The 132,558-nt window shown below is 39.6% G+C and overlaps 22 protein-coding genes across 22 annotated transcripts; 13 read left to right on the forward strand and 9 right to left on the reverse strand.

The window, feature by feature from the left end:
• Window positions 1-3,757: 3,757 nt before the first annotated feature.
• On the reverse strand, window positions 3,758-12,079 carry LOC118077913 (vomeronasal type-2 receptor 26-like). Its single transcript, XM_035101635.1, has 5 exons — window positions 11,871-12,079; window positions 11,003-11,294; window positions 10,443-10,778; window positions 6,319-6,442; window positions 3,758-4,677 (listed from the first exon to the last, which is right to left on the reverse strand). The coding sequence occupies exons 1-5, from the start codon at window positions 12,077-12,079 to the stop codon at window positions 3,758-3,760; spliced, it is 1,881 nt and encodes a 626-aa protein (XP_034957526.1).
• Window positions 12,080-14,396: 2,317 nt separating this feature from the next.
• Window positions 14,397-15,002, reverse strand: LOC118077914 (olfactory receptor 11H6-like). The gene has a single exon (XM_035101636.2). The coding sequence runs from the start codon at window positions 15,000-15,002 to the stop codon at window positions 14,397-14,399; it is 606 nt and encodes a 201-aa protein (XP_034957527.2).
• A 9,200-nt stretch (window positions 15,003-24,202) lies between these two features.
• LOC118077915 (olfactory receptor 10A7-like) lies at window positions 24,203-24,985 on the reverse strand. Its single transcript, XM_035101637.2, has one exon. The coding sequence runs from the start codon at window positions 24,983-24,985 to the stop codon at window positions 24,203-24,205; it is 783 nt and encodes a 260-aa protein (XP_034957528.2).
• A 6,562-nt stretch (window positions 24,986-31,547) lies between these two features.
• On the reverse strand, window positions 31,548-32,600 carry LOC118077916 (olfactory receptor 6N1-like). The gene has a single exon (XM_035101638.1). It carries the CDS (start codon window positions 32,598-32,600, stop codon window positions 31,548-31,550), a length of 1,053 nt encoding a protein of 350 aa, XP_034957529.1.
• A 2,857-nt stretch (window positions 32,601-35,457) lies between these two features.
• Window positions 35,458-36,414, reverse strand: LOC118077918 (olfactory receptor 5B21-like). Its single transcript, XM_035101639.1, has one exon. It carries the CDS (start codon window positions 36,412-36,414, stop codon window positions 35,458-35,460), a length of 957 nt encoding a protein of 318 aa, XP_034957530.1.
• Window positions 36,415-42,427: 6,013 nt separating this feature from the next.
• LOC118077919 (olfactory receptor 5AP2-like) lies at window positions 42,428-43,360 on the forward strand. The gene has a single exon (XM_035101640.1). It carries the CDS (start codon window positions 42,428-42,430, stop codon window positions 43,358-43,360), a length of 933 nt encoding a protein of 310 aa, XP_034957531.1.
• A 3,467-nt stretch (window positions 43,361-46,827) lies between these two features.
• LOC132592895 (olfactory receptor 5AP2-like) lies at window positions 46,828-47,760 on the forward strand. The gene has a single exon (XM_060281119.1). The coding sequence runs from the start codon at window positions 46,828-46,830 to the stop codon at window positions 47,758-47,760; it is 933 nt and encodes a 310-aa protein (XP_060137102.1).
• Window positions 47,761-51,965: 4,205 nt separating this feature from the next.
• Window positions 51,966-52,769, forward strand: LOC132592896 (olfactory receptor 2AP1-like). The gene has a single exon (XM_060281120.1). It carries the CDS (start codon window positions 51,966-51,968, stop codon window positions 52,767-52,769), a length of 804 nt encoding a protein of 267 aa, XP_060137103.1.
• Window positions 52,770-58,574: 5,805 nt separating this feature from the next.
• Window positions 58,575-59,507, forward strand: LOC132592897 (olfactory receptor 5AP2-like). The gene has a single exon (XM_060281121.1). It carries the CDS (start codon window positions 58,575-58,577, stop codon window positions 59,505-59,507), a length of 933 nt encoding a protein of 310 aa, XP_060137104.1.
• Window positions 59,508-61,569: 2,062 nt separating this feature from the next.
• On the forward strand, window positions 61,570-62,538 carry LOC132592898 (olfactory receptor 2AP1-like). Its single transcript, XM_060281122.1, has one exon. The coding sequence runs from the start codon at window positions 61,570-61,572 to the stop codon at window positions 62,536-62,538; it is 969 nt and encodes a 322-aa protein (XP_060137105.1).
• Window positions 62,539-69,455: 6,917 nt separating this feature from the next.
• LOC118077948 (olfactory receptor 11A1-like) lies at window positions 69,456-71,731 on the forward strand. The gene has a single exon (XM_035101669.2). It carries the CDS (start codon window positions 69,810-69,812, stop codon window positions 70,800-70,802), a length of 993 nt encoding a protein of 330 aa, XP_034957560.1. The 5' UTR covers window positions 69,456-69,809; the 3' UTR covers window positions 70,803-71,731.
• Window positions 71,732-73,200: 1,469 nt separating this feature from the next.
• On the forward strand, window positions 73,201-74,154 carry LOC118077949 (olfactory receptor 2AP1-like). Its single transcript, XM_035101670.1, has one exon. The coding sequence runs from the start codon at window positions 73,201-73,203 to the stop codon at window positions 74,152-74,154; it is 954 nt and encodes a 317-aa protein (XP_034957561.1).
• A 4,236-nt stretch (window positions 74,155-78,390) lies between these two features.
• LOC118077938 (olfactory receptor 6B1-like) lies at window positions 78,391-79,344 on the forward strand. Its single transcript, XM_035101660.1, has one exon. It carries the CDS (start codon window positions 78,391-78,393, stop codon window positions 79,342-79,344), a length of 954 nt encoding a protein of 317 aa, XP_034957551.1.
• Window positions 79,345-83,034: 3,690 nt separating this feature from the next.
• LOC118077939 (olfactory receptor 5P4-like) lies at window positions 83,035-83,991 on the forward strand. The gene has a single exon (XM_035101661.1). The coding sequence runs from the start codon at window positions 83,035-83,037 to the stop codon at window positions 83,989-83,991; it is 957 nt and encodes a 318-aa protein (XP_034957552.1).
• Window positions 83,992-87,610: 3,619 nt separating this feature from the next.
• LOC118077940 (olfactory receptor 2AP1-like) lies at window positions 87,611-88,567 on the forward strand. Its single transcript, XM_035101662.1, has one exon. The coding sequence runs from the start codon at window positions 87,611-87,613 to the stop codon at window positions 88,565-88,567; it is 957 nt and encodes a 318-aa protein (XP_034957553.1).
• A 2,053-nt stretch (window positions 88,568-90,620) lies between these two features.
• LOC118077941 (olfactory receptor 6B1-like) lies at window positions 90,621-91,574 on the forward strand. Its single transcript, XM_035101663.1, has one exon. It carries the CDS (start codon window positions 90,621-90,623, stop codon window positions 91,572-91,574), a length of 954 nt encoding a protein of 317 aa, XP_034957554.1.
• Window positions 91,575-95,083: 3,509 nt separating this feature from the next.
• LOC118077943 (olfactory receptor 10A7-like) lies at window positions 95,084-96,034 on the reverse strand. The gene has a single exon (XM_035101664.1). The coding sequence runs from the start codon at window positions 96,032-96,034 to the stop codon at window positions 95,084-95,086; it is 951 nt and encodes a 316-aa protein (XP_034957555.1).
• Window positions 96,035-100,162: 4,128 nt separating this feature from the next.
• On the forward strand, window positions 100,163-101,095 carry LOC118077944 (olfactory receptor 13H1-like). Its single transcript, XM_035101665.1, has one exon. It carries the CDS (start codon window positions 100,163-100,165, stop codon window positions 101,093-101,095), a length of 933 nt encoding a protein of 310 aa, XP_034957556.1.
• An 8,154-nt stretch (window positions 101,096-109,249) lies between these two features.
• LOC118077945 (olfactory receptor 13H1-like) lies at window positions 109,250-110,182 on the forward strand. Its single transcript, XM_035101666.2, has one exon. It carries the CDS (start codon window positions 109,250-109,252, stop codon window positions 110,180-110,182), a length of 933 nt encoding a protein of 310 aa, XP_034957557.2.
• A 6,996-nt stretch (window positions 110,183-117,178) lies between these two features.
• On the reverse strand, window positions 117,179-118,099 carry LOC118077946 (olfactory receptor 13H1-like). Its single transcript, XM_060281123.1, has one exon. The coding sequence runs from the start codon at window positions 118,097-118,099 to the stop codon at window positions 117,179-117,181; it is 921 nt and encodes a 306-aa protein (XP_060137106.1).
• Window positions 118,100-123,537: 5,438 nt separating this feature from the next.
• Window positions 123,538-124,458, reverse strand: LOC118078944 (olfactory receptor 13H1-like). Its single transcript, XM_035102952.2, has one exon. It carries the CDS (start codon window positions 124,456-124,458, stop codon window positions 123,538-123,540), a length of 921 nt encoding a protein of 306 aa, XP_034958843.1.
• Window positions 124,459-129,526: 5,068 nt separating this feature from the next.
• LOC132592899 (olfactory receptor 13H1-like) lies at window positions 129,527-130,456 on the reverse strand. The gene has a single exon (XM_060281124.1). The coding sequence runs from the start codon at window positions 130,454-130,456 to the stop codon at window positions 129,527-129,529; it is 930 nt and encodes a 309-aa protein (XP_060137107.1).
• Window positions 130,457-132,558: the final 2,102 nt, after the last annotated feature.

Below are 132,558 nucleotides of genomic sequence, written 5' to 3' on the forward strand. Positions count from 1 at the left end.
TCCATTTGCTGTTTCTTTTTTGTCTCCATCACAAGCAATTTAAACAATCTAGTTGCCTATGGAAATTGATGGTACTGCACTCAGATAGCACTAACACACGTGCAATAAGAGTAAGTAAAGCTTATTGGATCTTATATGCCATTGATTTTAAGCATGTAACCACATTTCTCTTCCATTTATGTTTTTCTCATATTACATGAGTATGGTTTTTCAGGTCAAACCCATGTCAAATTCAAAGACAAATGAGCACTAAAAGATAAAGGTAAAGGACCCCTGGCACTTAAGTCCAGTCACGAATGACTCTGGGGTTGCGTCGCTCATCTCGCTTCACTGGCCGAGGGAGCTGACGTTTGTCAGCAGACAGTTTTTCCAGGTCATGTGGCCAGCATGACTAAGCCGCTTCTGGTGAACCAGAGCAACGCACGGAAACACTGTTTACCTTCCCGCCAGAGCGGTACCTATTTATCTATTTGCACTTTGACGTGCTTTTGAACTGCTAGGTTGGCAGGAGCTGGGACCGAGCAAGGGGAGCTCACCCTGTTGTGGGGATTCAAATCACTGACCTTCCAATCAGCAAGCCCTAGGCTCAGTGGTTTAGAGTTTAGACCACAGCACCACCCACGTCCCAAATGAGCACTATCATATCACTATTTAAACATCTTCTATTTCAATGTGCTAAGTATGTTGCATTTGCCCAATCATTTAAAACTGGCAAGCTCATTCAAGTTTAGCAACATATTTAAAAGGTAATGGTGATTTCATGATTATAATGAGATGGCATGTTTTGTTTTTAGGCTAAATTATCATGGATATCTTATCTGAAGATGCTGTATCATATCCCCCTTTCATGCCACATTAAGGCTTTTACTTTACACATCCTCACAACCTACAATACTGTCTAACCTCTTAGAGTGAAATCAGCTGTCTCCGTTTTTATTTGTTACCCTGTGTTGATATTCAAGTAGAATCCAATTGTTGGGCACCATCAAGGAGCCAGCTCTGCTCCTTGTAAATCATGCATGGGTGGCTAATCAAATGTGAACAAAGAACTTCAAATAAAATCACCTTATTTCCCCCCTTCTGAATTTAGTCACAATGATCCAGATCACATTTGTAACAACAGTACCTCAACAACCACTTCTTTCTTTCTAGAAACGAAAAACGAATGATTTTACGGGATGAAAAATGGGCTGCACTCAACAGGCAACATTATATCCTTATGAAACTGTCATGCATGGCGGTTTGTGGAATTCTCTACTGTGATGACAACCACAAATCTGTTTACATTCATCACAGTAGGGAATTAATTAAGGTAAGTGTATGAAGAGAGGGAATTATTAAAGTCTAGTTGCAGATATCCAGAGTTCCCAAAGCTAGCATCAGTATTTTTGTTTAAATAATATGTGCATAGTAAATAAATTTACATCAGGCATAAGAGAGTCTCCATTGATTATTTTAATAAGCAAGCAGGTTCTTATGGGATACATATGAGAACCAGTGTGCTGTAGTGGTTAAAGTATTGGACTAGGCCCTGGAATACAGGGTTCAAATCCCAGCTCAGCAATGAAGTGGGTGACCTTGAGCCAGTCATTTTCTCTTGACCTAATCTAGCTCAGGGTTGGTTTGAGAGTAAAATGGGAAGAGGGAGTTCTCCGTTTGCGACCTTGAACTTCTTGGAGGAAATGTGAAATTTAAATGTAATAATAAATAAAATAAAAATATGAGTGAAGGTGGTCTTTCAAATATGCCTATCCTAAATATATGTCATAGCCGGTTCTTTTGTCCTGGAAGCCATTAAGAAGCAAGTTGAATTCTGTCTTCTTCTTTTTCTCATATTTTATTAAAGCTTTTTCATAATACAGAGAAAGGGAGAGAGAGAGAGAAAACACAGAGACCTCTCTCAAAGGCAGTGCTTAATCCTTGTCAGGCACAGAAGGTGGTGGACCCTGCCAGCTCTCATCTGGGAACTCTTCTTCTTCTACCAGTCTCTCAATCTGTGATATCTTCCCTTCCCCACCTCTCACTCAGGGTCCTTCCACCAACCATCCACTGCTTTCATGTGTGTGCCATCATTGGGCACCATGTTTTGGGGTATTGCCATCAGGATTTGGCATTACTAATATGGCCACCTTCCCAAAGAATTCAGTATGAATTTGAAATCAGTCTGAAAACACTAATGACGTAAAAAAAAATACTGTGGTGCAGATGCTTTAGCCATCTGGGGCATGGCTGCAACTTCTAGGGTTCTTGTAGTGGAGTACATTTTGAAACAAATCTCACTAGGATTAACCATTTCAGTTAATTCTATATGTGCTAAACTAAAACCAATTTGCTACACAAAATGGTACCCAAAGTGTAAGATAGCTTCTATTATTCTGTACTAACTTACTACATGCTGCCTCTTTTTGCATGTAATTAAAAGTGCCGTTCTTTCAGGGCTAGCCCTATGTTAGGCAGACTGAGGCAGCTGCATCATGTGGCAGATACTGAGAGACAGGAAGTGGTGGTCAAGGACAGAGTTGTGTGTGCTACTGAGCCCAAACTATCCTGCTGCCTCGAGGTGTCTTAGAAGCTGCTAGCTTATCACCATTATTAAATATTCAACTGTCTATGCAGTTGACTTCATTACATGGAATGGTGTGTGTGCGTGCGTGTGTGCGTGCGTGCGTGCGCACACACACAGACATCTTGTTCTCTGCTGCAGGTAACTGAAAGAGTTATTAGGTAGAACTGAAAAGACCACATTTCTGACAGCATCTTGGCATCTGTTTCCACTAGAGGAGAGAACGCTAGAGACTTTTAGTTTATCTGTTATGACCTCTTTATTTACACTCTTTATTTACACTTGTTGAGAAGGTTCTAGAATACAGAAGCAAATATTTAGGCACACAAGTTGTAGCATGGCTGGGGAAACCCAGCCAGATGTGCGAGGTATAAATAATATATTGTTATTGTTATTGTTAGAATATTGACCTTTCTGGCTGCCATACCAGAAACTACCTGTATCATCTCTCTGTTTCACCACTGTTTGTGTCAGTTGTTTCTCACTTCATAACTATTTGTATTAAATTTGTTTTTGTCATGCATCCTCTCTATGGCCTTATCTTCATGATAGCTTTCACCAGAAATATTAGTCCGGCTTTTCTTTTTGGCAAAAAATTGTGGGTGAATGGGATACATTTCTGAAAAGCACACCTTTGTCATTAGATTAAGTGGTTTTGCATATTCTTTTCCTTTGATCAAAATTAAGAAGAAGCATTTGGGTGGTTTGGGGCTGCACTCTACCGCACTTCCGGACTGAAATGACTATTGGAGTGATGGTACATAAATATGTGGTTCCCCCCCCCCTTGGGCATTCTAAGAAATGTAGGTGGAAGGCTATAAAGAGCTTCACCAACCATGAGGCCTTTTAAACTATAAAGAGGCCTCCCACCCACATTTCCTGGAAAAGAATACTCATGGGAATTCTGGAACTGGAAACATGGTGGGGAGGGCGTAAAAGCCTCATACTCAGAGTCACTACATGTGCAAAAAACAAACAAACAACCCAACAACAACCTAAAGTTTCTCCCACCCTTGGGCACTTTGTCTAACCCCCCACATTATTTTCTCAAAAAATGTCTCCCCTTACTCAAAATTCTCCTACACATTTGCAAAGAGAAAATTGCCCCATGGAAGGGGATGATTTTTTGGACCTGTTTTCAAAGAGTCCTTCCTTCCTTGCTAGGAATTTAAGAGCAAAATAGTCTTTTTTCCCTTATAATTCATTTGCTCTAGCATTTGATTTCTTTAGTAACTTCCTTTTGGTGTTCTGGTCAGGCCTCATGACAATAATGTAGACTTTGGGGAAGAAGATGCACCCCAGCAAGCCTGCACTGGAGGTTAAAATGGAGAAGACCTCTACAGCCACCATAAACTTCCCTTTCGTGCTGAAATATGTGGGAATAAATGAGATCCAAATGCTGCAAAAAATCAGCATGCTGAAGGTGATGAACTTGGCTTCATTGAAAATGTCCGGCAGTTTCCTGGCTAGAAAAGCTACAGAGAAGCTTACAATAGCAAGAAAGGCCATGTAACCAAGGACTGTGTAGAACAGAGGCACAGCTCCTTCATTACACTGGATTACTATGTGATTAGCCTCAGATTCAAAGTCAAAATCAGGGAATGGAGGAGATGATTTAAGCCAAGCAATGCAGATGATAACTTGAATAAGGGTACAGAAAAGAGTGATGGAGTTTGTCAATTTTGTTCCATTCCATTTCCTAATCTTATTTCCAGGCTTAGTGGCCATGAAAGCCAGAACCACAGTGACAGTCTTTGTCAGGACACAAGAAATAGAGGCAGAAAATACAATCCCAAAAGTAGTTTGTCGGAGAAGGCAAGTCACTTTCCCAGGCTGACCGATAAATAGCAAGGAACAAAGAAAGCAGAGCATCAGGGTAACGAGAAGGGTGTAGGTAAGATTCCGATTGTTGGCTTTTACAATGGGAGTATCCTGGTTCTTAATAAAAACCCCTAGCACCAAAATCGTGATAAGAAAAAGGGAACCAGCTATCCCAGCCAAACCAATCCCCAAAGTCTCATGAAATGACAAAAATGTGACTGACTTTGGAATGCAGTTTGTTTTATCTGGATTTGGGTACTGATCTTCTGGGCATTTCTCACAATGATCTGCATCTGAATGAAAGGAAGAAACATTAGAATTGGGGGGGGGGGGGTAATGCTTTGCAGCCAGGAAGTCCAGTTGATGTGATGCAAAGACATTTTAGTATCAGCAGCTGACATGGCATGCAGTGTGAGCTCCTGATAGTTTGATAATATTCTCTAAAGCTGCATGTAGGACATTGACTCTAAACCTCCTGTAGTTACAAACTGTTTACCCAGTTTTGGGATTCACACCATAAACTGAGCTCAATCTCCCTTAGGGTGGAAAGCAAACTCATCTGTTCAGTTGAGGGGGATCTGCATATCTTAGTAGCAGCCTGGCATTGGTGCCAGCATCCTCTTTTAAAAAAATGTCATCATGTGTGAGTTTGGAAGCATGGGGCTTCTTCTTATCTCTCCTGCACCCACAAGTCCCCTCTGGGGTTCAGTGGCCAGAGCTCTTGTCCCAGCCACCACCATGTTTCTGCAGTAGAAGTATGCTGGGTCATGAATTGGTCTTCAGTTGGCCCTCCCTGCATTAGAGAATGAACCACAAGCCAACTAAACCCTGTAGGACTTAAATTTAAGACAAACCATTATATTGATTCCACTGAGATTAATATAGCAAAATATATGCACTTGTTTGTTTAATCAGGCTGTAGAAAAATCATAGGTGTCCTCTCAACTAGACATTGAAGGTAGTATTAAAAATTTTCCCATGCAGTTTGAACCACACTTGTTTCACTGTCACATCAAGTAAACAGTTTTGCTGGGTTTTTCAATTGCGTCAAAAACAGAAACAGTAAGGAACAATGTCTCTAACTCACTTTCAACTATCTTAATGCCTATACTCACTAACTAAATTACCCTTCCCCAATCTCATGCCCTTCCGATATTTTGGATCATGCTGGTTGAGTGATGGGCGCTATAGTGAACATCTGGAGGACAAGAGGTTGGGGAAGGCTGGGCTAGATAAAATTCTGAGACCACTTCATTTTAATCAAATGGGTTGTGGTGATGCCTTCTGATAAAATGAATGAATTGTAAAAACAAAACAAAAACCCTTTTTACATGTACAGTCGTACCTCGGGTTACGAACACCTCAGGTTACAAACATCTCGGGTTATGAACTCTGCAAACCCGGAAATATTTTCGCCGCGCGCACGGTCGGCGCAGAAGGAGCACATGGTCTGCGCATGCGTAAAAGCAGCGCACGCAGTTTGCACATGCGCAAAATGACGCTTCGGTTATGACCATTTCGGGTTACGAACTGTGTCCCAGAATGGATTGTGTTCATAACCCACTGTATTACCACTGTAATAGAGTATTTGCATACAGAGCAAAATAAAAAAATTCCTTCAGTAGCACCTTAAAGACCAACTAAGTTTATATTTTGGTATGAGCTTTCGTGTGCATGCACACTTCTTCAGATGTGTGCATGCACACGAAAGCTCATACCAAAATATAAACTTAGTTGGTCTTTAAGGTGCTACTGAAGGAATTTTTTTATTTTGCTTCGACTCAGACCAACACGGCTACCTACCTGTATACAGAGCATTTGCAAAGAACAAAGTCCCTCCTGATTTTTCAGATCTATAAGTGTGGGTCTGAATTTCATAGGACATTGACTATATTCCAGGTTTTTGCAAGACATGATCTCTCCATAGCTCTTACTTGTGTAGTTAGAAAATGTTCCTTCTGGGCATACAGAACAAGCAAAGCAACAGACAGGTTTCCCTTCAATGGCTAACTTATGCTGACCTTCAAGGCAGCTCTTGGTGCAGATGGATTGTGGCACCTAAAACAGCATGAAAACGAAGTTCAGCCAATCACGAACAAACAACCACACCCTAGGCCAACCCCAGCCTCTCTCACCACCAAAGGAACACAAGTGAATAGGAAATAGAACCCTCCCAAGCAGCGCTGACACAAATCCCCACACATACATTAAGAAGAATAGAAACACTGCCACCCCACCCCCACTCATCATGCCCCCCCTCCGCCTCTTTCCCCCTTTTCTCCCTAAGGTAACACTAATGCCTCAACAAATGAAACTGATCTGTAGAAAATGTAACTTGAAAAAGAGACATTGCACATACTTCTGTAAACCAAGAAATCTTTAATAAAAATATGTTTTCTTTTTGTTTTGTTTTTTTTAAAAAATAGAATAGAGATTCAAAAAAATGATGGGAGAAAGCAATGGTTCATGTCAGTATGTGAAAGATATTACTGAAAGACCATATGCTCTTTGTGAATATAAACAAATTTTATATATCTGGAAAAACAAATGGCTCAAAGGAAGGCTTTTTAAAAATTATTTTGTACTTTCATGGGAATCTGTATTTGTGGACATTTCCATGGGTCAAATGCACTGTGTATTTATTGAAGCTGCACACAGGATTCCCATTCTGATTTTGGGGCTGATCCAGGGCTTCCTATCAGCCCTGATTTATCCTGGAACCAAGCCCTCAAGTGAAACAGGGGGGGGGGAGCCCTAATGCTTAAATAGGCTTGAAAACCTTATTAAACATGTGGTTGAGAGGGAGAAAAGAAGGAGATTCAGTCTCTCTTTCTCCCATCTTCCTGAACTCATGTTCAGTCAGAGTTTAAAACCACTGCATTCCTGCACTGCAGGTGGTTGGACTAGATGACCCAAGGGATCCCTTCCAACTCTATGATTCTATCTCAAGCCCTGCTGATTCACATCAGTCAAGATGGAAAGTATGGGGCAGGTGTATGTGTATATGTGTGTGTGTGTGTGTGTGTGTGTGTGTGTGTGTATATATATATATATATATATATATATATATATATATATATGCACACACACACACACACACACACAGTATTTCCATATTTAAATACATATTTTGAGTGAATTTATTTTAAAGAAATGCAAAAGTATGATGGACCAGAAATAGACAGATTTTTTGATTCTCATCTACAAGTAAAGAAGTAAAGATTTATGAAATTACTACTTAGTGTGGTAGGGAGAGAAATGGCAAGTGAATGGTAGTATATTATATTAATTATCAGTGATTAAAATTTAAAAAACAACAACAACCCAAAACCCCCATAACATTTCTTACTTTCTTGAAATTCTTTTGCCAAACAATTCTTGTTGAATTTATAAAGAAAAATGGTTCAATTGATGGATGGCGCATGTAGACTCCACCAACTTTCCTGTTAATTAAGGTCATGTTTGGTAGGGTAAACCAATTGAGAATGTCATATCCAGATGTTGATTCCTCCCTCTCATCAAAAAAGACATCATCTGTTGAAGTAATATGGTATCTGACTTCCTTCAGAAAAGGATGCAGCTGCATAGCATGATAAATTAAAACAAGGAAATGCACAATGGTCAATATTTTTTGCCCAAATGCAAGCAACGTTTTTTTAAATATATTGCAATAGCATTTTTTTGCATTCATATCCCAAATAATAAAAAAAACATTAGACCTGTGCAGACATCCTGTGTATACATGCTTAGAGAAATAAAGTTATGAACTATGCTGAAGAAGCCTTACTCTGGGCACTTTCATTTTTAGACATGGAATCTTCTTGTGAGCTCAGAGCAGGGCTTTCACAGTGATGGATCTACAGCTGTTGAACCAAGTTACTGGCAAGCCAAAATAATTGTTTGGTTAATTTCAAATGTGCAATACAAATATTGGATTGCACCCAAACCTGACTCAATATGAAAGCAATGTGAGATTTTAATCATGACTAATGTTAAATCCTATTGATTTCGGTGGGAAGTAAGTGTACAACTAATTTAGCCTGGATGCAAGCTATTGTTATTTTTAAAGTCATTTTTGAGGACAATTTGGTTCTTTTGGTGTGTGTTTTTGCAACTGGAAGTAATGGTAATAGTAAGAATTTTCAAGTGAATGGATAGGCTTTAACTGACTTCTAAATGCCACCGTGAGAGGCTATCCATATTTCCTCAAGGATGGAATTCCAGAGACCAAAGGCCACCACTGGAAAGGCCCTGCCTTTTGTAATCACTCAATGAGCCACCCCCAGTTGTGGGACAATGAGCACGATCTCTCCAGTTAATTGAAACACATGGACTGAGTAGCATGGCAGGCCATGATTTAGGATGTTTTATGTCTCATTAGCCCCCATCTAGGGCTAATCGTCAAAACCTTTCTCATGAACCCCTTTACCAGAGTAAAGATAAAGGCAAAGGTTACGTCCTGACCATTAGGTCCAGTCATGAATGACTCTGGGGTTGCGGTGCTCATCTCGCTCTATAAGCCGAGGGAGCCATGTTTGTCTGCAGACAGCTTCTGGGTCATGTGGCCAGCATGACTAAGCCGCTTCTGGCAAACCAGAGCAGCGCACAGAAACGCTGTTTACCTTCCCACCGGAGTGATACCTAATTATCTACTTGCACTTTGACATGCTTTCAAACTGCTAGGTTGGCAGGAGCTTGGGACTGAGCAACGGGAGCTCACCCCATTGCGGGGATTCGAACCGCCGACCTTCTGATGGGCAAGCCCTAGGCTTTGTGGTTTAGACCACAATGCCACCTTAACATTTTGTTGCAGTTTTGACTAAGGATCCAACCCAATGCCTTTTCTGCCAAAAGTTGTGACTGTTGCTATGAGGTAGGCAAAAACTCCAGACAGGCTTGATTTGTCTGCAGGCAAATTCCTCCTTAGCCCTTAATATAGCAACTGATTAATTCCACAGCAAGGCTGTGCTGGAGCACTCTCTACTAGCCTTTGGGCAGAGCCAAAAGATACAGAGTGAGTGTGTTGACTGTGCTGTCCACTCAAAGCACAACAAGAATTTGTGCAATGGAGATGGATCTGAATGGAGACTAGCTCCCTCAGGTTCATCTCCCAAACCATGCTCACTATTGGCCGATCTGAAGTTTGGAGGGATGTCCCAGAATTCCCTGTTACTGCTGGTGGTGGTCATGCAGGTGAGAACCCCTGGCTTTCCCATTGCCACACAGAGCCACAATTGTCGCCACTGGAAAAACAGTTTGAAGAACAATAGCAATCTGTCTAACAAGAACACACTAAGGCAAGTAATAGAAAGTTGTAGCAATAAATGCAACTGAAATGTTTCATTGGTGGGAACAGATGGGTTTCTGGAAAGCTGAAAATTTGGTTGTCCCTTCTTTAAGCTGGAGACCATCATTGCTGTCATTCATCTTTCAATTTCTCAGGAAATGGAAACCTTAAATAATAATATTCCTTTGTTAACATAGATCCATCCTGAGACATACTTTTCTTTAGTGGAAACAGAAGTTAGCATCAATTGCTCATAACTTTAAATAAGTAGAAAGTAAATATTCTTACTACCTTCCATGGTTCAACTTTATGCATCTTTGGTCTTGATCTGTTCTCCAGTTTTGTTGAGATGTATCTGGATGAATGTATTTCATGTAAAGATTTTGCGATAGCATAAACAGCTTTGTATATATTGTAGCTCAAGTCCAATGTTTGCAAATCAAATTTGTACTTAGGCAAATCCTTAATCCTTTCATTTCCAGTACTTAGTTGCCAAAACATGCTGCCTGAATCTAGTGATGGAATGAAACAGCTGAATGCAGCCCCCCAAAAATGTGGCAGAAAGACATCATCTGGGTATTTGCTGAGGGTTATGTTCTGAAGAAAATGGCAAAATCCCACAATTTCGTGTTTATGGAGAGCAAACGACAAGGTGCCACTGAAGGACGAGAATCCCACATGCAAAGAAGAGACACTAGATAGGAAGTCCCATTGGGATGTGATGATTAAAACCTTCCCTGAAACTGTGGAACTTTCAATAGTTATCTTTACCCAGATGAGAAAATCTGTATCTCCATACACCACAATGATACTGGAGGAGGACTTAATTATTTTATTTTTTATATGCATAGTCTTATCAAGCATTTTGGGAAGCATTTCTGTAAATTCAATGCATACACCCTTTTGGACAAATGCCTTCTTCAATTTCAGGACAAAAGTTTCACCTTGCTCATTATAAGATGCTATGAGGCCAACCCAGGCCCAACCAAAGTGCAAAACCAATTTGGTTATTCCGAAGGTCTGAAGACCTTCATTTGGGACTGTCCGGTAGAAAAATGGGGAAAGGGTTGTACTTCTCAATACTTCATCAGATGATCCATAGCTGATCTAAAATGACGGGGAAAGAAGATGAGTTTGAGTACCCTTTTCACTGAGAGTCACAAACAAAGTATCACACATTTCCGTATTTATTTACATCTCGACAACCTTCCTATTGATTGTGAAAGCCTGCTCACCTATAAACTCTAGTATCGCTAGAGATAAATAACATGCCAAAAGAAGATCTGGATTTCTGAATGTTCTATCATGAAAGTCTCTCCCAATATACATACCTGTGGTATCTTGTATAAACCTAAGATAGTTGACATCTGAATGGATGACATGCACTTCAGCCCTCCAATAACAGCTATTAAGTTGTTCTGTTTCCTGCAGGTGTAGTTGGGAACTGTTCTGCCTTTTCCTGAAAGGATTCTTAATGAACATTCATATGTTTTCCTTGCATTGAAATAGTTTTCATGGGTGTGAAATCCCAGAGTCATGTTGGGTAGCAAATTAGGGTTCTTGTTTATCTCCTCTACTGCATAGACCAAGGCAAGAACATGTTGATAATTGCGAGTCAAGGGACTGCAATGAGAATTAATGCACAGAAGATGCAGTATTCCATTACCACCACACATGCGCGCACACACTGCAAAATTTAATTTCAAGAGTAATTGCAAGAAACCACTTATAGAAAAATGCAGTAATCATAACAAAATGCTTAGAAGTGAATCACAGGTAAACCCCATTGAAATCACAACAGTTGACAGCTATTGAGTAAACATTCATGAGCAAACCAAGGTTTACTTCTGTGTAATGTATGGAATGGACCTTGTAATATTGTACAGAAATGCCATCTGGGTTTGGAGTGATCATTGATTACTTTGGGGAAAATATATGTGATTGCTGAAGAGTTTTTTTTAAAAAAAAACAATTCTTCCAAGTTTAGCCCTTATTTAAATATTTTTGTATATGTATTCAGGTGTGTGTGAAGAATATGAAGAACCGTGTCTGTATACCCACCAAAAACAACAACAACAACAACAAAAACCGTACAGGGATCTATCTTTATTGAAATAAATGACCTTTATTTTATCAGAAGAAGCATTTCACAACATATTTGAAACAGCTTTAACATTTAAAGGAAGAAGAGTGACTTACTATGGATCTAATGAGTAAGCAAGAGGAGGCTGAATATCAAATCCCTCTAGCTTATCCCATGTAAGGAACTGAGATACAAGAGCACCAATAGTGAAGTCCCCATCTTTATGGTATCCCTCTGGGTAGCGGTGTTCAAGTATACATTTAAAGTGGGTTTCCTTCCCTACCACATTTGGAAATAGCAGTGAAAGGAATATCAGAGAGAGCATCATGAACATTTCAGAACAAGGTCTGCCAGAGCATGTTTCCTTCACATGTATCCCAGGGCTATGATAAGAAAGTGAGGCCTTTGGGGAAAGGATCAAGTGAATAAGAGAGAGGAAGAACAAGGATTTTTGATGCATGCCTAGACTGAGGAAGTAGGTAATAGAAGAAAACTTCCAAATGAAGATACATTCCAATCTATCTCTCTATCTGCCCTCTGAATTGGACACAAATGGGAAAGGTGTTTGAGGCGAATTTGGTGTTTCCTGCAAAATATTCAAGTGATTTCAAAGAGGGTGGAGGGTTAAAATGAGTGGATATTTTTTCAGAGGTGCCTCATACCTCTGTGTTGCCATCTGCTTCACCAAAAATAAAATTTCAAGACCAACTCAGAGGTCCAGGTGGAACATGCAAAGTATTTTGTCAAGAAGTAATTTGAGAAGGCTAGAAAAACATATTCCACACATGAACTATATAATCTCAATATAAACCATCTTGCTCATAAAACAATACGTTATCACTTAGGAGCCACGTATCTGAGGGTGAAATGTTAGGTCTGGCGAAAGGGCGGTCTTATTTATAGCTTCACGTAAGCACTCCTGACAGAATTCTAGCCACTTTCACTGCAACATTTTTTTTCTTAATACATCACTTCATTGCTATAATTCTGATGATCCTCAGCTGAATATGGGGCATGAGGGAATTTACCTAGGTGCTTCAGTAATTGCAAGGTAGATAGAAAACTAATTTCAGCTAGAAGAAACCAAACTAAAACAAGTGACAGATTGTCTCTACCCAGATGCCCCCAATTTTGTTTACATTCTCCAGTCCTTGTTCCATGCGTCAACATCATCTGAAGTTATGATACCATAATAATTCATTTCTACATTTACTCTGTGGATGTGGAATCTCCCTGAAGAGATACAAAAATCTGCTCTATTTTTGTATCCCTTCAGGAAGGAAGCAAAACATATATTTTTCAGAGACCTCAGTCTGCAAGAGGTACATTCCAGCCTTGTTTTTTTTTAAGTTGCTAATTTTCCCCTGTTCAATGCCACCAATATTCTCAATTAATACACAAAACGAACACACAATACTCAACAAAACACTAAATCCAAGATAAATATATACCACAATTGCAAAAGGTAAACCGCACATGCACTCCCCACCAAAAAAAATCAGCCTTAATTCCCACCAAAGGTGAACTTGTTGCAAAAATACAAATTGTGATCAAAACAAGATATATGTTCAATATTAAATGACTGAGTGATTACTGTACTACTGCTATCATTGTCATTATCATCAATATTGTTACAATATGATTACATAGCTATTACAAATGTAGTTCATATACATGAAAAGCTCTGTGTCTTGTAAGAATATTGCAAACGTTAGAGACATTGAGTTCCTAGAACAGGAGAGGATTGGGGTCAAGGGGAGAGGGAGAGAGGAAAAGACAACAATGAAAGATAAAATGGGAGGATAAAAGGTAATCAAGAGAAGTGACTAAGTTAAAGCATCAAAGTTTAGTTGTGTGTGTGATGCATGATTGCCAGGAAGGAAAATGTGATTTCTTATAAACTCACCAGGAGTGCCTGGCGTGCTCTGGTCCATGGAGTCACGAGGAGTCGGACACGACTAAATGACTAAACAACAACAACATAAACTCATACCTCTCTACTGACTGAAAATATAGAGCAAGGCCTACCTAGGTAGTTCTATGGTTCTCTAGAAAGATTCAGCCTATGGAAGGAGGATAGAAATTTGCTAAATTTTGGGTAAAACTAGTCCAGATTCTGGCATAGTCACTTCCGGCGTAGAAGGAGGTGAGATTGTGGGCGGGCCACGAGCCCGAGCACATGCTGGGAGAATGGCTGCCATTCTCACAGCCCATTGGCTGCCTCCCAGATGCGGCGCTCCCTTGGCGTGTTCAATCAGGACGCTCCAAGGGGGCATGGCTCGCTAATTTAAGCAAGCGTGCGGCTGGGATTCAGTCTCTCTTTCCAGACCCCCAGATGCTTCATTTTTGCTTTAGGAGTTCCTGGATCGCTGCTGCAGGACAAGCCTCACCGTGGCTTCAGTATTTCTATCACTTTCTAGCTAGATTCAGCCTGTGGAAGGAAGATAGAAATTTGCTAAATTTGGGGTAGAATTCCACATTCCACATTGGCATTCCACATTCTCTCTCTCTTTGTGTATGTGTGTGTGGTGTTCTAATATGCACAAAAAGGAGTACATTTATCTATAAAAATGAAATCATATGTGTTAGTGATGTTATCAAATTTGAAGTCACTTTTGAGAAAACAACAACTTTAGCAAGTCTTAAATCTGCCTTTTCTTCTCATTTTGCACAACTAGGAATGAGATATTTCTTCTCAATGCTTCCTTTACTTCTTTATTTCTCAAACTATATATGATGGGATTGATCATGGGAGTCAGGATGGTATAACAGATAGAGAAGACTTTGTGCAGGGCCTTCAGTCTGTCAGTGTTTGGAATCACATAGACAGCCATCAGTGTGCCATAGAAAATTGTAACTACCAAGAGATGAGAGAAACAGGTAGAAAATGCTTTTTGTTTTCCAGTTGCAGAAGGGATTTTCATTATGGCTACAATTATGAAAGTGTATGATATGAAGGTCAATATAAATGGGGGAAAGGTGAATATAGAGCCTAAAACATACATATACCACTTAAATTTGCTAGTGTCACCACAACATAGTTCTATAATGGGGAAGGTGTCACAAAAGAAATGGTCAATTTTATTACCACCACAGAAAACTAACGTGGACATGATGATCGTTGTCATAGTAATTGACAGAAAACCAATCAACCAAGAGCTGACTATTAGCTGGAAACACAATTTGCCATTCATCATGGTGACATAATGGAGAGGTTTACATATAGCTAAGTACCGGTCATAAGACATTGCAGATAATAAGTAGCATTCCACAGCTCCAAAAAAACCAAAGAAGTAATGTTGCACAAAACATGCATTGACTGAAATCACTTTCCTTCCCGTAAGGAAACTGGATAACATTCTTGGCAAGATGTTTGAGCTGCAGCAGGTCTCCAAGCATGAGAGGTTCCCAAGGAAGAAGTACATTGGGGTGTGAAGGTGTAGGTCAGTGGCAACTAGTAAAATGATGAGGATGTTCCCAACCATTGTCACAATGTAGATGAAAAGGAACAACAGGAAAAGAGGAATCAGCAATGCCTGGTGGTGATCTCCAAATCCCAGAAGAATAAATTCAGTTACATGTATAAATTCAGTTATATTTATCTGTTCTTTATTTTCATATAACTTCACCTGTAAAATAGAAAAAGGTTCATGGCAAATCTGAATGGCTTCAAAAGGAGCACATTTCCTTTCTTTTCCATGTAATAATTGTTCAGATGCCTAGCTTTTGCAAAAGTTTATAGTTCCAACAACGATAATTTCATTTCTCAAATGGAATATGGGTTTCCTGTTTCCACCTAATGGAATTACAATATCTGCATTAGAAACCCAACCTGCCAAATTTCCATTCCTCCGTCTAACTCACACCTTAGGTACCCTTGCACCCTTGCAATTCTAAGCATTGTTAAGTACTATATTGTATGCATTTTATATATTTAAAAAGAGAGAGAAAGGCCACATACCTTTAATGGGGTAGTCATGGCTGATTTACATAGGTTAATTTTGTCCAGCATTTCAGCAACCAACACATAATTTCATTAGAAATTCTTCATCTATAACACTTGTTTTGTCTTACCCAAACTATCTAGCATCTCCTGATTCTTCTGCTGTTCTTTCATTTGATACATTGCAGTACTTAGTCAGAATATCAAGAAACGCGTTAATTGAAAGCTCCTAAATGTGGCCAGGTTCCTTTCCACCTTCATGTCTCTTTCTCTAAATAAACAAAGGGAGGCAACCTTATTTAGTATGTATCCGAAGGTCCAAATATGTGTTTCCAGTCACATGCTCTAACAGAACCATGCCCATTATTACTATATTACTGGAGAAAATACAGAAAGGAAACCTACCGTATCACATCTGAAAGAATCCTTTGAATGTGAGTTGCCTTTTATATGTTAAGATTAGCTTCTCCTTGGTATAGTGATTATTACAATATGTCCCTCCTTACTACTAGTGCATTTTACACTCAAGGGGATTTTACACGACAGGGAGCAATCAGCAATAGAGAATTTTGTTTACTTTAATGATGTTTGCTGAGCATCTTAATTCAGGAGTGGGCGATCTTCACTTCTGTTAAACATGGAGGGAGCACATGGCAGTGGTAGGTAGAGTGAGAAGCAAAAAGTGGGTGAGGAGATTGATTTTATGTTTATACAGTAGATTAGTTGATACACACACTCTCACACCCATCTCCACCATCCATCCAAACAAGCAAGTGTCATTAGAGTGCAAGGACACATTCCAGCAAGGCAGGGAACATCCAAGGATATTGCAAAAATAAACAAGGAATGTGAGTAATGTGGCCTGGTAAAATAGGAGTTGGCTGTGTTGGGTGCCAAATGCCAAAGTGAGAGGCCTGAAAGGCAACATTTGGCTCCTGGGCCTCAGTTTCCCCTACACCTTCCTAAACTAAATCCCTTCCCTGGCTTAATTTGGAGGTGCGATTGCGTGTCGAGGTACCAAGACTTCCCACCAATAACTCACACTTCACACAGAATTTAAGTTTAACGTTTTTGGCATTAATTTTGGCCACAACTTTATTTAAATACAACTGATGTGAGTGGTTGCTTAGGCATTGGTTCCCTTGCCACCTGTCCCCCGCCTGGGACAGATCTGGCTCCCCTAGCGTACTGGGGAAGCCAGGATGGGTAAGCACCCTCTGAGAGAGGCCGGGGCAGGGCCACCAAGCCCTTGACCTTTCCCCCAGATGCTCCCCGAGGCTCATGCGTGGTCCTAGCCCCTACCGGGGGCATGGACAAACACGTGGAGCCCCAGGATTCCTTTCACGGAATACCCCTAAAGGCAGCATCAATTTTGAGGGGCAGGCCCAGCCAAATCCGTACCCCTCCACCATCCAATTTGAACCAATGCCTAACCACCAGCCTTACGAGTTGTGACATTTTGCTATGTAGTAGGCAAAAACCACAAGGCACCAGCCAATCAGCCAAGTGGCAAAATTCCTACTTGGGCCCTGCATCAATACAGACAACCCCATGACAAGCAAAGCAAGGTCATGCGCAAACAAGCCCTTAAATATAGGAAAGGAGGGTGGGAGATCAGTTGCAAGCACCAAAAGTGATACAGCAAACTGCTTGCCCAGTCCATATAGGCTGTGGCTGTTAATCAAACAAATTACAACATAACATTCTGCCCAGCAACAATACCCTCAGTGGCCATCCAAACTGACCCACCCAGCAAACCAGGGAACGTCTTGTTAACCCTTCAGCAACCCATGCTCTCCTTAAGGGGAGAACCTGCTTTCCCTACCCCTGTGTGAAATATAATACCAAGAGGCCGATGAACAAGGTTGGAATTTTTCCTGAGACCAAACAGACTTGTTTTAGGCCCTTGGTGGGATTAGAATAATTAGAAGAAATTAGAATAAAGTTCTAAACTCAAACATTAAAAGCAACTGGTCCCTGGCAGGGGCCCCCATATGGCTTAGCTCTCCAAGGAGCAGGGCAAGTGTACTTGACTGCCTCCCATCTCTGCAGAGGCCTGGGCCCAAATATCACAATGCGCAGTCATAGTTTCTCTCTCTCTCTCTCTCTCTCTCTCTCTCTCTCTCTCTCTCTCTCTCTCTCTCTCTCTCTCTCTCTGTGTGTGTGTGTGTGTGTGTAAACTGTTCGTTGAATCAGCTAATCCCTATGATTCATACACATGGATAGATGTAGTTCCTCAAATCGGAGGAATTCTCAGAGCCCAATGGAGCCACATGGGCTAACCAGCATTTCTCAACCTGATACCTTCCAGAAGATTTGAACTTCAACTCCTATTACCCCTGACCAATGGACATGTCAGCTGAAAAGAATTGTTGTCCAGAGCAACTGGCGGTTACCAGGATGGAGAAGACTAGGCTAACCACTTTAAAAAAACAAAAAAATAACATTCCAGTAGCACCTTAGAGACCAACTAAGTTTGTCATAGGTATGAACTTTCGTGTGCATGCACACTTCTTGAGATACACTGAAACAGACCCTTATGTATAGTCAGAGGGTGGGGAGGGGTATTACTCAGAAGGGTGGTGAGAATGGGTGATTGGCTGATAGGAGTGGTAAACCTGTTGACGACTGTTAACGATTGCAATTGGTATTGCAGGAAAAAGCAATGGGTGAGATGGCTAATGACTAATGACATGTATAATGACTGAGATAAGAATCCAATGTCTTTATTCAGACCAGGTCTCTCCATGGTTTTAAGCTTGGTAATGAGTTGCTATTCAGCAACTTCTCTTTTTTTCCCCAAATTATTTTTTATTGATTTTATATAAAAAAACATAAACAAAGAAAAAAAGAGAGAAACAAAGCAATTCACAGTAATTCCATCATTAAGACGAAGTGTATCTGACGAAGTGTGCATGCACACGAAAGCTCATACCAAAATAAAAACTTAGTTGGTCTTTAAGGTGCTACTGAAGGATTTTTTTTATTTTGTTCCATCATTAAGAATAACAGGTAAAAATACAGTAAAGAGGAATATAGGTGGGGGACCCCCAAAATATAAAAAAGATGACAAAGCGAAAAGCCTGAAAGAAAAAAGAAAAAATACAAACAATTGACATCTTATTTAATTAACATTTTGGGCTTCCCCGACCTCCCCCTTCCCGAGTTCAAATTAAATCCCTCTTATGCAACTTAAAAGAAGCATGCAACCATAAAGAAGGCTGATCGCCGAAGAATTGATGCTTTTGAATTATGGTGCTGGAGGAGACTCTTGAGAGTCCCATGGACTGCAAGAAGATCAAACCTATCCATTCTTAAGGAAATCAGCCCTGAGTGCTCCCTGGAAGGACGGATCGTGAAGCTGAGGCTCCAATACTTTGGCCACCTCATGAGAAGAGAAGAATCCTTGGAAAAGACCCTGATGTTGGGAAAGATTGAGGGCACTAGGAGAAGGGGACGACAGAGGACAAGATGGTTGGATAGTGTTCTCGAAGCTACGAACATGAGTTTGACCAAACTGCGGGAGGCAGTGCAAGACAGGAGTGCCTGGCGTGCTATGGTCCATGGGGTCACGAAGAGTCGGACACGACTAAACGACTAAACAACAACAATGCAACTTTCATTTTTACTCGTATTTTAAACTATTTCCTTTTTTCCTTTTTACATATTTACTCAATATCCTCATCTTATCTATTACTCTTGAACCAGTTCTCTATTCTCATTCTATTTATTATTTATTTCTTTTTCTATTTAATCCCCTTAGCCTATAATTTCCCCCAAAAAATACACCTTAGCTTCATTATTCTTTCTTCTCTCATACTTAGCTTTATACATTTCAATCATATTCACCTCTCCCTCCCCTGGATTCCGGTTCCCCAGACGCATCAACAAGCTCCTTAAAACATTCCAGTTTCAGACCATCTTATTCCGTCCAATAAGCCCACACCAGCTCTGACCCATTCCAACCCACACCACTCCCTCACCATTCGGTGGTGACATTCTAATTCTTTAAACCATGCCCCACACCATCCTTCCTTTTTTACCCAATGTCCGTGAATCCCAATTTTCTCTCCCCAAAAAACCAATCTGATGCCTGGATTGTGCTTCCCCTCTCTCACTGGGGAAGCACCCTTCCAGACCAAATCTTCATCAACTGCCCAAGCATTATAGTCCTTCCATGGGACTTGTTCTCCCTCTCTCACAGGTTGAACAATGTCCCAAGATCTTTCCTCTTCAAGAGCCCATTGTATTATGCAAATGTCCTGTGCAACCCCTCTCACTGGTTGCACTAGGTTACAGTCCTTCTGCTCCTCTTTTTGCTCTTCTTTTTTAGGCTTAATAATGTCCACACATTCCTTGTCCTTAGCTTGTGGCTCATCCTCTGTTGGGGAATCTGATTGTTCCCTTTTGCCTGAACGTAGTTCATATAATATTTCATGAAGTTGTTTTAAGATAAATTGTAAACAGTCTAATTCTGCAGAGGAAGCTGATGTTTTGTCTACTTCCATTTTGAGTCTCAAATTTCATGGGAAAGGCATGAGTTGCAGGACCTAAGACAGTGCTATTTCTTGTATCCAAAATTCCAAGCATAAAGTTTGTATCTGGACTGGTTCCAACTCTTATTTTTAGCTCAATTTCTCACATTCAAATACAATTATTCATGCTATTCACAGTCCTGTTGTTTTGACAGCTTATACAGTTCAACAGTTCACAATAATAGAAAGTTTCCTTTCCTGTATGATGTCATAATGGTGGCTCGCCTAGGCCTCTCGGGTCCTGCTCCCAGCCTACAGAAGGGTCTTTCCCAGACCAAAATTACAGATTTTTTTTGCAGGGTTTACACTCAATCAATTTCTTCCCATTGCCCTGCAGCAAGGAGACAGATTTTAAGTCCGCTTTTTAGGGAAATTTAAAACTTTCTGTCAAACGTTTCGGCTGCAGGCAAGATAGCTGCATCACACACACTCAGTGGGGGGAGATCGACCTCCGTTCTTTTTAATCTCCTCCCATGGCCAAATTCTTCTCAAATCAACAGCAATTTACTCACGTCCCAGGTCCAAATCTTTTAATATTGGAGGTATTTGCTGCTCAAATGCCGTCGGCTCGGAGCTTCGCACCAGAGAGATAGCGAATCGACTCAAGGCTCCGTCTCCCCTCAGGCTGTTCTTGGGGCTCTTAAAAAAGAGCTTACCAGGCAGCGAGGGAGACTTAAAGGAGCACCGCTGAGTCTCCATATCCCCAGAAAGCCCGATGTGGGGTTACTCCGGGGGGCCACAGTGTTTGTGTGGCTCTCCCCCCTCCTCTCTGGCGCTGGGGTTCTTGGAGACCGAGGTTTCCCTCGCCGATCGGTAATGGCAGCAGACCGGAAGCTGCAATTCAGCAACTTCTCATTCCAATCTGTTTCTGAATTTTTTCTGTAATAAGAAAGCTATTTTGAGATCTTGTATAGAATGTCCTGGGAGATTGAAGTGTTCTCCTACTGGTTTCTCTGTCTTGTGATTCCTGATGTCAGATTTATGTCCATTTATCCTTTGGCGTAGGGTTTGGGCTGTTTGTACAAGAATTTTGTCAAGAAGTAATTTGAGAAGGCTGGAAAAACATATTCCACACATGAACTATATAATCTCAATATAAACCATCTTACTCATAAAACAATACGATATCACTTAGGAGCCACGTATCTGAGGTAGAAATGTCAGGTCTGGCCAAAGGGTGGTCTTATTTATAGCTTCACTTAAACACTCCTGACAGAATTCTAGCCACTTTCACTGCAACATTTTTTTTCTTAATACATCACTTCATTGCTGTAATTCTGATGATCCTCAGCTGAATATGGGGCATGAGGGAATTTACCTAGGTGCTTCAGTAATTGCAAAGTAGATAGAAAACTAATTCCACCCAGAAGAACTAGGTGAACTGTGGTAAATTCTTTTTTTTTTTAATTTAAGCTTGATACAGGCCAAACCAAACTAAAGCAAGTGACAGATTGTCTCTACCCAGATGTCCCCAACTATTGTTTACATTCTCCAGTCCTTGTTCCATGCGCCAACATCATCTGAAGTTATGATATCATAATAATTCATTTCTACATTTACTCTGTGGATGTGGAATCTCCCTGAAGAGATACAAAAATCTGCTCTATTTTTGTATCTCTTCAGGAAGGAAGCAAAACATATCTGTTTTCAGAGACCTCAGTCTGCAAGATGTACATTTCAGCCTTGTATTTTTTCTTAAGTTGCTAATTTTCCCCTGTTCAATGCCACCAATATTCTCTCTTTTTATATAAATAATTTTTATTCATTTTCAGGTATGTGACAAAATAAAACATCATACACAAACACAAACACACACAACAATTATACCAATTATTTTCATCATAACCTTTTCATCTCATCTCTTTTTTGCTCTCATGAGCTGAGACCTCCCTCCCTCCCTTCACATGGCTTTGTTGTTTTAATCCTATCTCACAGTTCCTTTTACATCTTCTGTCTCAGTTTGTAGGATTCATTTTAGTCCTGCAAGGGTCTTTATACTTGTACAGTTTTTCTCCATATAATCAATGAATTTACTCCACTCTCTCTGGAACGTTGTCTCTGCCTGGTTCCGGATCGCACAAGTCAACTTTGCCAGTTCAGCATAGTCCATCAGTTTTGTTTGCCACTCCTCAATAGTTGGAACCTCTTGTGTTTTCCATTTTTGGGCTAATAATGTTCTCGCCGCGGTTGTGGCATACCTAGTGAGTCTCTGGTCCCCCTTAGCAATCTCATCTCCCATTAGTCCCAACAAAAATGCCTCAGGCTTTTTGGTGAAAGTATATTTAAACATTTTTTTCAACTCATTATATAAATTTTCCCAAAATATTTTCACTATCTCACATGACCACCTAATGCCACCAATATTCTCAATTAATACACAAAACCAGTGGTTCCCAACAGGTGGTCCGCGGCCCCCCAGGGGTCCGCAAGCTATGCCAGAGGGGTCCGCAAGATGCTATTAGAATAAAAAATATATTAAATATATTTCATATGATAACAGATTTTTTGTTTTGGTCGCTTCCAGCATGAGCAGAGTCTAGCGCAAAACTAGAATTAGATAGAGGCAGTACTTCTGCTGTATGCCGTTAGGTGGCGCTTTACAAACACGACTGTTTTTCAAAGAGGCAGCGTGCGCATTCTACTAACGCTCACCTCCCCAAGATGCTTTGCGCGCGTTGGCTTCATTTGTGCGCTACTGCGCAGGTACCCTGTCTTCTCCATCCCCCTCCCTCCTCCCTGGCGCGCGCTGCCTCTTTGCAAAACAGTAGTGTTTGTAAACAAAGCATTATTTTTCGCGGAAGCCACAGTTCGCGTAGTTAAAAATGGACCGTTGGTTAAAAAGTGGTTCATCTCATTAAGAACTGGAAATTAAAACTAACTGTATACTGATGGAGTACTCTGTTGTAACTGTAAAAACGTATAAATATAAAATATAAAAAGACTCTTAATTTGGCTCTCACTTTTTAATTTTAGGATTAGGAATTAACGGGGGTCCTCGTCACAATAGCGGCTCGTTAAGGGGCCCTCGAGAAAAATTTGTTGGGAACCCCTGCACAAAACGAACACACAATACTCAACAAAACACTAAATCCAAGATAAATATATACCACAATTGCAAAAGGAAAACCGCACATGCACTCCCCACCAAAAAATCAGCCTTAATTCGCACCAAAGGTGAACTTATTGCAAAAATACAAATACAAATTGTGATCAAAACAAGATATATGTTCAATATTAAATGATTGAGTGATTATTGTACTACTGCTATCATTGTCATCATCATCAACATTGTTACAATATGATTACATAGCTATTACAAATGTAGTTCATATACATAAAAAGCTCTGTGTCTTGTAGGAATATTGCAAAAGTTAGAGACCTTGAGTTCCTAGAGTAGGAGTTGATTGGGGGTCAAGGGGAAAGAGAGAGAGAAAAAGACAACAATGAAAGATAAAATGGGAGGATAAAAGGTAATCAAGATAAGATGAGAAAAATCCCATATACCATGCAGATCTAACAGTGACCAAGTTAAAGCATCAAAGTTTAGTTGTGTGTGTGATGCATGATTCCCAGGAAGGAAAATGTGGTTTCTTATAAACTCGCCAGGAGTGACTGGCATGCTCTGGTCCATGGAATCACGAAGAGTCGGACACGACTAAATGACTAAACAACAACAACATAAACTCATACCTCTCTACTGACTGAAAATATAGAGCAAGGCCTACCCAGGTATTTCTATGGTTCTCTAGCCAGATTCAGCCTGTGGAAGGAAGATAGAAATTTGCTAAATTTTGGGTAGAACTAGTCCAGATTCTGGCATTCCACATTCTCTCTCTCTCTGTGTGTGTGTGTGTGGTGTTCTAATGTGCACAAAAAGGAGCACATTTATCTATAAAAATGAAATCATATGTGTTTAGTGATGTTATCAAATTTGAAGTCACTTTTGAGAAAACAACAACTTTAGCGAATCTTAGGTCTGTCTTTTCTTCTCATTTTGCACAACTAGGAATGAGATATGTCTTCTCAATGCTTCCTTTACTTCTTTATTTCTCAAACTATATATGATGGGATTGATCATGGGAGTCAGGATGGTATAACAGATAGAGAAGACTTTGTGAAGGGCATTCAGTCTGTCAGTGTTTGGAATCACATAGACAGCCATCAGTGTGCCATAGAAAATTGTAACTACCAAGAGATGAGAGGAACAGGTAGAAAATGCTTTTTGTTTTCCAGTTGCAGAAGGGATTTTCATTATGGCTACAATTATGAAAGTGTATGATGTGAAGGTCAATATAAATGGGGGAAAGGTGAATATAGAGCATAAAACATATATATACCACTTTAACGTGCTAGTGTCACCACAAAATAGTTCTATGATGGGGAAGGTGTCACAAAAGAAATGGTCAATTTTATTGCCACCACAGAAAACTAACGTGGACATGATAATCGTTGTCATAGTAATTGACAGAAAACCACTAAACCAAGAGCTGACTATTAGTTGGAAACACAATTTGCCATTCATCATGGTGACATAATGGAGAGGTTTACATATAGCTAAGTACCGGTCATAGGACATTGCTGATAATAAGTAGCATTCCACACCTCCAAAAAAACCAAAGAAGTAATGTTGCACAAAACATGCATTGACTGAAATCACTTTCCTTCCCGTAAGGAAACTGGATAACATTCTTGGCAAGATGTTTGAGCTGCAGCAGGTCTCCAAGCATGAGAGGTTCCCAAGGAAGAAGTACATCGGGGTGTGAAGGTGTAGGTCAGTGGCAACTAGTAAAATGATGAGGATGTTCCCAACCATTGTCACAATGTAGATGAAAAGGAACAACAGGAAAAGAGGAATCAGCAATGCCTGGTGGTGATCTCCAAATCCCAGAAGAATAAATTCAGTTACATGTATAAATTCAGTTATATTTATCTGTTCTTTATTTTCATATAACTTCACCTGTAAAATGGAAAAAGGTTCATGACGAATCTGAATGGCTTTTATATCTGGGATCCTAACACTTCAAAAGGAGCACATTTCCTTTGTTCTCCATGTAATAATTGTTCAGCTGCATCAACTTTTAACCTGGCTAGCTTTTGCAAGAGTTTATTGTTCGAACAACGATAATTTCATTTCTCATAGGGAATATGGGTTTCCTGTTTCCACCTATTGGAATTACAATATCTCCATTAGAAATCCAACCTGCCAAATTTCGATTCCTCCGTCTATCTCACACCTCCAGTACCCTTGCACCCTTGCAATTCTAAGCATTGTTAAGTACTCTATTGTATGCATTTTATATATTTAAAAAGAGAGAGAAAGGCCACATACCTTTAATGGGGTAGTCATGACTGATTTACATAGGTTAATTTTGTCCAGCGTTTCAGCAACCAACACATAATTTCATTAGAAGTTCTTCATCTATAACACTTGTTTCGTCATGTTGGATAGTCTTACCCAAACTATCTAGCATCTCCTGATTCTTCTGCTGTTCTTTCATTTGATACATTGCAGTACTTAGTCAGAATATCAAGAAACGCGTTAATTGAAAGCTCCTAAATGTGGCCAGGTTCCTTCCCACCTTCATGTCTCTTTCTCTAAATAAACAAAGGGAGACAACCCTATTTAGTCTGGATCCCAAGGTCCAAATACCGGTATATGTTTCTAGTCAGATGCTCTAACAGAACCATGCCCATTATTACTATATTGCAGGAGAAAATACGGAAAGGAAACCTATCACATCTGAAAGAATCCTTTGAATATGAGTTGCCTTTTATATGTTAAGATTAGCTCCTCTTTGGTACAGTGATAATTACAATATGTCCCTCCTTACTACTAGTTCGTTCTGCACTCAAGGGGAATTTACAGGACAGGGAGCAATCAGCAATATAGAAATGTGTTTTCTTTAATGATGTCTGCTGAGCATCTTAATTCAGGAGTGGGCAATCTTCACTTCTGGCAAACATGGAGGGAGCACATGGCAGTGGTAGGTAGAGTGAGAAGCAAAAAGTGGGTGAGAAGATTGATTTTATGTTTATACAGTAGATTAGGTGATACACACACTCTCGCACCCATCTCCACCATCCATCCAAACAAGCAAGTGTCATTAGAGTGCAAGGACACATTCCAGCAAGGCAGGGAACATCTAAGGATATCGCAAAAATAAACAAGGAATGTGAGTAATGTGGCCTGGTAAAATAGGAGTTGGCTGTGTTGGGTGCCAAATGCTAAAGTGAGAGGCCTGAAAGGCAACATTTGGCTCCCAGGCCTCTGTTTCCCCCACACCTTCCTAAACTAAATCCCTTCCCTAGCTTAATTTGGAGGTGCTATTTCCCTCCCCCTGTGTGATATATAAACCCACTTTAGCAAGTGGCCGATGAACAAGGTTGGAATTTTGACTGAGACCAAACAGGCTTATTTTAGGCCCTTGGTGGGATTAGAATAATTAGAAGAAATTAGAATAAAATTCTAAACTCAAACATTAAAAGCAACTGGTCCCTGGCAGGGGGCCCCATATGGCTTAGCTCTCCAAGGAGCAGGACAAGTGTACCTGACTGCCACCCCATCTCTGCAGAGGCCTGGGGCCAAATTTCCCAATGCTCAGTCATTGTGTGTGTGTGTGTGTGTGTGTGTGTGTGTGTGTGTGTAAATTGTTCATTTAATCAGCTAATCCCTATGTTTCATACACATGGATATATGTCGTTCCTCAAATCAGAGGAATTCTCAGAGCCCAATGGAGCCACATGGGCTAACCAGCATTTCTCAACCTGATACCTTCCAGAAGATTTGAACTTCAACTCCTATCACCCCTGACCAATGGAAATGTCAGCTGAAAAGAATTGTTGTCCAGAGCAACTGGCGGTTACCAGGATGGAGAAGACTAGGCTAACCACTTTAAAAAAACAAAAAAATAACCTTCCAGTAGCACCTTAGAGACCAACTAAGTTTGTCATAGGTATGAACTTTCGTGTGCATGCACACTTCTTGAGATACACTGAAACAGACCCTTATGTATAGTCAGAGGGTGGGGAGGGGTATTACTCAGAAGGGTGGTGAGAATGGGTGATTGGCTGATAGGAGTGGTAAACCTGTTGACGACTGTTAACGATTGCAATTGGTATTGCAGGAAAAAGCAATGGGTGAGATGGCTAATGACTAATTACCAGGATGGAGAAGACGAGGATAACCACTTTTTTAAAAAACAAAAAAGTAAAATAGAAAATCCTTCCAGTAGCACCTTAGATACCAACTAAGTTTGTCATTGGTATGAGCTTTCGTGTGCATGCACACTTCTTCAGATGCACTGAAACAGAAGTCACCAGACCCTTATATCTAGTAAGAGGGTGGGGAGGGGTATGACTCACAAGGGTGGTAGGAATGGGTGATTGGGTGATAGGAGTGGTAAACCTGTTGACGACTCTTAACGACTGCAATTGGTATTGCAGGAAAAAGCAAGGTGTGAGATGGCTAAAGATAGCTTTATCATGTATAATGACTGAGATAAGAACCCAATGTCTTCATTCAGACCAGGTCTCTCCATGGTTTTAAGCTTGGTAATGAGTTGCAATTCAGCAACTTCTCTTTCCAGTCTGTTTCTGAATTTTTTCTGTAATAAGACAGCTACTTTGAGATCTTGTATACAATGTCCTGGGAGATTGAAGTGTTCTCCTACTGGTTTCTCTGTCTTGTGATTCCTGATGTCAGATTTATATCCATTTATCCTTTGGCGTAGGGTTTGGCCTGTTTGTCCAATATAGGGAGCTGAAGGACACTGTTGGCATTTGATGGCATACACAATGTTAGAAGATGAGCAATTAAATAGTCCTGAGATGGTATGTTTGATGTTGTTGGGGCCAGCATCCTGGGCATCAGTGAACTAAAATGGAAGGGAATGGGCGAATTCAGTTCGGATGACTATCATATCTACTACTGTGGGCAAGAATCCTGTAGCAGAAATGGAGTGGCCCTCATAGTCAACAAAAGAGTGGCAAAAGCTGTAATGGGATGCAATCTCAAAAATGACAGAATGATCTCGATACGAATCCAAGGCAGACCTTTTAACATCACAGTAATCCAAGTTTATGCACCAACTACCGGTGCTGAAGAAAGTGAAATTGACCAGTTCTATGAAGACTTACAACACCTTCTAGAAATGACACCAAAGAAGGATGTTCTTCTCATTACAGGGGACTGGAATGCTAAAGTAGGGAATCAAGAGATAAAAGGAACAACTGGCAAGTTTGGCCTTGGAGTTCAAAATGAAGCAGGGCAAAGGCTAATAGAGTTCTGTCAAGAGAACAAGCTGGTCATCACAAACACTCTCTTCCAACAACACAAGAGACGACTCTACACATGGATATCACCAAATGGGCAGCATCGAAATCAGATTGATTATATTCTCTGCAGCCAAAGATGGAGAAGCTCTATACAGTCAGCAAAAACAAGACCTGGAGCTGACTGTAACTCAGATCATCAGCTTCTTATAGCAAAATTCCAGCTTAAACTGAAGAAAGTAGGAAAAACCACTGGGCCAGTAAGATACAATCTGAATCAAATCCCTTATGAATACACAGTGGAAGTGAGGAACAGGTTTAAGGATTTAGATTTGGTGGACAGAGTGCCTGAAGAACTATGGATGGAGGCTCGTAACATTATACAGGAGGCAGCAATGAAAACCATCCCAAGGAAAAGGAAATGCAAGAAAGCAAAATGGCTGTCCAACGAGGCCTTACAAATAGCGGAGGAGAGGAGGCAAGCAAAATGCAAGGGAGATAGGGAAAGATACAGGAAACTGAATGCAGATTTCCAAAAAACAGCAAGGAGAGACAAGAGGGTCTTCTTAAATGAGCAATGCAAAGAAATAGAGGAAAACAATAGAATGGGGAAAACCAGAGATCTGTTCAAGAAAATTGGAGATATGAAAGGAACATTTCGTACAAAGATTACCATAATCAAGGACAAAAGTGGTAAGGACCTAACAGAAGCAGAACACATCAAGAAGAGGTGGCAAGAATACACAGAGGAATTATACCAGAAAGATATGGAGGTCTCGTACACCTCAGGTAGTGTGGTTGCTGGCCTTGAGCCAGACATCTTGGAGAGTGAAGTCAAATGGGCCTTAGAAAGCATTGCTAATAACAAGGCCAGTGGAAGTGATGATATTCCAGCTGAACTGTTTAAAATTTTAAAAGATGATGCTGTTAAGGTGCTACACCCAATATGCCAGCAAGTTTGGAAAACTCAGCAATGGCCAGAGGATTGGAGAAGATCAGTCTACATCCCGATTCCAAAGAAGGGCAGTGCCAAAGAATGCTCCAACTACCGCACAATTGCGCTCATTTCACACGCTAGCAAGGTTATGCTTAAAATTCTACAAGGCAGGCTTAGGCAGTATGTGGACCGAGAACTCCCAGAAGTGCAAGCTGGATTTCGAAGGGGCAGAGGAACCAGAGACCAAATAGCAAACATGCGCTGGATTATGGAGAAAGCTAGAGAGTTCCAGAAAAACGTCTACTTCTGCTTCATTGACTATGCAAAAGCCTTTGACTGTGTCGACCACAGCAAACTATGGCAAGTTCTTAAAGAAATGGGAGTGCCTGATCACCTCATCTGTCTCCTGAGAAATCTCTATGTGGGACAAGAAGCTACAGTTAGAACTGGATATGGAACAACTGATTGGTTCAAAATTGGGAAAGGAGTACGACAAGGTTGTATATTGTCTCCCTGCTTATTTAACTTATATGCAGAATTCATCATGCGAAAGGCTGGACTAGATGAATCCCAAGCCGGAATTAAGATTTCTGGAAGAAATATCAACAACCTCAGATATGCAGATGACACAACCTTGATGGCAGAAAGCGAGGAGGAATTAAAGAACCTTTTAATGAGGGTGAAAGAGGAGAGCGCAAAATATGGTCTGAAGCTCAACATCAAAAAAACCAAGATCATGGCCACTGGTCCCATCACCTCCTGGCAAATAGAAGGGGAAGAAATGGAGGCAGTGAGAGATTTTACTTTCTTGGGCTCCTTGATCACTGCAGATGGTGACAGCAGTCACGAAATTAAAAGACGCCTGCTTCTTGGGAGAAAAGCAATGACAAACCTAGACAGCATCTTAAAAAGCAGAGACATCACCTTGCCGACAAAGGTCCGTATAGTTAAAGCTATGGTTTTCCCAGTAGTGATGTATGGAAGTGAGAGTTGGACCATAAAGAAGGCTGATCGCCGAAGAATTGATGCTTTTGAATTATGGTGCTGGAGGAGACTCTTGAGAGTCCCATGGACTGCAAGAAGATCAAACCTATCCATTCTTAAGGAAATCAGCCCTGAGTGCTCCCTGGAAGGACAGATCGTGAAGCTGAGGCTCCAATACTTTGGCCACCTCATGAGAAGAGAAGAATCCTTGGAAAAGACCCTGATGTTGGGAAAGATTGAGGGCACTAGGAGAAGGGGACGACAGAGGACAAGATGGTTGGACAGTGTTCTCGAAGCTACGAACATGAGTTTGACCAAACTGCGGGAGGCAGTGCGAGACAGGAGTGCCTGGCGTGCTATGGTCCATGGGGTCACGAAGAGTCGGACACGACTAAACGACTAAACAACAACAACATTTAAACCATATTTTATTGTCTCCATATGAATATATGATATTATTAATTTATATTCATATTTCATGTTTACATTCCTATATATTAAATATGACTACAAATACTAGAGGGAAGGAGGAAGAGGAAAGGGGAGAGAGAGAGAATAAAATAGGTGTGTTGCTTCACACCCTTTCCTTAAAAAGGAAACCCTTTTACAATGTTGTTCTTACTCTCCTATTACAGTGGTACCTCAAGTTACAAATGTCTCAGGTTACAAATGCTTTAGGTTACAAACTCCGCTAACCTGGAAGAGTTACCTCGAGTTGATAACTTTGCCCGAGGATGAGAACGGAAATCGTGTGCCAGCGGCGCAGCGGCAGCAAGAGGCCCCATTAGCGAAAGCACGCCTCTAGTTAAGAACAGTTTCAGGTTAAGAATGGACCTTCAGAACGAATCAAGTTCATAACTAGAGGTACCACTGTATTTCATTTCAGGTGTTTGGACCCAAATGCCACCTCCCCCAAATCAGACAAACCCCTGAAACCAAACAAAAGGAGACCAGCTACCTATACCTGCTACAATTACCATTGCACAGTCACCCCCACCTTCCACCCTTACTGGCACAAAGCCAGTAGGATTTTGGATTTGGTGGTTCTTCTGCCCCAGATTCTACCTCCCCAACCCCATAGTATTGATTTCCCTATTGTGCTATAATAGGTAAACACTTACTTTTAATGGTTTTCATGGAAACTTCCCGTTTCCCTTCTTATTTTTTTCCTATCTGTTTGCTTACACATTCTGCAGAATCCTCTTTTATGATCAATTACCTGAGTTCTGACCCATGCCACAACTGCAGACCTCTGAAGAGACGCCCTTACATCCTTGTTTCTTAGACTGTATATGAGAGGGTTGACCAGAGGTGTTATGATTGTGTAAAAGACAGAAAAGGCTTTGTTCACATCTCCCATGGTGGCAGAGTCTGGTAAAGCATACGCAGCTGCTATTGTGCCATAGAAAATGGTAACCACAATGAGGTGTGAGGAGCATGTGGAGAAGGCTTTTTGCCTCCCAGTAATGGATGGGATCTTAAGAATGGCAGTAATGATATAGACGTATGACATTAAGGTTAGTGTAAATGGAGGAAGGGTAAATATCGATACAAAAATTAAAATCAGTATTCTTAAAAGAACTGTGTTGCTGCAAGACAACTTCATAACTGGGAAAGTGTCACAAAAGAAATGGTCAATCTCATTAGGACCACAGAAGACTAACCGTGACATCAATATGATTGTTGTAGTACTAGCGAGAAAGCCAGTCACCCAAGATCCAGCTGCCATTTGGAGGCATAACTTGCCATCCATTAGGGATGCATAATGGAGAGGTTTGCATATGGCTAAATAGCGATCATAGGACATAGCAGAAAGGAGATAACACTCCACAGCTGCCAAATATGCAAAAATATAATGTTGCACAAAACAACCATTGACTGAAATAGTCCTGTCTCCAGTCAGGAAGCTAGCCAGCATTCTAGGCAATATAGCTGAAGTGTACAGGGACTCCAAGCAAGATAAGTTTCCCAAGAAGAAATACATGGGAGTGTGAAGGTGTCGATCAGTCACAACCAGCACAACTATGAGGACATTCCCAGCCATGGTCATGATGTAGATCAGGAAAAAAACCAGTAGCAGAATAATCTTCATGTTTTGAAGATGCCTGAATCCCAACAGAATGAATTCCTTGATGGCTGTTTGATTTTTCAGTTCTGGGGTTTCATCAGCTTGCATCTGTACCAAATAAATAATATTGTGGATCACTTTAATCACTACTGACATTGCACACACTTCCATTGTAGAAGTCAGTCCAAAAAGTAAAAAATTCTATTTAACACACATACTTTGATTTTACTTACTGTCATGTTTTTCTTCCATGTGGAAAGCCAGTTGCTTTCAAATTCATAGATCCAGTGCAATAATTGACTTTCTTGTAAAAAAAAAACACACAGAGAGACACAAACTATATGTCTGGAAAGGACAGATATAAAACTACAACTGACTTGAAAGCAATTGTTTGTTGTAGAGAACAGCTCACTCCCTATTTTTAAACATATTCCTTTGCATAACTCTTGCCTGTTTTAAAACAGTATTCAGCAACATCAACAGTCCCTTGGAACCACAAGGGGAAAATATGAAATCCCCAAAGGAAATTTACTGTGGATGGGAGAATCTGCCTCTTCTAATGAATGTAACAAAGAAAACATTGGATCAGAGGGACCCATTGTGGGGTGGCAAGTGAGTCCCTCGCTCTTCAGGTAAAGACAGCTTAGAGTAGAGAGAATTAGGAGCAAGGTGAGTTAGAAACTTAGAATTTAGGATGGGAGTTTGCTGTGATGTGACTGAGAAGGAAAGCTGCAGGTTGAAAGGCAGCATGATGTCTGCTTGAATCCAGGGCTACAGCTATGAGAGGAACAGGACCCACTTGGAGTGTCAATGCTGTTAATCCCTCCATCCTAGGCTCAGGATGCATATATGTATAAATGAACCATAAATGACACCACAGTCTCTTCTATGCCTCATTTTCCAAAAGAAAACACAAACAATGGGCAAGCCACTTGAAACCCCCCTGGAGTCTTGCATCACTCAGAGATTGGGGTGGGGTGCAACAGCATGATTACTTAAAAAGATAAGGAGAGCCAAGATCGATGAGACCAAAGTCCAGCATTCAAATTACCAGATTAATATGGGAAGCCTACAACAAGGCATAAGTGCAGTAGCATCCTTCTGCTCCTAAACCAGGGGTCAGCAAACTTTTTCAGCAGGGGGCCGGTCCACGTCTCTCAGACCGTGTGGGGGGCCGGACTATATTTTGGGGAAAAAAATGAATTCCTATGCCCCACAAATAACCCAGAGATGCATTTTAAATAAAAGGACACATTCTACTCATGTAAAAACACCAGGCGGGCCCCACAAATAGCCCAGAGATCCATTTTAAATAAAAGGACACATTCTACTCATGTAAAAACATGTTGATTCCCGGGCCGTCTGCGGGCCAGATTTAGAAGACGGTTGGGCTGCATCTGGCCCCCGGGCCTTAGTTTGGGGACCCCTGTCCTAAACCCATGCAACTGATATTCAGAGGCAAGCTAGCATATAGCTATCAAATCTAGTATTTATTGATTGAATTTATATACCACTCTAAACCCGGGGGTATATGAACAAATATTCCATGCTTTTTTTGGGGGGGGGGGGTCCCAATCCCATTTTTTGTCTAATCCCTCTTTCAATGCTTTGCTATGTTTTTTATGTATTGGAAGTTACCCAGTATGGCTGGGACTACCCAGCCAGATTGACATTGCATATTTCAAATGAGGGAATCCCAACATATCTCACTTTGGCCCATCCAGGCATAGCTGCCAAGTACCCCGTTTTCCCCGGGAACCCCCCGTATTTCTTTACCATTTCCCGCAGGCGTTCTGAATGGCAAAATACCTACCCCGTATTCCCCCAGATTATGGAGCTCCTGCCGGTGGCCATGTCTACGCATGTCCGGAAGTGCGTAGAAGCGACTTCCGGTGCCGCAGCACTGCTGATCCCAGATTGGAACTTGGCACCTATGCACCCAGGATATGCAGACTTATGAGTGGATGCTCATGTTTTTGCCCCAATGATTCATGACTGCGTGGACCCCTGCCTAAAGTAAGATATTGTGGTCAAGGAGCCATACACGCTTGCTGGGCGTACCTGGAAAGGAAGAGTCACAGAGAACTTGTACGTGCCTGCTGACTTGGCTGGATGTAACCCTTGTAAGCTTTGTAATGCCAGCAGCCCATGGACTTGATGCTTTCAGGATCCAAACCCCAAAGCTGCCACCACTGAGAATTAAATGTTAACTTGCAGGCATTCCAACACAAAGAGGCGGAAGGACTCGGAAGATGCACTCAGATTTGGCTGACTGTTTGCCTACCAGGCTTAATGCATTAATTTTGCAACAGTCACTATGTTAATTACTGGTCAATATTAAATGATATGTAAATTCATCAAGAATGCTTCATCACTACATTATTAGTTGGTAGATTCATGCTGCTGGTTGCTTTGGCCCCCTTTTATACTAGCGGACCAGAGTGAAATTTCCCTTGGCACAGTCCGCTCCTGTTGCCCCAGACCCCGGCCCCTGTAGATTGACCGAATTCGAATCTGGGTTTGGTGGGAACACAGAGGCCACCGTGATGGCTGTTGGGGACATGGCAATGGGCAGGAAGAAAGAGCCATGGCTGTGGGGTGATGAGAGAGCCCTGCACTAGTTCACAAACATTGCCCAACGCTGGATCAGTTAGCGGCCATTATAGTTAAACTGTGTGCTGTATGAAGTAGTGTCCTGAATCTCTCACCCTTCAACTTCATTGGGTGACCCCTGTTCCAACATTATGAGGGTGTTTGTGTGAATCTTATTTCTTTCCACTTTCTCCCTGGTGGGTAGAACAGCATTCATGTGAAAGATTGGGATAATGTTTCCCATGTGTCAAGATAAACTGGTTTTGAAATTGAGCAGTGCTTTATTTATTTATTTATTTATTTTGTGATACAGTCTGATAAAATCCAATTTCCTATTTGGTACATGAAAGCATATGGATTCATCTTGTGTGAGCTATGTATCTACAAACAACTGATGGACCTGTCTCTTAAGTGCCTTCTTTACTTCTTTGTTTCTCAGGCTGTAGACAAGTGGATTTATCATGGGAGTCAGGACAGCATAGAAGACAGAGAATACTTTGTTAAGGTCTCTCAGTGTGACAGTGTTTGGTAACACATAGACAATGGCTATTGTGGAATAGAAAATTGTGACCACAATAAGATGAGATGAGCAAGTAGAAAAGGCCTTTTGTCTGCCACTGGTGGACTTGATTTTCAATATGGCAGTGATAATGGAAGCATACGATGCCAATGTCAGCAAAAATGGAGGAAGGGTGAATACAGAAGCAACAAGGAAAATCAAAATCCTCAAAAGACTAGTGTCGCTGCAAGACAATTCTATGAGTGGAAAGACATCACAAAAGAAATGATTTATTTCATTGGGGCCACAGAAAGCTAACCTGGACACTAATATTATTGTTATGGAAATAGCCAGAAATCCACTGATGAAAGAGAGACCAACTAACTGCACACAGAACTTACCATTCATATGGGTTGCATAATGCAATGGTCGGCATATAGCTAAATAGCGATCATAGGACATCACAGATAAGAGATAGCACTCAGCTGCCCCAAATGATGCAAAGAAATAGTGCTGAACAAAGCAGAGATGGAACCGAATAGATCTGTCACCAGTTAAAAGGCTGGCCAGAGTCTTGGGCAGAATAGTAGAACTATAGCAGGTCTCCAGGCCAGAAAAATTCCCTAGGAAGAAGTACATGGGGGTATGAAGATGTTTATCAGCTATAACAAGCAGGACAATGAGAATGTTCCCAATCAAGGTAATCATGTAGAAAAGCAGAAAAAGCAAGAAGAGAAGAATTTGCAACTCTCTGAGATTACTAAATCCTATAAGGACAAACTCGGTTACATTAGGTTGACTTTCCTTATCGGTGTTGCTTAAAAGTTGCATCTTTGGGTAAAACATATTCAAATAAGAGAGGAACACAATATTGCAAATATTATGGGTTGGCCTTCAAATTCACCATTCAGAAGAGCAATCAAAGCAATGAGTCTAAAGCACAGTTAAATGCTTAAAACTGAATGATGTGAATGGTACAGATGCACAACATCATTCATTCTCTGCAGTGTGCTACAGCTTGGCTGAAAGTTGTTGTTGCTGCTGCTGTGATATTCCACCCTTCCTTCTAAAGGCACCTAGGGCAACAAACACATAAGTGGTAAAATAAAATTAAAAAATAAATATACATCTTAAAAACACATTTAAAACAATTCCATTACAGATGCAGAATGGGAAAGACACGAGGCATTATGGAGAAACAGACTCAGACTCAGAAAAGAGCCACTACTCTTTCTTGAGAGAGGAGGCTAAACTATGCTTCTAAAAGCAAAGCAAAGCAAAGCAAAGCAAAGCAAAGCAAAGCAAAGCAAAGCAAAGCAAAGCAAAGCAAAGCAAAGCAAAGCAAAGCAAAGCAAAGCAAAGCAAAGCAAGCTCCACATATTACCATCACCTGAAGAAATAACAAAAAAAATATCATCCCTGCAAATGGAGCTACATAAATAGGTGCTTCAATGCAGGTCTCACCAGTCTCTCCTGCTTTCTCCTACTCTGGATCTTAAGAGCAGGACTCATAAGCATCATCATACATTAGTTTAAAGTCCCCTTGATTTCCATGGGAACTTTAAAAAAGTAAGAATGTGCTTAATTCACCCACTAGAGAAAGAACCAGTTGACTTTAAAGGTGTCTAATTTTTGCACCTTTCTTTTAACTTCCAACAATGTTAAATATCTTTAGATATGTCTCATTTCTCCTGCTGCTTTCATCACAAGGGGCCATTTTAAAATCAGTGCTGACCCAGTCCTGCATTTTCATTCATTTCAACATTTATTAAATAGAAATATGATTACTACTGAAATTAATTTATAAAGGTTCAGAACATTGTCTCAGTTTCCATCTTTTCCTTCATTATTCACCCTACCTTATACTTTGCCCATAATCCAGGATTTTACAGTTGGATAAGTTATTAAGTCTGTGGTTTGTTGATAAGACATCCAATTAGATTCCTCACAGCATTGCAGCACACCACTTTAAAGCACTTAACAGAGTTCGTTACTAAAAAATGAATGAATTTTGGAATGATTTCAATTCTTTTAAATATCAACTGCCTCGTGGCCTGTTAATTTACAGACTATAATTTCAGTAAGGATAAGTTTAAGCTGCAGGCATTATAATAAATTGTACCAGAGTCTCCAAGGAAGAAGGGAAATTAGGAGAAAAACCACTGGGGTATCCTGTTAGACTTAAGTAAACCTCTAATCCCACAGGAAATATTAATGAAGAAGCAGAGGCTGGTCAAAACATAATAATAATAAACAATGCCATGATTTTGGATTTGTTTGTTTTTTCTAGGATGGGTGACTAACAGTACCACTCACAGGGATATTCAGGGAGATAAAAAATATTAGCCACTCAGGTCACCTCTAGGGGCAGGGTTGAAGTGCCTTAAATAGGGGGGCACACCCTGAGCCTCTCCCTTCTTGGACCTTGCCACAGGATTCACCACCCACTCTCCCATTTGCATGTAGTCCTTTCTGAAGGTGAGTGGGCAGGATGGTGTGGACCTTGCTATGGTCACCATATTCAAGGCCTGGGAGGATTCTTCCTGCAGACAAGTTGGCTGGTCTGTAGATTTTCACCTACCTCATAGCAAATGTCACAACTTTGGTGGTTAAGGCATTGGGTTGTATCCTTAGCTGATCAGGTTAAGGTGCCAGGGAGGGTCTGTCTCTGCCTGGGAGCCCACATAGGGACCAACAGGCCATAGCAACCTTCCCAGAGGTGACCCTGGCAGGTGATCCCCCCCTCCTTTAAGGGTCTACCTACACCTCCTTATCAACCAGCTGTCGGGCTGCTTGATACCAGATACATACCCAATGACTTTGGCCAAAGCCTATTCCATCTGCAATCGATAAAATTTGTGGCCAATTTTCACCCAACATCAATGTCCTATGTCTTATTTCATACCCAGACCCTGAACCAGGTAGCAGGCATCATGTGCCTGGGTATGCAAACGACACCTGCTTTCTGCTAATAATCTTGTGTGGTAACTGGAGTCCAGGGATTGAAAACTGTGGCCTTCCAGATTTTGTTGGGTTCCAACTTTTGTCAGATCTAATAAGCATAGGTCAGGGGTTATTGGAGCTGTCATGCAGACACACCTGGAGGGCCATAGATTTTCCTTCCGTGCTGTAAGCATCCAACACCGACACCCACACAAGAACCAGAGTGTTTGTTTGACTACCAGTCAGCTACAGAAAAACTTGTTTGGTTAAATAAAATCACCTGGAAATAGCTATAGAATTTACCAGTATTCTCATGACCTATTTATTGGATTTTTTTTGGGGGGGGGAGGGTCATGTAAATATCACATTTGTCATACTCTCAGCCAGATCACATAATTTTCTTCTTCATGTCTAAATAATTCAATGATAAGAAAGAAAAGGGGGGAAACAACCTGCCATTTTAAGATGAGAGTTAAGACTATGGCAGGTTGACTCAAGTGCCACAGAATTGTGAAATCAGAAGCTAGGGTGGATCCCTCAAAGGATGTGTCCCATGACCATGCAATGTCACAAATATTGCTTGCTTACAACCAGCAAAAATCGTGGTTGCTGTCTTGGTCCTGCATTACCTAAGCTTTACTGGATTGCTAGAAGACTCCTCATGTGAGTTGAGGCATTGCTTTTTGCTGACCTTTTTATTCCCTTACCCCTTCAATGAAAGCTATCAGGGTGAGTTACATGATACTCCTCATCAGTGCTCCCCCCCCCCAAAAAAAATGTTTAGGACTTTTTTTCATTTTATAGTTCAAATCAGGAGGAAAATACCAGTAAATGCAGTAAATGGACAAAAGTACAAAGATTCACAAAATGTTTAGGGGTATGCATCCCCTTGTTTTCCCCCAGACACATCTCTTTCTTTCATTCGTATGCCCCCCACTCACCCCAAGCATACATAGTAATACAGTTTTCCTCATTATCTTAGGTGCACTTGTTCTTCTCCCTCCCTTGAGTGTCTTCTATTTTTTTCTTGCCTTTCTTGATTCTTGGTTGTTAGGAATTTCTACTCTACTCATTAATTTCCCTTATGGCTTTAGTGTTTTCTTCTTCTTTTAAATTTCTTACTGAGATTTTTTCAGGTTGATTAATTGGTTTGCATATGAACAGTATATATAACCTATAGATTAATTGTATTGTGCAAGGAAACGGATGTCACAAAAGATTCATCCACATTTTCAGTATAGGACAAGATTGTCAAGGTGTCAGAGACACCTAGACAGCTTTGAAGTGTTGGGTATAATGATGTTTTATTATACTAATATAATGGCTTCTACCTAACATACAACTGATGAAGATCAACATAAATTATGTTATGTGTCCAAGTATTCCCATGCTCCAGGATTCCTGAACACTCTTTTCCTGTGACCTGAATTACAACCTGGGTGAAGTATTTTTTATATTTATTTTTCAATTGCAATTTAGATTTCAGCTGTTTAAATTAACTAGTTTTATTTGACAGAACATCAGGATGAAAACAGGTAGTATCTCCGACTATTCCAACACACAAACATAGGAACCAGGAACTCAATGCTAAAGGCAGGAGAGGTGTGAAAATGGAGTGGCATCAATAGCAGCAAGACTGGCCAGCAGATCATGCTCAGGCATAATCTTGACTCCAGTTACAGAAATGTCATGCAATAATCATAGTGACTGAATACAGTTTTCATATTTCTCTTTTTCACATTTTATTTATCATCTTTCCAGCTCTCTCTCTCGCTCTCGCTCTCGGTCACACACACACACACACGTGTGTGTGTGCCTGCAATCACAGAGACACACAAGCCCTTGTAGCTGTTCATTCATTAAAAGGATGCACAGAGAAAACGTAATCAGAAATGCTCACTTTCAAGACGCAGAAACATATTGAAAACCTCTGACATTGGGTTCTAGCATTTTCAACTGTTTTTTTTTTTTTGCAGTTTGACAGACAATATTTAGGCTATTTTATCGGACAATTCTTAAGTCTGATAGTGGGTGGAACTTCACCCTCTCCTTTGTTTCATACTGCATGCAAAAAATTATATTTGTTGCCAATTGCTGCCAGAGAATGAGAGCAATTCTGCATGATAATAGAAATTAAGATGCCTCTACATGTGCATATGCATTTGTGTGTCTAGATACTGGTGAGTTCTTGCATGCTGCTGTAATGTTTAAAACAGAACTTGCACAGATTAGCTATGTAAGCTCCTTTATTGAAATTATCCATACAAACATACTATTTACTTCAGTTGCTGCCAGCATAGAAATTGAAGCAGCTGATGCATAGCATTCACATAAGTTTTGCCTCACCACGAACTTGAAAGCAGCCCTTTAACTGTTCTGCTGACTAATGTATGTGAGCTAATGTATGTGAGAAATATCCCTGAGAAACCAATGAGTTACATAATTTATTGGTGAAACTAACACTGAAAGCATAAAACATTGTGAATTTTCAACAAATTCCATCTTCAAATGTGAGCATCAATTTATTCGGATTGTTGTCTTTGGGCTTTGGGCTTTAACTGCACATAATGTTAAATGACTGAATGCAATTGAAATGCAGTGTTTCTTTTGTAAAATAAATGAAATGAAATCCCAAAACAAGAGACAAAGAAGGACTTTGCACCAAAATAGACATTTAGTGTAATGCATAATAGCATATTTTTAGCATGATATAATATGGTGTAGGGGACCCAGGTGGTGGTGTGGTTAAACTACTGAGCCTAGGGCTTGCTGATCAGAAGGTCGGCGGTTCGAATCCCTGTGACGGGGTGAGCTCCCGTTGCTTGGTCCCAGCTCCTGCCAACCTAGCAGTTCGAAAGCACGTCAAAATGCAAGTAGATAAATAGGAACCGCTACAGCGGGAAGGTAAACGGCGTTTCCATGTGCTGCTCTGGTTTGCCAGAAGCGGCTTTGTCATGCTGGCCACATGACCTGGAAGCTATACGCCGGCTCCCTCGGCCAATAATGCGAGATGAGCGTGCAACCCCAGAGTCGGTCACGACTGGACCTAATGGTCAGGGGTCCCTTTACCTTTACCTTAATATGGTGTACATGTACAATGTATGTATATATTGCATAAGGCATAATTTTATTAATTACACAAAATGTAAGCATTTAGTACAATTTAGACCAAGTAATTAAGTATAATGTGATGTTTTGACGCAACACATAATATGAGTGGCGTTTTATTGTTTATGTTTATTTGTTTAGTACACTGTTTGCTTAATTGTTCCATATAATTTTTTTCAAAACCATTGGTTTTTCATGTAAATTATCAACATGTTTTATCTTAAATAAATAAATATTGCAGAAAATAATAGTATGCAACTATTATTGCTCTACATAAAACCTAAAATGTATGTTTATTAGTTCACAATTTAACATACTGAGAATTAAATGAGTCAAATTCCTATGTTTTTATCACTCGTAGTGAGGCAAAATTTCAATCTGTAGGAGCAGGTCTAAATATTAACCGATTTGTTCCAAATTTGAAATTTGACTATGTTTATACCATACGCCTGAGATAAGATCAAGGGAGGAAACATTTTCGAAAAAGAAAAAAAAATTATGACCCACCCTACTCAATAGGTGCTGAGTAGAAACAGGAAGCCTTTTCTCTTCTAAGGTGATCCCACCTGCAAAGTTTCTATGCATTGACAGGAATACAATCTTAGCAAATAATTACATGCCGTGCTCATTTGAATGTCAACTTCACAATATAGAAAAACGGTTTATTTAACCTATATAGAATGTGGTGCGCTCACCCTACCATCCCTGCCCATGTGATGAGAAACTCCTGCATCAGTTCTACAAGTGCAAAGCTTTATTAACACTGCCTGCTGTTATTTAGATACACCTCAACATGAAACAAGAAGAAGGAAATCAGACAGCTCCTGTGGGATTTATTCTCCTGGACTTCAATAGTGATGATGTACAGATACTACTTTTCATACTGTTTCTACCAATCTACCTTGCAACCATGGCTGGAAACATCCTCATTATTATTCTAGTGATTCTTGATCATCATCTTCACACACCCATGTATTCATTCCTGGGAAACTTGTCATGCCTGGAGACTTGTTATAGCTCAACCATCATGCCAAGGATGCTGGTCAGTTTTCTGACTGGGGACAGAACCATTTCTATTAATGGATGCTTTGTACAGCTATATTTCTTTGGGTTTCTTGTTGCTACAGAATGCTACTTCCTAGCAGTGATGTCTTATGATCGCTATTTAGCAATATGTAAGCCATTGCATTATGCAATACTCATGAATGGAAGAATTTGCTTTCTGCTAATTGCTGGATCATGGATCAGTGGGTCACTACCTATCAATGTCATGATATTCTTGGTATCTCACCTGAGTTTCTGTGGACCTAACAAAATAAACCATTTCTTCTGTGATTTCACCCCAATGATAAGACTTTCCTGCAATGACACCAAAGTGGCTGAAATGACAGCCTTCATTTTCTCCTCCATAGGCACTCTGCCCCCTCTTTTAGTAACCGTGGCATCTTATGTTTGTATTATCAAAAGCATTTTAAGGATCCCATCCACCACTGGGAAACAAAAAACATTTTCTACATGTTCCTCTCACTTGACCGTGGTTGCTTGCTTCTATGGCTCCCTGATGATAGTCTATGTATTACCAAACATGAGTTATCTGAGTGAGTTGAAGAAAGTATTCTCTCTATTCTATACTCTGCTCACCCCTCTAGTCAACCCCCTTGTGTACAGTCTGAGGAACAAAGAAGTAAAAGATGCTTTATTTAAGATGATTCATAGAATTCATTAAGATTGAGGATAATGTGGGGGGGGGTGAGGATGCTTCACTAACATAGATTTAATTATTTGAATGTTTTCCATTGTCTTCTATTATATCTGCATGATGTAGTTAGTTGAAATCTTAATCAGGTATCTTTTGCATATGCTTTTTCTCATTGAATCTGGACTATGCCAATCTAAACAGCAGGAGCAGTCGCAAACGACACAATGTTCAATAATACAATATAAATTCCCTGCACACAGAAAACTGGGATGTCAAACAGAATAGTGAGATGTTAACCTATACTGAGATTAATGTGTGCTAGACTGAATGTTCAACTCATTCTTTTTCTGAGTTGGGATGAATAAAAGGGAGTGAAAATTGCTGTGAAACTTCAACACAAGCACTTGTTTTGGTTGTTTTTGCGAACCCTTTTTTATGATACCAGATTCCCTCCCACTAGGAGTCCCCTCAAAGCAATTCCCATCATTATATAGCATCATTCTATGGTAAAGCACTAGGATTCAGTTCTGTGAGGAAAAACATCACAAAAAAATTTAAAAAATGAAACGGGTGTTCCAGTTTTGCCACGTACAAATGTGGAAACTAATTGGGGTGGATATGTTTTGGCTCTTAATTATATGTTTCTACTTGGCAGGCTAAATTTCTGAGATCAGAGAATGTATTTCTATAGATAAACTTATTTATTAATAATGTTTATATCCAACCCTTCATGAATATAGAAAGCAGGTGGGATCTGGAATGCTTTCAAGTGAGCCCCCACTTGAAGTTTGGGGTGATACAGTCTAAAAAAAGATTTACCATTTCATTTTATATTTCTGTGAGAACGAGGCATAAGTTATATCAGTTCTCCTGGTTGGAGGACTGCCATTTTAAACATGTGAGAGAAATAATGAGATGATATCTGTTCATTCTTGCATTCTCTATCTATGTTTATCCTCTCTCTCCCACCTGACCAGTGGTCTCCCTTGGGTAGAAACTTCATTTGCAGTCAACAATCAACAATGGTTCTTGGGGGCTTTTGTGTTCTGCTTGGCTTTTCCCACTGAGAATAAAAGAATGATGTAATTAACCAGGAATATGAAAGAGAATGTGTCTGTGAGACTGTGCAGATACAAATAATACAAATATAAATACAAATGAATATATTCAGTATTTCAGAGCCTTCTTTTCAATAGTATAGACAGATCAGTGATGTCACCTGGCCTTACAAACATCATGAAACAAAGAACTTTCTAGAAATGGATGTGAAAAGGTGTTGCCCTCAGAAGCAGGTACACTGAGATTTTGGGTAAAATTGCTTTAGGTAGCCCTGCGACCACCAATTTACACTCATTCCAGGGATTTTTCACTCATTTAGGATCTTATTGATGATTCCTCAATGGGAACAATCCTAAATGATAAGAGAAGCAAGTTTTCCTGATAGACAGCTCCCCATTATTACAGATTACATTGCAATGCACTCAGTTCTCTCCCATTATTCTCAGGGTTTCATTAATTTTTAATTTCATTCAATAAGGTTTTCGACTGCTTATAAGAGGGAGAATTTTGCAAATTTTATACCATACAACATTGTTCAAAAGATGGATATCAGACATGAGCATTTATTTTTTTGACTAAATTTTTAAGGATCTCTGACTCAGTATGTTATCTTTTACTTATAGAAAACATGACTCTCTTTCTACAGTCAATATAAAACAATTTATTTTTATTCCACACTGTTAAGTGCAATTTCTCCTAATATGGATTTGTAGGGAACCAGATCTGTTGCACAACAGCACAAGCCAATTTCCCTTTTCACTTTTGCACCCTGAATATGCCTTTCAGTGACTGAATCTCACTCCCAAATAATGGCAGTTTGACAGTGCCCTTCTTCCAAGTCGATGATTTTCTGCAGCTCATAGCAACTTGTTAAGAGATGCAACAAAAACAATGCAAGCACTGGTGTATGTGTGTTGAGTGATGGTCGCTCAATTCCTGTGTGGGGATAGGGGGGAACCTAATTTTTTAATTACTCAGTACGTGACTTCCTATATGTAGATGCAGCATTATATTTGTTGCCAATTGCTGCCAGAGAATGAGAGCAATTCTGCATGATAATAGAAATTAAGATGCTTCTACATGTGCATATGCATTTGTGTGTCTAGATACTGGTGAGTTCTTGCATGCTGCTGTAATGTTTAAAACAGAACTTGCACAGATTAGCTATGTAAGCTCCTTTATTGAAATTATCCATGCAAACATACTATTTACTTCAGTTGCTGCCAGCATAGAAATTGAAGCAGCTGATGCATAGCATTCACATAAGTTTTGCCTCACCACGAACTTGAAAGCAGCCCTTTAACTGTTCTGCTGACTAATGTATGTGAGCTAATGTATGTGAGAAATATCCCTGAGAAACCAATGAGTTACATAATTTATTGGTGAAACTAACACTGAAAGCATAGAACATTGGGAATTTTCCACAAATTCCATCTTCAAATGTAAGCATCAATTTATTTGCATTGTTGTCTTTGGGCTTTAACTGCACATAAAGTTAAACGACTGAATGCAATTGAAATGCAGTGTTTCTTTTGTAAAATAAATGAAATGAAATGCCAAAACAAGAGAACAAAGAAGGACTTTGCACCAAAATAGATGTTTAGTGTAATGCATAAAAGGATATTTTTAGCATGATGTAATATGGTGTACATGTACAATGTATATATTGCATAAGGCATAATTTTATTAATTACACAAAATGTAAGCATTTAGTACAATTTAGACCAAGTAATTAAGTATAATGTAATGTTTTGACGCAACACATAATATGAGTTGCGTTTTATTATTTATGTTTACTTGTTTAGTACACTGTTTGCTTAATTGTTCCATATAATTTTTTTCAAAACCATTGGTATTTCATGTAAATTATCAACATGTTTTATCTTAAATAAATAAATATTGCAGAAAATAATAGTATGCAACTATTATTGCTCTACATAAAACCTAAAATGTATGTTTATTAGTTCACAATTTAACATACTGAGGATTAAATGAGTCAAATTCCTATGTTTTTACCACTCGTAGTGAGGCAAAATTTCAATCTGTAGGAGCAGGGTCTAAATATTAACTATGTTTATACCATATGCCTGAGATAAGATCAAGGGAGGAAAAAAATTCGATTTTTTTTTTTTTTATGACCCACCCTACTCAATAGGTGCTGAGTAGAAACAGAGAGCCTTTTCTCTTCTAGGGTGATCCCACCTGCAAAGTTTCTATACATTGACAGGAATACAATCTTAGCAAATAATTACATGTTGTGCTCATTTGAATGTCAACTTCATAATATAGAAAAATGGTTTATTTAACCTATATATAATGTGGTGTGCTCACCCTACCATCCCTGCCCATGTGCTGAGTTAAAGAAACTTCTACATCAGTTCTACAAGTGCAAGCCTTTATTAACACTGCCTGCTGTTATTTAGATACACCTCAACATGAAACAAGAAGAAGGAAATCAGACAGCCCTTGTGGGATTTATTCTCCTGGACTTCAATAGTGATGATGTACAGATACTACTTTTCATACTGTTTCTACCAATCTACCTTGCAACCATGGCTGGAAACATCCTCATTATTATTCTAGTGATTCTTGATCATCATCTTCACACACCCATGTATTTTTTCCTGGGAAACCTGTCATGCCTGGAGACTTGTTACAGCTCAACTGTCATGCCAAGGATGCTGGTCAGTTTTCTGACTGGGGACAGAACCATTTCTATTAATGGATGTTTTGCACAGCTATATTTCTTTGGGCTTCTTGCAACTACAGAATGCTACTTCCTAGCAGTGATGTCTTATGATCGCTATTTAGCAATATGTAAGCCATTGCATTATGCAATACTCATGAATGGAAGAATTTGCTTTCTGCTAATTGCTGGATCATGGATCAGTGGGTCACTACCTATCAATGTCATGATATTCTTGGTATCTCACCTGAGTTTCTGTGGACCTAACAAAATAAACCATTTCTTCTGTGATTTCACCCCGATGATAAGACTTTCCTGCAATGACACGAAAGTGGCTGAAAATACAGCCTTCATTTTCTCCTCCATAGGCACTCTGCCCCCTCTTTTAGTGACCGTGGCATCTTATGTTTGTATTATCAAAAGCATTTTAAGGATCCCATCCACCACTGGGAAACAAAAAGCATTTTCTACATGTTCCTCTCACTTGACCGTGGTTGCTTGCTTCTATGGCTCCCTGATGATAGTCTATGTATTACCAAACATGAGTTATCTGAGTGAGTTGAAGAAAGTATTCTCTCTATTCTATACTCTGCTCACCCCTCTAGTCAACCCCCTTGTGTACAGTCTGAGGAACAAAGAAGTAAAAGATGCTTTATTTAAGATGATTCATAGAATTCATTAAGATTGAGGATAATGTGGGGGGTGGTGAGGATGCTTCACTAACATAGATTTAATTATTTGAATGTTTTCCATTGTCTTCTATTATATCTGCATGATGTAGTTAGTTGAAATCTTAATCAGTTATCTTTTGCATATGCTTTTTCTCATTGAATCTGGACTATGCCAGTCTAAACAGCAGGAGCAGTCGCAAACGACACAATGTTCAATAATACAATATAAATTCCCTGCACACAGAAAACTGGGATGTCAAACAGAATAGTGAGATGTTAACCTATACTGAGATTAATGTGTGCTAGACTGAATGTTCAACTCATTCTTTTTCTGAGGTGGGATGAATAAAAGGGAGTGAAAATTGTTGTGAAACTTCAACACAAGCACTTGTTTTGGTTGTTTTTGCGAACACTTGTTTCATGATACCAGATTCCCTCCCACTAGGAGTCCCCTCAAAGCAATTCCTATCATTATATAGCATCGTTCTATGGTAAAGCACCAGTAATCAGTTCTGTGAGGAAAAACATCACCAAAAAAATAATTTAAAAAATGAAACGGGTGTTCCAGTTTTGCCATGTACAAATGTGGAAACTAATTGGGGTGGATATGTTTTGCCTCTTAATTATATGTTTCTACTTGACAGGCTAAATTTCTGAGATCAGAGAATGTATTTCTATAGATAAACTTATTTATTAATAATGTTTATATCCAACCCTTCATGAATATAGAAAGCAGGTGGGATCTGGAATTTTTGTGAGAATTAGGCATAAGTTATATAAGTTCTCCTGGTTGGAGGACTGCCATTTTAAACATGTGAAAGACATAATGAGATGATATCTGTTCATTCTTGCATTCTCTATCTATGTTTATCCTCTCTCTCCCACCCGACCAGTGGTCTCCCTTGGGTAGAATCTTCATTTGCAGTCAACAATCAACAATTGGGGGCTTTTGTGTTCTGCTTGGCTTTTCCCTGTGCAGATACAAATATAAATACAAATGAATATATTCAGTATTTCAGAGCCTTCTTTTCAATAGTATAGACAGATCAGTGATGTCACCTGGCCTTACAAACATCATGATACAAAGAACTTTCTAGAAATGGACTTGAGAAGGTGTTGCCCTCAGCAGCAGGTACACTGAGATTTTGGGTAAAATTGCTTTAGGTAGCCTTGCGACCACCAATTTACACTCATTCCAGGAATTTTTCACTCATTTAGGATCTTATTGATGATTCCTCAATGGGAACAATCCTAAATGAGAAGAGAAACAAGTTTTCCTGATAGACAGCTCCCCATTATTACAGATTACCTTGCAATGCACTCAGTTCTCTCCCATTATTCTCAGGATTTCATTAATTTTTAATTTCATTCAATTAGGTTTTCGACTGCTTATAAGAGGGAGAATTTTGCAAATTTTATACCACACAACATTGTTCAAAAGATGGATATCAGACATGAGCATTTATTTTTTTGACTAAATTTTTAAGGATCTCTGACTCAGTATGTTATCTTTTACTTATAGAAAACATGACTCTCTTTCTACAGTCAATATAAAACAATTTATTTTTATTCCACACTGTTAAGTGTAATTTCTCCTATTATGGATTTGTAGGGAACCAGATCTGTCGCACAACAGCACAAGCCAATTTTCTTTCTTCACTTTTGCACCCTGAATATGCCTTTCAGTGATTGAATCTCACTCCCAAATAATGGCAGTTTGACAGTGCCCTTCTTCCAAGTCGATGATTTTCTGCAGCTCATGAGAAGTGAACAAACACATTACATAGCAACTTGTTAAGAGATGCAACAAAAAAAAATCCAAGCACTGGTGTATGTGTGTCGAATGATGGTTGCTCAATTCCTGTGTGGGGATGGGGGGGGGGACACCTAATTTTTTAATTACTCAGTACGTGACTTCCTATCTGTAGATGCATCATTTGAAAAACCCAGAATGGCAAAACGTAACAGGTATCGCCGAATTCTTTCTCCTTGGATTTAGGAACGTTGAGAACGTGAATATACTCCTCTTTCTGTTATTCCTTTTTTTAATAATAATTTTTATTGGTTTTTATATAGACAAGACAAACAAAAAGTACAATATAAATTCTGTCCCTTCATCCCCTCCCCCCCACCGGCCCGCTTCTGCCACCAGCAACACCCACGGTGGTGGAGAGTCAAAGGGGTCCATTTTAAGGCTAGGTTCGACCTCCCCCCCTCTCCTCCCCCCCCCAGTCCCTCCCCTGCCACTGAAGGGACGGGGACGGAGGAGCACTGAGGTTTGGTTTACTCCCTGCTTCTCCTTCAACACAACCAACAAACAAACAATAAAACAATAACATAATCTAAATCCTACTTCCTTAACATTGTATTTGTGACTCCCTCAATTCTCTTCTTCCTGGTTTTCTTAATTTCTATATCAAATTGTGGCAATTTTCGTATTCTAATTCAAAATCTTACCCTTATAATATTCACTCAATCCTCCTCCTTCTTCATGCTGCACCTCCGCCAGTCCTCTCCTGCCACCAGAGGAACCCGCAAGGCGCAGCACTTCAAAGGACATCCATTTTTGCATCTGGGTTTCCTCCCATCCCCCTCCCCTCAGGACACCCCCTGCCACCAGGTGTTCCCAAGTGCAGAGAGGAGGAAAATGGCTCTCTGCCCAGATGCCTATCTAAACAGAAAATATTTAATACAAATCTTAAATTTTTTCCTAGATCATTCTTCTTTCTCCCTCCAAAAAACCTCAATTTTCATATATATTCATTTCCCTAATCAAAATCTTAACTTTATACTTAAAAACACTCTCCTTCCCCTCCCCTGATGCTCTTCCCCCAACTGGATCAACATTTCCTTTTACAGGCCAAGATTTCTTAAACCGTTGTTCAGCTACCAAAAGTTTCTAACTAAAAAGTTTTTACCCCACACCACATCTTTCCCCTTTCCAAATCCAGGCCTCTAACTCCCCCTCCTTCTGCATTTCCCTTTCCACCAACACACATCTCCATATTTCAGTCCCTCCAGGTTCCTCCATTTCTTGAGTCTTCTTTTCACATTGTTGCTCCTTGCTTTCATCTTCTTTTTTTCCAATTCCTTGTTGTGCAACATCCAGATCTTGTTTTTTACAATCCCAGTCAGTTTTAGTAAAGTCAGTTTTGATAAAGTCTTCTACTTCTTGTTCCTTAATCTCACTTTCAAAGTCATTCTCAAAATCCTGTTCTTGAGCCACAGTCTCTGCCCATGACGAGCTGGAATGTTGCAGTGTCTTATTCATGTCCTTCAATATTTCCAAGTAACCCAACACCGCTTCCTGGAAGGCCGGAGTATACATTGTTTTCATTCCTCTCCTAACCACAAGCAGTCAGGAGGTTTGCAAACAAAGCAGACAAAGGGCACTGGAAATTTCCTTTCAGCTACACGGTGTCTCCATCTTGGCTGATCCTTCCCATTGTTTTAACTAATCCACAAGTCAAATCAAAGTTCAGTCTGTCACAGCTTCAAACATCAGAAATATCTTATACCGCAACGATTTAGCAGATTTTCCAAATCATTTTGCAGCTTTGACAGCTTTTGACAGCTGTCAACGCACCTTCCCCTTAGGACCTTGCTGATCCTCAAGGGGTGCCAGTTCCAGGGTCTAGGAAAGGTTTGCGAAGTCTTTCATTCTTTTGGGATCCACAGTCAAATAGTATCCCTTTGATTTAGGATTGCATAATTAATGTGCCTCCTAATTGTCCATTAGGAAGAGATCGACTTCCGTTTTTTAAATCTCTTCCTTTTCCCCAATCTTTGCCGAGATTAACAGAAAGTCCAATTAGAGATTCCACTTACTTTCCTTCCTTTTGATTCCTTTGGAAGAATCCACAGCTAACTGGTAGAAGACTTGAGGCTTCGCTTCTCGGAGGCAAGATATCGTCCGAAAATGGCTCCCGCGACTCCACTCCGCCGGCTCACAGGGTCTCTATTGATTCCCTGGGCAGCAGAGGAATCGCGGACCGGAGCCTGCCGGACCTGCTCCCCAGGGACGCTCTTCCCTGGGTTCTTGTGGGGAATCCGCTCGCCCCGCGGCATTCCCCCCCCTCCGCGATACCAGGGACCTTGGAGCTCGAGGTCCCTGCGTCCTCTCCCCAGCGCTGTAGACCGGAAGTCCCTCTTTCTGTTATTCCTAGTCATCTATATTGTGACTCTGTCTGGTAATCTCCTCATTGTTGCACTTGTTATGGCTGAGCAGCACCTGCACACTCCCATGTATTTCTTTCTGTCAAATTTGTCCTTCTGGGAGATATGCTACACCTCAAATATCTTACCCAGAATGCTAAACAGTTTTCTTACAGGGGACAAAACCATTTCTTTTGTGGGCTGCATCTTACAGATGCATTTATTTTCCACCCTGGCAGCTACTGAATGTTACCTCCTGGCAGTGATGTCATATGATCGCTACCTAGCCATATGTAGACCATTGCATTATGTCATGCTTATGGACAACAGAACATGCATCCTGCTGGTTTCGGTATCCTGGTTAATTGGATCGCTGCTTATAACCATCTTAACATCTTTGTTGACCCAGCTCACTTTCTGCAGCCATTATCAAATTGACCATTTCTTTTGTGATTTTACACCTGTAGTAAGACTGTCTTGCAGTGACACCTGGGTTATTGAAACTGCAGCTTTCATAACGTCATCCATTGGAATTCTACCCACATTTCTCATAACTGTAACATCTTACATTTTTATCATCAGCACAATCCTGAAAATCCCATCTATGACTGGGAGGCAAAAGGCCTTTTCCACCTGCTCTTCTCATCTCACTGTAGTTTATGTTTTCTATGGATCTTTAATGTTTGTCTACATCTTACCAACAACTGGTAAATTCAAAGAACTAAATAAGGTTTTCTCCTTCTTGTACACAATCCTAACTCCAATGGCCAATCCCTTCATATACAGCCTAAGGAACAAAGATGTAAAGGATACCCTTAGAAAAGCATTGTGCCAATTTGGTTGTTGTTTTTATTGTATTCATTGATATCAGAGAATACCAGAAATAAGGACTGGTGTAACTGCTGTTGAAGGTCACAGAGCTCTGTCCTTTAGGCATGTGTGTTTAATTACATGAATGGGTTTGAATTCTACTAAGTCATAGACACATTGAAATCCATGGACAAGACTGATTAAATCCATCAATTTTAATGGGTATGCTATGAGTGTGACTAAGGGCAGACCCATATCACCACGTATTTAAGGTACATGTTTTCCCCCAAATAACCTTGGGAACAGCATTTTTCCATTTACAGAGATACAATTATCATCATTTTTGACAAATACATTTCCCAGCGTTTTCTGTTGGAAACCATGTGATTTAAGTGTGGTTTGCATGTGTTTTAAATGGACAGTGTGGGTCTGCTCTTAGCTGGATTCAAACCATGATGAAGATGCTTCTCTTATTTTGCTGTTAATGGATACTGTCTACAATATGTGCTGTTACATTATATATATTTCAAAAACCTTTTAAAAAAGAATCCATTTTGCTTCTACATTGCTTTGCAGATTGTGTATCTTATATATGATCATAATGTAATGAAAAATTATATTAAATGCATTATACAATATTGTATGCCTTAAACAAGATTATTATTGACCGGATGGTGTTAAGTAATCATTTACCCATCAAATCACAATTTGACATTTATTCCAATACTTTGCAGCAATTTTAGACTTGATGTTGTCCACTTAGGATTAGAGTAGTTGTTTTGTTCTAAAACCAAGGCCAAGCATGTGATTTGTGTTGGAACAAACTTTGAACACCCAGGTAAGGCATCAGCATTGGCTTGAAATAAAGCTCAATTGACTTTCCACAAATGCTGTTAAAGAGCAATGCATTACTTTGCACTTTGTATTGTTTCTTTGTAAATATTTTAAGGCTGTTTCCAGTAAATCTTTGAAACTCATTCTTGTGGTGGAAAGCTATTATTCTTTTTTTTTATTCATACCCCGTCTTTTTTCTTGACAGGACTCGAGGCATCTTACTAAAATGAGAACTGCTGAAAGTATAAAAGCATAATTTTGTATGCCTCTTTAAAATGGGTTCTGTGAAAACAAAAATCTTTTGATATGTCATTTATATTACCCTATGAATCACAGTGATTTCAGCATCAAATATTCAAGTCTTTATTTTTTTCTAGATATCATCTAATTTATTTATATGCAACTGAAAAGCAATAAGAAACAGGGAAATAAAACAGAGTCCATAACATTCAACCTCTTATACTTTAATAATGAAGATATGTAAGTTTTATTTTCTATATTGTTTCTACGTATATAACCGTAGCTGGAAACATCCTCATTATTATTCTAGTGATTCTGGATCAGCATCTTCACACACGCATGTATTTCTTCCTGGGAAGCCTTTCCTGTCTGGAGACTAGCTATAGCTCAACTCTCATGCCAAAGATACTGGTCAATTTTCTGACTGGAGGCAGAACCTGTAGAATGTTGTTGTTCAATTTCCAATTGGTAAACAACATAAACACAACTATTAGCTGTGTTGTAGAAGCGTTGTAAAAAACTTCTTGCCCAGCACGCTTCCTTCACATCCAAAAGTCAAGCCTGGTTTCTAAACGGTCAGGAATTTTCCTTCTGAAGTTCAGATAACAGTCTTCAGCAGCCTGTGGCAGCGGAAGTCTTATCCAGCTTTCAGTGCCCTTGCGTGCCTGAGAAAATAACTCACTTCCACTCCCTTGTTCATTAAAACAGAGATTTGTTGCTTAAGGCAACTCCAGCCAGGAGAAGACTGGTCCATCTCGGCTGGAACTGCGACACACACAGCACAGAATGCAAACATACAATCCCATATATGACAGAAAGTTTACAACAGTACACATACAGTTCCTGTTTCCTGTTTACATGACACCTCACAGGTACTTCCTGTTTATATGAGAACAGGCCCCATGATACAGGACGACTGCTGAGCTATTAATCAGCTCACAGAACCATTTTTATCAATGGATGCTTTGCAACACTATGTTTATACGGGCTTCTTGCAACTTCAAAATGCCGCAGAACCCCTCCCAGAAGGATTTGCCTCAGAACAATGGCATTCACCATATAGCATCATTCCATGGGAAAGCATCAGTCATTAGCTACTGTGAGGAGTACCATTATCAGTGCCAATAGGAACTAGGGTTGCCAGACTCAATAGAGGACAGGACTTCTGTGCCTTTAATTGCCCTGCTCTCTTTTGAGTCTGGAAACCCTAAAGAGAAACGAGCAGACCCTTTGTTTAATTTCCAAGCAAAGGGTCTGCTGGTTTCTCTTTAAGGTTTCCAGACTCAAAAGAGAGCAGGGTAATTAAAGGCACAGAAGTCCTGTCCTCTATTGAGTCTGGCAACCCTACTAGGAAGCCAAGCTAGCTTTCTAGAAGCTTTTTTTTAATCCCTGGAACAAAAATTCCAAAATGGGTGTACCATTTTTGCCACGTACAAAGGTGGAAACTAATTGGGTTGAATATGTTTTGGTTCATTCTTAATTAACTTTCTGTGCTCAGAGAATGTATCTCTATAGATGGAACATTTCTATTAATAATGTTTATTGCAGGTGTTATTTGGCATGAACAGTCATGTGAGCCCTCACCTGAAGTCTGAGGACATACAGTCCAGAAATAGGTCTACCATGTTATTTTCTATTTCTGTGAAAATTAGGCTTAGTTATATTATGATAACTTTGATTCTCCTGGCTGGAGTGCTGCCATTTTAAACATGTGAGAGAAATAATATGATGATATCTGTTCATTCTTTCATCCTCAGTGTTAATGCTCTGCCTCTCTCTTCCACCTGGCCAATAGTCTCCCTTGAATAGAAACTTCATTTGCAGTCAACAATGGCTCTTGGGGGCTTTTGTGTTCTGCTTGGCTTTTCCCACTGAGAATGAAAGAACAATGCAATTAACCTGGAATATGAGAGAGAATGTGTCTGTGAGACGGTGCAGATACAAATATAAATACAAATGAATATATTCAGTGTTTCGTAGCCTTCTTCTTAATAGTTTAGACTCATCAATGGGTAAGCCAGAAAGACATCACCAGGACTTACAAACATAATGAAAGAAAGAACATTCTAGAAATGGATGTGAAAAAGCAGGTAAGCTTAGATTTTAGGTAAAATTGCTTAAAGTAGATGTTTTAAAATTCTACTCCTTCCAGGGATTCTTGATTCATTTAGGATCTTATTGAAGATTCCTCATTGAAAACAATCCTTAATTAGAAGAGCAGCAATGTTGGGCACGTTTTCCTGAAATCCAGCTGCCTCCATTATTGCTGCTCTTCCCTGCAATGCACCCCACTTTCTGCCATGAATATCTTGGTTTCATAATTCTTATTTTGATTAAATTACGTTTTCCACTGCTTATGAGAAGGGATCTCAATTATGTGCAATTTTTAAAATACCATACAACCTTGTCCAAAAGATGTATACAGTATCTGACATGAACATTTATGTTTCATAAAAAAATTCCTTCAGTAGCACCTTAAAGACCAACTAAGTTTTTATTTTGGTATAAGCTTTCGTGTGCAGGCACACTTCTTCAGATATGGTGAAATAGGAGTCCCTAGGCGCTTATGTAGAGAAGGGGTGGGGAGGGGAGGGAGTATCACTCAGAGGGGTGGTGGAAGTGGGTGATTTACTGACTGATAGCTGTTGATGACCGAAAACGACTGCAAATGGTTTTGCATGAAAAAGCAAGGGTTGAGACAATGAGATGGCTGAAGATCGCTTTATCATGTATAATGAGATAAGAATCCAGTGTGTCTGTTCAAACCAGGTCCCTCCATGGTTTTGAGCGTGGTGATAAGTTGTAATTCAGCAACTTCTCTTTCCAGTCTATTTCTGAAATTCTTTTGTAGTAAGACAGCTACTTTGAGATCTTGTATAGAATGTCCTGGGAGATTGAAGTGTTCTCCTACTGGTTTTTCTGTCTTCTGGTTCCTGATGTCAGATTTATGTCCATTTATCCTTTGGCGTAGGGTTTGGCCTGTTTGTCCAATATAGAGAGCTGAAGGGCACTGTTGGCATTTGATGGCATACACAATGTTAGAAGATGAGCAATTAAATAGTCCTGAGATGGTATGTTGGATGTAAGTCTGGTGGTTGTATTATTGTGGGTGAGGAATTGTTTAAGATTGGGTGGCTGTCTGTAGGCAATGAAAGGTCTTCCTCCCAGAGCTTGAGAAAGGGAGCTGTCATTGTCCAGGAGAGGCTGTAGATTGCTGTTAACTAATCCCTTTAGAGTCCCCGACTCAGTATATTATTTGTTAGTTGTAGAAGACATGACTTCCTTTCTGAAGCTAATATAAAACCATTTATTTTGCAGTTTTGCACTCATGGTGCCATTATACCTGGGTGATTGAAACTACAGCACCAGCCACAGGAATTCTGTCTATTTTTCTTGAAACTGTGATACCTTTTTTATTTTTGACAGCAGCACAGACCTGAAAATCCCATCCATGGATGGGAGGCAAAAGCTACTATCTACCTGCTCATTTCACATCACTTCAGGTTAGATTTCTAGTTTAAAGAAACTGAGATTATGATTTATTTTTTAAAGGAGGGGATAATAATCAGCAGCCAAAACATTTAGATTAACATTGGCTCTAAACTGGTATCATGAATCTTCCTCGCATTGCACACACCTCCTTTTTCTTTTGCACCAGGCATAGGCAAACTCCGGCCCTCCAGATGCTTTGAGACTACAATTCCCATCATCCCTGACCACTGGTCCTGTTAGTCGGGGATGGTGGGAATTGTAGTTCCAAAACATCTGGAGGGGCAGAGTTTGCCTATGCCTGGTTTACACCTTACTCCCATCCAACTTATCTATATTTGCTATGAAATGCACACCTGTTTCTACATGTATTAAGTTGCTTCTAGATGACTTGGAATCAAGAGTCATCTTGATTGCTTTGCACAAAGTTTGCAGGGATGATAGACAGCATCAGGGGAGTTATAAAATGTTGCAATTGGTATTTAAGAGCAGTTCCCCTTATTCTAGGGACGTGGGTGGTGCTGTGGGTTAAAACACAGAGCCTAGGGCTTGCAGATTGGAAGGTTGGCAGTTCGAATCCCTACGACGGGGTGATCTCCCATTGCTCGGTTCATGGTCCTGCCAACCTAGCAGTTCGAAAGCACGTCAAAGTGCAAGTAGATAAATAGGTACTGCTACAGCAGGAAGGTAAACAGTGTTTCTGTGTGCTGCTCTGGTTCTCCAGAAGCGGCTTTGTCATGCTGGCCACATGACCTGGAAGCTGTACGCTAGATCCCTTGGCCAATAATGTGAGATGAGCGCTACAACCCCAGAGTTGGTCACGACTGGACCTACAACACAAGCCAATTATATTTCTTTTTTACTTTTGCACCCTGAATTCGACAGTCAGTGATTGTATCTCACCCCCAAATACTGGCAGTTTGAAAGTGCCCTTCTTCTGAGTCAATGATTTTCTGCAGATTTTCTGCAGCTCATGAGAAGTGAACAAACACATTGCATATTAACTTGTCCAGAGATGCAGCAAAACCAATGCAAACGCTGATTTAAAATGGCCCTGCTCAAAAAGATGTGTATATGGCACAATGGTGTATGTGTGTTGAGTGATGGTTGCTCAATTCTTGTGTGGGGATGGGGGTGGAAACCTAATTTTTTAATTACTCAGTATGTGACTTCCTATCTATAGATGCAGCATTTGAAAAACCCAGAATGGCAAAACGTATCAGTTCTACAAGTGCATCAGTTCTACAAGTGCAAAGCTTTATTAACACTGCCTGCTGTTATTTAGATACACCTCAACATGAAACGAGAAGAAGGAAATCAGACAGCCCCTGTGGGATTTATTCTCCTGGACTTCAATAGTGATGATGTACAGATACTACTTTTCATACTGTTTCTACCAATCTACCTTGCAACCATGGCTGGAAACATCCTCATTATTATTCTAGTGATTCTTGATCAGCATCTTCACACACCCATGTATTTTTTCCTGGGAAACCTGTCATGCCTGGAGACTTGTTACAGCTCAACCATCATGCCAAGGATGCTGGTCAGTTTTCTGACTGGGGACAGAACCATTTCAATTAACGGATGCTTTGCCCAGCTGTATTTCTTTGGTTATCTCGTAACTACAGAATGTTATTTTCTAGCAGTGATGTCTTATGATCGTTACTTAGCCATTTGCAAACCGTTGCATTATGTAATGCTCATGAATGGAAGAATTTGTATCATGCTTATTGCTGGATCATGGATCAGTGGATCACTGTTTATCAGTCTCATAATATTTTTTGTGTCTCAACTGCAATTCTGTGGACCCAACAAAATAAACCATTTCTTCTGTGATTTCATCCCAATGATAAGACTTTCCTGCAATGACACCAAAGTGGCTGAAACGACAGCCTTCATTTTATCCTCCATAGACACTCTGTCCCCTCTTTTAATAACCGTGGCATCTTATGTTTGTATTATCAAAAGCATTTTAAGGATCCCATCCACCACTGGGAAACAAAAAGCATTTTCTACATGTTCCTCTCACTTGACCGTGGTTGCTTGCTTCTATGGCTCCCTGATGATAGTCTATGTATTACCAAACATGAGTTATCTGAGTGAGTTGAAGAAAGTATTCTCTCTATTCTATACTCTGCTCACCCCTCTGGTCAACCCCCTTGTCTACAGTCTGAGGAACAAAGAAGTAAAAGATGCTTTATTTAAGATGATTCATAGAATTCATTAAGATTGAGGATAATGTGGGGGGTGGTGAGGATGCTTCACTAACATAGATTTAATTATTTGAATGTTTTCCATTGCCTTCTATTATATCTGCATGATGTAGTTAGTTGAAATCTTAATCAGGTATCTTTTGCATATGCTTTTTCTCATTGAAACTGGACTATGCCAGTCTAAACAGCAGGAGCAGTCGCAAACGACACAATGTTCAATAATACAATATAAATTCCCTGCACACAGAAAACTGGGATGTCAAACAGAATAGTGAGATGTTAACCTATACTGAGATTAATGTGTGCTAGACTGAATGTTCAACTCATTCTTTTTCTGAGTTGGGATGAATAAAAGGGAGTGAGAATTGCTGTGAAACTTCAACACAAGCACTTGTTTTGGGTTTTTTTGCCAATGCTTGTTTCATGATACCAGATTCCCTCCCACTAGGAGTCCCCTCAAAGCAATTTGCATCATTATATAGCATCGTTCTATGGAAAAGCACCAGTCATCAGTTTTGTGAGGAAAGACATCACGAAAAAAAAATTTAAAAAATGAAACGGGTGTTCCAGTTTTGCCACGTACAAATGTGGAAACTAATTGGGGTGGATATGTTTTGGCTCATATATTATATGTTTCTACTTGACAGGCTAAATTTCTGTGATCAGAGAATGTATTTCTATAGATAAACTTATTTATTAATAATGTTTATATCCAACCCTTCATGAATATAGAAAGCTGGTGGGATCTGGAATGCTTTCAAGTGAGCCCCCACTTGAAGTTTGGGGTGATACAGTCTAAAAAAAGATTTACCATTTCATTTTATATTTCTGTGAGAACTAGGCATAAGTTATATCAGTTCTCCTGGTTGGAGGACTGCCATTTTAAACATGTGAGAGAAATAATGAGATGATATCTGTTCATTCTTGCATTCTCTATCTATGTTTATGCTCTGCCTCTCTCTCCCACCTGACCAGTGGTCTCCCTTGGGTAGAAACTTCATTTGCAGTCAACAATCAACAATGGTTCTTGGGGGCTTTTGTGTTCTGCTTGGCTTTTCCCACTGAGAATAAAAGAATGATGTAATTAACCAGGAATATGAAAGAGAATGTGTCTGTGAGACTGTGCAGATACAAATATAAATACAAATGAATATATTCAGTATTCCAGAGCCTTCTTTTCAATAGTATAGACAGATCAGTGATGTCACCTGGCCTTACAAACATCATGAAACAAAGAACTTTCTAGAAATGGATGTGAAAAGGTGTTGCCCTCAGCAGCAGGTACACTGAGATTTGGGGTAAAATTGCTTTAGGTAGCCCTACGACTACCAATTTACACTCATTCTAGGGATTTTTCACTCATTTAGGATCTTATTGATGATTCCTCAATGGGAACAATCCTAAATGAGAAGAGAAGCAAGTTTTCCTGATAGACAGCTCCCCATTATTACAGATTACCTTGCAATGCACTCAGTTCTCTCCCATTATTCTCAGGGTTTCATTAATTTTTAATTTCATTCAATTAGGTTTTCGACTGCTTATAAGAGGGAGAATTTTGCAAATTTTATACCACACAACATTGTTCAAAAGATGGATATCAGACATGAGCATTTATTTTTTGACTAAATTTTTAAGGATCTCTGACTCAGTATGTTATCTTTTACTTATAGAAAACATGACTCTCTTTCTACAGTCAATATAAAACAATTTATTTTTATTCCACACTGTTAAGTGTAATTTCTCCTATTATGGATTTGTAGGGAACCAGATCTGTCGCACAACAGCACAAGCCAATTTTCTTTTTTCACTTTTGCACCCTGAATATGCCTTTCAGTGATTGAATCTCACTCCCAAATAATGGCAATTTGACGGTGCCCTTCTTCCAAGTTGATAATTTTCTGCAGCTCATGAGAAGTGAACAAACACATTACATAGCAACTTGTTAAGAGATGCAACAAAAACAATGCAAGTACTGGTGTATGTGTGTTGAGTGATGGTTGCTCAATTCCTGCGTGGAGATGGGGGATGGGGGAACCTAATTTTTTAATTACTCAGTACGTGACTTCCTATCTGTAGATGCATCATTTGAAAAACCCAGAATGGCAAAACGTAACAGGTATCACCGAATTCCTTCTCCTTGGATTTAGGAACGTTGAGAACGTGAATATACTCCTCTTTTGGTTATTCCTAGTCATCTATATTGTGACTCTGTCTGGTAATCTCCTCATTGTTGCACTTGTTATGGCTGAGCAGCACCTGCAAACTCCCATGTATTTCTTTCTGTCAAATTTGTCCTTCTTGGAGATATGCTACACCTCAAATATCTTACCCAGAATGCTAAACAGTTTTCTTACAGGGGACAAAACCATTTCTTTTGTGGGCTGCATCTTACAGATGCATTTATTTTCCACCCTGGCAGCTACTGAATGTTACCTCCTGGCAGTGATGTCATATGATCGCTACCTAGCCATATGTAGACCATTGCATTATGTCATGCTTATGGACAACAGAACATGCATCCTGCTGGTTTCGGTATCCTGGTTAATTGGATCGCTGCTTATAACCATCTTAACATCTTTGTTGACCCAGCTCACTTTCTGCAGCCATTATCAAATTGACCATTTCTTTTGTGATTTTACACCTGTAGTAAGACTGTCTTGCAGTGACACCTGGGTTATTGAAACTGCAGCTTTCATAACATCATGCATTGGAATTCTACCCACATTCCTCATAACTGTAACATCTTACATTTTTATCATCAGCACAATCCTGAAAATCCCATCTATGACTGGGAGGCAAAAGGCCTTTTCCACCTGTTCTTCTCATCTCACTGTAGTTTCTGTTTTCTATGGATCTTTAATGTTTGTCTACATCTTACCAACAACTGGTAAATTCAAAGAACTAAATAAGGTTTTCTCCTTCTTGTACACAATCCTAACTCCAATGGCCAATCCCTTCATATACAGCCTAAGGAACAAAGATGTAAAGGATACCCTTAGAAAAGCATTGTGCCAATTTGGTTGTTGTTCTTATTGTATTCATTGATATCAGAGAATACCAGAAATAAGGACTGGTGTAACTGCTGTTGAAGGTCACAGAGCTCTGTCCTTTAGGCATGTGTGTTTAATTACATGAATGCGTTTGAATTCTACTAAGTCATAGACACATTGAAATCCATGGATTAAATCCATCAATTTTTAATGGGTATGCTATGAGTGTGACTAAGGGCAGACCCATATCACCACGTATTTAAGGTACATGTTTTCCCCCAAATAACCTTGGGAACAGCATTTTTCCATTTTCAGAGATACAATATCATCATTTTTGACAAATACATTTCCCAGCGTTTTCTGTTGGAAACCATGTGATTTAAGTGTGGTTTGCATGTGTTTTAAATGGACAGTGTGGGTCTGCTCTTAGCTGGAAACAAACCATGATGAAGATGCTTCTCTTATTTTGCTGTTAATGGATACTGTCTACAATATGTGCTGTTACATTATATATATTTCAAAAACCTTTAAAAAAAGAATCCATTTTGCTTCTACATTGCTTTGCAGATTGTGTATCTTATATATGATCATAATGTAATGAAAAATTATATTAAATGCATTATACAATATTGTATGCCTTAAACAAGATTATTATTGACCGGATGGTGTTAAGTAATCATTTACCCATCAAATCACAATTTGACATTTATTCCAATACTTTGCAGCAATTTTAGACTTGATGTTGTCCATTTAGGATTAGAGTAGTTGTTTTGTTCTAAAACCAAGGCCAAGCATGTGATTTGTGTTGGAACAAACTTTGAACACCCAGGTAAGGCATCAGCATTGGCTTGAAATAAAGCTCAATTGACTTTCCACAAATGCTGTTAAAGAGCAATGTATTACTTTGCACTTTGTATTGTTTCTTTGTAAATATTTTAAGGCTGTTTCCAGTAAATCTTTGAAACTCATTCTTGTGGTGGAAAGCTATTATTCTTTTATTTATTTATTTATTTATTTATTTATTTATATTTATTTATATATATATCTTTTTTCTTGACAGGACTCGAGGCACTTACTTACTAAAATGAGAACTGCTGAAAGTATGAACGCATAATTTTGTACGCCTCTTTAAAATGGTTTATGTGAAAACAAAAATATTTTGATATGTCATTTATATTACCCTATGAATCACAGTGATTTCAGCATCAAATATTCAAGTCTTTATTTTTTCTAGATATCATCTGATTTACTTACTTTAGATGCAACTCAAAAGCAATAAGAAACAAGGAAATAAAATTCATAACATTCATCCTCTTATACTTTAATAATGAAGATATGTGAGTTTTATTTTCTATATTGTTTCTACCTATATAACCGTAGCTGGAAACATCCTCATTATTATTATAGTGATTCTGGATCAGCATCTTCACACACACATGTATTTCTTCCTGGGAAGCCTGTCCTGTCTGGAGACTAGCTATAGCTCAACTCTCATGCCAAAGATACTGGTCACTTTTCTGACTGGAGGCAGAACCATTTCTATCAATGGATACTTTGCAACACTATGTTTATTTGGGCTTCTTGCAACTTCAAAATGCCGCAGAACCCCTCCCAGAAGGAGTTGCCTCAGAACAATGGCATTCACCATATAGCATCATTCCATGGAAAGCATCAGTCATTTAGCTACTGTGTGGAGTACCATTATCAGTGCCAATGGGAACTGGGGTTGCCAGACTCAATAGAGGACAGGACTTCTGTGCCTTTAATTGCCCTGCTCTCCTTTGAGTCTGGAAACCCTAAAGAGAAACGAGCAGACCCTTTGTTTAATTTCCAAGCAAAGGGTCTGCTGGTTTCTCTTTAAGGTTTCCAGACTCAAAAGAGAGCAGGGTAATTAAAGGCACAGAAGTCCTGTCATCTATTGAGTCTGGCAACACTACTGGGAAGCCAAGCTAGCTTTCTAGAAGCTTCTTTTTAATCCCTGAACAAAAATTCCAAAATGGGTGTGCCATTTTTTCCACGTACAAAGGTGGAAACTAATTGGGTTGGATATGTTTTGGTTCATTCTTAATTAACTTTCTGTGCTCAGAAAATGTATCTCTATAGATGGAACATTTCTATTAATAATGTTTATTGCAGGTGATATTTGGCATGAACAGTCATGTGAGCCCTCACCTGAAGTCTGAGGACATACAGTCCAGAAATAGTTCTACCATGTTATTTTCTATTTCTGTGAAAATTAGGCATAGTTATATTATGATAACTTTGATTCTCCTGGCTGGAGTGCTGCCATTTAAAACATGTGAGAGAAATAATATGATGATATCTGTTCATTCTTTCATCCTCAGTGTTAATGCTCTGCCTCTCTCTCCCACCTGACCAATAGTCTCCCTTGAATAGAAACTTCATTTGCAGTCAACAATGGCTCTTGGGGGCTTTTGTGTTCTGCTTGGCTTTTCCCACTGAGAATAAAAGAATGGTGTAATTAACCTGGAATATGAGAGAGAATGTGCCTATGAGACGGTGCAGGTACAAATATAAATACAAATGAATATATTCAGTGTTTCGTAGCCTTCTTCTTAATAGTTTAGACTCATCAATGGGCAAGCCAGAAAGACATCACCTGGACTTATCAACATCAAGAAAGAAAGAACCTTCTATAAATGGATGTGAAAAAGCAGGTACACTTAGATTTTAGGTAAAATTGCTTAAAGTAGATGTTTCAAAATTCTACTCCTTCCAGGGATTCTTGACTCATTTAGGATTTTATTGAAGATTCCTCATTGAAAACAATCCTTAATTAGAAGAGCAGCAATGTTGGGCACGTTTTCCTGAAATCCAGCTGCCTCCATTATTACTGCTCTTCCCTGCAATGCACCCCACTTTCTGCCATGAATATCTTGGTTTTATAATTCTTATTTTGATTAAATTACGTTTTCCACTGCTTATGAGAAGGGATCTCAATTATGTGCAGTTTTTAAAATACCATACAACCTTGTTCAAAAGATGTATACAGTATCTGACATGAACATTTATGTTTCAGATTGCTGTTAACTACTAGTCCCTTAAGAGTCCCCGACTCAGTATATTATTTGTTAGTTGTAGAAGACATGACTTCCTTTCTGAAGCTAATATAAAACCATTTATTTTGCAGTTTTGCACCCATGGTGCCATTATACCTGGGTGATTGAAACTACAGCACCAGCCACAGGAATTCTGTCTATTTTTCTTGAAACTGTGATACCTTTTTTATTTTTGACAGCAGCACAGACCTGAAAATCCCATCCATGGATGGGAGGCAAAAGCTACTATCTACCTGCTCTTTTCACATCACTGCAGGTTAGATTTCTAGTTTAAAGAAACTGAGATTATGATTTATTTTTTAAAGGAGGGGATAATAATCAGCAGCCAAAACATTTAGATTAACATTGGCTCTAAACTGGTATCATGAATCTTCCTCACATTGCACACACCTCCTTTTTCTTTTACACCAGGTATAAGCAAACTCCGGCCCTCCAGATGCTTTGAGACTACAGTTCCCATCATCCCTGACCACTGGTCCTGTTAGTCGGGGATGGTGGGAATTGTAGTTCCAAAACATCTGGAGGGCCAGAGTTTGCCTATGCCTGTTTTACACCTTACACCCATCCAACTTATGTATATTCGCTATGAAATGCACACCTGTTTTAAGTTGCTTCTAGATGACTTGGAATCAAGAGTCATCTTGATTGCTTTGCACAAAGTTTGCAGGGATGGTAGACAGCATCAGGGGAGTTATAAAATGTTGCAATTGGTATTTAAGAGCAGTTCCCCTTATTGTAGGGACGTGGGTGGTGCTGTGGGTTAAAACACAGAGCCTAGGGCTTGCAGATTGGAAGGTTGGCAATTTCGAATCCCCACGATGGGGTGATCTCCCGTTGCTCGGTTCCTGGTCCTGCCAACCTAGCAGTTCGAAAGCACGTCAAAGTGCAAGTAGATAAATAGGTACCGCTACAGCAGGAAGGTAAACGGTGTTTCTGTGTGCTGCTCTGGTTCTCCAGAAGCGGCTTTTTCATGCTGGCCACATGACCTGGAAGCTGTACGCTGGATCCCTCGGCCAATAATGTGAGATGAGCGCTACAACCCCAGAGTTGGTCACGACTGGACCTACCGTGTTTCCCCCTTTTCAAGGCGTAGTCATAAAATAAGCCATAGCAGCATTTCTAAGCATTTGAGAAATATAAACCGTACCCCAAAAATAAGCCATAGTGATAGGCGCTGTGCGGAAGAGAGCACTGAGCTCCCCGAGTCAGCAGCAGCAACGCCGGCCGCAGCAGTGTTTGCTGAGTCCTTTCTTGCTTTTGGGACTTAGTTACTGTGCTGGCTTGGGATGGTGTGTGTGCAATTGCTGTTGGTGCTTCGTGTTTTTCAGCTGGATTCTCTGGGTTCTAAGCACTTTCCCCCCGTTTGTTTGCGAAGCAGCACTCGGCTGCAGCCCCTGCCTCTCCCGGCGGCTGCAGGAGGCTGCAGTTGATCACTATCTCCTTTTCCATTTCTTTTGTCTTTGAGCACCCGGCCCCGCCCCCTCTCCCCTTCGTGGAATGAAGAACGGAGTTTTAGCAGCATTTCCTCATTATAAAAAAAAGGTCAGGAACTTTTACTTTAACCTCAAAAATGGGATATTTCCTCTCTCTAAAAACAACTCTGACCTGAACACCAATAAAACGGGAGTAGATCACCTCCAGTTTATAAATCCGCAAGTAGATCGCAGTCTCCTGGAAGTTGGGCTCTATACTTTGGCTGATTGCAAGCCTTTGCATCTTTAAAAAACAAAAACCATGCGCCTCTCAGTCTTAATTTTCCTTTAATTCATCCCCCTATACCCTCCTCCAACCATTGCCTCCTTCCATTCCTTACCCCCCTCCCTCTCTCCCCACTTCCCTCACTCCTGTGCGATCTCATTTAGTCATATACTTGCTTTTTCTGTTGTGTTGTCTATTTTATATTTAATATTATTACCCTTTATGATGTTATTTTTTCCCTTGCGATAATTATTTATTTTTTATCTTTAACTAACTTTCCTTTCCATATTTTTCCATATATAACTCAACACTTTCCCATTCCTTCTTAACTCACTTATTTAGCTCTTCCTCATCCAGACAGTCCCTGACACAAAGATTCAGATGGAACAAGGTTGTATGTCCTTATTTAGCCAGCTTCTATTGTGTGTTCAAGGCGGTCCCTCCCCTTAGGTGGCCAATCCCCTGGCAATGCCTCCCCAGGCAGGATTGGGCAGTTGACTGAGGTAGGCGGAGACCCCAGGTATCCTGGCTGGGAAGGGTGAAACCAGTCCTGAACTACTAGTAGCTACACTGAGATCCAGGGGGCTGCACGCGACCAAGTAAAAAGCATGGAAATAAAATCAATAAGACTACAAAGAAAAACCCAGACTACTAGACATAAACTATTCCTAATGGAGAGAGAATGAAATTTCTAATTGGCATGATGAAGAGTGGTCCTGTACTGTATGAACATGGTGCAACCTTGGAAGTCTCACTACGCTAGCCCAGAAGGATCGTTCATGTCATATAAACCAATATTCCAATTTATATTATTGAGAATGAAATGGGCAGATATCACATAGTCAGGGTTCCCTTGAGTTAAACAAATCCATCAGGGATTTTTCAGGAAGGTGATTATGGATATAGTGTGAGGAGAACCACTAATTTCCCTTATGATTTAGGCATTGACTTTTATGTGTCGTTTTTCCATTGAGATTTTACAAGCAGATTAATAGATTTGGATGCTTACATAAACTATAGAATGATTGCATCCAGCAACAGCTGACACATATCAAGAAGAGATGCATCAAAATTTTCAGTGCAGCCTCAGATTTTCAAAACTTCGGGGAAATCCTCCAGATGTATACTTGAAACTACTAGATGCAGGGCAGTTCCTAACAAGACATACATTCAAGATCTGACATGCGTTGAAGTGCAGAAATGATGCTTGTGCAATTATTTCCATGAGCCACATTTTGATGTAATGCAGAGGGAAGACCCACAATTCATCAAGAATCTGGTTTGTTCTGGCTTTAAGGTAAGGAGCACAGTCAACTATTTAAGCTCAGTCCTATAATGTGCCTCATCAGTAGTAAGTTCAACTAATTTCACTGGTGCTTGCTCCCAGTTAAGCCAATATAGGATTTCAGCTTTCCTCCTTCAAAATAGCTTTGAGAAATGAAAGCAAACAAATACCTGGGAGTAATTACCATGTGGCTCTAATATTTGGTCTCAATCAGCTGTAATCTTGGGCTCCCCGATAGAGCTGATTTGCCTTGGGTCAACCTGGAGACTATCCACCCCTATTCATTTAACAAAGAGTTAACATTTAACAGCTGAAAAATACAGTTGTGAATGAAAGCACCAGCTTCTCCCACTTCCCAGCTATTAAGCAGGAGGAGCCAATCATGTATGGTGCTGTTCCTTCACATGCAGCTTCCCTACAAGCAAGGCAAGCCTCTCACAAAAAGCCTAGCGATCAGCACTGTGCGAGGTAAAAAAATTCCTGGTTAAGAGCTCATAACAGAGAGAGTTTGATCTTGTGCTATGCCACTTTAGGGGGCAGGAAGGAGGAGAGGCCTGACAGGAAGAAGGAGAAATCCATCAACCTGCCCACCTCACACAGATACATTCTCTGTCAAAAATGCAGCTGCCAAATGGGTCTGGGTTTTATCCTCTTTCTCCTTTTTCAACCTCATGCCAGTCTCTCTTTCCTGCCTGATTCTCCACTCCCTGACAGCCCAGGACAAAGGGATCCACAGTTGCCCCAACCCAACTCAGCTGAAGCCTGGAGCTCTCCAAATAGGTCATATTTAGCTCTGGATTTGGATTTGATATCTCACTTTATCACTACCCGAGTCTCAAAGCGGTTAACAATCTCCTTTCCCCTCCTCCCACACAACAGACACTCTGTGAGGTGAGTGGTGCTGAGAGAATTCAAAGAAGTGTGACTAGCCCAAGGTCACCCAGCAGCTGCATGTGGAGGAGCGGAGACGCGAACCCGGTTCCCCAGATTACGAGTCTACCACTCTTAACCACTACACCACATTTTAAATCTCAGTCTAATCCTCTGCACAGCCCTAGTCATTACCATTGTAATTCAATTTGTGTTTCACTTAATGTAAGCCCTCTGTCATATACAGTGCTATTTGTTCCAGAAAAAGAGGTGCCAGAACTCACCATGAACGCCTCCCTTGTTCTCTTATAATGGCAATGGTGCCCACCTGGGAGGTGCCGGAACTGAGTCCCAGTGACCTCTGGTTGACAAATCCCCCCTGGTCATATATATATGTCAATGTTTTTCTCAATATTGTCTGATTTTTTTCAGATGTCAATGAAGAGCAATGAGGAAGATGGAAATCAAACAGAGCCCACAACATTCATCCTCTTGGACTTTAATAATGAAGACCTGCAGGTTTTATTTTCTGTGCTGTTTCTACCTATCTACCTTGTGACCATGGCTGGAAACATCCTCATTATTCTATTAGTGGTGAATAATCAGCACCTCCACACACCTATGTATTTCTTCCTGGGAAATCTCTCCTGCTTGGAGACTTGCTACAGCTCAGCCATCATGCCGAGGATGCTGGTCAGTTTTCTGACTGGAGACAGAACCATTTCTGTTCATGGATGCTTTGCACAGCTGTTTTTCTTTGGGTGTCTTGCAGGAACAGAATGTTACTTCCTAGCAGTGATGTCATATGATCGCTATTTAGCAATTTGCAAGCCACTGCATTATGTAATGCTCATGAATGGAAGAATTTGCATCATGCTTATTGTTGGATCATGGGTCAGTGGATCATTGGGTATTAGTGTCCTAATATATTTGGTATCTCAGCTAAGATTCTGTGGGCCCAACCATATCAATCATTTTTTCTGTGATTTCTCCCCCATGGTAAGACTTTCGTGCAATGAGACTGATGTGGTTGAAAAGACAGCGTTCATTGTCTCCTCTTTAGCTACACTACCTCCCCTTCTAATAACTGTGTCATCTTATGTGTGTATTATCAAAAGCATTTTAAGAATCCCATCCACCATTGGTAAACAAAAGGCATTCTCTACATGCTCTTCTCACCTGACTGTGGTTGCTTGCTTCTATGGCTCCCTGATGATAGTCTATGTCTTACCAAACAACATTTCCTTGATTGATCTGAAGAAACTATTATCTTTGTTATACACTATGCTCACCCCTCTGGTCAACCCCCTTGTGTACAGTCTGAGGAACAAAGAAGTAAAAGATGCGGCAAAGAAAACTTTCAAGCTGCTTCTGAGAGCTCACTAAATTTCTGGTAAACATGTGGAGGAGACCACTGGTGCTATTGGCTTTATGATGTGAATGTTTTACTGGGACTGATTCTGAAGATAATTAATTAACATATTTTGCCCCTGACTTCTTTATCAAAGCAGGAATTTGACCTTGTATTAATAATATACCTTAGCTTCATATTGATATTGAGTCCAGCATCAAGAGAAAGGATTATAGAAATATGTCACACTGTGGTTGTGACAAGAGAAACCTCACAGCGCATCATAAAACTACCTTAAACTACCTTAAAGGAAAAGCGGAATCATATGTCGTCAGCCCGTTGTTCCACTGTGTTGCCGATACTGACTGAAGGCAGCTCCCCAGAATCTCAGGCGGGACTCTCTGCAAGACTTACCAGCAGATGCCAGGAACTGAACTTGGGATTTTCTGTGTACAACCACTGAACTATGGTCCTCCCCAAAATGCAAAATATACACCTAACTGCAACATTTTTAAAAGTAGCTCTCCTTCAAAATTAGCACATCTCCAAATTTTGCAATGCAGGCCTTTCACCAAGTAATATGTACAAAAAGAAATACATTAGCATGTTTTTGCAAAGCACTTTCCTCACATATAACAAACATTCCCATCTTATTTTTTCTAATGTACTGTATGCAAAAATATGTTTATTTAGAGAAAGTCACACTACAATTCTTAAGCATTTTCGTGAGTACTTATTATTTGTTCTGCTTTTAAAATACAAACCGCTTGGGCCACTGGAGTTATGAATGGAAAAATCTGAAACTGAGAGAAACAAAAACTGCATGTTTTGTTCAGTCCTCATCACAGTGCTGGGGCAGGTGGAGCTGATGAGGATGAAAATCACTATCTCTCTGAACATCTCATCATTTTCTGAGTGAAAAGGGAGGAGTAACAATCCTCCTCATGCTATCTGCATGGATTATCTGAAGAGAAAGGCTTTGTGTGTGAGAATCTGTGTATATGTGACAAATATTTTCACTCCTGAACACATTTTTGCACCCATTTCTGCTGGTTTCAGAGACAATGGAAACCAATGGAAACCCTATAGCTGGTCCTCCTTAGCCCAATTCAACATTGGGAATAAAAAGCATCTATTTTTTAATAGGCTTGCATATGAGACTGATCCCTACTCCCCATTTCCTGTCCCGAACCAATACTCTTATGCTTCCTGTTATATATAAAGAAAGCATTCATATTGTATGTTTTAATCAATCTTAAACAAAGCTTTAAAAAGTTAGCTTAAACAAATTGTAATCACAGCAGTGCTGGAATATAAGGTCCCACTGCGTTGGGCAGGCACGTGGGGAAATCCCCCAAGGGGACAAGGCTCAGAGGGAGTCCACTGCAACTTGGTTCGCAAAGCTATTATGCTCCTCCTCATTACTAGATAACTGGGTGTTTCTTGGAGATCAACAAATCCACCAGTGATTTGCTAGGAAGAAAGGTATGACAGTACATATAGGAGTGCCACTAATTTCCCTCATGAGTTGGGTGTCTTCTCCGTGTTCATTCTCCTTTGAGATTTTAGAAGCAGGTGGATAGATGTGAGTGTCAACGTAAGCTATAGATTGATGGCATTCAGTAGTAGCTGACCAATATCCACATATTTTCAGAGAAGCATTAGATGGTCATGCAATCTTCCAGATACATATTGAAACAAACTCGATGTAGGACTTTTACTAGCAGGACATAAATTAAGTTGATGCCCTGTGGGAATAAATAATGATACTTGTGCAATTATTTCCATGATCTACAATTTTGGGTGATACAGAGGAAAACTCAGAATTCTGCCTTTAAGGTAAGGAGTACATGAAACTCTTCCAGGCAAAATCCTGTTTAAGTTCCTTCAATAGTACATTTTGCTAACTGCAATGAGACTTACCCCAAGTTAAGTGAGCATAGGATTTCAGCTTTTTCTTTTCTTTTTTTTGAAATGTAGCTCTAAGAAACTAAGGCACATACTTCCCTGAAAGCTTTGCACAACCCTTTCCATCCACCCAGTGGCTCAGATTGTGCTGGATTTGTGCTGGATTTGTTTTTGGATTAGAACCTCTACCGATTGCTGCACAAATTGACATAAGATTCAATGTGATTTGTAGATTCAATGTGAGAGTAGATATGTATTAGATTGGATTACACTGTAAATGTGTCAGAGATTTAACTCTAAAAATAGAAGTGAATAGCATGTATCAATGATATCATATTTGGATCACTGTTTTCAGTGTTGTGATGTATCCCAAAACAGAAATAGAGAGTTTTGTTTGGTTAAATATGGGTTGGGCACAAATCCCCAGCCTTCTTGCATGTTATTGATATAATCCTATGAATTAAAGTGAATCCAGCATGAAATACTCAAGTCTAATTCTTTCTTGATATTGTGTTATTTATATAGATGCAACTGAAAAACAATGATAGAGATGGAAATCAAACAGAGCCCATAATGTTTATTCTCTTGGACTTTAATAATGAAGATCTGCGGGTTTTATTTTCCATACTGTTTCTGCCTGTTTACCTTGTGACCATGGCTGGGAACATCCTCATTGTTATTCTAGTGATTCTCGATCAGCATCTTCACACACCCATGTATTTCTTCCTGGGAAACCTGTCCTGCCTGGAAACCTGCTACAGCTCAACCATCATGCCGAGGATGCTGGTCCGTTTTCTGTCTGGGGACAGATCCATTTCTGTTCATGGATGCTTTGCTCAGCTGTATTTCTTCGGGTTTCTTGCTGCTACAGAATGTTACTTTCTAGCAGTGATGTCTTATGATCGCTACTTAGCAATTTGCAGGCCACTGCATTACGTGATGCTCATGAATGGAAGAATTTGCATCATGCTCATTGCTGGGTCTTGGATCAGTGGCTCATTGGGTATCAGCATCATAATATTTTTGGTATCTCAGCTGAGATTCTGTGGGCCCAACAAAATCAATCATTTTTTCTGTGATTTAACCCCTGTGATTAGACTCTCCTGCGACAAGACTGATTTAGTTGAAATGACAGCTTTCATCATCTCCTCTATAGGCACTCTGCCTCCTCTTCTAATAACCATATCATCTTATGTTGGCATCATCAAAAGCATTATAAGAATCCCATCTACCACTGGTAAACAAAAGGCATTCTCTACATGCTCTTCTCACTTGACTGTGGTTGCTTGCTTCTATGGCTCACTGATGATAGTCTATGTCTTACCAAACATGAATTCATTGAGTGACTTGAAGAAACTCTTTTCTCTGTTCTATACTCTGCTCACCCCACTGGTCAACCCCATTATATACAGTTTGAGGAACAAGGAGGTAAAGGATGCAGCAAAGAAAACTTTCCAGCTGCTTCAGAGAGCTCACTAAAATTCTAGCAAATACGTGGAGGAGACCACTGGTGCTATTGGCTCTATGATGTGAATGTTTTACTGGGACTAATTACGAAGGTAATTAATTAACATATTTTGCCCCTGCCTTCTTCATCAAAGCAGGAGATTGACCTTGTATTAATTTTATAGCTTAGCTTCATATTGATATTGAGTCCAGCATCAAAAGAAAGGAATTAGAAACATGTCACACTGTGGTTGTGATTTACAAGCGAAACCTCGCAGTGCATCATAAAACTATCTAAAATGAAAAGAGGAAGCTGAATCATTTGTGCATCAAGCCCCGAAACCCACCCCCAGGAAAAAAGACACCAAGGAGACAGAATTTAGTTTAAAGGTTAGGGGAAAAATTTAGCCCACAACTTTATTGAATACACAAGTGTGGCTGGTATTGGCTTAGGCATTGGTATCTGATGACTTTAACTGTCTCCTGCCCACCCAGCAGGGAGCCTGCGAAGGGTAAACTACCAGCAGAGGGAGCTCCAACAATGGCTATTGACTGGTGCTCACCCCTGGAGGTCCCAAGTGTCTCCTCTGTGTTCATTCTCCTTTGAGATTTTACAAACAGATGGATAGATGTGAATGTTAACATAAGCGATAGATTGATGGTATTCAACAACAGTTGACCCATACCCACAAGAGATGCATCCACATTTTCAGAGCAGCACTAGATGGTCACAAAATCTCTCTGCAACACTTACCAGCAGATGCCAGGAACTGAACTTGGGATTTCCAGTGTACAACCACTGGACTATGGTCCTCCCCAATATGCAACATATACACCTAACTGCAACATTTAAAAAAGTAGCTGTCTTTCAAAATTGCAATGCAGGTCTTTCACCAAGTAATATGTACAAAATAGACATTCATTATTAAACCTAAGATGGAACTGTTTATTATATTAGGGGAAAGTGCTTTGCAAAAATATGTTATGTCAGAGAAGTTTGCGTGCAAAAATGTGTTTATTTTGAGAGAGTCACACTACAATTCTTAAGCATTTTCATCAGTAAATATTATTTGATCTGCTTTTAAAATATAAACTTCATTGGCTACTGAACTTAACAATGGAAAAATGAGAAACTGAGAGAAACAAAACCTAAATGTTTTGTTCATTCATAGTCACACTGCTGGGGCAGGTGGAGCTGATGAAGATGAAAATCACTATCTCTCTGATCATCTCATCATTTTCTGAGTGAAAAGGGAGGAGTAACAATCCTCCTCATGCTATCTGCATGGATTATCTGAAGAGAAGGGCTTTGTGTGTGAGAGTCTGTGTATATGTTGCAAATATTTTCACTTCCTGAACACATTTTTGCACCCATTTTTGCTGGTTTCAGAGACAATGGAAACCAATGGAAACCCTATAGCTGGTCCTCCTTAGCCCAATTCAACATTGGGAATAAAAAGCATCTATCTATTTTTTAATAGGCTTGCATATGAGACTGATCCCTACTCCCCATTTCCTGTCCTGAACCAATACTCTTATGCTTCCTGATATATATAAAGAAAGCATTCATATTGTATGTTTTAATCAATCTTAAACAAAGCTTTAAAAAGTTAGCTTAAACAAATTGTAATCACAGCAGTGCTGGAATATAAGGTCCCACTGCGTTGGGCAGGCACGTGGGGAAATCCCCCAAGGGGACAAGGCTCAGAGGGAGTCCACTGCAACTTGGTTCGCAAAGCTATTATGCTCCTCCTCATTACTAGATAACTGGGTGTTTCTTGGAGATCAACAAATCCACCAGTGATTTGCCAGGAAGAAAGGTATGACAGTGCACATAGGAGTGCCACTAATTTCCCTCATGAGTTGGGTGTCTTCTCCGTGTTCATTCTCCTTTGAGATTTTACAAGCAGATGGATAAATGTGAATGTTAACATAAGTGATAGATTGATGGTATTCAGCAACAGTTGACCCATACCCACAAGAGATGTATCCACATTTTCAGAGCAGCACTAGATGGTCACAAAATCTTAGAGATATATATTGAAACATACTGGATGCTACTAGCAAGACATACATTAAGTTGATGCCCTGTGGAAATAAATAAAGATACTTGTGCAATTATTTCCATGATCTACAATCAATCATATAAGAATCCCATCAACCACTGGTAAACAAAAGGCATTCTCTACACATAGCTGCCAAGTTATCCCTTTTTTACAGGGATTTTCCCTTATGCTGAATAGGCTTCCTCGCGAGAAAAGTGAAAACTTGGCAGCTATGTCTCTACATGCTCCTCTCACCTGATTGTGGTTGCTTGCTTCTATGGTTCGCTGATGATAGTCTATCTCTTACCAAACTTAAGTTCATTGAGTGATTTGAAAAAAAAAGTTTTTTCTCTATTCTACACTCTGCTCACCCCACTGGTCAACCCCATGATATACATTTAGAGGAACAAGGAGGTAAAGGATGCAGTAAAGAAAACTTTAAAGCTGCTTCAGAGAACTGATTAGAATTCAGGTCAAAAAGTGTGGAGAACATTGATAGCATTGGCTTTAATTTAGATGTCCTCTGGCCTTGCTTGGGACTTTGGTTGGTTGCCCATCTTGAAACAGGGACTGGGTAGAAATTTTTTTTTTCCATTTGGCAAATTGGCACTGGCCACTTGGTTTTCACCTACCTCTTAGCAATCGTCACAACTTTGTAAGGTTTAGCGGTTTGGCATTGGCTTATTGTTGAGTGGGGGGAGGGGAGGTCAGCCATCACCTGCGCCTCCATTGTCCAAGGGTATTCTGTTAAAGGAATCTGGGGACTGGATTCTGTCTGAGGGGCTAGGGCCATGCCAGGCCTCTGGGAACACCAGGGGAGATGAAGGTGGGTTCCCCCGAAGCAGCTACCTTTTGGGTGGTTTACCCTTACGGACTTCCTGCAAAGGGGCAGGAGTCCGATATAGTCTTTTGTGAATGCCTTAGCCAATAGCACTCACATTTTCTGTAATCAATAAAGTTGTGGCCAAAATAAGCCAATACCACTCACATTTCCTATAATCAATAAAGTAGTGGCTAAAATTTACCCAATAACCTTAAAACAAAAGCCTGCATCTGTGTAAATTTCTTTATTCTAATGGGGGGTTGGCTTGAGGGCTTTGACACACAACTGAAACTTTTTTTAAAAGTAGCTGTCTATCAAAATTATCACATCTCCACATTTTGCAGTGCAGGGCTTTCACCAAGTAATATGTACACGTGGGGAAATCCCCCCAGGGGACAAGGCACAGAGGGAGACCACTGCGGTTTGGTTCACAAAGCGATTATGCTACTCCTCATTAGTAGATAACTGTGTTTTTCTTGGATCTCAACAAATCCACCAGTGATTTGCCTGGAAGAAAGCTATGACAGTACATATAGGAGTGCCACTAATTTCCCTCATGATAAGGGTGTCTTCTCTGTGTTCATTCTCTTTTGACATTTTACAAGCAGATGGATAGATGTGAATGTGATAAGTGATAGATTCATGGTATTCAGCAATAGTCCCATATCCAAAGAGATGTATCCACATTTTCAGAGCAGCACTAGATGGCCACGAAATCTTAGAGAGATATATTGAAACATACTGTATGCTACTAGCAAGACATACATTAAGTTGATGCCCTGTGGAAATAAATAATGATACTTGTGCAATTATTTCCATGATCTACAATTTTGGGTGATACAGAGGAATCTGGTGAATTTTGGCTTCAAGGTAAGGGGCACATGAAACCCTTCCAGGCAAAATCCTCTATAGGTGTTTTCAATATTAAATTCTGCTAACTTCATTGAGACTTACCCCGAGTTAAGTCAGCATAGGATTTCAATTTTTCTTTTCTTTTAAATGTAGTTCTCAGAAACATATACTACTCCGAAAGCTTTACGCAACCCCTCTCATCCAACCAGTGGCTCTGATTGTGCTAGATTTGTTTTTGGATTAGAATCTCTACCTACCGCTCCACAAATCGACATTGAATTCAATGTGATTTGCTTATGAGTAGATATGTATTGGATTGGATTACACTTTCAATGTGTCAGATATTTAATTCTAAGAATAGCAGTGAGTAGCATGTATCAATCATATCATAGTTGAAACATTGTTGTCAGTGTTGTGATGTAACCCAATATGGGTAATGTACAAACCCCCTGCCTTTTGCATGTCATTGATATTATCCTATGAATTAAAGTGAATCCAGCATGAAATACTCAAGTCTAATTCTTTCTTGATATTGTCTTATTTATATAGATGCAAGTAAAAAGGAATGATAGAGATGGAAATCAAACAGAGCCCATAATATTTATCCTCTTGGACTTCAATAATGAAGATCTGTGGGTTTTATTTTCCATCCTGTTTCTGCCTGTTTACCTTGTGACCATGGCTGGGAACATCCTCATTGTTACTCTAGTGATTCTTGATCAGCATCTTCACACACCCATGTATTTCTTTCTGGGAAGCCTGTCCTGCCTAGAGACTTGCTACAGCTCAACCATCATGCCGAGGATGCTGGTCAGTTTTCTGACTGGAGACAGAACTATTTCTATTAAAGGGTGCTTTACACAGCTGTATTTCTTTGGGTCTCTTGCAGCTGCAGAATGTTACTTACTAGCAGTGATGTCATATGATCGTTACTTAGCAATTTGCAGGCCACTGCATTACATGATGCTCATGAATGGAAGAATTTGCATCATGCTCATTGCTGGGTCTTGGATCAGTGGCTTTTTGGGTATGAACATCGTACTATATTTCGTATCTCAGCTGAGATTCTGTGGGCCCAACAAAATCAACACTTTTTTCTGTGATTTATCCCCCATGGTAAGACTTTCCTGCAATGACACTGATTTGGTTGAAAAGACTGCCTTCATTGTCTCCTTTATAGCCATACTACCCCCTCTTCTAATAACAGTGTCATCTTATGTTTGTATTATCAAAAGAATTATAAGAATCCCGTCAACCACTGGTAAACAAAAGGCATTCTCTACATGCTCTTCTCACCTGATTGTGGTTGCTTGCTTCTATGGTTCACTGATGATAGTCTATGTCTTACCAAACATCAGTTCACTGAGTGACATTAAAAAAGTTTTTTCTCTGTTCTATACTCTGCTCACCCCACTGGTCAACCCCATTATATACAGTTTGAGGAACAAGGAGGTAAAGGATGCAGTAAAGAAAACTTTCAAGCTGCTTCAGAGAACTGATTAGAATTCAGGTCATATAGTTTGGAGAACATTGATAGCATTGGCTTCACAACATGAATGCTTACAAAAACAGGCTATCAGTGTAATTACTTAATGTATTTTGCCTCTGCCTTGTTTATCAAGGAAGGAATTTGAAAAACAAAATCTTACTTGACATGAATTTTACAGTTTGGTTTCATATTGGTTTTTGAATGCAGCATTGCTGTGTTTTGCAATGAATGGAACAACAATCTCACAGCACGTCACAAAATTTCCCCGAAACAACAAAGGAAGGTGATCAATATGGAGTCCAAAGTTTCAGCCACTATGGTGGTTCCCAAATATGTAACATATAACTCAAGAATTCTAAATTACTATCCTATGTGATGCTATTCAATCTGGCTTTGGGCAGCTAAGAAATCGGAAGTGTAGGGGCATATACAGATTGCTGTTGTCTTTTTGACTGCAGGAAGGATCAATGTGTAATTCCAAGCAAGCAACAAATGCACATCATTTGTTGACAATATTTGTGGTCGGAAAGGATAAGGTCTGTCAAATGTTTAAAAAGGGGGGAACAATTAGTATGAATAAGAACTTTTAAGTGATTCTGAAATAATCTGGTATCTAGTCCAGCATCCTGTTCTCACGGAGGCCAACCAGATACCTATAGGAAACCAGCAAACAAGATTAAAGCACAACAGCATTCACCTAAACTATGGTTTCCAGCAAGTGGTATTCAGAAGCATTGCTGTGGAAGGCAGAGCATGAATTTGTCTAATTCTCTTCTAAAGCCCATCCATGTTAGTGGGTATCATTGCATCCTGTGAAAGCAAGTTACTACATGCTGCTTAAAGAAGTGGTTTCTTTAATTTCTCCTGAATCTTAAAACATTCAGTTTCATAGGATGTCCACATGGTCTAATGTCAATAGTACTTCTTAAAATTAAATTGTAAACTGATGTGGGATTTTGGAAAACTGAAACTATGTCTGGGAAATTGAGAAACTGTGACTGAATTTTTTATAATTTGGCATAATATTTGGACTGTTTGATTATTGAATAATATGTATAATTTGGAATATTTAATTTGATTGTTAAAGTGAAAAATTTAATAAATAGTATTTCTTAAAAAAGAATACAGTCAAAATATTTAATATGCTTTGATTGGATTGTTAAATGGAAAATTTAATAAATAGTTTTGTTTTGTTTTTTTAAAAAAGAATACAGTCAAATGTTCGACAACCAAAGCGCGGCTTCTGATTGGTTGCAGGAGCTTCCTGCACTCAAGTGGAAGCTGCGTCAGATGTTCGGCTTCCGAAAAAATGAGAAAACCAGAGCATTTACATCTGAGGTATGACTGTACTTCATATATATATATATATATATATATATATATATATATATATATATATATATATATATGGAAGAAACTGTGACTGAATGATTTATTAATTCCTAGTTATGGTGCTGCAGTAGATAAAACACACCACTGTGAAGGTGGTGGAAACAATTTACTATCTGATAATCAACTCCCTCGTTCCATGAGCAGAAACAGAGCAATAACTTCCTTCCTCATATTTGCTGCAGGGATTATCTGAAGGAAGAGGCTGTGTGTATTCTATATGCATGTTTGAAGAATAGTGTATGGTGATCCCATAGATTTTTCAGGGGGTGGGACATAAATAGTGGCAAGTAAAATAAATAAAAGGCAAATATCTTAAACATGTGGGAGGATCAGTAGCTTCTGCCTGGTTTGAGCAACCTGGCTTGCATAAAAGATAACAGATCTCACATAGATAGAATCCTGATCTAAATTGGATGATGTGAGTTTTTAACAGATTTCTTCATGGTTCCTGACATTAAGGAATTCATTGCAGATTGCCCAAAAGAATATGCCAGAAATCAAAGGGGAATCATTGATTTCCCTTGTGCTTTCTGTGTTTTCTTCTCCATGTTCCTATCCCAGTGGGATTTTTCAGATTTATAAGTAGAACTGAGAGGTTAATTTATGTTATAGTTTATATTCAGTAAATGGATGGCACCTCTGAAGAAGGCAGCTATCTACATATTTATTATAACAGAAGATTCCAAAATCTTCAAGAAAACCTTTCAGGTAGATGGATTTTTTTTTGAGGATTCTCCTTAATAGGACTACTTTACTTCATCATAAATTTGAGGGTTGTTTTGTGCTAAAGAAGCTGTTTGTGCAACGAAGTCCATTATCAAGAATTTTTTTGTAATGGGAAAAACAACAGGCAATCAAATTTTGAGGGTATTCTGGCTTTAAGGTAATGACACCTGAAAACTCTTTATCACCTGATTCAGAACCAGACAGATATATTCTCTCTCTCTCTCTCTCTCTCTCTCTCTCTCTCTCTCTCTCTCACACACACACACACACACATAAAGGTAAAGGATCCTTGACAATTAAGTCCAGTTCCACAGTTTTCCCACATCTGATTTCCTCAAAAGCAAGAAAATGTATGTATTTGTGGCTACAGAGCTACCTTGGTTTCTGTATAGACACTATGAGTTCTGAATTTGAATATCTATCTAGGAAATCACTCACTGGGGACAGGGGAGAATTCAATTTAGTTCATATTTAAAGCTAAATCTATCAAATTAACATGTGGCTATTCTCCCCAATATTCTCCCCAATTTTATTTTGTTCTAGCAAAGTGTTCTGATGGATTGTCTTCACTGACACATAAAGGAAATAAGCCAAGATGCCACTGAAATTTGGAACTCACTTTCTGCTTTATTTTTGCCCCACATTGGGTGGACGATTCTTGCATTGCAGGGGGTTGGACTAGATGACCCCCATGGTCCCAACTAGAATCAATTCTATGATTTCTTAGGAGTTTGCAACTCACAATTTCCATGCAGAAGGTTAGCTAGTGCCAAGTGTCTTAATTTACAGAGGTCCATCACCTATCTATTTGAAGGACACTCTGGTTCAAGACTTAAGAATAAATGACTGTAAGAAGGGAGGACAGGAACTTTCAAGTTGTCCATGAGCACTTAGCTTCCAGAAAGCAGACTGTGCAGAGATACTGGCCACCTGTTGATTCTTTCTCCATTCCTTTCAAAATTACATAGAAATTAGATCATGCAGTTTTAATGGAAATTTAGCTCCCCTTCTGTTCTCTTCTCTAATGCTGCTTCACTGGCAACCTTAATAGACACCAGTAAAAGAACGCAAAAGCAGCAATGCTACCCTGATTTGGATGCACCTATGCAAAATGCCCTTTGTGCAGCCCTTTCTTAAAGTGGATATTATTTTCCCCGCCGACCTGCATCATTTCTCATCATTGGTTATGCTGGTGGGGGGAGGGGGGAGCTGATAAGAATTAGAGTCCAACAACATCTGAACAGCAGACAATGGCTGCTTTGAATTTAGAGCATTGTAAATATCATAGCAGTCTCTCCCCCCCCCCCCGGCCAAAATGTACACCTTGCACTGTTTAGATGATTGTGTTCACTACTGTGATATACCTAAAATGTGATTGGCTGAATTACATATCCTAAGCATGATTATGAAGTGTAATATAATTCAATAGAGCTTACACCCTAATAAGTGTGTACAGCAATGCAACCATAATTAAAGATACACTCAAACGTACTTTCATATCTTTGAGCATATGCTGAATCAAAACAACTCATGAATCAAATAGTTCAGCCTAAATATTTCTTAATTTTTATTGCAAAAAAAATTAGATGAAGTTAGATGTCAACTCAGAAGAGGAAAATCAAACAGCTCCTGTGGCATTCATCCTCTTGGACTTTAATAGTGAAGACTTACGGACATTGTTTTCCATACTTTTTCTTCCTATCTACCTTGTGACCATGGCTGGAAACATTCTCATTATTGTTCTAGTAGTCCTCAATCAGCATCTTCACACACCCATGTATTTCTTCCTGGGAAACCTTTCATGCTTGGAGACTTGCTACAGCTCAACCATCATGCCAAGGATGCTGGTCAGTTTTCTGACTGGGGACAGAACCATTTCAATTAACGGATGCTTTGCCCAGCTGTATTTCTTTGGTTATCTCGCAACTACAGAATGTTATTTTCTAGCCGTGATGTCTTACGATCGCTATTTAGCAATTTGCAAACCATTGCATTACGCATTGCTGATGAATAGCAGAATTTGCATCACGCTAATCACTGCATCATGGATCGGTGGATCACTCATTATCAGTCTTATAATATTTTTGGTATCCCAACTAACGTTCTGCGGACCAAATGAAATTAACCATTTCTTCTGTGATTTGATCCCAATGATAAGGCTATCCTGTGATGATACATATTTTGTTGAAATTGCATCATTTATTGTCTCCTGTATAGGCATCCTGCCTACCTTTCTAATAACACTTACATCTTATGTTTTCATCATCAACAGCATTTTAAGAATCGCATCCACCACTGGTAAACAAAAGGCATTCTCTACATGTTCCTCTCACCTGACTGTTGTTGCTTGCTTCTATGGCTCCCTGATGATAGTCTATGTCTTACCAAACATGAATTCATTGAGTGACTTGAAGAAAGTCTTCTCTCTGTTCTACACATTGCTCACTCCCCTAGTCAACCCCCTTGTATACAGCTTGAGGAACAAAGAAGTGAAGGAAGCCATAAAGAAAACACTCTTTAAAATGTTCAATAGAATTTATTAAAATTCAGAAGAAAAACCTGGACAACTCTAAAGTGTGGGAAACAAGGTGGAAACCTCTCTGTTTCCATGATGTTGATGTTCTATGCTATTAAATAAAGAAAGCAATTTTAATGCATTTTGTCTATGTTTGTTTTGGAGGCAATGTCCAGAAATCATTCTCTTATATGTGTAGACTTCCTGTTGTGTGTAAGTTGACAGAACTTCAAATACTGACACAACTATCAGAAAACCTTTCAACTACATTATATATTTTTGTATAGAAGCTTTCTATTCAAATCAGCATTCCATCGCCCACATTCACAGGATTGGTGAGCCTTTCAATTTCAATTTATTTACTTTTCTCATTCCCCACCCCCTTAAATGCAGGTCCACCTCTCCACATTGGTTTGCATTTTTTAAAAAAAACAACAACACACCACAAAATTCTATTTGCATTTTATTAATTTCTCCTAGTACTCCCATTTTGAATGTGATCTGTCCTCTCCCCCAGGAATGTTGCTACATCATACACCATACACATCTCAAGAAGACATTCCATTATCTCCTAATAATAATTCTTATAAGGAAAGAAGAATTTATTATTGGCCAAGTACATTTTCCAACATACTTGGAATTTGTTTCAGCTACATTGCAATGTAAACATACACACACTGTTCCACTCACAATACAAATAAGTAAAGAAACCCACCCATAATTGACCTCCCCTTCAGCTACACATCTACAAATTTAACAATTTAATGGCACAAAGGAAAAAAAACTGTGAAAAAAGGACGAAACAAATGAACATATATCAGCTAAAATCCTGAATCCTAGTCCAGGTGGTGCAATGATTTCTCCAGAGCTCTTGGTCTGGGGAAATCTACTGAGAATTTCTCAAAATGAGGCAAACTCATTAATCATCGTGGAGTCCTTGGTTTCCCTTACGATTTTGATGGGGTTTTGTTTTGTTTTGTTTTACTCTTGCATACTCCTTTCCCAGTGAGACTTTTCAGATACATTCAAAAGAGAGTGTGCTGAAGACCTGAAGAAAGCACATTTATTTCTGTTCTTTTACAAGTACTTTGCATTCTAAGATGAAGCAAAACCAACTCATCAGTCATCTAGTGTGTTGTGACTTTAAGGTAAGAACTCCTCGAAAAGAGCTCTTTAGAATGAATTCAGTGATCTGGTCCAGAATATAAATGAAGTTCTTGGACATATTTTCATGCCCATTTAAATTTCTATGTATTTAGCTTCTAGTTTGAGTTAAAAGATGTAAAAATGAAGATTTAAAATGGCATCGGTCAATCTATTCTCTCTTGGACTAGGAGTCAAATGACCAAAAACCAAATGGCTGCTAAGTTTGAAGAGAGAGACACACCATTGGAATTGCATTTGTGTCTTTTGGGCATGCTCTTAAGAAATTGATCTGCCAACTTGGACTCTTTATTTCCCTCCCTTCCTTATGGGAAAATCAAATACTCTGAGGCACACTGATACATTGAACTAGCATTGCCTACTGCATTATGTTCAAACTAGAAGGGTGAAATCACACCTTGAGGTAGTGGGGTGGAGCAGTTGATACAGAGGGTGTGCTGATAGAGTAACCACTGTGTAAGTGATTTTTATTGTTGCTCAGAAGTGGTAAACTTCTCTCCCTACAGATGCTGCTTGGCTACAAGTCCATGGGGAAGGTGACAGTTTCCCCACCCTTGACTTACATCTGGATGGCCATAGGTTTCCCATTATTGATCACATTGTTCCGGTTATGGCACCGATAGCTTCCACAGATGCCTCCCAGTGTCTTCAGGTAAAATGTAACTCAGCTATATGTTGTAACAGGTTTTCAAGTCTGAAACATTATGGAAATGATACAAGACTCTGTTGAATCCTGGGCTCCTTCCTTCCTCCCTTCCTTCCTTCCTTCCTTCCTCCCTTCCTTCCTTCCTTCCTTCCTCCCTTCCTTTTTCCTTTTTGCCTCTCAGTGAATGGGGTATTTTTTCTTGTTTCTTGTTTATCTGGTTTTTAATTTATATATTTTATACTGCTTATCACGAAATGTTTCACAGTAATGTACAACAATGTTAAATAATAAATGCTTAGGCAAACAGGAATGTCTTTGACTACTAGGGCCACCACAAGGAACAACCTTTTCCAGATTTTCACCTGATTAATCAATTGTTCTCCATGTGTCATAGAATATGCATTATTTTTGCTTGGCTCATTGGCTCCAGCCATTGTAGGAATCTGATTTTGTGGAGTATTAAGCCCTCTTTATCTGCCACCGTCTTCTTGGGTGGCAGGCAGTCTCTTCTCACTATTCCATATCCAATAGACTTATGTACGTATGCTGATGGCAATGTAGTGTGTGCACGCTCAGAGGATGACCTCAAACCATCCTAAATATCTTTGCAGAAGCTTACGAAAAGCTTGGCCTGTCACTCAACATCCAAAAAATCAAAGTGCTGCACCAACAAGTACAAAACAACCCTTCTGCAGTGCCGCAAATCCAACTCAATGGTGTAACGTTGGAAAATGTTGATCACTTCTCCTACCTAGGCAGTTATCTTTCCACAAGGGCCAACATTGATGCTGAAATCCAGCATCGCCTGAACTCTGTGTGTGGCTTTCTCCTGATTGAAGTGCAGAGTGTTTGAGGACCGGGACATTCACAAGGAAACCAAAATGCTTGTTTACAAAGCTATTGTACTACCAACTTTACTATATGTTTGTGAAACATGGACCACTTATAAACACCATCGCCAACTCCTTGAAAGATTCCATCAATGGTATCTCTGAAAATTTTTACACATCACTTGGGAAGACAGGCAAACTAATATCAGTGTATTGGAAGAAGCAAAGATCACCAGTTTTGAAGCAATAACTCTTCAACATTGACTTCGTTGGACTGGTCATGTTGTGCCTGATGATCGTCTTCCCAAGCAACTACTCTATTCTGAACTAAAAAATGGAAAGTGTAATGCTGATGGTCAACAAAAGAGGTTTAAAGATTCTCAAGGCAAATCTTTAAAAATGTAGTATAAACACTGACAACAGGGAAACACTGGCCTGTGAGCGCTTCAGTTGGAGAACAGCCTTTACCAAAGCTGTCATGGGCTTTGAAGACACTCAAACTCAGGGTGCAAGGGAGAAAGCATGCTAAGAGAAAGGCATGCTTGGCAAATCCACACCGTGATCAACTCCCACCCGGAAAGCAATGTCCCCACTGTGGATCACCGAAAAAGAAGAAGAAGAAGAAGAGGAAGAAGAAGAATGTATTTACAAGGCCCAAGCCTCATAAACTACCCCCAGCCTGAGATTACACTTCAGTTTAAGTAATCCACGGATCAATCCACTTTCCATTACTTTCAATGGGAAAGTTTGCTTCAGGTTAAGTACGCTTCAGGTTAAGTACAGACTTCCGGAACCAATTGTGTTTGTAAACCGAGGTACCTTTAGAAGGCATATCAAGGCAGCCCTGTTTAGGGAAGCTTTTAATGTTTGATGAATTTCTGTATTTTAATATTTTGTTGGAAGCCGCCCAGAGTGGCTGGGGGAACCCGACCAGATGGGCGGGGTATAAATAATAAATTATTATTATTATAAATACCCATGCCTAATTGCTATCTATTATCCCTTAGATGCACTTGACTGTCAATGAGAAAGAAGAAAATCAGACAGCTCCTATGGCATTTATTCTCTTAGATTTTAACAATGATGACCTACGGATGTTGTTTTTCATACTGTTCCTAACTATATACCTTGTCACCATGGCTGGGAACATCCTCATCATTATTTTAGTAGTTATTGATCAACACCTTCACACACCCATGTATTTCTTCCTGGGAAACCTGTCCTGCCTGGAGACTTGCTACAGTTCAACCATCATGCCAAGGATGCTGGTCAGTTTTCTGACTGGGGACAGAACTATTTCTATTAAAGGGTGCTTTACACAGTTATATTTCTTTGGGTCTCTTGCAGCTGCAGAATGCTACTTTCTAGCAGTGATGTCATATGATCGCTATTTAGCAATATGCAAACCATTGCATTACACAATACTTATGAATGACAGGATCTGCATTCGGCTGATTGTCGGACCATGGATCATTGCGTGTCTGGCAATCAGTCCAATAATATTTTTCATGTCTCAACTGAATTTTTGTGGACCCAACAAAATCAATCATTTCTTCTGTGATTTCACTCCCATGGTAAGACTTTCCTGTAATGAGACTGATTTGGTTGAAACTACAGCCTTCATACTATCCTTCATAGGTACTCTGGCACCCTTTGTCATAACTGTATCATCTTATGTTTACATCATCAAAAACATTTTAAGAATTCCATCCACCACTGGTAAACAAAAGGCATTCTCTACATGCTCTTCTCACTTGACTGTGGTTGCTTGCTTCTATGGTTCACTGATGATAGTCTATGTCTTACCAAACATGAATTCATTGAGTGACTTGAAGAAAGTCTTTTCTCTGTTCTACACTTTGCTCACCCCACTAGTCAATCCCCTTGTGTACAGCTTAAGGAACAAAGAGGTAAAGGAAGCCATTATAAAAGCATGCAAGGTGTTTCAGAGGCATTATTATTAAGGAAAAACATTCTACCTTCAGAATGTGAACGCTTTATGCTGACTAATAAAGGAAGTAATATTAATGCATGTTGTTAAATCATAATTTTAGAGCTAGGATCCTGGAAACTTGTCTGCTTTGTAGCTCTTGTTGACACTCAAGTTGGGAAGACATAAAACACTGACATAACTATCAGGAGGCATGCTTCCAACCACACTATATGTCTTTGACCATTTGGTCAACCCCTTATATGCAGTTTGAAGAACAATGGCATGAAGCACACGGCAAGAAAAAAAGTTCAAGATGTTTCATAGAATTCATGGAAATTTAGGGAGAAATGGGGAAAACTGCATAAGAAATCAATTAGACACCATTCTATATCCTCCATATGAATGTTTTTGGTGTCTGGTGTCTAATAAAGAAACTTTTTATATATTTTGTTGTTGTTGTTGTTTAGTTGTTTAGTTGTGTCCGACTCTTTGTGACCCCATGGACCATAGGACGCCAGGCACTCCTGTCTTGCACTGCCTCCCGCAGTTTGGTCAAACTCATGTTCGTAGCTTCGAGAACACTGTCCAACCATCTTGTCCTCTGTCGTCCCCTTCTCCTAGTGCCCTCAATCTTTCCCAACATCAGGGTCTTTTCCAAGGATTCTTCTCTTCTCATGAGGTGGCCAAAGTATTGGAGCCTCAGCTTCACGATCTGTCCTTCCAGGGAGCACTCAGGGCTGATTTCCTTAAGAATTGATAGGTTTGATCTTCTAGCAGTCCATGGGATTCTCAAGAGTCTCCTCCAGCACCATAATTCAAAAGCATCAATTCTTCGGCGATCAGCCTTCTTTATGGTCCAGCTCTCACTTCCATACATCACTACTGGGAAAACCATAGCTTTAACTATACGGACCTTTGTCGGCAAGGTGATGTCTCTGCTTTTTAAGATGCTGTCTAGGTTTGTCATTGCTTTTCTCCCAAGAAGCAGGCGTCTTTTAATTTCGTGACTGCTGTCACCATCTGCAGATTACGGATGTAGAGAGGTATTGGCTTAGGCATTGGATCTAACCGTCTATATCCGACTCCAGCCCACTCTGCTGGCAGTCTGTGAAGGGTTAACCACCATTGGGTGAGCGCTGCGATACAGATCAACTAGGAACTCAACCCCAGGGCCACCACTAGGGGCGTGCCTTAGGCCCTCACCTACCACGGCTTCGGACATGGCCACGCCCCGGATTCCTTAAGGGAGTACCCTTCAGCAATTTGGGGGGGAGTTGATGGCAGCAAGTGGGAAAATTCCTACCAGGCCTCTCAACAGTGACCAACCGCACTAAGTTCAGTAGGGTGTACTTCTTAGTAGACAGGATTTCAAGTCAAATATTTGTGACTATAAATTTTGTTCCTCCTCTTTGCCATGCAATGATGAGCTGGCTATGATGAACTTCCTGAGTTCCTGGGAGAGTTTCAGTATGTGTAAAACAGGCCTAGGAAAATGATCAAGTTACATTGGAACAACAATTTTTGTGTGTGTGTGGGGGGGAACCAGATGTTGGACTCCAGCTCTCACTATACATTGTCATCATGGTCAATGGTCAAGAGTAATGGTACTTGTAGTCCAATAACATAAGTAGAACCATGGTTGTCCATCACAGTTAGAAACTTCAGAAAAGAACATAGCATTCTTAGTTTCATAACATTGTTAAAAAGTTATGGTGGGATGCTTAACTTTCATAGATATACACCAGAAACCATTGCTGGATTTTTTTAATCAATGGGGCTTAAGTTAGTCTTGAAATCCAGAATGGAGGAGTGATTAGAACATCATGCCTGGGAAAACCCAGTTTTAAATGCTTGTTTCTTCTTATCCTAACCTCACAAGGTGAGGATAGCAGCTGGTGGGAGAAAAATGTTTTTAGCTTGCACTTCTTGGAGAGAAAACAATAGAAGGTTAATATAATAATAAAAAGTCCATTGATTTCAACACGTTTGATCTAAATATAGCTAAGTCGGGAATCAACAGGCTGTAACTTCTTAATCACATATTCAAACCTAAATGTTTATTAATATTATCTGATGTTACTTAGATGAAACTGAATGTCAACACAGAAGAGGAAAATCAAACAGCTCCTGTGGCATTCATCCTCTTGGACTTTAATAGTGAGGACTTACAGACATTGTTTTCCATACTTTTTCTTCCTATCTACCTTGTGACCATGGCTGGAAACATTCTCATTATTGTTCTAGTAGTCCTCAATCAGCATCTTCACACACCCATGTATTTCTTCCTGGGAAACCTTTCATGCCTGGAGACTTGCTACAGCTCAACCATCATGCCAAGGATGCTGGTCAGTTTTCTGACTGGGGACAGAACCATTTCAATTAACGGATGCTTTGCCCAGCTGTATTTCTTTGGTTATCTCGCAACTACAGAGTGTTACTTTCTAGCAGTGATGTCTTATGATCGTTACTTAGCCATTTGCAAACCGTTGCATTATGTAATGCTCATGAATGGAAGAATTTGTATCATGCTTATTGCTGGATCATGGATCAGTGGATCACTCTTTATCAGTCTCATAATATTTTTTGTGTCTCAGCTGCAATTCTGTGGACCCAACAAAATCAACCATTTCTTCTGTGATTTGATCCCAATGATAAGACTTTCATGCAATGATACTAATCTGGTTGAAACTACAGCCTTCATAATATCCTTCATAGGTACACTGGCACCCTTTATCATAACTGTGACATCTTACATTTTCATCATCAAGAGCATTTTAAAAATCCCATCCACCACTGGTAAACAAAAGGCATTCTCTACATGCTCCTCTCACTTGACTGTGGTTGCTTGCTTCTATGGCTCCCTGATGATAGTCTATGTCTTACCAAACATCAGTTCACTGAGTGACTTGAAGAAACTCTTTTCTCTGTTCTACACTTTGCTCACCCCACTAGTCAATCCCCTTGTGTACAGCTTGAGGAACAAAGAGGTAAAGGAAGCAATTAAAAAATCATTCCAGATGTTTCAGAGAACTTATTAAAAAAATTAGAGGAAAGGGGAAACCTTCTCATTATCACTGACTTCATGTGTGGACTTCTCCATTGATATACAGTGGTACCTCAGGTTAAGAACTTAATTCGTTCCAGAGGTCCATTCTTAACCTGAAACGGTCCTTAACCTGAGGCGCGCTTTCGATAATGGGGCCCTCCTGTTGCCGCTGGCGCATGTTTTCTGTTCTTATCCTGGGGCAATGTTCTTAACCTGGAGCAGCCACTTCCTAGTTAGCGGAGTTTGTAACATGAAGTGCCTGTAACCCGAGATACCAATGTATATTAATTTCATCTGCATTAGATCTAGTGGATCTTTCTTAGCCACATTTCAGTGATGGGGAGGACCAACCCCAAACTGAATGAAACAATAGATGTGATCCTTACCTTTGATAGGCTACATTTCAGCCATTGAAAATCAGAGGGTTGTACACATTCCCACTTATTTGTCCATCCTCCATCCAAGTAATTAAGAGGCATTATCATATTTTGAGATCACATTTTAACCAGGCAAACACACGTATAGAAGGGTCACACCATGAGGAGCTGTGTAGTCTGGGAAGAATCCCAACAGGTAAAAACTTCTGGAGGGCTGAGGTTTTCAATCCTAGTCTACCACTTCATTGTTGAGTCAGTGAACTGAGAGGTGGTATCCATTGCCACTAATGATCTAAACTGACTTCCTTTTGAAAAGACTTCGAACACAGACAGTGTTACTAGTTGACATTCTTATAACTGCACTCTATACATTCTGATAAAGAGTCTTCCCCCTTCAAATTTCTTTCATTCCTCTTGTGGTTTTAACAAAAATCCACACATGGATTTTTACACGTTTATTTCCAGCTTTTGCAAATGTAATTATTAAATAAGGTATGTTAACTGGAATGGAAAATTAACTTTTTATGCTTGAAACAAACAAACAAAACACACCTTCCAGTAGCACCTTAGAGACCAACTAAATTTGTCATTGGCATGAGCTTTCATGTGCATGCACACTTCTTCAGATATCTGGAAGGAATTTTTTAAATCTTGTTTCGACTACGGCAGATTAACACGGCTACCTACCTGTAACTTTTATAGACTTTGGTCCTTTACTTGCCTGCTGTTTGGTTTGCTGAAAATGCACCTTATGATTTTATGCCATTTTAAAAAGGATTTCCACTTTTTTTTCTGAGAAGGAAAAAATATGCATACTGGGCAGTGATACAATGCCATGAAGCCTCTTTTCCATTGTGGATCTTCAATGGATATGGCAATTTTAAACCTTAGTTTGGAAATTTGCCTCATGTATTCATAAAAGGAAATAAAATTCCCCCAATTGAATCTATGCAACAAGATGGAAAGAATGGACTAGAGGAACAAAAGTATCAAGTTGAATGAAATCCTCTCATCCCTGTTCAATATATTTGGTAACTGCACACACAGAAATCCGACTTGTGCTGCAGTAGCTAAAATGTTAAATCACCATTGGGGATGTATGAATCTGTCCATTTCAATTTGTTCCCATTTCTCATTTTTATGACCTTAATTATATTTATTTCCCACATGTCCACATCAGTTTGCATTATAAAGCAGTCCTTGTGAAAATGCATCATGGTTGTATATATATATTTGCCTAAGAGACCCATTTTTGGAAAATACAGTTATACCTCAGTTTAAGTACGCTTCAGTTTGAGTACTTTCAGTTTAAGTACTCCGCGGACCCGTCTGGAATGGATTAATCCACTTTCCATTACTTTCAATGGGAAAGTTCGCTTCAGGTTAAGTACGCTTTAGGTTAAGTACGGACTTCCAGAACCAATTACACTCATAATTCGGGGTAAGTACGTTTCAGGTTGAGTACTCTGTGGACCCATCTGGAATGGATTAATCCACTTTCCATTACTTTCAATGGGAAAGTTCACTTCAGGTTAAGTACGCTTCAGGTTAAGTACAGACTTCCAGAACCAACTGTGTACTTAAACCGAGGTACCACTGTAATGTGCCCTAATGTAATGCATTTTTGTATGTTAATGTCACAAATATATGAATTTTACTGTACATGTGTATGCCTTTTTATCAACATTTCTTCATGGGGGAACTGCACTGCAAAATTCAGAACACTGCAAATTTAACTCCATATAAGTTTCTCATTTAGGTGTCTGATTATTTACGTGGATATAAGAATAATAGAATTGTAAGGTTGGAAGGAACCTCAAGCATCCAGCCCTCTGCAATGCAGGAATCTCAACACATTGACTTATTCATTGAAATAACTGGGGTTTCTTAGTTTCTTTATTTTAAAATATTTTAAGTTATACAGAAGAAGGTATCATGAAACACGGTAAGTGAAGTGTGCACTGATAAAAAAACACATAGATGGTGTCCATAATTCTGTATATTGAATAATAAAGCAAAATGACAAAATGGTAAAGCAAATATAATATGTTTCTAATGGGAACATTTAGTTTTATAAATAAATAAATAAATAAATAAAGGTATACAAATATACTATAGCTTAACTAATGGAAATATATTCATATTAAACAATAAAACTGAGATAATTCTAAAACATTTCAGATACACTGATATGCTATCAGAAACCTGTGAAAACGATAGACCAAAACCTTTCTTGGAACAATTGGCAGCAGTACTTGGATTTGATGGAGTTCTAAGGATCACTTCTGGGTGATTCTATACAGTCATCATTTCTAGACCACCATCTCCACCCCCTTCCCCCCGGAACAAACATCATAATCAGATAACCTTCTCCCTGTCCACCTTCCATGATGAAGCATTCTTTTTAGCAAGCTCCTAAACTGGCAGATACACCCAAGCCAGAATACAGTGGGAGTCTCTGCTGGATGTTCTAATTTCCATGTCACTCTTTCCTAGCAATCATATTTCTGCTCGAAAGTCTACTTGCAAACAAGATCAGCAGGGAAAGGAGTGATAAAAGCAGGCTTGATGGATGATACTGAGAGACAGGGTCTGTGATAGGGATGTGGGGGAAATGACTTTTGTGGATTGGGGCAGAGCTACATTTCTACAGTTATTTCTGGTTCTTGTGTGGCTCCTTTGCTGTTCCTCCCACCTCCCCCAGAGTCAAACTGCCCCTCCATACCACAATTCAATTTCTAACTCATTTACTGGGTTCCATAATTCTAATGAACAATTTGTTCTCAACCCCCCCCCCAAAAAAAACCCTTTTCTCTCTTTGGATTTCACTGCCTATACTTCCCTGACACCTCTCTGTTATTACCTGTGCCTGCTGTGAGTTAGTTAAGTTACATTATATGCTCCATAGTAGGCAAAAAGCTGTGGGAAATTGCAGGTGGCCTGTAGATCTCCAGATATTGCTGGACTACAAATCCCATCATCCATTATCATCAGCAGTACTGGCTGGGGCTGATGGGAGGTGGAGTCCAACAATATTTGGAGGCCTACAGGCTTGCATATCCTTCTGTAAATAGATAAGTAAGAGTTCAAACTTGACCTGCTTCATTACATTTATCCATTTCTGCTACTTCCAGAATACAAGTTTTGCATCTACAAGCCTTTTCAAGGCTTCACGTACCTTCTTGTTCCTCAAGCTATAGATGAGGGGATTAATCATTGGAGTCACAATAGTATAGAAGATTGAGAAGATCTTGCTTGTGTCTACAGAGTGTTTAGCAGCAGGAACCACATACATTGTAATCAGCGTCCCATAGAAAGTTGTAACTACTATGAGGTGCGTGGAGCAAGTAGAAATGGCCTTTTTAGACCTAGTGCCAGAAGCCTGTTTGATAACAGCTGACAATATATAAGTGTAAGACACAACCGTAAGTAGGAATGGGATCAATGTTAGACTGGAAGAAAGAATGAAAGAAGTCTTTTCAAACAGGTATGTGTCAGAGCAAGCAAGCTTCAGCAGTGGAGAAAAATCACAAAAGAAATGATCAATTTCATTGGGCCCACAGAAGGTCAAGCTTATCATCAGCAACACTGTAATTAAGGTTACCAGAAAGCCACTGATCCAAGAGCTAGCAGCCAGCCAAACACACATGTTGCTGTTCATCACAGTTGTGTAGTGGAGAGGGTTGCATATGGCTATATAGCGGTCATAAGACATCACTGATAGGAGAAGGCATTCAGTGCCACCCAGGGATCCAAAGAAATAAAACTGAATCATGCAGTCCATAAAAGAAATGGTCTTCTCCTCAGAGATCAAACTGGTTAGCATCCTGGGAACAATGTTGGATGTATAGATGATCTCAAGGAAGGAAAGGTTACCCAGGAAGAAATACATGGGTGTGTGCAAGCTACGATCTGTTGATACAATGATCAAAAGTAAGAAATTGGTAGCAAGTGTAACCATGTAGAAGATCAAAAACAAAGCAAACAGGAAGTGCTGCATTTCAGGGGTGTCTGAGAATCCGAGTAGCAAAAATTCAGTGACTGAGGTCCCATTCCATGAGGTTGGGTATGCCATGTGGAGTTAATCTAGAGGAAACAGCATGAACAATAATAATAGCTGCCACCAGGTCTGCTGTCAGTGTGGGAACAGTGGAACAGAGTTAAGTACAGCACATCTATATTAATTGAAATCAATAGGCATGTTTAGGTGACTGGTGGATTGTGACCAATTCGTTATCTTCCCAAGAACCGCAGATGGAAATCAATGGATAGAATGAGGCTTTTCTACCAATATGTTGCAGCTGAAGCCTCTGAAAAATTTTCTCCTTAGAGTTGGAGTTACCCTCCAAAAAAGCATTTAATGTGGGAGAAATGACAGAAATCAGAGGTACCTGCCTCCATTTGCATGTGTGGAAATGCCTTCTGCTTGGGATTGGCCCAGCCAACATGAATAACGAGTCAGTTATTAGTATAATTATTAAAATTATTATATGTTTATTTATACCCCACCTTTTCCACTGACCCGACTCAAGGCAGCTTACAGATAAAAGCAACAATTACTAAAAACATCGAAAAAGCAATAATTAGAAAAAAAAACAATTAAACATTAATAGAACTAAAACTATATACACATATAGATATCTAGGGAATCCTTACTCCTGTGGTCCATCAGCCTGATATACAGGAATGAAACAAATGTTGTCCTCTTCATATTAGGAAAGTCTTTACCTGCCTCCTTTTCCACATGGCTCATGCTTTTAGATATCACACAAGCACAGCTACTTTACATGAGATATCAATATCATATATACTAATAGTGAATTCATTTGGGTGGGGTTCACCCTCCCAAGACTTTTGTATTTCTGCAAATTTTGGAGTGGCCCCAAACCTGGTGGTATCTCTCTTGTGATGCTGATATTTTGACTGCAAAAGGATGCAGCAGCATACTGAAGGGCAGATTTGTAGTAATAGAAAAAAGGTTTTTTTAAAAAAAACAGCAAAAAGGAAAACAGGAAGCATCCCAATGACAGAAAAAGATGTTCAATGATGGCAATGCTGACTCTGTTGTGTGGGATGAAAATGGGGCAGATTCAAATTCTACAAGAGAGCCTAGCTCATGGGCTGGCTGGAACACTGAGCAGGAGAACTCCATACTACAGCAAACCAAATATCCATTTACACTAGGCTCAGCTGTCTCATGCTTTCAGTTCTCTATACTCTATACTCTATACTCACAATTATGTTTTCCATTCAACACTGCATGATATGAAGGAACGCCCTGCATAGGTTTTGATCTCTTCTGGAAGACATGCCATCTCTTCGCCCACCCAATTTGTAATAATTCCCTTCTTCTTTTTAAAGGTATCGTAGGTCAGTATGTCCCTTAGTGACTTCTACTAGGATGTTTTGTTTGTCATGCAGGAGAATTAGGCTGGGGAATTATGCCTCTCCCCCTCTCCCCTTTGTAATAGAAACAGAAAATAACTATGCAATTATTTCATTGTAACAGCTAGGAAGACAAGGACATGGGGCATCCCATTAAATGTCAATTGTGTATCCTCTGATAGTTGTGCACTGCTTCTCATAGAAACCTGTGATTATCCTCCCAGTTAATGTTGTCCCCCTTTGCATGCTCCTTTCTCTCACTCTCTCACACACTTGCCTGCACCATAATTTGTCTAAGCTTAATATCCTTCTTTACACTATGATTCTATCATGATTAAGATCCAGGTGCTCTTGGAGGAGAACAATTTTCTAGATCCATTTCAACTAGGGTGTGGCCTGGCTTTGACACAGAAACTACCCTGGTTGACCTCTGTCAGGATACAGGTGCAATATATCTATGTCAATCCTTCTTGAATTCTCAGTTGCTTTCAGTACCATCAACCACTGTATCCCCTTTGAGAGGCTATCCAAATTGGGGGTGGGTGACCATGCTTTGCAGTGGTTCTGTTCCTACTTGGATGGTCATCTTCAGCAGGTGATTTTCTTTGGCACAAAGGAGCCTTCAATGTTGGGTTCCTCAGGGTTCATTTGCATCACCCATGTTGTTTAATATCTATATGAAGCTGCTGGGTGTAGTCATCCAGAGTTTTGACGTGTGTTGTCAGTAGTATGCTGATGACACACAGCTCTATTTTTCCCTTTACATCTACAGTGAATAGGCTGGACAGGTGTCTGGATGAGAGCCAATAAATTGAAGCTCAATCCAGGTAAGACAGAGACACTGTTTGTGGGTGGTTTTCTGGACAAGATGGATGGGAGATTGCCTGCTCTTGAGGTAGTTACACTCCCTCTTAAGTAACAGGTACATAGCTTCGGTTTGCTCCTGGATCCTTTACTATCACCTGAGGCTTCGGTGGTATGCAGGTCCTTCTATCAGCTTTAGCTGTATGGACAACAATAGCCTCACACCTGTGCTTTATGACTGTAAACATCAAGCTTAGAATACTATAATACATTATACATGGGTCTGCCTCTGAATTCAGTTCAGAAACTTCAGCTGGTGCAAAATTTGATGGCCAGGTTGTTCACTAGAATAAGATGCTTTAAGCTTTAACAGCCATCCTGGCCAAATTGCACTGGTTGCCAATTAGTTTCTGGGCCCAATTCAGAGTACAATGTTGACGTAGTATGTCTTACTTAAGGACTTTAGTACCTTAAGGACCTCTTCTCCCCATACAAACTGACCCAGATCCTGTGCTTGTCATCTGAGGCCCTTCTCTATGTCCCTGCTCCTCAAGAGGTTCTGAGGATGACAACACAAGAATGGGCCTTTTCTGTGGTGGCTGCCCATCTGTGGAATGTTCCCCCAGAGAGGCTCACATGGAGCCATCATTACATGTCTTTAGGTACCAGGCAAAAGCATATCTCTTAACCCCCATTCTTTAAGTAATCTATGGCTTGTTAAATGGGGAGGGGGCTGTTATTATGATTATTTTATTATTACTACAATGTGCATATTATGCTCTATATTATGTGTTTTTTATTGTGCTGCATCCCTAGGAGTGCTGAATCACTGATGCTCCTAGGATTATGCTACCACTGGGAATTATGGAGAAAGTGCTTTTAAAATATTGCCCATCTAATTGAGCTAACTAAAACATGTTTTCATGAGAACAAAATAGCAGTCTATGCCTCCTGAAATGCTTTCAACTATATCTAGAGCATCCTGAACCTTTAATAGAAAATAAAATGAGACTTTATTGAAGGAAACAAGTATTGTATACATAAAGATGCTATCCTGTGCTGTTCTGGTGCGTTATTTTTCAGAGATTCATGCAACACGAATCCTTCTTCATATTCCATATTTTTATTTTTCTGAATACTGAGCTGAAAACTTGCTTTTTTTATTTTCCACTGGAACAATTCCAGTCTTTCTCATCCGATACGCTGAAGGCTTCATAGAATTCATGTACAGTTTGAAGAATTCTGCATCTCAGTTTAATACCAAATGCTGACAAAGAACATTCAGTTTGGAAAGACCAAAGCGTTTAAAGGTATTAGTTGTTTATATACTTTGCCATGTTAGTTTCATTGTCATTACCCCACCTTAACAAATGATTGCAGTTAAAGAAACATTTTGGGAATTTTGATCTCGAACTCTGACTGTTCCTCCGATCTGATCTGGTTCATTTGTATTGCTTAGAAGAATGCATAATGTCGGGGGCTCGAGAGAGAGAGAAGAAGCACTACACCTTCTTCTACTCAGCTATATCTTTTGCAGCCCTGTATTTTGCTCAGGGTGCTGAATCAGAAGGATGGCCAAAAATACAGGAGCTTTCAAGAAACAATAGCATTTATTCTGAAATTCAGGAAGGAGAAAATGTCACCCTTGCTTATTGAAGTGGTTTATCCATGAAATTGAGCATATGTGATATGTACTAAAAAGCTATGTCAAAATCAACTACTTCAGTGAAAAAATAAATAAATTTGGTTGTAATGCAAATATAACTATAAAATATAGAATTTTCAGTCAATATTTCTGCAAAATATTGGATTTTAAAACATTGGTAGAAATAGGATTGGTAGAAGTAGGATATAAGAGAAGCTGCAATAGAATTTTTGAGACTAATCATTAAGATGTTATTACAGTACCATACCTTCCCAAACCTTCCAGCAAAATGCCATGCAAATATTATATAATGAGGCTCCTTTCTCTTTCTTTTTTGTATGTCATTGCAGATAATATTTGAATCAGGATATGAGAGAAGAAAATGAGACTGAATTGACTGAGTTTATCCTCATTGGCTATTCTGGTCGGCCAAAGACAAGGATGGGACTCATTGTTTTCCTGACTGTTGTATATGCTACAACTGTAGTGGGAAATTTTATTATAATCTTGGTGACCACAACCGATCCTCGGCTTCACAATCCCATGTATTTTTTCCTCAGTAACTTGTCCTTCCTTGACATTTGCTATGCATCTTCTTCAATCCCACAGGCCATTGCGAACCTTCTGGTGGATCGGCCCACCATGTCCTTTGCAATGTGTTATTTCCAAATGAGTGGTGGTGCCTACTTAGCAGTGACTGAATGCTTCCTCTTGGCTGTCATGGCTTATGACAGGCTTATAGCCATTTCCAGCCCACTGCATTACATGCTAATCATGAACAAGAGATTGTGCATTCAGTTAGCAGCTGGGACATGGTCAATTGGCTTATTTTTAGGGGCTATTCCCATTTATGCCATACCAGCTCGCTTTTGTGGGAAAAATTTGGTCAATCATTTCACATGTGAAGTCATAGCAGTTATGAAGCTGGTTTGCTCAGATACTTCCATCAGCCAGCTGGTTATGTTCTTCACTGGGAGTGTCACTTTGCTTGGTCCCTTTAGCTTTATCCTTTTCTCATATTTGCGCATAATTGTGGCAATTATAAGAATCCACTCAGCAGGGGGCAGGATGAAGGCTTTCTCCACATGTGCTTCCCACTTGACTGTAGTATCCATATTCTATGGCACCTTCATGTTCTCATATCTCCGCCCCCAAACTAAGACCACAAAGGATGTAGACAAGATAATTTCTCTCTTCTATGGAACTGTGACTCCCATGTTAAACCCATTAATCTACACTCTCAGAAATCAGAAAGTTATAGGGGCCTTGAGAAGACTTGTGGGAAAGAAAGTGGATTCATGAAAAAGATACCTTGATCATTGAGGATTGAAATATTTTCTGTGTTTCTTGCTTCTGTTATTATCACAACCTTAACAGCTACTGAATGCATTTGAAACTAGGAAAGATGGAAATAAAGGCTCCTTGAAAATATAACTGATATGCTAAAGATAAATTTCTCCTTTCTTTCAGATGCAGCTAGGTGGAATGATTGTCAATTGAAACTAAGGAATTGAAGCAAACAGTTGGTTTCACCTGAATAGATGGAGTGTGTTTTAATGTCTGCCATTTCCCTCAGATGCAGCCAGCTTGTAAAATAGGCTACAGTGTAGGTGCTGAACAGGGATGGAGAAACCTCTGCCAGGTCCTTTCATTCTCCATCTGTTTATCTAGTACAAGGGTAGCCAACATGGTGGCCTCCTGATGTTGTGGACTACAACCACTATCATCACTGACCATTGACCATATTTACAGGGGTTAGGGATCTGTAGATGTTGTTTTCTCTACTCATTTTTTCCTATCTTAAGTTCAGGTATCTGCATTTCTACATCAGTTTCTGTTGTTTTGTTTATTATTTCTAATAAGTCCATGAGCATTTTTTTATATACTTCTGTACATATGTAGAATTTTATTCAATGAGCTTTTTTGTATCTGTTTTCTTCTTCTTCTCCTTCTTCTCCTTCTCCTTCTCCTTCTTCTCTGGACAAAGTAACAATAATAAATAAATAAGAATAAAAAAGTGAACTCCACCTCCGAGACCATTTCATTATAACTATCCAACCTCCCAAAATTTCAACACCTCTTGTAATGGTTTAACCTTTCCGATTTAACAGTACAAATTCTACAAACACTTCCCATATCTCATCGAAATGATTTCTCCTGCATATTCCCCATATTACCTTAATGGAATATGTTAATTTATCATTAATAGCTATATCCCACACCTTTTTATGCCATTCTTCCATTTTATGTTCTGCTTGCCACTTCTTAGCTATCTTAATTCATGCAGCTGCCAATAAATTTGTGAGCAAGTCTGTCATAGCCTGCAAACCTTCCACCCCATCGTAAATTGATAATCATGCTACCTCTGAACTTTCGGTCGGCTTTAACCCAGTGATTTCTCCTTAAACATCCTTTGCCAGAAAGACATGTACATATGTACATTTTTTCATTAACTTTTTGTCCAAATTTCTACTAATAAACTCATTAGCTATGCAGTTTCCACTAAGGTACACATTTTTGCAAGCGTTTTGGCAAATGTAATGCATTTTGTATTAATATATGCAGTTTTATGCTCAGTTTAATATATGTATTTTGTTTGCTTTGAGACCTAAGTCACAAAATTCAGATACATGGTAATTTTGAGGGATAGTTGTGCTTTGGTTTGTGTTTTGGTTCAAGAGGTATGAATTAGGCAGCTTCTCATTTAAAGTCAAACAAAATTAAATTTCTCTCCCCTTCCTATTGATGCAAAAGTATAATTGTCGAAAACAACAATGGAATTAGGCAAGTGGCACTATGGGGAATTTAATTACTTTCAGGTAACTAACAGGTGGTGGGTAGACTGACCTTTTCTTTTTGGACAAAACACTTATATGATGGGATAATATGCTTTGTCTTATCAATATCTCCTTCAACAATCAGTATTTCACCTATCTAAAATTGTTGCATCATTAATAGGAGTATTAATGTAAGCATTATTTGTAACCCAGTCTTGAAACAAATACAAGTATAGATTATGTTTTTTTCTGGGGGGAAATGAACAAGAACCTCAATAACAGTGGCATGAGTTTATTGCTCAAGTATTCCCAATTTGCCTTTGTTGAGATTTGAACATCTGTTAGGTCCCATCATGTACCCTGATATTCTTCCAAGTCAGAGTAAGAAACTATGAAGCAGAGTACTTTTAATTTCCTGCAGAAAGACATTTTCCCACTGGAGCCCAACAGCACTAATTAGGTCTTAACTTTGAATCCCATCAGGATTTGAATTCCATCAGCGAACATGTACCACTCCTAGAAAGTTAGGAAGTGCTACATAATGTAGTTGTTGCTTTAGTAGGAAAATATATTAAGATTATTTTCTTCTTTAAATGTATTCAAGGAAGTGGTCATCAGAAATGGGCTTCTGCAGTTCAAATAGCTCTCTCAAGCTGAACCAAAATTCCCTTCAAAGTCTGACTGAAATGTCTGACTGAAATTTGGTCATTTTCAGCTTTCCCTCTTGCTGATTTCTGCCAGGTGCTATTTATTCAAAAATTGTGGGTATGCAATGAGGAAATTTTTAGGAGAGGAGGCAGGTGACAGTGGACAGCAAGCCTCCAAGCATATATTGTGCCACCATAGACACAGGGATATGTTGTAATGGCTGCTGCTAACATATGATTGAAAGGCTTAATCTTCATATCCAAATTATATTTGACCTTTCCCACAGTACACCCCCAAATATAGTTATCTCACACAGTGCAGATGTTTCCAATATTGAACAGAATTTCAGCAACTCCAGAATCACCACCCCACCCACTCACTTAACTGACCATCCTCAACTTTCCCTTTCAGATTATAACAGAACCAGAACGATCAAATATTTCAGCCAGGAGACATTAAACCTACAAAGCCCAGCCACCCCAGTTCTAAGTGGCCAAGCATGATCAGAAATCCTCATTACCCCTTATGGCCTCACCAACCCCACACCGTCACTGTCCACAATTTGGAGGAATATTTGTAAAGGAGATGATGTGTGGAAGATTTTTAAGTCTGAGATCCACATTCTTACTTGAACCGCTTTCTGGGGGTTGGATCACATAGCACTGGTTGTGGGGGCAAAGGTAAAAGCAGTTGGGCTCATAGGCAAAAAGTGTGGGAAGCAACATACAAAATACTTGCCCTTTTCCTAAAGACTGTGTTCCTGCCATGAAAAAAATAATCAAAGGCTTATACATGCATAGCTCTTTCTTCCATCAAAGCTAGCAGTTGAAGAATACATTCTTGCACTTGAGACGAAAGATCATTATGGTGTGTGGCATGGTGAGAGTCTGAAACACCAGTCAGAGCAATCCTGAGAACTGCATATGGCCCCTGGATCTGAGATTCCATACCTCTGTACACATGTAGACTCTCCATAGTTGAAGGCTGCTAAATACCAGTAGCTGGAAAATGCAGGAGGAGAGAATATACTTGTTCCCAGGTTCTGCTTGGGGAATCTCCCATGAGCATATGGCTGCCACTGTGACAGCAGGATGCTGGGTTATATGGGCCCTTGGTCTGAGTTCCTCTCCCTAGTCATAGTCCAAGAGTTGGACACTACAGGGCAGGGCCAGCGGCTCGGTGTCTGAAGGCATGAACCTGTTATTTCCCACAACCGAGTTACATAAAACCTCCAAAAAGCTACTGTGTCATAGATAATAGTGACAATGTTAACTATGGCCCATAGTTTACTGGGCATATCTAGGCACAATTTAAAGTGCTTCTATTGAACTTTTAAAGCCACCTGCAGGTTGAGGAAGGCCAATATGTTAACAGATAAATGTACTCAGGTCTTAAGATCAGCATAAGAGATCCTGCTCATAGGCCCATGATCAAGATAAATGAATTTACTGGGATTAAGAGACAGTGCCTTCTTTATTGTCATTTACCAATTTACACTGTTGCTCACTTTAAGTTGTTACATCCTTAATTTTTTAAACTGACTGTGTATGCGTATATTAACTTGCTTGTGGATTCGTTTTTGTTTTTACATTTTAGTGTTACTGGTACTCATCAAAAGATATGAAAAAGTTTATACCCAGAACAAAGTATCTTTTTAAAATATACTGGAATAAAAGGGGGGGGGAATCTAATCTAAAAAGAATCAGGAGCAAAGAAAAGGAAGAAGGAAAGAGAGATGGAAGAAAGAAAAGAAAATTTTATGGGGGAATAAAAAGGGGGGAGAGAAAAAGAAAAAGATGAAAATACTTTTGATTCTCTGTAAGTTAAATGCAATTAGTTTTTCAAAGTATTCACTCAAACTATTTTATTTTCTATACCAATATTTCCCCCCAATCTTCAAATCCAGTTATTAAAAGTTCATCTTCTCTTTCATGCAAAAAGTTCATAAGAAGTTTCCAATCCTTAATAAAAGTCTATAATTATTTTTTCCTGATTAAATGTTATCTCAGCTAAGTCCAATAATTTTATCAGCCATTCCTCAATAGGAACAACATGGTTCTTTTTAAATTGTTGATTCCATTTGTTTGTTTGTTTGTTTTAAATAATTCCTTTAAATTACCATAAGCTTTCTCAAGGCTCCATTTACTTCTTGATTTCTGAGTGTTTAGATGAGTAGAGACAATGGAGGGGCAGGCCATGGCATCTGTAACCAAGCTATCAAACCTTTAATGATTCCAGCAAGCCATACATAATTTCCACCATCAGACAAGTGCACGCCACCTGCCCTAAACAGGGCTGCATTTCTGGAAATTATTAGCTGGGTGGGGAAGCAGCCTGCCACCCAAAGCAAGCACCTTCTGTACAGCAGCGCGATCAACACATTTTCTTGCTTTGTCCATAGCTGCTGGTCACAAACTCCCTCGCCAAGCATGGTCGTGGCAGGAAGGACCGTTGCTAGCTCCTCCAAGTCCTTCACAATGTGAGTCTGTAAGTCCAAGCTCTTATACTCAGGCAGATCATTTTTGCCCAGCTGCACAACTAGGGCAGAAGGTGGGCCCCACAAAGCCATCCTGGCCCTCACAAGAGGCAACAGTTCGTTCCAGCGCATCCCGAGCCTGGACAGCCAGGAAACTCTCACATGACTAGGGAGGAGGAGGAGGTGACAACCAAGACCAGACTCGACAGCCCAATGCACAATGCTGTGGCCTACAATCTGTATGTGCAAGTCTGGCAGTGCTAAAAGGAAGGAAACACAAAACAAATCAGCAATTAGGCACCAAACAACTACTGGGTTTTCCGAATGTAACCCCTGTAAGCAATGGGCTTTCAGAGACCCATGTTTTTAATTCTGCTTTCAGAGACCCCAGTGCACTGTTGTCATAGCAGCCCCGATTTGAAAAGAATGGGCCGCATATTCCGATGCTGGAAGCCCACAGGCCTGAATAGCCTTTCTCATCACTCTGGTAAACTGGTGCCTAGCCAAAGGAGTTCCATCACTGTGAATAAGGAATGGGCCAGCTCCAGGAGGCCTGAGTTGCATAAACCTCCTGGCATCCTAGACCAGGCAGAAACCCCTCTGTGCTGTAGCTGGTAACCTGAGGAGAGCACCCCTGCCCCCTTGGTCAGTCTTAGATATCCTAATTTGGACCACCAACTCCGAGTCCGTTAAGTTTCTATCAGCCAACTGCAACCCCCTGGGAACATCATTTATCAACTCCTCAAACACCACTTCCCCCACTCTTAGGGCCCCGAAGAAGGCAATTGAAAATGCTGCTGCAAAGAGCCTAGCCCCATATTGTGACCAGCAAACAGTCCTCAGTTGCCTATGTATTTTACAAAGGAGGCCAATGTCTTCATGTGAAAGGCTGTAAAATCGACCCAAGCTTTCTTGTAGGATCTGAGTAGAGGGGGCGAAGGAAGCGACTACTCCTTGCATCAAGATATGCACCCAAGGTTCCAGAGGTTCTGTTGCCAATAATCTGAAGCAGTCCATCTGAAATCGAGACAGTGCACCAGCAATTTCATTAGACACCCCAGGGATAAATTTGGCCGAAAATGCAATGTTAAATTTTAAACACTGCAGGACAAAGGCCCACAGAAGGCATGAAACCCTGTGGGAATGCGAGGACTGCTTTGTCTATACATTGACCACCGACTGGTTGTCAGACCAGAAACAAACCCTAGGATTCTTGAATTCCTCCATGCATATATGGACGGCTACTGTAATCGAGAAGAATACAAGAAAAGTTAGATCCCTTGTAATCAACCTGCCAGTCCAAGTCTTGGGCAGCCGCGTGTGAGTGTACCTGAAAATTGGAGTGAAGATTCAACCTGTGCTGCCAAAGAGAGATTCCATTAAAGCTGTCCAAAAACTGCAGCCAAATCACTAAATTGGCCTTCACTTCTTTTGAAAGACGAACCCTATGATGGGGGGATTTTAAATATAACTTGAAAATATAAGTTGAAAATGTAACTGATATGCTAAAGATAAATTCCTCCTCTCTTTCAGATGCAGCTAGGTGGAATGATTGTCAATTGAAAGCAAGGAAAAGAGGCAAACAGTTATGGTCACACACAAGTTTTCAAGCAAAACAAGGAAATTTTCCCAATATTATTTGAAAAGGTAACAATGTCACCTAACTACAGTGAAATGATGGAATTGATCCTGAATGTATCTTCAATACCTTAAGGACCTCTTCTCCCCATACAAACTGACCCAGATCCTGTGCTTGTCACCTGAGGCCCTTCTCTATGTCCCTGCTCCTTGAGAGGTTCTGAGGATGCCAACACAAGAATGGGCCTTTTCTGTGGTGGCTCCCCATCCCCCAGGGAGGCTCACATGGAACCATCATTACATGTCTTTAGGCACCAGGCAAAAGCATTTCTCTTGGCCTGTTGAATGGGGAGGGGGGGCTGTTATTATGATTATATTATTATTATTATTATTATTATTATTATTATTATTATTTGTATATCATGCTCTATATCATGCTGCATCCCAAGGAGTGTTGAATCACTGATGCTCCTAGGATTATGCTACCATGGGGAATTATAGAGACAATGGTTTCAAAATATTGCCCATCTAATTGAGCTAACTAAAACACTTAGACTTCAGTTCCATGTTTTCATGAGAACAAAATAGCAATCTATGCCTCCTGAAATGCTTTCCACTATATGTAGAGCATCCTGAACTTTTCATAGAAAATAAAATGAGACTTCATTAAAGGAAACAAGTATTGTATACATAAAGATGCTATCCTGTGCTGTTCTGGAGCGTTATTTTTCAGAGATTCATGCAACATGAATCCTTCTTCATATTCCATATTTTTATTTTTCTGAATAGTGAGCTGAAAACTTGCCTTTATTTTCCATTGGAAGGATTTCAGTCTTTCTCATCCAATACACTGAAGGCTTACTAGAATCCTGCATCTCAGTTTAATACCAAATGCTGACAAAGGACATTCAGGAAGTTTGGAAAGACCAAAGCATTTAAAGGTATTAGTTATTTATATACTTTGCCATGTTAGTTTCATTGTCATTACCCCACCTTAACAAATAATTGCAGTTAAAGAAACATTTTGGGAATTTTGATCTTGAACACTGACTGTTCCTCCAATCTGATCTGGTTCATTTGTATGGCTTAGAAGAATGCATAATGTCAGGGGCAGGGGAGAGAGAGAAGAAGCACTACACCTTCTTCTACTCAGCTATATGTTTTACAGCCCTGTATTTTGTTCAGTGTGCTGAATCAGAAGGATGGCCAAAAATACAGGAGCTTTCAAGAAACAATAGCATTTATTCTGAAATTCAGAAAGGAGAAAATGTCACCCTTGCTTATTGAAGTGGTTTATCCATGAAATTGAGCATGTGTTATATGTACTAAAAAGCTATGTCAAAAGCAACTACTTCACTGACAAAATAAATAAATTTGTTTGTAATGCAAATATTGGATCTTGAAACATATCGGTAGAAATACAGTAGTACATAATGCTGCTGAATTAAACTTCATAATATTACAAATTTGGATTTTTATGTACGTAATTTGTTTCACAGATATTTAAATGTAGGACACAAATTTATTAAATCATGTGTAATAGTGAAGTTGCTAAATTAGAGAGATAATTTAAAAGTCTAAGTTTCTGAGTTTTATTTTTGTAATTGATCATGGTGGAAATTATTCTCATTGTTTACTTCATTTTTGCCCATCAATTTCATGTCAAAAGGGATCTTTTAGGCTCACCCCACCCCATGCTCAGTTCAAGAATCTTCAACACAGAAAACGTCAAAGGGTTTCAATTTTTCTAAAGCAAGCCGTGTGCAACACCATTTCCTTACATTTGATAATAGTGGATAAAAAACAAAAAGGAAACTTCAATAGATTTTTGAAACTAATCATTAAGATGTTCTCATAATTACGGTACCATACCTTCCCAAACCTTCTAGCAAAATACCATGCAAATATTACATAATGAGGTCCCTTTATCTTTCTTTCTTTTTTGTATGTCATTGCAGATAATATTTGAATCAGGATATGAGAGAAGAAAATGAGACTGAATTGACTGAGTTTATCCTCATTGGCTATTCTGGTCGGCCCAAGACAAGGATGGGACTCATTGTTTTCCTGACTGTTGTATATGCTATCACTATAGTGGGAAATTTTATTATAATCTTGGTGACCACAACTGATCCTCGGCTTCACAATCCCATGTATTTTTTCCTCAGTAACTTGTCCTTCCTTGACATTTGCTATGGATCTTCTTCAATCCCACAGTCCATTGCAAACCTTCTGGTGGACAGGCCCACCACGTCCTTTGCACTATGCTACTTCCAAATGAGTGGTGGTGCCTACTTAGCAGTGACCGAATGCTTCCTGTTGGCTGTCATGGCTTATGACAGGCTTATAGCCATTTCCAGCCCACTGCATTACATGCTAATCATGAACAAGAGATTGTGCATTCAGTTAGCAGCTGGGACGTGGTCAATTGGCTTATTTTTAGGGGTTATTCCCATTTATGCCATACCTGCTCGCTTTTGTGGGAAAAATGTGATTGATTATTTGACATGTGAAGTCAAAGCAGTTATGAAGCTAGTTTGCTCAGATACTTCCATCAGCCAGCTGGTTATGTTCTTCACTGGGAGTGTCACTTTGCTTGGTCCCTTTAGCTTTATCCTTTTCTCGTATTTGCGCATAATTGTGGCAATTATAAGAATCCACTCAGCAGGGGGCAGGATGAAGGCTTTCTCCACATGTGCTTCCCACTTGACTGTAGTATCCATATTCTATGGCACCTTCATGTTCTCATATCTCCGCCCCCAAACTAAGACCACAAAGGATGTTGACAAGATAATTTCTATTTTCTATGGAGTAATGACTCCCATGTTAAACCCATTAATCTACACTCTCAGAAATCAGGAAGTTATAGGGGCCTTGAGAAGGCTTGTGGGAAAGAAAGTGGATTCATGAAAAAGATAGCTTGGTCATAGTGAGGATGAAATTATTTTATGTGCCTCTTGATGTAATTGCTTCTGTTATTATCACAATCTTAACAACTCAGCTACGGAATACATTTGAAACTAGGAAAGCTGATTGTGTTGTGTTAAAAAAAGAAATAAAGACTCATTGAAAATATAACTGACATGCTAAAGATAAATCAATTGTTTTAAAACTAGTTTCTTTCATGTCAAAGCAAGTAATTTCTAACAGTATCTAAGTCTACCATTTGGGAGTAAATCTAAGGAAGTCATGTCCTTGGACTAGCACAATACAAACTAACTTAATAAAAAATGTTATGGGATTAGAATTTCTTCATTAGCATATAAATAGTTGAAATGGTGGTGGTAACCATGACTGATTGATTGAAGTTACTACAATTTTTAAATGTTGTACAGAAGTTAAATTACAAAATACCAGTCTGTAGGCTTAACCATAACACCCAAATGCATTTGCTTTCCACTTATGCCCCTATTTCCTAGTCCCTTTGTATTTGGTTGTATCCAATGCTAGTCCAACTCAGAGAAGGCCCACTGAAGTCGATGGACATCATTAACTTAGGCTCATTAATTATAACCAGTAAAAGGGTCATTCAGACACAATAGGTAAGACAAAAATGAGCAAATTCAGATACCAATGATTAAAGTTCCGTATTCATAAATGGTCCTGCAGTGACCAATTGTAATTGGCACAGGGGATACAATTATTGGAGAAAAGGAGCTAAAATGGCAGTTACTGATTCCAGCTAAGCAGGTGGACTTTTTTTGTCCTTTCCTCTCCCTCTGATTGCAACCCAAGGAAAATATCTGCACATAGAAACAGGAGAGGAGGAGCGAAATGGCAGCTGGTCAAAACCAAGCTGTTGGGTGGACCTCTCCTCTCTTTCAGATGCAGCTAGATGGAATGAATGTCAATTGAAACCAAGGAAAGGAGGCAAACAGTTGGTTTCAGCTGAATTAATGGAGTGTGTTTTAATGTCTGCCATCTCCCTCAGATGCAGCCAGCTTGTAAAACAGTGTAGCTGCTGAACAGGGATGGAGAAACCTCTGTATCTTCTGTTATAATACTGTCAGGTACTTTCATTCTCCATATGTTCATCTAGTGTAGGGGTAGCCAACAAGGTGGCCTCCAGATTTTGTGGACTACATCTACTATCATCGCTGACCATTGACCATATTGACAGGGGTAAGGAATGGACATATCTGTAGATGTGGTTTTCTCTACTCATTTTTTTCCTATCTTAAGTTCAGGTCTCTGCATTTCTACATCACTTTCTGTTGTTTTCTTTATTATTTCTAATAAGTCTGTTACCCAGCTTTCCTGCAACATTATCACATCAAAAGGCATTATGTACTCATGAAATGACTCATCCCCTACTTTGTTGGCCCAACCCGCTATGTTCAATGAAATAACATTTGGTCTACTCCCATCATCGGAAATTTGGCTTCATTGTGAAGAGCCTATTTTAATCAGCTCTCCCTCTGTCTCAGTTATAACACAGCCATTCTTGAGGTGTTTGAAGTGTTGTTCTTTCTGGGGTTGTTTTACAGACTTGTCCAGATTGCCAGCCATCAGCAGTAGTCTCCAGTTGTTTGTGGCTTTCGAGGGATCAGAGTCAAAAATGATTAGATCTATCTCTGGCAGTCTTTCTTGGGTGGGGCATTGTCGCGGTCACCCTGACCCGCGCAGCACCCCCGGACATTTAACTGTCTATTGATGACTGTGCCAACGACAAGTGGAATACCTGCTGCCACCAACCAGTATTCTAATTGGCACTTGTTAATCACTTCAGACCAGGATGTTGTTTGAAATAAAAATATGTTGCTTTATTGTAAGTACATAAGTGTAATGGTTTCAGTAATATTCTTATTAACGTTCCAAATAACAGATGTTTCCTATACCGGCCTATTACCGCTAATTATAAATATTACCAGCCTAATACCGCTAAAGTCAACTAAATGTTTCTGCAAATAAAAGCACTCAAACTCTCTATCCTGACTTCTCAATATCTCACCACCTATGCCTCCCTCAGTATTTAAACCAGCTCTATCTCTAACTCTCAACTAATGACCAACTGACTACCTGACCAACCGACTATCCGACCAACCGACCACCAACTGCCGCCAGGGGTGGGGTTTTTATACCCAGCCAGAGCCCACCCACTTGGGTTCTAACTGTTCTATTTTGTTAACCCTTACTAACCCGGCCTAACTCGATGCTGATCGCGACAGGCATCATCTGGCAGCGGGTGATCTGTGCTCAGCCCATGAAAATTGATTAGCATTTTTTTAATAGATGTGTACATATGTAAAATTTTATCCAATGAGTTTTTTGGTATGTTTTCTTTTTATTATTATTATTTTACTTTTGACAAAATAACAATCATAAATAAATAAGAATAAAAATTTGAACTCAACCACTGAGACCATTCCATTCTAAGTATCCAACCTCCCAAAATTTCAACACCTTTATGGTTTCAGCCCTTTATGTTATAACAGTACAAATTCTACAAACACTTCCCATATCTCCTCAGAATCATTTCTCCTGCATATTCCCCATATTACCTTAATGGAACATGTTAATTTATCATTAATAGTTATATCCCACACCTCTTTATGCCATTCTTCCATTTTATGTTCTGCTTGCCACTTCTTAGCTATCTTAATTCATGCAGCTGTCAATAAATTTGTGAGCAAGTCCTTCATAGCCTGCAAACCTTCCACCCCATCGTAAATTGATAATCATGCTACCTCTGAACTTCCGGTCGGCATTAACCCAGTGATTTCTCCTTAAACATACTTTGCCAGAAAGAAATGTATATATGTACAATTTTTCATTAACATTTAGTGCAAATTTCTCCTGATATATTCATTTGCTATGCAGTTTTCACTAAGGTATACATTTTTGCAAGCGATTTTGCAAATATAATGCATTTTGTATTAATATATGCAGTTTTATGCTCAGTTTAATATATACATTTTGTTTGCTTTGAGACCTGTGTCACAAAATTCAGATACATGGGAATTTTGAGAGATAGTTGTGCTTTGGTTTGTGTTTTGGTTCAATAGGTGTGATTGTCCTTCGACAATCAGTATTTCACCTATCTAAAATTGTTGCATCATTACTAGGAGTATCAGTGTCAGCATTAATTGTAACCCAGCCTTGAAACTAATACAAGTATAGATCTATGAATATATATTTTTCTAAACAAAAATTTGGATGAGAACCTCAATAACAGTGGCATGCATCTATTGCTCAAGTATTCCCAATTTGCCTTTGTTGAGATTTGAACATCTGTTAGGTCCCATCATGTACCCTGATATTCTTCCAAGTCAGAGTAAGAAACTATGAAGCCGAGTACTTTTAATTTCCTGCAGAAAGACGTTTTCCCACTGGAGCCCAACAGCACTAATTAGGTCTTAACTTTGAATCCCATCAGGGAACATGTAGCACTCCAAGAAACTTAAGAATTGCTTCATAATGTAGTTGTTGCTTTAGTAGGAAAATATATCAAGGTTATTTTTTTCTTTAAATGTATTCAGGGAAGTGGTCATCAGAAATGGCCTTCTGTAGTTCAAATATCTCTCTCAAGCTAAACCAAAGCCCCCTTCAAAGTCTGACTGAGATTTGGTCATTTTCAGCTTTCCCTCTTGCTGATTTCTGCCAGGTCCCATTTATTCAAAAGTTGTGGGGAGGCAAGGAGGACAACTTCAGGAGAGGAGGCGGTTGAGCTTCGAGACCCCCAAGCACCCCCAAAAAATGAGACACAGTGACACGGGATTTGAGTTTAAGTTATTGGGCAAACAACTTTATTAAATACAGAATGTGAGTTATGTTGGCTTAGGCATTGGAATCCCACAGACTATATCAGACTCCCTCCCACATCGCAAGGAGTCTGTTAAGGGTGAAACACCACCAGAGGGAGCCCCTCTAGCTCACCCCCAGGGTCCCTGTGGGGTCCTGGCATGGCCCTAGCCCCTACCACGGAGTTTTGGACAAGACCAGACCAACCCTTAGATTCCTTTAACAGAGTACCCTTGACCTTGGAGAGGTAGGTGATGGCCGCACCTCCCCTCCCCCACACATCGCTGATCCAATGCCTAACCTCCTAACCTTACAAAGTTGTGATGATTGGTACCTGGTAGGCGGAAACCAAATGGCCCTGCCAATCTGCCAGATGGGAAAATTCCTACCAGGCCCACGTTGCAAAACAGGCGACCAACAAAGTCTATAGCAAGGCCAGGCACACCAAAGGAAAGGGCAGATCGGCGGGTGTTCTGCTGCGCGAGGCAAAACAGGTCCAGCAAACATTGTTCAGGGCTTATATTGTTTCACAGCCACCCCCCCAAGCCAAGCAATTGTCTTTAGGGTCCAAGTGACCACAAAACGATCAACCAGAGCGGAACAGGGCTTAGCCCTGCCCATGCCGGATGGTGGGGCATGCTCAGAGATCCAATTGCAATGCGTACCCTCAGTGAAGAGGATCCGATTTGACAGTGGACAGTAAGCCCCCAAGCATGCGTTGTGCCATCATAGACAGAGAGATATGTTGTAATTGCTGCTGCTAACATATAATTGAAAGGCTTACTCTTTATATACAAATTATATTTGACCTTTCCCATAGTACACCCTCAAATAGAGTTATCTTACACAGTTCAAATGTTTCCAATATTGAAGAGAATTTCAGCAACTCCAGAATCACCACCCCCACCTTTCATCCCCAAACCCACACTTAACTGACCATCCTCACATTTCCCTTCCAAACCTTGTATTTAAGTGTTTGACTAAGAAGCTAACCAGGAGGAAGGATGGACAAATTATAACAGAACAAGAATGACCAAATCATTCATCAAAGAGACATTAAACCTACTAAGACCAGTTGCCCCAGTTCTAAGTGTCCAAGCATGATCAGAAATCCTCATTGCCTCTTATGGCCTCACCAACCCCATACCCTCACTGTCCACGATATAGAGGAATGTGTGTAAAGGAGATTAGGTGGGGAAGCTTTTTAAGTCTGAGATCCACATTCTTACTCGAACAGCTTTCGGGGGGGGGGGGTGTCATGTATTCATAGCTGCCAAGTCTCCCGTTTTTCACGGGAAACCTCCGTATATTAAACCGTTTCCCGCTGGCAGACCAGATTGGGAAAAAATCCCGTAAATCCCCCAGAATTCCTACCTGCCAGGGAGGCTCCATTTTGGGTGCTGACGCAGCCTGATTTCCAGTGACCAGACATGGGTAGCGCGGCACCGGAAGTTGCTTCTATGCATGTCCAGACATTTGGTGCCGTGCCACTGCTGATCCCACATTTTTCAGTGGGAGACTTGGCAGCTATGCACGTATTAGTGTTGGTGAGGGCCAAGATAAAAGCAGTTGGGATCAGAGGCAAAAAGTGCAAGGAACAACATACAAAATACTTGCCCTTCTCCTAAAGACTGCATTCCTGCCATGAAAAAAATAATCAAAGGTTTATGCATGCATAGCTCTTTCTTCCATCAAAGCAAGCAGTTCAAGAATACATTCATGCACTCGAGGAGAAAGGTGAGGGGTCAAAGGCAAAGGGGTGTAGCATGGTGAGACAGAGTGCACATAAGAACTGCACACGCCCCCGGGATCTGAGATTCCACACCTCTGTAAACATGTAGAGTCTCTGTGGTTAGATGCTTCCGAATAGCATTTGCTGGAAAATGCAGGAGGAGAGAGTACACTTGTGCCCAGGTTCTGCTTGGGGATCTCCCATGAGCATATGGCTTGCCACTGTGACAGCAGGATGCAGGACAGCAAGACCCTTGGTCTGAGTTCCTTTCCCTAGTAATAGTCCAAGAAAGGCATAGGTAAACTCGGCCCTCCAGATGTTTTGAGACTACAATTCCCATCATCCCTGACCACTGGTCCTGCTAGCTAGGGATGATAGGAGTTGTAGTCTCAAAACATCCGGAGGGCCGAGTTTGCCTATGCTTGCTCCAAGAGTTGGACACTACAGGGCAGGGCCAGTGGCTCAGGGTCTGAAGGCTTGACCCTGTTATTTCCCATATCCGAGTTACATAAAACCTCCAAAGGGCTACTATGTCATAGATAATAGTGACAATGTTAAATATGGCCCATAGTTTACTGGACGTATCTAGGCACAATTTAAAGTGCTGGTATGGGATTTTTAAGGCCATCTGCAGGTTGAGAAAGGGCAATCTGCAAACAGTTAAATGTCCTCAGGTCTCAAGATCAGCATAAGAGATCCTGCTCATATGCACATGATAACAATAAATGAATTCACTGGGACTAAGAGACCAGGCTTTCCTTATTGTCAACTCATTTTTGAGCAACTTTAACTCATCATGGCATAGTTAAGAGTGTTGAATCTGGGTGACCAATTCACACTTTCGCTCATTTTAACTTGATACAACGTTCCTTTTTAAACTGACTGTGTATAAATACATGAACTTGCTTGTGGGTTTGTTTTTGTTTTTACATTTTAAATTTACTGTAACTCTTCAAAAGACATACAAAAGTTTATACCCAGCACAAAGTATTTTTTAAAAAACAAACCAGAATTTTAAAAAAATCTAATCTAAAAAGAAACAGGAGCAAAGAGAAGGAAGAAGGATAGAGAGATGGAAGAAAGAAAAAGAAAATATTACGGAAAAATAAAAAGGAAAGAAAGGAAAAGAAAAAGATGAAAAGACTTTTGATTCTCTGTAATCTAAATGTCATTAGTTGTTCAAAGTATTCACTCAAATGGACATAAACTATTTTATTTTCTATAAACCAATTTTTTTCCAATCTTCTCTTTCATGCAAAAAGTTCATATGAAGTTTCCAATCCTTAATAAAAGTCTATAATGATTTGTTCCTGATTAAACATGTTAAGTCCAATAATTTTGTCAACCATTCCTCAAAAAGGACTATATCTTTCCATAATTTGCTTGTTATTTCCTTGTTGATTACATTTGTTTGTTTGTTTTAAATAATTCCCTTAACTTACCATAAGCTTTCTTAAAGCTCCTTTTACTTCTTGATTTCTGAGTGTGTAGATGAGTGGGTTTAACATAGGAGTCACAGTTCCATAGAAGAGAGAAATTGCCTTATCCAGTTCATGTGTGGTTTTAGTTTGGGGTTGGATATATGAGAATATAGCAGTTCCAAAGAAAATGGTTACCACAGTCAAGTGGGATCCACATGTGGAAAAAGCCTTCAGTCTCCCACCTGATGAATGGATTCTCAGAACAGCCACAATAATGCATAAATATGAGAAAAGGATAAAAGCAAAGGGAGCAAGCAATGTGAGGGATCCAATGAAAAACATAAGCAGTTGCCTCTTGGAGGTATCTGAGCAAGCAAGCTTCATAACAGCTATGAATTCACAGGTAAAATGATTTATCACATTTCTCCCACAAAAGCGAGCTGGCATGACATAATTGGGAATAACCCCTAAAAAAAAGGCACTTGACCATGTCCCAGCTGCTAACTGAATGCACAATCGCTTGTTCATGATTAACATGTAATGTAATGGGCTGGAAATGGCTATAAGCCTGTCATAAGCCATAACAGCCAAGAGGAAGCATTCAGTCGTACCTAACCAGACACCACTGTTCATTTGCATATAACACATCACAAAGGACATGGTGGGTCTGTCCACCAGAAGATTTGCAATGGCCTGCGGGATGGAACTTGTTGAATAGCCAATGTCGAGGAAGGACAGATTACTGAGGAAAAAGTACATGGGGTTGTGGAGTCGAGGATCAGCAATTGTACCCAAAATAATAAGAACATTTCCCGCAATGGTTACGGAGTAGACAGCAGTCAGGAAAGCTATTAATCCCATCCTTGTCTTTGGTCGACCGGAATAGCCAATGAGGACAAATTCAGTCACTGCAGTCTCATTCTCATCTTCCATATCCTGAAACAAGTATTATCTTCAATGACACTGAGAAAAGGGTCTGACTTGTTAATAGTATAGCATACATCTTCCACAGAGCATCTGAAATATGTGTTTAGAAAAGCTGCATTAATAATTCAGAAATTATGGTCACACATAGGTTTTCAGGCAAGACAAGGAAATTTTCCCAATAGCATTTGAAAAGATAGAAATGTTGCCTAAGTACAGTGAAATGATGGAATTGATTCTGAATGAATGCTTTTTAAAGTAATGAATATAAGAATTTGCTGATGGATGCATTGGGAAGAGGCACTAAAAATCAGGGGCAACTTTCAATCTTTCTGGAGAACGCAGCAAGGATCACACAGTCCAATTAATAACTAAATCTTGTACTTCGGATTTATGCAGAAGTCTCCACATTGTCTTAATTCAATTTGACTAATGGGAGAAATTTACTATGCTAACTTCCTTATGTTTATTTAGCCCAGGATTCAAGTTACAGTTTTGTGATTTCCACTTTCATTCAGGGAATCTCCCTGACCCTCCAAAAGAGCTGCAGAAGGATGATGGAAAACTGTTCTTCTGCAAACCTCCGTAACAGTATAATTAAAGTGCTGCTTCCAAATTAAGTCCCACTAACATCAGAGATAACTAGGACTTGTGAAGGTCCAACAACATGTCTAATCATAAGTAAAGACATACTGAATTCATTCAGATATACTCTAAGTTTATCTGGAGGTGATCAAACAAATATGATTTGTGGGACTGCATTTTGTGTGTGTTTACAATGGATCTCAAAACCAATAAATGCGGATGAACTAATTGCTTTTATTGCGCATATGAATTTTTGTTTTCCTTTTTTTATGCTTCCCAAAATGTTTGACAAGATGATTACATAATTCAAGTTTGTTTTCTCATTTAAGAAGAGACGACCGCTCATTCAATATATATAGAAATATACTTTTAAAATAGACATTGAATACCTTCAAATGCCTTTGACCTTCAAAGCATTTTCGATGTCCTTCTTCAGCATTTGGTACTAAAATGAGAGTTGACATTTTTTAAACCACTGGTCTTCACCTGGTGGATCATGATCCACTCATTGGTCACAGCCAGACCCAAGATGACCCTCCAGAGCAGTCTTTCTGATACGGAAGGTAAAAAAATAAGAAGCAGGTTGAAAAATTAATATTTGAAGTAAAGGTGTATCCTGAGTCTGAAAAGGTTTTATAACATTATGGGATAAAGGATTGCATTAGAAAAGTATCAATTTCTGATTCTTGGAGAGTTTCAAAATGTTCTCAGTAGAGAGAAGGACAATGCAGAAGGCATTGGATATATGTTTTGTTCATATCTGTGGGGAAAGAACCCTTCTCTCAGCCTTTTTCTTTGTTTATATTTTTAAATACATATCCTGCTTTCCCTTGGGTACGTAATCCCAGGAGCCTCATTGATTCAGCAGCCTCAAGAGCATTCTCTTGCAATGCAGAATTGAATCTGTACCTCCTCAAATTGCAAATAAAAATAAATACGGTGTGTTATATGTGGGGGCTGTCCATAACACAACAGTAGAGTACATTTTAAATGAAAATTGCCCAACACCTCATGGTAGGGCTGGGCAAAGCTCCTGCCTGATATCCTGGAGAGCTGCCAGCAGTCACTGAAGACAATACCGAACCACATGGACCAGTGGTCTGAGCTTGTATAAGGCGACTTTTAATGCTCCTATGTTTCAGAGCAGTTCCAAACTCATCCCCCTCACTGTTTAAATCCCTTGATGAGCTGATTTCCAGACTCTCTGTATCTACATACATTTCTTAGAATTTGAATAGATTGACCATTGAATAACATGGATGGAGATACTTCTACCTAAAAATGTTTACCTTTGACATGTCTACTAGATATGCAAGAATTTTTATTAGCAATATTAACAGAACAGGTCCAGACAAAACATTGCTCCCTGTTTAAATATACTTTTTAATGTGGCACCTTTCTCCTTCCCGGTTGTCTTCTTAATGCTCTAAAATAGATTTTTCAATAGTTGTAGAATCATTCATCCACTTTTACTGTGGCACCTTTCCCCTTTCCACAAGTCTTCTTAATGCTCCTTTTACTTCCTGATTTTTGAGTGTGTAGATGAGGGGGTTTAACATGGGTGTCACTACCCCATAGAAAAAAGAAAGTTTTAACAAGCTGCCCCCCCCAAAAAAAATGCTTACCACAGTCAGGTGGGAAACATATATTGAGAAAGCCTTCAACCTGCCACCTGATGAAAGAGTTCTTAGCATGGCCATTATAATGCACAAGTATGAGAAAAGAAGAAAGGCAAAGGGGCCAAGAAATGTGAGAACCCCAGTTGAGAATATTACCAGATGGTTCAAAGGGGTATCTGGGCAGATAAGCTTCAGAACTGCTTTCACTTTACATGTCACATGGTCAATCATGTTGTTTCTGCAAAAGTGAGCTGGCATTGCATAAATTGGGACTATTCCTAAAAATACATCACTGTTCCATGTTCCAGCTGCTAACTGAATACAACATATCTTGCTCATGATTAGCATGTAATGCAGTGAACTGGAAATGGTGATATACTGGAAATAATAATAATATGTCCCGCCCTCCCTGGCCGAAGCCATGATGGCCAAGAGGAAGCATTCAGTCGTACCTAACCAGACACCACTGCTTATTTGGAAGTAACACATCACAAAGGACATTATGGGTTTGTCCACCAGAAGATCCACATTCCTACTTGAGATTGAATCTTGACAAGACAGAAGTACTGTTTGTGGGGGACAGGAGGCGGGCAAGTGTGGAGGACTCCCTGGTCCTGAATGGGGTAACTGTGCCCCTGAAGGACCAGGTGTGCAGCCTGGGAGTCATTTTGGACTCACAGCTGTCCATGGAGGCGCAGGTCAATTCTGTGTCCAGGGCAGCTGTTTATCAGCTCCATCTGGTATGCAGGCTGAGACCCTACCTGCCTGCAGACTGTCTCACCAGAGTGGTGCATGCTCTAGTTATCTCTCGCGTGGACTACTTCAATGTGCTCTATGTGGGGCTACCTTTGAAGATGACCCGGAAACTACAACTAATCCAGAATGCGGCAGCTAGACTGGTGACTGGGAGCGGCCGCCGAGACCACATAACACAGGTCTTGAAATATCTACATTGGCTCCCAGTACGTTTCTGAGCACAATTCAAAGTGTTGCTGCTGACCTTTAAACCCTATATGGCCTCAGTCCAGTATACCTGAAGGAGCGTCTCCTCCCCCATTGTTCTGCCCGGACACTGAGGTCCAGCGCCTAGGGCCTTCTGGCGGTTCCCTCGCTACGAGAAGCCAAGTTACAGGGAACCAGGCAGAGGGTCTTCTCGGTAGTGGCACCCACCCTGTGGAATGCCCTCCCACCAGAGGTCAAAGAGAACAACAATTACCAGACCTTTAGAAGGCATCTCAAGACAGCCCTGTTTAGGGAAGCTTTTTAATGTTTGATGGATTTCTGTATTTTAATATTTTGTTGGAAGCTGCCCAGAGTGGCTGGGGGAACCTGGCCAGATGGGCGGGGTATAAATAATAAATTATTATTATTATTATTATTATTATTATTATTATTATTATTATTACTACTACTACTACTACTACTATTTGAACAGTTTTCTGGGGGGTGTAGCACATAACATTGGTGGTGCGGGCAAAGATAAAAGTAGTTGGGATCAGAGGCAAAAAGTGTGGGGAGCAACACACAAAATACAGCCTTACTCATATAGGCTGTGTTGCTGCCACGGAAAAAATCAAAGGATTATACATGCATAACTCTTTCTTCCATCACAGCAGGCAGTTCAATAATACATTCATGCACTTGAGGAGAAAGGGCATTATGGGGTGTGGCATGGTGAGAGTCCCAAACACCAGACAGAGCGAGCATGAGAACTGCATATGCCTCCTGGATATGAGATTCCACACCTCTGTACACATGTAGACTCTCCATGGTTAGAGGCTTCATACCAGTTGCTGGACAATGCAGGAGGAGAGAGTACAATTGTGCCCAGGTTCTGCTTGGGGATTTCCCATGAGCATATCGCTTGCCACTGTGACAGCAGGATGCTGGCTTATATTGACCCTTGGTCTGAGTTCCTTTCCCTAGTAATAGTCCAAGAAAGGCATAGGCAAACTTGGTCCTCCAGATGTTTTGAGACTACAATTCCCATCATCCCTGACCACTGATCCTGTTAGCTGGAGATGATGGGAGTTGCAGTCCCAAAACATCTGGAGGGCCGAGTTTGCCTATGCTTGCTCCAAGAGTTGGACACTACAGGGCAGGGCCAGTGGCTCAGGGTCTGAAGGCTTGACCCTGTTATTTCCCACATCCGAGTTACATAAAACCTCCAAAAAGCTACTGTGTCATAGATAATAGTGACAATGTTAAATATGTACCTTGGTTTACTGGGTGTATCTGGCACTATTTAAAGTGCTGCTATTGAACTTTGAAAACCTTCTGCAGGTTGAGGAAGGCCAATATCTTAACAGATAAATGTACTCAGGTCTTAAGATCAGCATAACAGATAGGCCCATGATCAAGATAAATGAAGTTACTGAGATTAAGAGACAGTGCCTTCTTTATTGTCATTCACCAATTTACACTGTTGTTCACTTTAAGTTGTTACATCCTTACTTTTTCATACTGACTGTGTATGCGTATATTAACTTGCTTGTCGATGTGTTTTTGTTTTTACATTTTATTGTTACTGATACTCATCGAAAGATATGAAAAAGTTTATACCCACCACAAAGTATCTTTTTAAAATATACTGGAATAAAGGGGTGGGTGGGGAATTAATCTAAAAAGAACCAGGAGCAAAGAGAAGGAAGAAGGATAGAGAGAGGGAAGAAAGAAAAAGAAAATAAAAATTTATGGGGGAGTAAAAGGGGGGAAATAAAAAGAAAAATGTTGAAAAGACTTTTAATTCTCTGTAAGCTAAATATAACTAGTTGTTGAAAGTATTCACTCAAATGGATATCAAACTATTTTATTTTCTATAAACCATTATTTTTTACCCAATCTTCAATTCCAGTTATTAAAAGTTCATCTTCTCTTTCACGCAAAAAGTTCATAAGAAGTTTCCAATTCTTAATAAAAGTCTATAATGACCGCTCCCCACATCAAATGGCCATACACCTAATGCCTAAGCCAAATATCTGAAGTTTTAATAAAGTTGTGGCCAATTTTAATCCCATAACATAGTGTCTTGAGTCATTATTCCACCTGGGGGTCGCCTGGGGTTGGGGGGACTCGGCTTGTCCACGCAATGATTTTTCCTGATTAAACATGTTAAGTTTATTATCTCAGCTAAGTCCAATAATTTTATCAAACATTGCTCAATAAGAGGGACTATATATTTCTAGAATTTGCTTGTTTTTTCATTGTTGATTACATTTGTTTGTTTGTAATTAAATAATTCCTTTACCTTACCATAAGTCTTCTTAAGGCTCCTTTTACTTCTTGATTTCTGAGTGTGTAGATTAATGGGTTTAACATAGGAGTCACAGTTCCATAGAAGAGAGAAATTGCCTTATCCAGTTCATGTGTGGCTTTAGTTTGAGGTCGGATATATGAGAATATAGCAGTGCCATAGAAAATGGTTACCACAGTCAAATGGGATGCACATGTGGAAAAGGCCTTCAGTCTCCCACCTGATGAATGGATTCTCAGAACAGCCACAATAATGCGTAAATATGAGAAAAGGATAAAGGTAAAAGGAGCAAGCAATGTGAGGGATCCAGTGAAGAACATAAGCAGTTGGCTCATGGAGGTATCTGAGCAAACAAGCTTCATAACAGCTATGAGTTCACATGTGAAATGATTGATCACATTTCTCCCACAAAAGTGAGCTGGCATGGCATAAATAGGAATAACCCCTAAAAAAAAGGCACTTGACCATGTCCCAGCTGCTAACTGAATGCACAATCGCTTGTGCATAACTAGCATGTAATGCAGTGGGCTGGAAATGGCTATAAGCCTGTCATAAGCCATGACAGCCAAGAGGAAGCATTCAGTCGTTCCTAACCAGACACCACTGCTCATTTGCAAATAACACATTGCAAAGGACATGGTGGGTCTGTCCACCAAAAGATTTGCAATGGCTTGCGGGATGGAAGTTGTTGAATAGCCAATGTCGAGGAAGGACAGATTACTGAGGAAAAAGTACATGGGGTTGTGGAGTCGAGGATCAGCAATGGTGCCCAAAATAATAAGAACATTTCCCGCAATGGTTACGGAGTAGACAGCAGTCAGGAAAGCTATTAATCCCATCCTTGTCTTTGGTCGACCAGAATAGCCAATGAGGACAAATTCAGTCACTGCAGTCTCATTTTCATCTTCCATATTCTGAATCAAGTATTATCTTCAATGACACTGAGAACGGGATTTTCTAAACAAAGGACATAACCAACGTGCTGGTCAATAGTATTCAGGCATTTCAGTCATTAACACATTGTAAAATGCTAAAAAAAAACACACAAGCAATTATATTTAAAACCGTACAAATCTTACTCCTTTTAAATTACATAAAAACTCAATTGCAGCCATGTAAGTACTCTTGTAACTTGCTTACATTCTAACCTCTGTAACTGAGAAATAGTTTAGGTGGGGGGGGGGGGAGAATTGGATAAATGCATTGCAAACTGTGGAAATCCCCTATCGATCTGCCATATTCCTTCTTCCTTATCTTGCTGGTTTAATCTCATCATCAAATGGCTGTCTGATGATGCATAATCTTGGCAAACATTGGGGTGTGACTTCTTAATAGTATGGCATACATCTCCCACAGACAATCTGAAATTTGTGTTTTAGAAAAGCTGCATTAATAATTCAGAAATTGTGGTGACACACAAGTTTCCAAGAAAGACAAGGAATTTTTCCCAGTATCATTTGAAAAGATAAAAATGCCCCCTAACTAATCAATTGATGCAATTGATTCTGAATGAATTCTATTTTTATGAATGAATATAAAAAATTGCTAATGGATGCACTGGGAAGAGCACTCAGTATGGGGGGAAACTATTGATCCTCGTGGAGAATGCAACAAGGCTCACACAGTCCAATTAATAACTAAATCTTGTACTTTGAATTTATGTAGAAGTCTCCGTATTGTCTTAGTTCAATTGGACTCATGGGAGAAAGTTACTATGCTAACTTACTTAAATTCAGTTAACTCAGGATTCAGGTCTGAATTTTCTGATTTCCCCTGCCACTGAAGCAATGCATTGTTCAGGCAATCTCCCTGACCCTCAAAAAGAGCTGCAGAAGGATGATGGAAAACTGTTCTTCTGCAAACCTCTATAACAGTATAATTATATTGCTGCTTTCAAAGTACGTTCCGCTAACATCAGATATCACAAGGATTTGTGATGGTAGGTTCACATAGGATTGAATCCAACACCATGTCTAACCATAAGTAGAAAACATATTGAATTCAATCAGATGTACTCCAAGATTATCAAAGAAATATGATTTGTGGGACTGCATGTGTGTGTGCATACAATGGATGCCCAAACCCATAAGTGCAAATGAATTAATTGCTGCTTTGCACATTTGAATTTTTGTTTTCATTTTGTTTAATCTTCCCAATATATTTAACAAGCTGAATACAGCATTCAAGTTCAGCTTCCCATTTAAGAAGAGACTCATTCAATTATATATATATATATATATATATATATATATAGATAGATAGATAGATAGATAGATATAGATATATAGATATATAGATATAGATATAGATATATAGATATATAGATATATAGATATATAGATATATATAGAAATATACTTTTAAAATAGACAGTGAATACCTTCAAATGCCTTTGACCTTCAAAGCATTTTGGATGCCCTTCTTCAGCATCTGTTGTTAAATTGAGAGTTGACATATTTTAACAACTGGTCTTCACCTGGTGGATCATGATCCACTCATGGGTCACAGCCAGACCCAAGATGGCCATCTAGAGCAGTCTTTCAGATATGGAAGGTAAAAAAGAAGAAGAAGCTTGAAAAATCAATATTTGATCTTAAGGTGGATCCTGAGTGTGAAAAGGTTTTATAACATTGTGGGAACACAGTTGAAAGGATTGCAGTAATAAAGTATCAATCTCTGATCCTTGGAAAGTTTCAAAATGTTCTCAATAGAGAGAAAGGCAGTGCAGAAGGCAATGGATATATGTTCTGGGAAAGAAAACTCCTTCTCCCAGCTTATTTCCTTAGTTTATATTTTTAAATACGCGTCCTTATTCTGCGTTCCTTTGGGTACATAGTCCCAGGAGCCTCATTGATTCAGCAGCCTCAAGAATACACTCATTTGTACCTGCTCAAATTGCAAAGAAAAATAAAGAAATATGATGTGTTTTATGTGGGGGTGGTCCATAATACAGCAGTAAAGGTAAGGGTACCCCTGACCATTAGGTCCAGTCGAGGACGTCTCTGGGGTTGCGGCGCTCATCTTGCTCTATAGGCCAAGGGAGTCGGTGTTTGTCTGCAGACAGCTTCCGGGTCATGACTAAGCCGCTTCTGGCGAACCAGAGCAGCACACGGAGCCGCCGTTTACCTTCCCACTGGAGCAGTACCTATTTATCTACTTGCACTTTGACATGCTTTCAAACTACTACCTTGGCAGGAGCAGGGACCAAACAATGGGAGATCACCCCGTCGCAGGGATTTGAACCACCGACCTTCTGATTGGCAAGCCCTAGGCTCTGTGGTTTAACCCACAGTGCCACCCGCACCCAGTGTACAACAGTAGAGTACATTTTAAATGAAAGTTGCCCAACACCTCATGGTAGGGCTGGGCAAAACTCCTGCCTGATATCCTGGAGAGCTTCCAGCAGTCACTAAAGACAATACCGAACCACGTGGACCAGTGGTCTGAGATTGTATAAGGTGACTTTTAATGTTCCTATGTTTCACAACAGTTCCAAACTCATCCCCCTCACTGTTTAAATTCCTTGATGGGCTGATTTCCAAACTCCCTTTATCTACAAACATTTCTTAGAATTTGAATAGTTTGGTTATTGAATGACATGGATGGAGATACTTCTACCTAAAAATGTTTACCTTTGACATGTCAATTAGATTTGCAAGAATCTTTTATTAGCAATACTAACAGAACAGGTCCAGATAAAACATTGCTCCCTGTTTAAATATACTTTTAATGTGGCACCTTTCCCCTTCCCAGTTGTCTTCTTAATGCTCCTGTTACTTCAGTTTCATTCAGCTGATAATAATGTTGGAGATTCATTCCCCGTGTTTGCATTCATGGGATTATTGTCTCTCACATGATGATATATGTTCACATTCCACAGAGTGGGAAGTGATGAAGAAAGGATGTTTGGTTTACTGTGTGTTCCTGAAGTGGGACTATTGTCCTTTGTTCTTTTTCTTTGCTGTCTGATGCTAGAGAGAGGGGGAGCCATGTTGCAGTGCTCTGTGTGTGTTTATAGATAAATAAAATAGATTAGCCAAATCCTGTGCTACTGAGGTTTGTTACACAATTGTGCAAACTCTGTGGATCCATAAGTGTGCTGATGTCGCTTGGCATCAGTTGCTGTGGTGTTCGGGAATAAGAATGCTTTTGAAGCTCCTGAATGATCGACCAGGAGAGAGAGAAGATGCCAGTAGGGCATGTGTGTTTACCAGGGTCTTACTCGAGAGTAGGAGATCCTAACAAATAAGTCTTTCAACAGACAGGACACAATTTTCAACAGTCTCTCTTCCTTCTTCTGTCATTCCTATTCATCTACGTCTGTTCTTGGGGGCAGATGCATGTCTCAACCATCTAGACTACATCTAGGCAGGACTGGGGGAGCCTCAAGTTAAAGTAACGATAAATTATAAATAGATAAAAAGTTGCATAAACCTTCTAAGTATCTGGATATTTACAATACTTAATAAAGGTAAAGGGACCCCTGACCATCAGGTCCAGTCATGTCCGACTGTGGGGTTGCGGCACTCATCTCGCTCTATAGGCCGAGGGAGCCAGCGTTTGTCCACAGACAGCTTCCGGGTCATGTGGCCAGCATGACAAAGCTGCTTCTGGTGAACCAGAGCAGCGCACAGAAACACCGTTTAGCTGGAAATTGCTTCCCTGTGATAATCATGAAATATATTGTAGTCGAGGCTGGTGATCCATCATTTTTAATTTGATTGCTTAATAGTTTTCGATTTGTTTTAAAAAATGAAAAGTATGCATTTTTTTAAAAAAATTCAATAATATTGAATGTGAAATCTTAAACATTTTTATTTGACTATTAAATAAGATGTAAAAAATTATACATTGCTTGATTTCAAATAATAAACAAACAAACAAAACTCCCCAAGCTGTTTACAAAAATGATAAAACTATCAATAAGAACAATTAACAGAAATAATTTAACACTTTTGAAAAGTTAAAGTAACAATAAATTAAAAAAAGATTAAAAGTTGCATAAAGCTTCTAAGTATCTAGATATTTACAATACTTAATATTTTTGTCATTTCTCCTGGGTGTCCTTTATTACTAGTTGCTATTAAATGAAAGAAATGCCCAATAAGACTTATTACTTTGTGTCTTAGTTAGCTGATATTATTAAACCATGTTCTTCCTCTACATTCCCGATGGGGTATATTCCCAAGTATGTCACTGATTCGAATTTAGACTTAAAACCTAGAATACATTTTAGACTTTATTTGGTTGTATATAATTTTATGTTTATTTGAGTTAGAGTTGAACTATACTTGAAGTATGAGGACATTACTTTGTATTTTTTATGTTGTACTTTACAATTGATGATTTGATGTATTTTAAACATTTTTCAATAAAGGATTAAAAAAAGAAAAAAAGAACAGCCTCATATCATGCAAAATTCATGCTGTTAATCTCTAAAGAAAGAAATTAAGCATCCAAATAATTTTTCATTCAGGTAGAAGTGAACGTAGGCAAATAGGATTGCTGCCCCCTCTGAAACTGACTGCAGTCATAGACGTGGCTTCCGGTTTAAAACAAAGTGGAGGAGGGCTGCAATAGAGGATAGAATATCAACCCACATAAATATTTTTTGAAAAAAGTTGAAAGAACAGGGGGGGGGGAATTACTGAATTGTCCATATATCATTCTCTGATATATGGACAATTCAGTAACTTCTTCCCCTGGGAGGAGGGTGGAGAGAGCATGGGAAGAGAAGAAAGGAAAATTCAATTGCACTTGCAGAGATCATTGCATAATATAAACTTAATTCTACATCCTCAGTAGATTTAACTAGGGGGTAGAAAATAATAGAATATAGTTGTTCCATTGAAAAAATGTTATCACAAACAAGTAGAACATACCAGTGGATAAAGGCTTGTTCAAAAGCAGTAGCACCTATGAGAACTTAATTCTGTTCACTATCTCTATGCTCAAATGTTTTTGTTTTTTTTTAAAAAATTAATTCTCTTTTCTTCCCACAAGTCTTTTTAATGCTCCTTTTACTTCCTGATTCCTGAGTGTATATATGAGTGGATTTAACATGGGAGTCACTATTCCATAGAAGGCAGAAATTATCTTGTCCAATTCATGGGTACTTTTAGTTTGTGGTCGGAGATACGAGAATATAGCAGTGCCATAGAAGATTGTTACTACTGTCAAGTGGGATGCACATGTGGAGAAGGCCTTCTGTCTCCCACCTGATGAATGAATTCTCAGAATTGCCACAACAATACGCAGGTATGAGAAAATGATAAAGGCAAAGGGGGCAAGCAAGGTAAGAACGCCAGTTAAGAACATCACCAGTTGGTTCATGGAGGTATCTGAACAAACCAACTTCAAAACTGCTTTGAGTTCACATGTCAAATGGTCAATCACATTTTGTTTACAAAAGCGAGCTGGCATGGTATAAATGGGGATTACCCCCAAGAATAAGCCACTTGCCCATGTCCCGGCTGCTAACTGAATACAAAACTTCCTGCTCATTATTAGTGTGTAATGTAGTGGACTGGAAATGGCTATATACCTATCATAAGCCATGATGGCCAAAAGGAAGCATTCAGTCACGCCCAAGCCAACACTAATGCTCATTTGCAAGTAACACATTGTATAGGACATGGTGGGCTTGTCCACCAGGAGGTTTGCAATGGACTGTGGGACTGAAGATGTTGAATATCCAATGTCAAGGAGGGAAAGGTTACTGAGGAAAAAGTACATGGGGTTGTGGAGTCGAGGGTCACTTGCAATCACCAAGATGATGAGGCCATTTCCCACCACTGTTATAGAATACACAACAGTCACGAAAACTAGTAATCCTATCCTTGTCTTTGGTCTACCAGAATAGCCGATGAGGACAAACTCAGTTACTGTCGTCTCATTTTCCTCTTCCATACCCTGAATTCAGTATTATCTGCAAAGACATACAGAAAGGAATTAATCTAAATCAAGGCCATGGTCAAACTACAAAAGAACATTATGCACGCAAGCCTTTCGGTCAGAGGGGAGGACGACATTTTCTTATGATGCTTTATTTTATTTAATCAGAAAGTTGGTGTGACAATATTACTTCTCTTCAAGTATCATAGGGAAAATAATACACATTGTATAATTTAAACATTGTATAATTCTTTGCATGTACGAGATTCTTGATTAAATTATGAAAAACAACACTTTGAATGCAATAAAATGTAATCCAAAATGTATTTGTTTAGGGCTTTTTAAGTTCATAAATGTGTTATATATAAAAACCCTACAAAAAATTCAATTTTGTGTGTGACAAACACCAAAATTCAATTCAATTTTTGTGTGTGACAAACACCAAAAAACCTTACTCAAATTAATAAACAAGATTAATAAAGATGTAAATGTAGCAACAAATAACATTATTATACGGTATTTATTATCTACCTTTTCTTAAGGAAAAATAAATGACTGTTTCTTAGCTATGGTTTTACCATTCCATTAATTTACAAAAAGGACAATCTTTCAGTAAACTTATTATCTCTATATTCTCTTTCACTTTATATACCCTAGAAACTGCAATATGTGAATTGCCTAAGAGCAAATCTAGATCCAAGCGATTTTGCTTAATCTGATTGCAGTTAGAATACTCACAGTTTTTCAAAATATAACACATCATCTTTCAGCTGGATAAATTTGGCAAGAGAAATAAAGAATGAAATGAAAACACAACAATACCTTTAAATGCTTTTGCCGTTTAAACCTCTGTGGATGTCCCGTGTCTTCCTTTGTCCTTAAATCAAGAAGCAGGATTCTTTAAATTACATGGGAATTGCATCCAATCAGTATGTGGAACAATCAGAAAAATCTAAAGATGTTTGAATGGCAACTAGAAAACTAATTCAATGTAATCTTTTATGAGATTTTAGAATAATAGTAAGAAGAAAATTAGGTAAAACTAGATACCATATAAGAGGATGCATTTTGCATCTCTTTCATTATGGCATCCTCATTGAAAATGTGTGAAATTGTCCCTGTGCAGCCCCACAATAAATGCTTGCATTAATAAAGTCTCCTTTTGTGTTCCACAGAACAAAAGTCCAACTATTTTGTTGTTGTTCTTAGGCATCCATATAACAGCAAAAAAAAAAAAAAAAAAAAAAGCCCAATAGGACTTTGGTTGACTTTGTTCCTTAGTTGCTTGCTATTTTTAATGAATACTCTCCCTCTTCACTCCTATGGGTGCATAATCCCAGGAGAATGAATCAGCATTCTCAAGAATATTCTTAAACAATGCCAACTTTCATGCCAAACTTTCATGCCACTCTGCAGGAATATGGATCTACATATTGCTTAATCTGAAGGAAGACTTGGTTGGTCAGGTCCTGCTGGTGAGCCTCCCATAGCCTATTTGGGAACCAAGATGTTGGATTAAATGGGCTTCTTCTGTTTTTTGTTTGTTTGTTTTTTTCTGTTGCAGGTAGAAACTCCTTGTGTTCTTCTTTTCTGTGTATAGGGTAATTAAGAGTCAAAATGAACACATTGAAGAGGAGCCTCTAATATCAGAAGATTGTTGGTTTAAAAGCCTTAATTACTGAATGACCACAGAAACAGAGAATCATAGAATTGTAGAGTTGAAAGGGATCCAGAGGGTCTTCTAATCCAAACCCCGGCAATGCAAGAATCTCAAATAAAGCATCCATGACAAATGGCTAAAAAAAAATCCATGGAAGGAGAGTCAACCTCCCAAAGGTGTCCATAGGATGGTCTATGGACAATCGCCATCTTCATTTTTGCCTTAATTTATTTGAATATATTCACAGATTAGGGTGTGTGCTAATGTGAATAGGGCTAGTAATCAAACTCATTAAAGTGTTGCATTAATATATATTGAGGCGTAGTGGATCACTTTAAGAATTTAAACTGGGACGACATGGATCCTGACATTCACCATCATCTAACTGAACTCATTTAAGAAAAGAGTGCTCAACTGTGTTTTCTGGTTCCATCGCCTCTGTCTCTTCCCTGTTGCT

Source organism: Zootoca vivipara, chromosome 13 (assembly GCF_963506605.1).
Source record: "Zootoca vivipara chromosome 13, rZooViv1.1, whole genome shotgun sequence".
Lineage (NCBI taxonomy): Eukaryota > Metazoa > Chordata > Lepidosauria > Squamata > Lacertidae > Zootoca > Zootoca vivipara.

What these genes read in the sequence shown, in the direction of transcription:
- LOC118077913 (XM_035101635.1), bottom strand. Translation starts at nt 12,079, where the DNA reads ATGCTCTCTCTGATATTCCTTTCACTGCTATTTCCAAATGTGGTAGGG. An exon ending in GCTTACTCATTAGATCCATA is followed by an intron (nt 11,295 to 11,870) that starts GTAAGTCACTCT and finishes TTCTCATTGCAG; the next exon opens with TCCCTTGACTCGCAATTATC. An exon ending in ATACAGATTTTCTCATCTGG is followed by an intron (nt 6,443 to 10,442) that starts GTAAAGATAACT and finishes ATGCTGTTTTAG; the next exon opens with GTGCCACAATCCATCTGCAC.
- LOC118077914 (XM_035101636.2), bottom strand. Translation starts at nt 15,002, where the DNA reads ATGTCTTATGACCGGTACTTAGCTATATGTAAACCTCTCCATTATGTC.
- LOC118077915 (XM_035101637.2), bottom strand. Translation starts at nt 24,985, where the DNA reads ATGTACTTCTTCCTTGGGAACCTCTCATGCTTGGAGACCTGCTGCAGC.
- LOC118077916 (XM_035101638.1), bottom strand. Translation starts at nt 32,600, where the DNA reads ATGCAAGCTGATGAAACCCCAGAACTGAAAAATCAAACAGCCATCAAG.
- LOC118077918 (XM_035101639.1), bottom strand. Translation starts at nt 36,414, where the DNA reads ATGCAACTTTTAAGCAACACCGATAAGGAAAGTCAACCTAATGTAACC.
- LOC118077919 (XM_035101640.1), top strand. Translation starts at nt 42,428, where the DNA reads ATGAAACAAGAAGAAGGAAATCAGACAGCTCCTGTGGGATTTATTCTC.
- LOC132592895 (XM_060281119.1), top strand. Translation starts at nt 46,828, where the DNA reads ATGAAACAAGAAGAAGGAAATCAGACAGCCCTTGTGGGATTTATTCTC.
- LOC132592896 (XM_060281120.1), top strand. Translation starts at nt 51,966, where the DNA reads ATGGCTGAGCAGCACCTGCACACTCCCATGTATTTCTTTCTGTCAAAT.
- LOC132592897 (XM_060281121.1), top strand. Translation starts at nt 58,575, where the DNA reads ATGAAACGAGAAGAAGGAAATCAGACAGCCCCTGTGGGATTTATTCTC.
- LOC132592898 (XM_060281122.1), top strand. Translation starts at nt 61,570, where the DNA reads ATGCATCATTTGAAAAACCCAGAATGGCAAAACGTAACAGGTATCACC.
- LOC118077948 (XM_035101669.2), top strand. Translation starts at nt 69,810, where the DNA reads ATGTCAATGTTTTTCTCAATATTGTCTGATTTTTTTCAGATGTCAATG.
- LOC118077949 (XM_035101670.1), top strand. Translation starts at nt 73,201, where the DNA reads ATGCAACTGAAAAACAATGATAGAGATGGAAATCAAACAGAGCCCATA.
- LOC118077938 (XM_035101660.1), top strand. Translation starts at nt 78,391, where the DNA reads ATGCAAGTAAAAAGGAATGATAGAGATGGAAATCAAACAGAGCCCATA.
- LOC118077939 (XM_035101661.1), top strand. Translation starts at nt 83,035, where the DNA reads ATGAAGTTAGATGTCAACTCAGAAGAGGAAAATCAAACAGCTCCTGTG.
- LOC118077940 (XM_035101662.1), top strand. Translation starts at nt 87,611, where the DNA reads ATGCACTTGACTGTCAATGAGAAAGAAGAAAATCAGACAGCTCCTATG.
- LOC118077941 (XM_035101663.1), top strand. Translation starts at nt 90,621, where the DNA reads ATGAAACTGAATGTCAACACAGAAGAGGAAAATCAAACAGCTCCTGTG.
- LOC118077943 (XM_035101664.1), bottom strand. Translation starts at nt 96,034, where the DNA reads ATGGCATACCCAACCTCATGGAATGGGACCTCAGTCACTGAATTTTTG.
- LOC118077944 (XM_035101665.1), top strand. Translation starts at nt 100,163, where the DNA reads ATGAGAGAAGAAAATGAGACTGAATTGACTGAGTTTATCCTCATTGGC.
- LOC118077945 (XM_035101666.2), top strand. Translation starts at nt 109,250, where the DNA reads ATGAGAGAAGAAAATGAGACTGAATTGACTGAGTTTATCCTCATTGGC.
- LOC118077946 (XM_060281123.1), bottom strand. Translation starts at nt 118,099, where the DNA reads ATGGAAGATGAGAATGAGACTGCAGTGACTGAATTTGTCCTCATTGGC.
- LOC118078944 (XM_035102952.2), bottom strand. Translation starts at nt 124,458, where the DNA reads ATGGAAGATGAAAATGAGACTGCAGTGACTGAATTTGTCCTCATTGGC.
- LOC132592899 (XM_060281124.1), bottom strand. Translation starts at nt 130,456, where the DNA reads ATGGAAGAGGAAAATGAGACGACAGTAACTGAGTTTGTCCTCATCGGC.